The sequence below is a fragment of the Perognathus longimembris genome, chromosome 1, assembly GCF_023159225.1.
Source record: "Perognathus longimembris pacificus isolate PPM17 chromosome 1, ASM2315922v1, whole genome shotgun sequence".
Classification (NCBI taxonomy): domain Eukaryota; kingdom Metazoa; phylum Chordata; class Mammalia; order Rodentia; family Heteromyidae; genus Perognathus; species Perognathus longimembris.
The window spans coordinates 13,747,961-13,892,139 of NC_063161.1; the positions used below are offsets into that span (position 1 = coordinate 13,747,961).

At 38.9% G+C, this 144,179-nt stretch overlaps 1 protein-coding gene and 1 pseudogene across 1 annotated transcript; one reads left to right on the forward strand and one right to left on the reverse strand.

Moving 5' to 3' along the window:
- The first annotated feature begins 756 nt into the window (after positions 1 to 756).
- On the forward strand, positions 757 to 102,479 carry C1H12orf42 (chromosome 1 C12orf42 homolog). The gene is made up of 5 exons (XM_048357056.1): positions 757 to 904; positions 37,158 to 37,226; positions 59,134 to 59,245; positions 99,371 to 99,715; positions 101,740 to 102,479. The coding sequence occupies exons 1-5, from the start codon at positions 899 to 901 to the stop codon at positions 102,216 to 102,218; spliced, it is 1,011 nt and encodes a 336-aa protein (XP_048213013.1). The 5' UTR covers positions 757 to 898; the 3' UTR covers positions 102,219 to 102,479.
- Positions 102,480 to 135,184: 32,705 nt separating this feature from the next.
- Positions 135,185 to 135,343, reverse strand: LOC125341900 (annotated as a pseudogene).
- Positions 135,344 to 144,179: the final 8,836 nt, after the last annotated feature.

Here is a 144,179-nt window from a genome sequence, read left to right on the forward strand (position 1 = left end):
ATAGGTTTAACTTAACTTACCTAAAACGATATAGGAAATTAAATTGAATTTTTATGTCTTAGAAATAATTATGGGGCACAAACCTTTGATCCTGTGGTTGAGGCAGGGCCATGAGGCTAACATAAGCTACACAGTACAACCCCGTTTTAAACAAAAAACGAAAAATAAACCAAAGAAACAAAAAATAACAAAACAAGTAAACAACTGCCCCTCACAATGAAACCTAACTGGGTATAGTGACTCTGGTTTATAATCCTACCTATCTGGGAATGAGGGAGATAGAAGGATTGTGGCTCAAAGCTAGCCTGGGCAACGAGTTAGTAAAGACCTTTTTTTTTTTGAAGAACAAGCTTGGAGTGGTGGCTCATATCTATCAGCCTTCTTTGTCAGAAATCTAGGTAGGATTCCATTTTTTATTTTTTGATGCTGGCTAGGGGAAAGAGTATAAAATTTTACCTTGGAAATAACTAAAAGCCAAAAGGGTGGAGGCCCTCCATAGGAGGCCCTAAGTTCAAACCCCCAGTACTTCACAAAAAGGAAGCAAGCAAAACAATGTTCAGTTTTGATGCAAAAATAAAAGAAAGAAAGCCAACTAACCAACAACCAAACAAACAAAACCCAGTTGTGCCTAGGATTACATTTTATAGTAGTAAAAATAAACTTTGTGTGGAAAAATGTTATTGAAAAGTCCCTGGAAGGAGATACTATGTTCATGGATAGGAAGATTCCATATCTTTAAGATGTCAGTCTCCCTATCATTACGTAATTGTAAACTGGTTCTTTGTCTATCGTTTATAGAGAACTAAACTACACATGGATGTCTAAGGGGACATACTATAGGGCAGTGGGAGAAGAAGCAATGTGCTGACTAAAACAAATCAGACTCTTCGCAAGCAGGATGGAGGTAGTGTATGCGAGATTCTTCATCTCCTTCCCTTATTTAGGTCAGTGGGTTGGTTCCATTTCAGCCACTACATTTTGATTCTTTCTTTTTCTTTGAGCTTGGGACCTGAGTGCTGTCCCTTAGTTGTTTTTGCTTAAGGATGGTGCTCTACCACTTGTGCCCTGGCTTCATTTCTGGTTTGGGGTGGTTAGTGGGAGTCTTTCCTGACCAGGCTGGCTTTGAACCCCAATCCTTGGATTTCAATCTCCTGAGTAGCTAGGGTTATAGGCATGAGACACTGATGCCTGGATCTAATTCCAATTCTTGGTTGTCTGTGATTGGTCTTATAGTTTGCTATTAACTTTCATCTCTATCCACATCATTGCAAATGGTAGTCTAATTTTCCTATGCCTTCATGATATACATAAAGGGGGAAATTTACGTATCTAGGAGAAGTTTACATTTCTGGTAGGAAAACCTGGAAGACACCCAAACCAGTTCCTTTGCCATTTTTTGCTTTTGTGTTATTACCAAGAAATCCCCCACACCACCATTTGTATGGCCTTTGGCTTACTGGAAAGCCATTGGCAGGGTTCCTGAGAAGTGTGCAAGTCCAGGTTTTCAACAGAAAGCCAGAGACATTTCTGATTGATATGTCAAGAAAGTAAGAATGCGCTAGTAATGTCAGAAACCATACTGCATTGTTTTCTAGGTGCTGTTGTAACAAATTACCACAAAATTGATGCTTAAAATGACCCTGATGTATTTTACAGTTCTGTAGTTCAGAAATCTAATATGGGCCTCTTGGGCTACAATTGGGGGTGGAGTGGGAGAAGGTGTCATCAGTATTGTGTTCCTTTATGAAGACTTTTGGGGACATTCTGTTTCTTTCCTTTTTTAGCTTCCAGAATTCCTTGGGTCCTGTTGCATCTCCTCCGCCATGCCCCTCACCCAGCCAGTAACAGTAGCCCAATACTTTCTTACTTTTCATCACTCAGCTTCTTTTGCCGCCCTTTTCAACATTTAGGGATCATCTATGATAATTTCTTCACCTCAGACTCTTTCACTCAATCCTATTTGGGGAGTTCCTTTCACCAGGAAGGCAGCATCTTGGTTCTAACATCACTTCCTGTCTGTCCTGCTCCTTGAGCTCTGGCCACATTGCACATTAAAGACTCAGTGTTGACTTACTCTTGCCTTGATGTGGTATGCTATCTCCTAAGCACTCTCTTACTTAACTTGATTCATAACTCTACTCAGAGAGCCTGCCATGAGCCTTTCCTCTAGAATCATCTTAGGCTTCCTGTCTCCTCTCATGACTTGTCTATCCTACAGCATGTCTCATTCCTCTTTGGCTTTCCTCCCTGAACACATGGGTCATTTGCTCTCCTGGGTCACCCTGAGCCTTGCCTGGGGTCCAACACAAGTTAAGTCAATGCAGGAGTGAATCAGTTTCTGAATTTTGTCTCTTAAATATGACATTTTCTTCAGTAAGCTGGACCACTGTGAAATAGCTACAATCTGAATTATAAATTGAATTCTTATTGAAGTCTGAAAGGCCTGGCCATTGTGCTTAGTTATCTCATGAATAGTGCTATTTGATTATGTTGTCTAAGTAGCCAGCTTTAATCTGACATCACTCAGTGGTTAACCTTGGGGGGAATACTAAATATCCTTCTGCGACTTATTCTCTATGATGGCTTGTATTTTCTGAGAGTAGAGATTGATAATAATTACACAGATAATTATTATCATCTTTGATACCATTTTATGGGTCAGGTGCTATGTTATTTAAAAATATTATTTAATCTCACTCCATGCAGTTGTGGAATACACATGTATATTTTTGTCTAGTTGAGAAAGGCATTCCTTACCCCCCACCCCATACTTGTTTTAGGAACCCAGGCATTTTTGCTATAAGGATGAACATGTGGCCTAGTCAGGACTGATTCATTAGAGTTCTTGTAGTGGGACTCTAGTGGTTGACACACGATCCAAATGAAGCTTGTCAAGAGTTTTTCCTCTCACGTCTTAGACTCCGGCTGGGAAGAGAGCTCTCTTTTTACCTCTTGAGTCAAAACTTGCAAGGATAGGAATCCAGGGCTGCCTAGGGTCTGTGGGGAAGGAACCAGGAAGAGAAAATGAAGCCAGGACAGAATTACAAGTCCTGATTTAAAATAGTATGCAGCCTTATTTTCTTGCCTTATTGGTAAATAAAGCAGTTAAATACTTGTTACTGGTAAAAGAGCTAACACAAAGCTTTGGGAGAATTTGGCACTACCTGAAGCCAGCCTGACTCTACTACCCACATTCTTTCCCCTTTGGTGTACTATGTCCTGACACCTCAGGTTCATTAGTAGCCATATCTACTTACTCTTCCCAGTCAGAGTACTGGTGACTTGAACTCACGGCTTTGTATTTTTTCTTGTATTTTTCACTCAAAGCTGGCACTTTCCCATTTGAGCCACACCTCCACTTCCAGGTTTTTTGCTGGCTAACTGGAGATAAGAATCTCACAGATTTTCCTGACCAGCCTGGCTTAGAACCTTCATCCTTAAGTCTCAGCCTCCTGAGTAGCTAGGATAACAGGTGTGCACCAACAGCACCGGGCTCACAGTGATTTTTTTGATACAAGCAGGGAGATATGCTCCGTATTTTTAGCAGGTCTGTCTTAGGTAGTTATGGATCATCTTCTCAGCTTCTATTCTAATGAATTTTTTTTCCTCTTGAGCCTGCAGGGCTAGAATGATAGGATCTAGCTTTTGTGTTTAATTCTAGCAGAGATGGAAGTAGCTGCTTGGAGCTTTGTGTTGAGGAGGATTCTGAAGCTTTGTTTGGACTAGCAGAGAAGAAGGGAAGTAGAGTGACCAAATGATTTATTAAATTGTTTATTAATTTATCGATCAACTGAATGATTTCAAAAGAATCAAGGCCAATTGTTTGTATTAGTGCATTTGGATTGCATTTTGGAACAACAGAGTTAACACAGGTTTTTTTTTTTTTGCATTCAGAAAGTGTTGAACCAAGGATTCTAAGCTGGTTTTCTGTTCAAAGAGCAGTTCAGTTATTAGCTAGGGACTTACCTGTGTTCACTAGCAAATGCTTTGGCTCTACCAAGATCCCAATTTATCTCACAACTATAGGAAGAGACCCATGGCCTGCATTTAGAGTCTGGCACTGAATGTCATTTATGAGAACCACCCTCTTCTGGGAAGGAGAATGCTAAATTATAGCTACCCTGAAGAATATTGTCCTGCACTGGTATTGTTGAATGTTTTCCAACAACCAGATTGGGCCTCACCGTTTGTTGATTGGAAGTTCCATTTCTTCATCTTTGGCCCAAGTTACTTAGCAATGACCAATCCAACTATGCAGCCACCATATTGTTTTGCATGTTTGACTAGAACATTGACAGATTAATAGGAAGAGTAAATAGCAACAACGGCAGGGGCCCACTGTGGGGCAGCAGGATTGACTACACTGGACCTTGTTGTGTTTGCTTAGAGGAAGCCGCAGCAAAAGCCTGCTGGGAGGAGGTGATACGGGTCAGGCGCATTTGTTTCTTCTCACTAAAGAAAACAATTGTCTTCTCAATGGAAGATGGCTTTTTCTCAATCTATATGGTTCCAGTGACGAGGAAGCATTTGCTATTCCAGGATTCTCTCTCTCTCCCTCTCTCCTTCTCTCTCTGTCTCTCTCTGTCTCTCTCTCTGTCTCTCTCTCTGTCTCTCTGTCTCTCATACACACACACACACACACACACACACACACACACACACACAGATCACAGCAATGTTCAAATGTACTATGTCCACTAGAGAATCCTCTGACTCAGATGACTTCACCAGGAGAGTAATCTAACTTGGAGAAACAACTTGAAGGTCTCTAAGCTCTAAAGGTTTTCACTGCTAACATTTAACATTTCAAATGTTATAAAGTTTCAAAATGAGTTAGCCACCTTTCCTTCCCCTATTTCACAAAGAGCAGAATCCATTCATCAACATTTAGAGTTGTTACTTTGTAAGCTCTCGCTTGGATAAGAATCTAGTTTGATCCAAAAAGTTCCCTGCGCTGATATGAATGAAATATATTAATGAAGCAGAAAATTCTACTGTAGGCAAAAGTTGATCCATGAAACAGTGGTAGCTTCAATGTTTTCCAACATACTTTGGGCACAGGTAATTTTACATTCCAAAGTTATCATAGTCCTTTATAATATTGTTTTCTTCTAGTAATAATCTCCAAAGTGTTCTACACTGATTTTTGTATTAATCATATTTGATTTCTTTGTCTTGGTCTCACTATGCCTGTGGTGTGTGTGTGTGTGTGTGTGTGTGTGTGTGTGTGAATAAGTGTATACATTTTTTTCTTTTTCTTGAGCTGGTGGGAAGGAGGGGGAGACAAGATGGCCTATAATGTTTTTCTTTTAGTGGTTTTGGAACAGATGCTGTTTTCTAGCATTTTTGCTACCTTCCTTTTGTTTTTCTCTCTTCTCTACCATTACGCTTTCTTTTATCTTAATTTCACCATCCACTTAGAGCTCAGCTTAAGGAAAGGCATGTGTTATTTGTAGTAGTACGACTCTGAGGATACTTCCTATCTTTAGGGAGTGAACAGTCTTGAGTTGAGTCATGGAGAAAGACAGTTATCCAAAGAATTACAATATGCCCAGTACCATAGTGGAATGAACTACTGAGGTAGCAACTCACATCTTTCAAGATATTGAAAGATGCATACATTTCTGGTTTTCTGCTTCATTACTGGCTCAATGTAATCTCACTTGACAGGCATGAAACAAAGAACAATGATCTAGCAGATGCTTATTATAGAACTATAAGAAAGTTCATATTGTAGAGAAGAAGTATACATTCAAGGGGAGAGTTGGAACTTTTCAAGAGAAATTCTCACAACCCAGATTCTGGATAGTGTCTTAAGGGAAAACTACTGGAGAGGAGATTACTCATGATTTACCGTGGGGAATTCCAGGAGTGGCTCAGGATTCACCTGGAATAGGATTTACTTCCTTTTTCATATCATCATGGTAGCCCAGGCAAGTTTTCAAGGCTAATGATGTGGAAACACCATTATGAAGAGGCAGAGGAGAGTTAGCAGTCCTGTCCATCAGCCGTGTTGATCCCAGCTGGGTTAGGGCATTGTCACCGTTTACATAGTCTCGTGGTGTTCTGTTGGAATATAGCTCTGTACTTGCCTCACCTTTAGTTGCTATGCAATTTGCCTCTGCTTTTATTTTAAGCTTATCTAATCCACTTCAGTACCAGTCATTGATTTTTGAAAAAAATCCATCATCAAAGCATTATGACTATGAGGTCAAGATTTTTCTGAATATGGATCTTCACTGCTGTGTTATTTCTAGTCACCTAATAACAGAAACCATTTGCATTTCCCAACAATCAAAACATGTATCTAACTTACAGCACACACAGGCAAAGAAAAAAATCAGACTTTCTAACAAGATATTCATACACTATAAATTTGCATGAAGTAATTAAGTGTAAAGAGAAAAAGCTGTCAGGAACTGAATTAAGACCTTTATACAGAATTATGAGATTATATTTTGTCTCCTTTGGGGCTTTCCCACAACTCAATGATGAATGTGAGTTATCTTTACAATCAGAGAAGAAGGTGAATGAAATGCATTGAAACAGTCATTCACACCTAATTTCTTTTCTGGTTGGGTCTAACAGCATTAACACCATGGCATCTGTCCTGCGTCCCTCTACCAAACTTCCTTCTCCTTTTACCTTTAGTTGTGATGCTGAGAACTGGCATGGAGGTCATGGGAGAAAGATGGAGCTGAGAAAGTGAAAGTCAGCCAGGAATTCTAGCCAGATCTTTGGGTGGCTACTGAGAGCTGGGAATCCCCAGACAGCTCCAGGCCTGTATGTAGCCTCCCAGTCAAAGACTTCAACTCTGTAAGGCCATTCAGTGGATTTTGTTGCAGCAACGCTATCATTACCAGCACAAATGTCTCTCAAAGGCTCACTTCACTGGGGGTTTTGTCTCAACTCACACAATTCACCTGTTAGTTTTACAAAAAGAGGATAAATGAAATTTTTAGACAAGTGAACTTTGGATAAAATCCTATGACTTCTTGTTTTGTAATTCTATGGTTTATACATAACTTCTGTCAAAGGCTATCTCTTTTGGCTATGTGTGTGCCCTTGAAATGAGAGAGAATTGCAAAGTTTCTACTTTTTAACACTCCTCAATAGTGGAGGTGATTTCCTCTTAGTGAAGAAGTGCACATAAAAAACATGGTGAATTCTACCTCTGAAATTCATACAAAATATATATTTATAGAAATGAAAACCAGGAAATAGAAACAAGATTTTTTCTTTTTGGCTGTTTTTGTTTTCTTTTCTTCTTGTTCTGTTTGTTTATATGTCTTTGGGAGTGTAAGGGAAGGCACAGAAATGGAGGGATAAAGGATGAGCAAATGCAGCAGTGGTATTCACTAAACACTATGTTGAAGAGGAACTATACAACTTGTAGGTGGAGATGGGAGGGAAAAACTGGGAGAAGGCAAGTGGAGGGGTGACAGTGTCCAAAAGAAATGTAACTGTAACCCCTCTGTATATAACAATAACAAATTTTTAAAAACCCTCTGGTTCAGAGATAAAGCCCATGTTTTGATCTTAGCACTTGGGAGGCTGAGCCAGGAGGATCTTGAGTTTGAGGTCAGATTGGGCTACATGGCAAGACCCTGTTTCAAGCCCCCCCCAACCACCCCAAGGAAAAACAAAAGAAAATCAGATCCAGGAAGCAATTGCAGTTTCACCTTGTAAGTACTTGCATCTTGAAGTATACTCATTCCTCTGTAGAATAAAATTACAAACCATCCTATGAGTAGAATTATCATCCGCATTGTGTTGATAAGTCCCTGGGCAATACCTTTCTTTGAAACCTAGTGAGTCCTAAGAAACTGGGTATAAGTTCAGGGGCTGGGAGTATGGCCTAGTGGCAAGAGTGCTTGCCTCAAAACTGGGTATAAGTTCAGATTGAGATCCCAAATGACAGCTTCATTAATGAAGAGGAAAACTATATACATTGACTTTTCTTGAAATGCTTTGACTATTACATCAAATTACAATTTAAAAGCAGGCTCAATAAATCAGGAGTGTAGTAGTTAGTAATTAAAAAACAGTATTAAATATAAATATTTAAGAGTAAATTTGAATGATGGGCTTGATTTTTTTTATGCAATCACATTTGTTAATAAGGTATTTTTAGAGGTACATCATATTAAACTTTACATATTTTGAAATTCATTCTTTTTTTTTTGTTGTTGTTGGTTGGTCCTGGGGCTTGAACTCTGAGCTTGGGCACTGTCCCTGAGCTCTTTAGTGCAAGGCTAGTGCTTTACCACTTGAGCCACAGCTCCACCTCCCATATTTTGAATTTCTTAATTAAATTTTCCATTAATAAAGATTATATTATTTTTGAAAGGCATAGTACCTGGTTGGGTCAGCTGAGCCCCAGGTAGAAATAAACATCTGGCTTTCCTGAAATCTTTTCTAATCTCCACATGGATAGAATATCCAAATTAAAGGCTAAATATGCAGAGAAAAAAAACACCCCAAAATCATTACTCCAAATGATAGCAAGCAGATAGATAGAGTGTGAACACTGGGAGCAAGAGGTATATCGAGGTCATCTTAGAGGTTAAGTTCCATAAGAAGGCAGGAATGTTCAGGGAAGAGTTTGAGAATATAGACCATTTTGCTTACCATTGACTATGGATTCCAGGGGCTACAATGAGAATGGCTGGGGTTGTGGATTTGAAATATTTGATTGTATTATAAAACATTTTTTGTTGTTGTTCTAGTCTGAGGCTTAAATTCAGAGCTTGGGGCACTAATCTCTGAGCTTTTTCTCTCAAGGCTGGCACTCTACTACTTGAGCCACAGCCCTACTTCTGGTGTTTTGGTGGTTAATTGGAAATAAGAGACTCATGGCCTTTCCTGCTCGGGCTTACTTTGATGCATGATCCTCACATCTCAGCCTCTTGAATAGCTAAGATTACAGATGTGAGCCATTGGCTCCTGGCTTGGGAAATTCATTTTTTTAATTGCAATTCATGAATTGCAACTCACCCCAAATGAGCATAACACCATTAATTTCATTAGAAGTGATATGGTTGGATAGTACATGTCCTATTCTATTCTACTCTACGATATCACTTTCTATTCTTCTCATTCTTTCAGCAAATTAGTAGTGCATCCTACCCAATTGCTCTCATGGTAAGTCACATGTCACACGTATCAGTTATAAAAATCCTTATGTGGGAGAGTTAAGAATGGAAGAAGATGGAATTCAGAAGAGGAGATAGAAAACCCTGTCTTGGTAATTTTGAGACTTGTGAAGCCTGGTCAACATTACAATCTAAAAGGTACTTGTTTTGAAGCACTTGCCTTGTTTGAAGCATTGGACTAAATTTTATGCATGGGTCTTGTTTCCTGTATGATTTTTTTTTTTTTTACAAAAACTCCATTGCACATCCTTTCCCTCTTATAGTTGGAAATAAAAGAATGGTTACTTGAATGTAGGAGAAATGAAGGTTCAAAGACTTAAGTACTTTGCCTGGTTTTACCCTGTTTTTGGCTATTATACCACACTCTTCCTTAGCCCAGGTTTTAGGGCTGTCTCCACAAATGGGCTTTCAAGAATATATGGAACAATGGTTCTAGGATTTCTTCTCTTCTCTTTGGTCATCACATAAACCCTGTGTGCAAACACGAGCAGCTTTTCTGTTCTGTTCCTGTTCTTGTTCCTTGAGGTTAATAGGTCTGGCTGTCTTCTAGGAAATGATACATTTCCTAATGCCAGGTGTACTCACTTTTTCTATCCAAAGTAGTTGCTTTCTAGTAAAATTATTCTTTGAGTTGTATGTCGTCTTTTAGAGGATATTATGATTTGGGTTGGTAAAAGAAAAAGGCAGGCTATAGCAACAAACTGTTTTGTGAAATTATGAGATGCTTCATTTCTTGATAGTAAACAAAACAATGCTTCTTAGTTTGGATTTAGGCTATCTTCTTCTTCTTGTCAAAAGTGGAAATAAGTCAAGCACAAGTGGCTCATGCCTGAATCCTAGCTATTCAGGAGGCTGAGATCTGAGGATCATGGTTCAAAGCCAGCCTGGGCCAAAAAGTGACTGTGAGACTTATCTCAAAAACCACTCAAAAACCGTAAGTAGCACTGTGGCTCAAAGTGGTAGAGTGCTAGCCTTGAGCACAAAGAGGCTCAGGGACAGCTCCCAGGCCCTGAGTTCAAGCCCCACAACTGACCAAAAAAAAAAAAAAGAAGTGGAAACAACTCTAGATTTCTAACTAGAGGGTAAGTATACTAGAATCTTAAATTCTATTGTGTCTACCCTTGTCTAGATTTAGTAGACATGAGAGAGAGTCCAATATTAGAAGTGTGATTATCTTTTCACCAGTGCATAACCTTACTTGCATGCCATTTTGCAATTTACACACACATCACACACACACACACACACACACTTTAGTAGTATTAAGGAGCAAACTCAGGGTTTTGCTGCATGCTATACAAGTGCTCTACCATTGAGCACTAAAAATTTTAATTCTGAAGACAACTCTTGGATGAGAAATGAGTAGATCGTTTTATAAACAGTTTTTTAGTTATGGAAATGAAGCTTCAAAAAGTTAGAAATATTTTATAGAGTCCTGGATGTGGGATGGGTTGGTTAGTTCAAATTGCACTTTTAAAAATGAGGAAACAAAAGCTCAGAGAATTTAGGTATGTTAGCTATTTACCTAAGGTCACATATTAAGTGCAGAGCTAAATCAGGTGATGTAAGTCTCTAGACACCTAAAACTCTAACACACTCTGGTGCTTCTGATCCAAATAAATGCAAAAATTACAAACATAATATCATCTATATCCCCATGGATGTTAAGTGTCATGGAAATATTTTGCAATGCAAAGCATGTCTGGAAGACAGTCTATGCGTATTTCCTTAATCAGGAATGTATTGTTCAACTTCTCAGTAGCTCCAAAATTTCCTGGCTCTTAATTTTCTACATCCATGATATCTCATATCCTTTCGAAGGGACAACACAGGGTAGGATTCTGCTGCCAGGGCATTATGAAGAGCATTTGTCATAAAGAGTAAGAGGAAAGCTGTGATACAGCTTAAGAAGAAAAGATTCTATTCTCTATTATCTGAGCCAAATGGTCAGGTTGCAAACATTCCCCCCCACCCCATTCTCTTTAACCATAAGCTTAAGATGGTAGCATTACATAGATACAATAATATGATAAGATCCTGTTTCAGTATAATTCAATCAGCAAGGTCCCAAATTTTATTCTCATGAAAGGTCATATTGCTTTATTGGAAGTTAATAGAAGGCATTAGTTTTGGCCAGTTTGTGTTGTCACAAAACCCACAGAAGAAGTAACTTAAAGGCATAAAGATGACCTGCATCAAATCTTCAAGTGATGATACAGAAGAAAATCCCAAATGATCAAGGGGAGTCACTTCCTCCCAGGTTTGCCCCTAGTCTTGATGTCAATATCCTGCAATCTAGTTAAGGGGTGGAAGCCAATTGCCAATTACCCACATTCAGCTGCACACTAGCTCTGGGCTTTGCAAAAGATAACATATGCAATTTATGCTCACGCACATATATTTAGCTCCTAATGTACAGATGGGTTTTCTTACTAAAGTCTGTTTATAAATAGGTTGTTTATGACTCCAAACACATTTTCTCATCCAAACTTTCCACCTGAAAACATTTACCAAATGCCCACAGCTGAGCTCACAGCTTTCCGTTATAAAGCCAACTCCAGAAACCTTTTAAAGTAAAATTGCAGCTCGCCTTGCTCAGAGAGAGAGGATATACAGTTAGTTCAAGACCCTGAGCGTCAGTCCTCAGCTGTAGACCTCTGTCAACAGAGAGGGTGAAGTGCTAAGTCTATTTATACTTCATCTGGGGCTGTAGTTCCCAGCCGCTCTAGTGGTTTGTTATGACCTTGTAAACTGTCCTTGTCAACAAATACAGGTGTGGAAGTATTGGACGTTGTGTCCAGCTCTGGTCCATAAAAGCTAACTTCCCCCCGAATCATTATTATTTTATTTTTTTGTCCGCTTGCTGGAAGGGTTAGGTCCTTAAGTCTTTAGGGGATGACCCAATGTAGATTTCTAATTCATTATGTCAACAGTTGCCTGCTGTCTGTCCACCTGGCTTGGTAGATCACAATGTTACCTCATCCTTTGTTTCTCACTATCTTTCCCAATCCCACTCATACCCTCAAGTTGGATGGTTTCAGTTTTGCTCATGTCCACCGAATAGAAAGGCTATGTGTGCCACCCATCCTCTCTTCATTTGACTGCTATGAGCCCTGCATCCTTGAGACCAAGGCACTTCAGACTGAACTTTAGAGGATGACCTTGGAAGTAAGGGGAGGCGTTTGTGAGGAAACTGAGGAATAGGGAAGCCATGAGGAGGCTTCTTGCAGTACAGGGACAGGGGCAGAAGTGAGAAGGCCCTTGGGAATAGGTGGATAATGCTCAGCCATGAGGGTTCTCTGTGGGTAGGGCAAAGACTCCAGGAAAAGTAAATGTCACTAGAAGCTGTCTATACTGAGATTGTGTTATATAAATACCTCATTAGTTTCCAGATTGCACTTTTATATTTAAGTGCACTTTTTTTTTTTGAAATATCTAAGTTTCAATGGAAGGTTGTGTTTATGAGTGGAGAAAGCGTGAAACCTAGTTAGGAAGGTGTGGCAGGCAGAAGAATTCATCCCTTAGTTGCTTTTGGTTAGTGTCCAGGGTGGCAGGTCTGTGGACATGACCCCTTCTTAAGAATTGATTTTGGCTTCAGGACTGCTCTAAGTTTTCTGCAAGGCAATCTGGGAAGCTTGCACCAAACTTTCTTTCATTCCTCTTCCTGTCTTTCTCACCAGGCTAGGTTTATCTTTTCCTCAGTTTCTCCCACATTTACCTCCTGATAAATTTCTTGCGTATTTAAATTGGATCAGAGGATGTGGACTAACCCAGATATTATTCCGTGTCACTTGAAATCCTTCAGTTTGTAAATACAAACAGGGATTCATTTTCTCAAAGTAGAAAGGATTCAGTGGTCATTTGGTCTAGCTTCCTGAAGAGAGAAGAATCTGTGATAGACATTGAATATTTGCCTAGGAATGATTTATACCATCTTAAGTCCTGTGCAGGACCCAAGAAACTTGGAAGGACAAGTTTCAAGAACCACCAGAACAGAGGATTTTTGCTTTAAAACCCGATGACTCTGGATGACACTGGGAGAATGAGAAAGAATGAATGTACAACCTTGCTGGACTGGATGTTTCCCATATATGATCCAATGAGATGATTATATGACAAGTCACTTCATGTAGAAATTTTTATCCCAGAGGGGAGGGACGAGACTTAGAGAGAGTAAGTAACAGTCATGTGTTCAACATCGAACATTGGTTAGGAGTCACAGCAGGTATTTGAATTGGTCTTAAGTATTCTGTATTGATTCTGCCCCATCCCCAACTCCCTCCTCCCAAAGTAACTTTGCAGTGAACTCTTGAATAGAATTCTAATTTTTTTCTCCTAACAAAAGAAAGATTGAGCCAGGCACTGGTGGGTGGCACATGCCTGTAATCCTAGTCACTCAGGAGGCTGAGATCTGTGAGTCAGGGTTCAAAGCCAGAGTGGGCAGAAAAGTCCATGAGACTCCAATTAATGAGAGAAAAATAGGAAGTAGAGGTGTGGCTAAGTGATAGAGTGTCAGCCTTGAGGAAAATAAGCTAATCAAGAGTGTGAGGCCCCGAGTTCAAGCTTTAGTTCTGATGCATGTGTACACACTCATTGAGAGAAAAGTGATATCCAACCAGTTTTGGAGTTTATGGGGGGGGGTCCTCCTTATGAAGGGTTCTTTGGATTCCCCCCCCCCCCAATTGACCCCGACATCATCTTCATGTTCAATGTTTCATAATTAAAAAAGCACAGGCTCTGTATAGACACTGAGTCTTTTCAGTATAGATTACATTTCCAAAAGTAGTTATTATGTATGGATGTACTTGGAGAATTAGATTTCTGTGGTCTTGACTTTAATTGCCCTGTCTAGATATGTGATTAAGCTTTTGTTCTTTGTCTCAAGATGGCCAGTCAATGGAGTTGTGTGCTTTCAATTTCATCTGAAGTACAGTTGGAGAACAGACAACAGAGATTGATATTTTTATTCCATATTTTGTTTGGTTACTATGATCATTATCTTAAATAGTATAATATTAAGGCCAAATTTTTGAGTGCAATGTGAATGTTTTAGACAAAAGGGTACACAGATGTTAGTTTTTACTTGTGCCTTTACTACCAGCCCAGAAGACAGAGCATCTAAATACAAAGCTTGTAGGAAGTGGAGGAAAATATAATATAATATCTAATTGTAGATTCCTGTGGTTGTGCATCTGTTACTATGGCAACTGACTCACATGCTGGAAGGACCACTTTATTTAGGCCACATAATGTTCTTGACTGTGTAAGAACAAAATAGATGTAGTTTTTTTTTTTTTTTTGTAGTTTTAAAACAGATACGTGTGGATCTTTAGTCAGCTGATCTGGCTAACACATTGAGGCATTACTGTGACCACTAGGGGAATTGCATTAAAATGATCTAGAAATTCAATTTTACCTTCATGTTAGGTTGGAATTGTCAATGCCTAGAATTTTCCTCTTCTCTTGTGCTTTAGGTAGAAAACAGAAAATGAGCCACTCAAGGGAAGTTTGCCTATTTTAAAGCAACAAGGTCTAAATTTTGTGGGCACAGTCGTTTCATTGCATATTTTGTGAATGCGTTATCTGAAGGAAGTTCTCAAAAGGATTCTGACATCAGAATCGGGCATTTCTGCCCTCTGTTGTATGTGGAGTACACAGACAGGCTTCCTGGAAATGTCATTTGCAGAACAGTGGTCAGTCCAAATAAGTCTTTCATCATCCACATGATTCAGTTTTCAAAGTGGATTAAGTTACTTGATACCTTTTTTCTTCTGATGGGTGCTAGTGGCATACAAGTATAATCCTAGCTATTTAGGAGGCTAAGATCTGAGGATGACGGTTCAAAGCCAGCTTGGGCAGGAAAATCCAGGAGACTCTTAACTCCAATTAATCACCATAAAGTTGGAAATGGAGCTATGACTCATGTGGTAGAGCACTGCTAGCCTTAAATGAAAAAGCTAAGGAACAACAGCCAGCCCTTGAGTTCAAGGCCCATTACTGGAATACAAAAGCAGCAATAACATCCTCTGCTAAGGTGTTTGAACAATGAAGCTTGCTCATGATGTTTGATATTATGCCAGTATGCAGAAGTGTTTGGTTATGCACTATCTCATTAACCTGTGTACTCAGGACTTTTCTCCTTCCCTTCATCTTTGTCTTAGGGCATAGCATCTAATAAGCATTAATAAGTACTTGCTAAATTTATGATTACCAGATAAATAGATACAGTCTATACATAATTTCCAAAGCAATCTCCCCCTAAAATAATTTGAAAAATAGTTTCTTTGCTCTTTTATTCTTGGCCAGTCGTGGAGCTTGAACTCTGAGCCTGGGTGATATCCCTAAGCTCTTCAGCTCTACCACTTGAGCTACAGCATCACTTTCAGTTTTCTGGTGGTTAATTGGAGTTCCAAGTCTCATGGACCTTCCTGCCTGGGCTGGCTTTGAACTGTGATCCTCAGATCTCAGCCTCCTGAGTAGCTAGGATTACAGGTGTGAGTTACTGGTGCCCTGCAAGTTTCTTTGCTCTTTAAAACCTCCATTATGCTTTTTTTTTCTTTGTGCTAATACTGGGGCTTGAACCCAGAGCATAGGCATGACCCAGTGCTCTACCACTTGAGCCACAGCTCTACTTCCGGGTTTTTGGTGGTTAATTGGAGATAAGAGTGTCATGGACTTTTCTGTCCTATTGGCTTTAAATTGTGATCCTCTGACAATCAAAAGCAGATATTAGATTAGCAATCACATGCCTTGTCACTGTTGGAAAGAAGTGGCCATGCTGAATGTGTACATTGTATGGTCAGCAGGTGTCTTGATTTTATCATAATGATATAGAGAAATGTATGGACAACAGATTTCATCTTGTAGAATTTTACAATAAAAGTGATGATACAAAAATATCAATGTTGAGAGAGATTGGAGAACATATTTTAAGAGCAAAAACATGAGCATGTTGGGAAAATGTTAGTGGAAGTTTGAAAGCTTGTAACAAAGCTTTTGATTTTTTAGAAAATTTGTCATAATGCTTGAACTTCATTTAAACTGGAATCAAGTTTTTCCCCTTTCTCAAGAGAAGTTTTTTTTTACAATCTTTTTTTTGTAATTTATTTATTAATTAAAGAAAAGTTTTTTTTGACAAGTTGTTGTGCAAAAAGGGTACAGTTACATAGTAGGGAAGTGTATATATTACTTGTGATATCTTACATCCTGTTTTTCTTTCCCTTCTCTAGGTCGGTAGACATATATACAATATACAATGTACCAAGAACATATACAATAGCCTCAAGAGAAGTTTTTGTCATTGGAGAACACATTTCTTGACTACATAGTTGCCCATCTGAAAATGGTACCCAGCAAGAGAGAGAGACACAGGGAGAGAAGAGAGAAGAGAGAGACAGAGGGAGAAACAGACAGAAAGAGAAAGAGAGGATAGTGTTTGCACATCTGGAGATGGGCATTATTTCACATGGTCCCTAGGCCTCAGTAGACCATTGCTTTTGAGGACTCTTCTGTGATGAGTTTCAACTATTATGATCTGATCAACTTCCATTTGTTGCTAGTACCAAATTAGGAGCCCAAATTTGGAAGGACACAACACCAGCCTCGAGTGAAAAAGCTAAGCAAGAATATAAGTCCCTGAGTTCAAACCCCAGTACTAGCATACACACAAAAATAATTTCTCATATTTTTAATGAATGTCTATTAGAGCTGCCAAGAATTGCACTAGTTGTTGGAAATACACAACAAATGTATACACACATTGCTTTTGACAACCTTGGATCATATAGCTCAGCCAGTGAACAATTAACAAATAATGAGTGATATATGTTTAGGATTCTATCTTCATACATTTGGGGCTGAAATTATTTTCTGTATGATTTATTGTTTTAATTTGGTCTGTATAGAGTATTGGTTTGGCAGTGCTACTCAAAAGAAAACATCATGGATTAGTTAGTTTAATAACAGAAAGGGATTTTCTCATAGATGTGGAGACTAGAAATCCCAAACCAAGGTGTCAGCAGGGTTGGATTGATTTCTCTCGAGACTTTTCCTCTGTTTACCTAGTACTGCTTGCTTCCTGTGTCCTCACAAGGCCATCCCTCAGAAGTAGTGCTGGTGGTGGTGGTGGTGGTGGTGGTGGTGTGTGTGTGTGTGTGTGTGTGTGTGTGTGTGTGTGTGATATTCTAATCTCTTTTTTTGTCTATGAGAATTTTAGTTAGTTGGGATTAAATCAACATGACCTCATTTAACCTTAATTAATTCTTCAGAGTCTTCTATTTCCAAATTGTTTTAATCTAAAATACTAGAGCATAGGCTTTCAAGACATTTAGTTCTTGCAATTAGCCCATAGTATATTATGAAGCTGAGAATTTATGTATGATCTCTCTCCTTAGAGCGAGAGAATCATCTATTACACCTCACAAATTCATCAGCATACCTGACAGTTCTGTTAAGTTCAAAGGAAGAAGAGTATTGTTTTGTTTTTCCTGAAAGTAAAATAGTAATAGAAGATAACCATTAAAAGTTTGTGGAAATAAGAGAATAGTAATACAGCTACTATTTCTTTAATATTTATAACGGACCTTGCTATATAGTGTGGTATCTGTATATTTAAGAGGATATATTTTATTTCATCTTCAGAATGACTCCTGGTGTCTGCCATTGTTATGACTATCATTACTGTGCTGTATTTGAGAGGTAGGAGAGATTGTTGTCTGGATTATTATACAAGTGCAATCTTCAGGATTGGAATCCAGAGCTCATGGATTTAACATAGTATCTTACTACCCATGATAGATAAGGGAGTGCTTTATAAATGGTAGATCTCTCCAGGGGATTTGCTTATTAATTCAGCTTGATGGAAATAACATGGACTGTACACTGATATCATTTTTAACCCAGTCAATCCAAATTGTGTGGTTTTGGTCTCCTAATTCCTCTGAGCTACAGTTGCCCAAAGTAGAAAAGGGAAATAAATTTCCTGTGATAGCCTGCTGTGATCCCTTGGGCAATAGGTGGACACCTGGTGCAATGAGAGATTAGACTCTTGATAAAATGAATGAGTACTAGGATTCCTGTCTTTTCCCAGTTCTGGGAGAGGTTTTCACTGCAAGTGAGAAGTAACCACAAAGGAATGAAGACAAAGAAAGGGATAGATGTTGCAAGTTCCTGATGCAGTGTATAGCTTTATGTACAAGCTCACCTGTGCAAGCATTGATTGGATGCCCTGAGTGAGGGAGGACAGGAAGAGGCGGTGCCTGCAGGGCAGGAACTTGTGCTATTGGATCCTTGCCCTTCAAGAGCTCCCCTGCTGCTTGGCAATGCTATGGATGAGTTTCTATTCCGTGAAAGCACAGTGCTACGTCATCCATTTGTCGGAGCAGACCCATCCAGCACAGAAAACATAGACAAGACACACAGAAAGTTATGTCACACACTTGATTTCAAACCCATCTGCAGCTGATGGGCGTTGCAATGATTTTTTCACACTAAGCAGTATACAAATTTGGTGGTGGGTCATTTACACATTTCAGCGGAACTTTCCAGGAATAGACTTCTCGATCTGTTGTCATTGAAGGGGTTTGCTGAGAACTTAACTTCAGTTGGAAATCTGAAATTACCTCAATGAAAAACTTTTGTGGGGGTGGGGGTGGGGAGGGAACTCATTAAGTTTTAACCAGATGCATGTTCAGCTCAACTTGAGGGGGGGGGGCAAACCATAATTTAAATATCTGTAAAGTCTGTTGTGTTACTCCTAGAAATGTATCTCATTTTAAACCCCTAAATGTTTATCTGCTTGGAGGAATGTTATACAAATATCACCTACTGATCATGGTCAAAACAATGGCGCATAGACTCTTCTCAGAAGTTTCCTGGTACATTAATACTGGAAGGCTTGATTTGAAAATTTCCCATTCAACTCTACTGAAGAGTACGGGGTGGGGGCGTGGAATGGGGGGAAGAGAAAACCCACTTATCTTAAAGATTCATGATTCAAGCGCCTGATAGGATCTGCAGTTTCCATAGTGCTGGGCCCTAGATTTCCCTTTAATGTAATTAAGCCTCAAGATTTATGAATACAACAGGCCAGAACTTGATCCGTGTTCATTTTCAATTACTGCAGTGAAAGGGCCCTATCCAGATGTCTCTATTTACAGCATTCAGGCCGGCCGGGCCAGGGGCCGAGGGGGGGAGGGCCCACAAATTGTCACACTTGTTAATTCTTCACAGACCATACTCAGCTGAGGTCCTGGCTTTGACCCTGTGACAAAAGACTGGAGGCCCCCGGGGCAAGGGCATTAATGCTTCTAGGGACAACACGGTGACCCACAGGGGTCACTCCCTCTGCTTTGTAGGTATTTGTGTAATAATGGGGTCCATTCCTTATTTTTATTTCTGTTACAGTTCTGGGGGCATCCAACGAAAGAAAAAAAAAAAAAGAAACAACAAAACCTGGCCCCAATGTAGACGTGAAAAGCAAACATATATAATGAGAGCATCAAGTGTCCCTGGCAACACTAACCATGATCAAATGCTACAGGAGAAAGACACAGTATGCAGTGACCCACATCATCAGGCCTATTTTGGGAGCATTGTTTTATTTTTCTTTTGAAGGGTGTTGCGCCTTTCTTTTCTTTTTCTTCTTTCTTTCTTCTTCTTCTTCTTTTTTTAAATGTTCTCAGGTCTGTAATTTAGTGGTTGGGATGATTGGAACACAAGTGTCTTTTCTCTTGTTACAGTTACAGTCTCACTTGCTTGTTTCCAAGCTGGTTTTTCAACTACCCAGATACCCACCTGCCAGGACGGCCTAAAATATTCCACTTGATTCTCTTTATTATTTTTTTCCCTTTAAAACATTTCCATGCTTTCCATGGCTATTCTACAGGTTCCTTAGACGTGTGCTAAGTGTTTTCTTCTATGAATGTGGACATTTGCATTGAGGTATCATTTTAAAAGGAAAATCCTACACAAAAGATTTAGAAATAAGAGCTCAGCAGGAGACGTAGGACCCACTAATGAAATGTATGGCATCCAGCAAATAGCCCCAAATCCTACCCACACTTTTCCCCAGCGGCGTGTGTCTAGCCCATCATTTTATTTTCTCAACTCACAGCCTAGAGTCGTTACCTTGTGAAAAAGAATGAATTGGGATATTGCTTTTGTTGAGCAATAATTGGCTGTTATATTAATGTGTAGCTCAGTGAAATGGAATTGTTGGCCAATTCTCTTCTATTTTAGAAGGTTGTTTCTTAAAAGTACTGCAAATCTCCTCTTTGATTAGTCCCTGTAAATCAATTTTGGGGTTTTTCTTTCTTTCTTTCTTTTTATTTTTATTTTTGAGTCATGACCTTTACAGGACTCAAATTCATGTCAGTGCATTTAAGGAGATTTTGTAGAGCACAAGAGCTTGTTCAAAATACAGCTTTCACCCACATTTATCCCATTGCTGCCCTCCAGAGGACCACTTCTTTTTCCTTTATTTAAGAAATGATTTAATAATTCAATGCCAACATTAATAAAGTTCAATACTTCTTTATACATAAACGAATATATTATAGATACAAACAACATGATTTCCAACTGTCCCCTTTTTTTGGAAGATAGATATACCAAGAGTATAGGACAGGAGAATAGGATTTAAGTATTTTGCTTTTGGCTATTCCTTCCAGAAAGCTGTTGACAGTTTCAGCAATTGCCTGGTCTATTTTTTTTCAGAAATGTGTGTGTAGACTACAAATGTTTATGTTTTGCTCTAGTTATTAACCAACAAGTATGCTTTTGAATAGTATGGAACAATGCTATTGCATTTTAAAAAGAGGTTTTCACATTTCATTTAGGCTTTGGTTTCTTTCAGTGGGGTATATCATGTTGTTGGTATTGTATGTTTTATCTTCTAAAGTATTCTTAAGATTATATTTACTTATTGTATTTTCTTTTTTTCCTCTCAGCTTCTTTTTTATGTTCTCTTCCTTCCTTCCCTCCTTCCCTTCCTTCCTTCCTTCCTTCCTTCGTTCCTTCGTTCCTTCGTTCCTTCCTTCCTTCCTTCCTTTTTTCCTTTCTTCTCTCTCTCTCTCTCATTTTCATTTCCCATCAACTGAGGATTTCCTGAGTCTCTGTGACTGGACAGAAGGCTAAAAACTATGTGGTAGAAGGTAGGAAGATGAGTAAAATAGGCTTCCAGATCTCCAAGACATCATTTCCCCCTGAACAAACTTTTTTTTTTTTTTTTGCCAGTCCTGGGCCTTGGACTCAGGGCCTGAGCACTGTCCCTGGCTTGTTTTTTGCTCAAGGCTAGCACTCTGCCACTTGAGCCACAGTGCTACTTCTGGCCATTTTCTGTATATGTGGTGCTGGGGAATCGAACCCAGGTTTTCATGTATACGAGGCAAGCGCTCTTGCCACTAGGCTATATCCCCAGCCCCCTGAACAATCTTCTTATGCTAGTACACTGCAATTATTTAAGAGTATTTTTGTAAGTAACTTGCATCATTTAGTACAAGATTTGGCAAATATTTTTAAATGTACAACAATAGATTCAAAGTCTTCCCAGTGTGACCTTTATTAGGATATGATTTCTGGAATGAGAGAAGCATGAAATTAAAGGTTCTTTGCTAGGAATGATTCAGAAATTACTATGAATGGAAGACCCATGGGTTGTGTCCATCCACGGTGTGCATTGTCTAGGAGAAACAAGCAAAGGAAAATCTTAGGATATGTATTGTACCTGAAGATTCTGGAATGGAGGGTTCTGAGGTAAGCAGTGGTTGGTGAGAAATAAAGAGATGCCATGAGTACAAGGAGGTGAAATTGGGGGCTCATTGTTAGGTCCTAGGAGGTAGAGTCATTACAACTTGGGACAGGGACTGAGTTCTGTGCTCTGAAGTGGCAGTTCACAAGTTCTTCAAATCTTGGGAGGAATGAGGCCCACAGTGTCTCTGCTGTTTTGTCTGCGCAAAGAATTCATTTAAGGGGCCAGAGCAAGTCTAACTAGGAAGGCAGCACCAGACTGCTTAAAATACTGGTTATAAGGATGTAAAAAATAAACTCATAGGGGAGGGAAGGGCAATAGGGAGGGCAGGCAGGGGGGAAAATGAGGGAGGAGGTAACAAGCTGGATAAGAAATGTATGTACGTACTGCCTTACATCTGAAACTGTAACCCCTCTGTACATCACTTTGACAATAAAGAAATTAAAAAATTAGAATAGGTCTGCAATATAATGTTGCATGGGAAAAATACATGTCTGTGGTGAGACTATATCATTGTATGCATATAAAAGATAGCACAAGGGGCTGGGGATTTAGCTCAGTGGAAGAGCGCCTGCCTGGCGAGTGCAGGGCCCTGAGTTCGGTCCTCAGCTCTGAAAAAACAAACAAACAAAAAACTATAAAAAAGATGGCACACCTTTTTCTTTTCTAAAATTTCTTCTGGTTCCAAAAATGTGACTTTATGTGAAATATGTATTGATAAATACTACTACTATGTAATGTTAAATAACTCCATAATTGTGGACATTTTGACAGCAATTCCCGGAAACACTGGAGGAATTAATATTAGAATTAGGTCCCAGGACTTCAATGTATATCCTACAAAATTAAGGGTGAAGGAAGGTTAGGAGGAATGAGTAGGGAGAAGATTGAAAGGGGTGACACTGATTAAGATGCATTGTATTCATAAAGTGCTTTGTTGAATGGCAACTCCTCTGTACAACTACTTAAAGATTAAAAAAAAAATTAGGTCCTAGGAGGTAGAGTTATTACAAGCTGTCCTTTAGAGGGGAATAGGAGTGGAGATGAGCAGAGGATGATTTTGAGCTAATTTTCTTTGAAAAGACCAGTTTAGGTTCCAGGTTCCAACGAATGGCACGTATGCGGAGCGGATTGGAGAATTTGAAAGTACAGCATGAAGGATTCTGGGAAAAGGACATTTGAAATATATATTTCAAATATTATATATTGTGATTTATAATATATAAGATATATACATACATAACATATTTGACATATCATATGTTACATATTTTATTATATATTAGGATGTGATTATATATAATATAGAACATAAAAATATATAACATATAATAGCTATATTAATGATATGTATTATACAGTATATTATATTACACATAATATATAAGATAATATAAAACATGTATGATATTATATATTGTTGATTTGTTACATATAATATATGTATGTAAATAAAAATATATGTAACAAAACAACACAAGAACAACAAATAGCCAAAGCAAAACAGGAATGTGAATTGTGGGAAGGACAAAACCAGAAGGTGGCACTTTTTTTTGTGCCAGTCTTGGGGCTTGAACTCAGGACCTGGACACTGTCCCTGAGCTACTTTTGCTGAAGGCTACCACTCTACCACTTGAGCCACAGTGCCACTTCTGGTATTTTTTGTTTATGTGGTACTGAGGAATTGAACCCAGGGCTTCATGCATGGTAGGCAAGCACTCTACTACTTAGCCACATTCCCAGCCAGGTGGCACTTTTTAAAGGAATTTTTTTCCTCAAGTTGTTCCAGAACTGGGTTAAGGTACTATTGTTTGGGATTCATCTGTTTAATTCAGTTTTTCTGATAGATTCAGACTACCAGAATTTCAAATTCTTTTCAGTCACAGAAGCACAAAAAATATTGCCTCAATATTGTATACAGAGAACAATTCAATCAGAGATGCGATTTAGTGTTTGCATTGTGTTTGGTAAGTGTTAGGTATGTGTCCCTATCTAAGAAGAATGCATGCCTACTGCGGTATGGCTTTTCTCTCCTTGCTTTGGGCATTAAGGGACCTATGATTAGGAATTGATAGCTCCAAAAACCTGGATCTTTTTCAGATATGAATTACTATATTGAAAAGAAAATGTATTTCTAGTCAGTGAAAGGTAGATTTGGCTAGGTAGTACTTAAAAAGTAGATCTGGGTTCACATTAACTACCATTTCTATGTGAGCTATAGAAATAAACAACTTAGTCATAAGGCAAAGGAGTGAGGTTATTGTTTAAAAATTTCTTCATGAGTAAAATTAGTTAGGCCAAAAGTACTGCTAATGGATCGTCTTGTTCTGATTTTTTTTCAGTGTCAATAGACTTTATATAAAGTGTGTCTTCTGTCACTTGAAAGTCACACAACGCCATTCATTCATTCATTCATCCAACTATTGAATTATCCACACCTCCATCCATTTACTCATTCATCATCCATCCAGTCACCCATCCGTCCATTCAGGTTGTTTTCTTTTATTCATTCCCTTTCCATTTACTTATACAGCAAACCTGTGTTAGCGTCTACCCAGTGTAAGACATTCTAGTCACTGAGAAGATTCAAAACGAAATGAGATAGCCTTCTCAGTTTGCATGAGTGTTTCTAACAGTTTCTTGGACCATTTGTATTTTGAGGTGGATGTAGACAATGAGAGAAGAGAGATGGAGTCAGAAGTCTGAGTCTAGATGAGCCATGGGACTGGGGAAGAGGGTAGGGACAGAGGCATGTGTGACCTGATGTGCACAGGTGAGGAAGATGGACAGGGCCATGGAGGTGTGGTTTGGGTAAAGGAGCAGCAGCCCTTCAATGCCAATAACAAGCAGAGTGTGGAGAGCCTTTGCAATTTCTGATCAGGAACATGGCAGGGAGATCAAGACCTCTGCAGGACATGGATGGAGGAGAGCCATGAAAGAGCAGAGACAGTTGCTACCTGGCAACAACTAGGTTTCCTCAGGTGAGGATCACTTGCCGTGCACACACTGTGCCACAGGGAAGAGAGGGACTTGCCTGTTAAAACTACTCATGCTGAAGGAATGAAAAGAGGAAGTATGTCTGCCTTACCTAACATCTTGGTTGAAGTTCAATGGTTGATTTTCCTCTCTACACGGAGGAGACTCATTTATAGATTCAAACTCTCCTGACCTGGTGCCTCTAATCTGCCTTTGCTGTACTGATATGAGAAGATTTGGGATTGAGGTTGGGGCCGGGGAGCCGGGAGAGGACACAGTTCTTAAAAGTCCAAGTTGGAAAGTGGGGGAAGATAAATCTTTTCTCTTAGTAAAATAACTCTGCCCCACCCCCTCCCCTTTCCTTATATATAGTAGTTTGAATATCTTTGATGAAAACTACTGCAAGAACAAATATTTAACACAGTGAGGTAGCATGCTTTGAAGCACAATGCTTGGGGTATAAAGGACTGAAATAGAGGTGAGGAATTCTAAGGCAATTCTCAAGGTCACCAATTTGAAAGAAAAAGAAATAAAAATCATGCAAAGTATGGAACAAAAGCTTCTTTTCACAGAGTGGAGAGGGTAGAAGATTGTTCAGTCAGGGCAAACATACCTATCTTTTTATTACCCAAAGCAAACTATTCAGCTGCTGCTTCTGGTAGGAAACCCAGCATGTGTGTGAATAAAGTGACTGGCTTGGGGAGTTGCGTGAAGGGCAGTGCTTTAAAACTTTTCTCACCTTCCAGTGTCTCTTATTCTCATGGATTCACCATTCCTATGTAGCCTGGTTGAAAAGAACCAGGCTGAACCTCTCTAGAGATGTTATCTGGATATCACCAGATCTTCAACCTTCTAAGGCAACTGTGATTTTTTTAGTAATTTGTTAATTTATACCCCATGCTTTATGCCAACATTCCTCATGAATACACAAAACCTTTTGGTTTATAGAAAGTTCTCTTAGATTCTCAGAATATCTGCTTTGCAGATCAGCTGAAAACTGGAAATCATATATCTTTTTTATTTTTTTTTCAGTCATGGGGCTTGAACTCAGGGCCTGGACACTGTCCCTAAACTTTTCCTCAAGGCTACTGTTCTACCCCTCTGAGCCACAACTCTATTTCCAGTTTTCTGGAGATAAGAGTCACATAGACTTTCTTGCTGGGGTTGGCTTTGAACTGCAACCCTCAGATCTCAGCCCCCTGAATAGCTAGGGTTTTTAGGCATGAGCCACCAGCACCCAATTGCAAAACCTTTTTTGTTAAAAAGACATCTATCATTAAATTCTGTACTACTTCTTAGAAATGAACATACTCTACTGAGTAATCACAGTAAAAATAGACAACCGGAATGGCATCCCCCCACACCAAAGTACACTGAAATCACATGTTTAGTTGCACAAAGGCCAATAAAGAACATTGGAGGGGGGGGAAGACAATCTTTCCTTAGTAATCACCTGTTAAATAATGTGAAATCTGAGAAGAATGAAGGAACCTGAACAAGGTAGAGGAGATTTTTTCTTCTTAGAAACCAGGGGGAGGGGAGATTGAAATTTGGCAAACTCTCAGCCTGGCAGCTGTGCCTGTCTCTACAAGAAAACACCATCCAGCAATTCATGAATCCTTGTGAATCACTCTCCATGTAAGGTGACTGTTGTGTTCTGTCTGTCATTATGAATACCTTGTCTTCTGATTTTTTTTTTTTTTTGGCACACTTACTCCTGTTCAACTAAATTGAAGTCTGAAAACATATGCTACAGGAAAGCTCATGTCACAGACTGTCCTGATATTTTTGCAGAAGATTCTCCAGCAGCTGTGTTAAAAATAAAATGCACAGAGCTACATCTATTGCATGCATATGCTGTGTCAGGGCCTCTATCAATGGATTCATGGGTGAGTGGTGGGCAAGTGCAGTATTTGAGCAATGAGCTTTACATTCAAGAGTTGGGGACTATTCCCTAGAGTTTCTGGTCAGATGCAGGACTTCTTGCTTGCCTAGAGGATTTAGACAATCACTTGTTTTATCTGATCTTCCTCAAGGCAGGCTCTGCACTCCTGGGTAGGGTTAGAAGTCATAGTCATCAAGGAATAAGCTGCCTAGTGTCTCTTGTTTCTTAGTCCAAGACTTTCTTCCAGTAGCAGTGTTATAAGCCAACTCAGTTCGCAACACATCCGGGTATGAGGGACGGGTGTTATTTTTCATTTGGATTCTGAACCGTTAAGGCTTTAATTGTGCATATTCAAAGGTTAACTTTTGGGTTTGGTGAAAAGGTTAGTTGCAGAACATGAGACCTGCTGCCTTGGTCACGAGGCTCCTACATGGGGGCACACAACATGTGTGTGGTCTACTTAGTGATGATTCACAGGCAGCAGTGAGTTACAAGGGCTTGTTGGGTTGGCTACTTGGTCTGTTACTAGTGCTAACAGTATTGGGTTCTGTTACAGTGCATATTGAGTGTGGATATAGGGTGTGGATTTATCTGCTTTTAAGTTCTTCTCCTTTCTGTCTGGCTGAGTGTGCCTATGTGAATGTGAATGTGTGTATTCATGTTGTGAATATGTATGTTCAGGCTGCTATAACGAAATAAACCTTAGTCAGGGGAGTATATATACAATAGAAATGTATCACTCACAGTCCTGGAGGCTGGGAGGTCAAAGGTCAAGGGGATGGATGACTATTGAGAGCTTAACTTTTTCTTCAAAGATGGTCCCTTTTACTGTGTCCCTTCTTGTGTGTGCTCCTTCCTCTGCCCCCTCCACCTCCCTGGGCTTTTCAAAAAGTCCCTATTCTCAATTCATGAAGGTGTTCTTTTCTTGGGCCACTCACCTTCCGTAGGCCTTACCTCTTGATACCAAAGCGAGGACAGTAGATTTCAAGGAATGATGTTTTGTGGGTACAGAACCATTCAGACCCTAGCAATAACTGCCCATGCCAAATTTACTTTCTATGGTTTTACTTGTGGATAATAATTTCACATTTTTCTAGTATCTAGTAATGATACCATAGTATATGCAACAAGAGCAGAGAACTGTTTGGAAGAACTTCTTGCTAGTTTTTATAACAGATTTTTACAGTAAGTCCTCTTTTGAGCTTATTTCTTTTAAAGCTGTCAAGTATTAAGAAACTGTAATAAGAATAAAATATAGACCTGTTAGAATAATAGCACTAATCAGAGAGATTGATGGTTTTTAGACACATAGTGGATGAACCTAGTACATGTTCATGTTAGCTGTAGTGGATAAACCAGGTGTATGAGTCTACAACTGCACCATGGACGAGACACACGAGGAAGAGAACCGTAGCATGACCTTTTAAAGTATTCTTTGTATTAAAAGGAATTAAGTAATATAGTTACTTAACTAAATAACTATTAAATTATTTCATGATTTTTATTTTTATTTTTTGTGCTAGTTCTGGAGCTTGAAAACTCATTTTGTACTCAAGGTTGGCAAACTTGAGCCGCAGCTCTACTTCTGCTTTTTGATGGTTAATCGGAGAGAAGAGTCTCATAGACTTTCCTGCTTGGGCTGACTTTGATCCATGATTCTCAGGTCTCAGCCTCCTAAATAGCTAGGATTACAGGAGCAAGCCACTGGTGTCTGGCACCACTAAAGGAGTTTATATCACTAAATAGCATTTAATTATTTCATTGGCTTGTACTTGGAGGCACTCTAGCTACAGATCTTGGTCCAAATCCTTGTTTAGTAACGGGGTCTTTGGGTTTGTCATCTAGTCTTCCATCAGGTTTCTTGTTTGACTAGAGGCCATAGTTCCTATTATATGATATAATAGGGTGGTGAAGATGTGCTTGGTAACTGTTGACCTTTCCTGCTTCTTCCTTACATTGGTTTTTAAGAGAGAGATGGGTCATAAATGTACAGACTCTTGTACTTTTCACTCCATTTCCTGATCTAACAGAACAGGAGTCAGCAGCTTTTCTCCCCAGGCTGGAACCACTCTGGAAGTTACTTCTTACTGTTCTCTCCTGCTCTGTACTCTACATTTCTCTGGCTAGACAAAGGGGCAGTCTTAAATGTGCTTCTTGAAGCATTTTTTTTTTCAAGCAAGGACAGTAGGTATGGTATATGTTCTCCATCTACTCTGGGACTTGCTTGGTTAGGTCAGGACAGTCATGCCTGACACTCATGGTGCTCTTTCCTCTGAAACTTGGAAGGGCTCCTAGCAGGCACCACATAGTTGTTGTGAGTTGGTATTCAATGGAAGGTGGCTCACCCTTCTGACCTAATGGCCTTATAGGAAAAAACCATCCTCACAGAAACATGTCTTCATTCAGAAATGATCAAACAAATATTTTACCTTAAAAAATATGGACAGAGTGGTGAAATGAGTTACTTGAGTTCTTGATTGTAAAACTAGAATTACAGATTGGAGTTACTTTTAGTTTAGGTTTTAAATTTTTTGCTTATGACAAGATGGTTTTCCTGGAAATGGTGGCCATAGGAAACAGTAACTTTAAAGTCCTAGGATTTCTAATGGTAGACTAGATGACATGATCTGAGGATTCCAGTATCAGCTGGGATAGGGGACCAAATGACTTTAATGTATTTTCCAGATCCCAGAGTTGAAGATTCTTTTTACATTGCATTAAGAATATAGTTTACCAAACATGAAGTATCTCAGGAAGTAAATTCCATGTCTGGGATTTACTGATAATTAGACATTCAAGACTTGAAATGACACCGAACTTAACCGACTTTGGGCTGGGTTCCCTCGAAACATGTTTAGAACTTCTTGTCATAGGAGTGTATGCTCTCGCTGAGGTGATTGGCAGACTTGGGAACATTCTGAAATGTGAAATCTCTTCAATATTTTAAAGCCAAGGAGCTGCTAAATGCCCAACCAATTCTTGTGCTTCCTTTTCTTGAAGGGAAAATAATTGTATTCATTTTATCCTCTTAAAAAGGATCGATAGGAGGTTGACACTTTAAGATAATTCTACAATATGAGATTTCAGAAGTACACATCTGCCCAGTTTTGACCACAATGAATGTTAAACAGATTTTCAGGATTTTTTTTTTTAGTGGGTATCAAAGTGATGTTCTTATTGAACTTAAAAGCCATAGTGAGCCTCTCTTGTCTTCTTCTTCCCCCTTGCAGCGCTGTAAATCTAACTTCTGCCTGCCTTTTGTTCAGATAAAAAACAGCCATATTGTGCTGATTGCTATTAAATTAAAGCAGAAAGGGAGAGACACAAATGTGGAAGCCCGTCTTACCAGCAGGGATACCGCCATCTTTTATTTTGTATTTTGGGAGGGTCAGAAAGTCATGACAGGCATCTGACCCCTGATAACCTCTTTAAGACTTCTGTGTGCAGTTTTAGGGGGGAAGAACTTAATTAAATACAATTGAATTTCCCTGCTAACATTGCCAATGAAAGGACTCCTTTTACATGGCTGGATGTTTGCTGGTGAGGAACAAACAAAGATGCTTCTTTTGTTCTGCAAAGAAAAGTTAGCATATGTTAGTTAAGGATTTGTGATTTCTTTTGATTGGACTGGTGGGTTTCTAAAAATGAGTCTTCTGAAAGTAGTAACTGTGTTAGAAAATGAAATATGTGATTGCCTACAACACTAACTCCCCATATTCATGGTAATTATTTTTAAGGTTTGGCTTTCTATCTGCAGTTAAAAATTATGGTCATTTTCTTTTTATAATGAACTTTCTGCTCTTTGGCCAAACATGATAGAACTCATTCACTTCCTGGGCTTTCTAGCAATGATGGAAGAGCTGCTATCAAGAGTATTTTAGTGATTTTTTCCCCCTAGACAACTGTTTAAATCAGAGTTGACCAAGAAGACACAGGTTTTGGTTCTTTAGAATTTGCTAGGCACATCCACAGTTGAATAAGAAACTTATCTACCAGTTAGGATTTAGTTAAAAAAAGTTATATAAAGTTCTTTAAACATCCATTGCTATTCTTAGGCTTCTGAAATGGGTGGATGAAAAATCAGCCACTGAGAAATTAATTTATAACCATGTCCCAAAGACTACATTATTTTCTTGAACTATGAGTCTGTATATTTATTTTGAGGGAAAGGAGCTTTACATCTTACATTCAAAGAAGTGTCTCATCCTAGATGATTTTTGTTTTCCTTGAAGAGAGGATTAGAATTAGAAACTGATGCTTTTGAATTTAAAGTTGACTATTGTGTGTGTGAAGCCCACTTCCTCACCTCCACAATCCCCTTTTTCTGTTTCTAAGCTTGTCCAGATCTCTCTAATTATATAGGGGAAGCAGAAGTCCACACTTGACCCCACTGCCCTGTCTGGCTTCTGTCCTCTCTCTGGCTCTCCTTTCACCAGCAAACTCCTAAAAGTGGTGCATGCTTCACCCACAGCCTGTGCTTCTGCTTGGCTGCCAGCCTGGAATGGAGTTTTCATGTCACCCTTGGGCTGCAAGCTGTGCGGGGCAGGTAGAATCGGGGACGACGAGGGCCACCCTGTGAGCTTGGAAGGTTTTGCCCTACTGAAAGGCCAAACCAAGTCCTGTCATGAGGCAGTTTCGGGCCAAGAGAAGGCACTTAAAACAAACCAACTGTTTTAGGAGGCCATAGAGGTAGTTTTGGCATTGTCAAATAAATGTTTGTATATGTATATATATATATATATAATGTATATGTAATATATAAATTCTAAGCATATTATAAATATGAAACAATATGCACATGATACATTTTATATATAAGTGTGAGTTTATATTTTATATGGTATATATTGTATAGATATATTAAAATCTAGACCTTTTAAAAGATAATAAGTAAGCATGTGATCCAGAGTAAAATCTTAGTTATCTAGAGGATCCATAATTCTTTGAAGAAGTTTGCTCAAGGCTGTTAAAATCTTAAATCACAACAGGATTGGGATGAACTGCTTATCTGTGTACTTAAACACAATACTAGCTAAGAAAAGGAAAGATTGAGGCTAGGAGCTTTGTATAGAAATACAAGGACCATCTCTTAGTAGCATCTGCCTTCAAGATTAACAAATCCCCTGAATTTCCTAGTATAGAAATATATTTTCTTATGAGGATGGAGGCAAAGGTATTGAGACTGTTTTAAAAGAAACTGACACAAGGGTGCATCGATGAGAAAAGTTGGGTCAGAATCAGGCAGGAAGTAATTTTTTTCTTTCTATGTCGTGTGTGTGTGTGTGTGTGTGTGTGTGTGTGTGTGTGTGTGTACCTGCAAGCATGTGTGCATGGCATGCATACAAGTCCTTGGGCTTGTACTCAGGGCCTGGGCACTATCCTTAAGCTTTTGTGCTCAAGGCTCGTCTGGGCTGGCTTTGAACTGAGGTTCTCAGGTAGCAGACAGGATTATAGACATGAACCACTGGTTCCCAGGAGGAAATAATTTTCTTACCAAGAAAACGAAAAAGGAAATACTCCCTACTCAGTTATAACTAACTAAACTATCTAAGTATTTTAAAAAGGTTCAAAGAAGTGATAAATGAGTGTTTGACCTTATTATCTTGGTCCTCTGCTTAGAATTAAATGATCTATCTTTTTAAGGAGAAACTACATCTTTCGAAAGAAATGTACAGCAAACACAGTTTTTAAAGTCTGGTAGCAGTTCAGTGACCTAAGTGAGGATTTCAAAAGCTATCTCCTGGTTTCTGTTTTCCATTCCAATCCAGGGGTAGAGCAAGTATTTGCTTTTAGCATCGTTGACACCCAAGCACTTAGCAAATGTTTCCACAAAGCCAGCTGCCCTTTATAGATCCCCCTGGGAACTTTTCTTTTGGTTACTAACCCTCAAGCACAGACAACCCCTTATTTGTGTAGGTATTTGTCTGATAGGATGGGGCTCATGAATCTTCAGATCTTTATAAGAGGGGGGTGATCAAGATTGATCCCAGTTTGGAAAACGTCCTTGAGGCTCGTCTGAAGATTTTTCTCCAGCTAGCTTAATCATCATTTTTCATCAGTAGAGTGAAACTATCCACCCCCCACCCCAAACCAAAAACCAAAACCACAACAACACATATACTTATACAGCACCCCTATGGCATTTCTTGCTAGGTCTGAAAATTCTAAAGATACTAATTCCTCCTCTGAAAGCGTCATTAGATTTTCTTTTCTTCCCTTCTACTCTCCCTCCCTCCTTCTCTCCTTGCTTCCTTACATCCTTCTGCTTTCTTCCTTCCCCCTTTTCTGTTTATTTAAAAAATTTAATTATTATTATTTGCAGTAGTAGGGTTTGAACTCAGGGCCTTGTGCTTGCTTGCTAGGCAAATACTCTGCCTTTTGAATCGTGCCCCCCAAGTCAGATTGTGTAGTTTTGGGAGTAACATTTCTGTTGTGTTTACTTTCTTTGCTTTCTCGAAGTCCAGTCAAGATTTCTCTTTGAGTTCTTGCCTTAATTTCTTCTCCTTTAAAAAGAAAAAAACAAAGCACAACAAAACAGAGGTCCTGAATGTGTTTCATGATTGGATTGACCTTTTAGCCATGTGCTTAACCCAATAAATGATTGTGATCAGATGCCCATAGGGAGATAGGATTTTTAGCAGCAAAAGCCAGATAGGAGATAGGGTAGGCATCTTGAGTCCCTGACAGCAGATTCAGTTTTCAGTCTTCCTGCAACTGGTGGGTGTCTCAGTAAGTAAGACTTGTGCATGTGTGCATGGGCCTGCAGACCGTTTACCACCTGTTTACACATTATTGTGTTACAAAACTTTTAATTGGCGGAGCTGTCCTGATTTTTGGTAGCTTGCTTTTTCTCTAACATATGGGCTGTAACCATATTTCTTTGTATCAGACCTGAGCTTTGCTTGTCATTATGTCATACTTGTGCCTTTTTCTTTCGTTTACTAAGAGATGGTTTTCTATTAATATTATTATTATTATTATTATCATTATTATTTTAGAGCACAATACCTATGGTGTATGTGGCAACTCTTGTGGCTTTCTAAATGCACTTGATTTAGCTTTCAATGTGTAATTACTGCTAAACAAGTTAATTGCTTTATAAGTGTCCAAAATTCCCTGGTTTAATTTTGCTTTCATTTACCAACCTTCATTACACATCTACTGCTCAACATAAACACAAATGATTCTTAATGAATGCCTAATGCCATATTCATTAGAAAATCAGGTTAATGACTGACAATGAATATTCCAGCTAGTTTATTTTTTTCAAGCTTTTTTTGGGGGAGTGGGGTTGGGTGGAGTTTGTTGATCACAATTGCTTTTCTGTTTAAAAGAGAAATTCTACCTGTATTTAAAAGTTCAGGATGAAACTTTCTTAAGAAATCAGATAACTCTATAATATTTCAAAATGGCTCAAATTGTGTACACCCAGCACAAGCAATTATTTCCAAAGAAGTATATCAGTTATGCCTCAATAAAGCTGTATATACATAAAAAATGAAACAATGTACATGGCTTCTTTTTTCCAGGGGGGGGTTGGATAATTGAGAATGATGTAGTTTTTATAGTTTTGTTTTTTAAAATTATTTTTACAGTTTCATATGTTAGACCATGGGTACATTTCTTGTACTATTTGTTACCTCCTCCCTCATTCCCCCCTCCTCCTTGGCCTCTCCCCCCATGAGTTGTTCAGTTGTTTTACACCAAATGGTTTTGCAAGTATTGCTTTTGGAGTCATTTGTCTTTTTATCCTTTGTTTCTCGATTTTGATATTCCCTTTCACTTCCCTAGTTCTAATACCAGTATATACAGTATCAAGGGTACTCAGATGAGATACAGTGATAGTGCTGGGACAACCACAGAAAGGGGATACAAGAGGATCATCAACAAACGAAGCTACTGTTTCACATGGCATGTTGAACGTAATTACAACAGTGATATAACACTCGTTTCCATAACATGGAGTTCATTTTACTTAGCATCATCTTACATGTTCATAAGGGCATAGCTATTGGGCTCTTGTGATCCTCTGCTGTGACTAGCCTAAACCTGTGCTAATTATTCCCTATGAGGGAGACCATAGTATCCATGTTTCTTTGGGTCTGGCTCACTTCACTTAGTATAATTTTTTCTAAGTTCTTCCATTTCCTTACGAGTGGGGCAATATCATTCTTTCTGATAGAGGCATAAAATTCCATTGTGTATATGTACCACATTTTCCTGATCCATTCGTCTACTGAGGGGCATCTGAGTTGGTTCCATATTTTAGCTATGACAAGTTTGCACATGGTTTAGGTGAGTAGCTACTGTGAAGCTTTCTTGCTTGGATAGTGGAAATCTCAGACTGCTTCATACAGATTTTCAGCTAGTGCAGTGAAAAGTATCATGAAGCGTTGTTCTTCCATTGTGGTCTTGTTGTATCTCCCATGCCTGCATAGCTCCGAGCAGTGGCACTGAGAAATCTGCACTGAAATAAATGTTAATGCAGTGAGTTTGAGACAAGATCAGGTACATGGTGCTGACCACGTCAGGCCGAGGTTGTCAAATGAGATGATAGCAGGTGTGTGGTAGTTCACAGCTGGAGTGAGGGCAAGCGTCCCACTAGGAGGTGAATGGAGCTACCTCCTGACTGTCCATGTGGTGGTGCATCTTTAGAGATGAGGTTCCTCCTTCTGTACATGACACATTGCTTTCCCAGCTAAATCAGACAATTGGATTTCAATGGCTGCTGGCGGAATTAAGAAGACTCTGAACCATAGGGTGATAAAAATCAAGCATAGGTTTGCTGCTCATGGTTGCATGATCCGGAGCAGCCTCTCCACCTGCCATATGCAAATGTTGGTGAGTAAGGATTTCTTTCGGCATTACACCATGCAATTTCTTTTGGGCCGAGAAGAGTTCACCTGTATTCTTTAAGCTATTGATTGGATGCCCACCACGTGCCTTATGCAGAGTTCATATAGGGATTCCATGTAAAAGAGACATGGGTTGGATTTCCCAGGAGGACACTTCAGTGTAGTCCCACGCCTTACCTCAGTTCTGGTCTGGAGTCTACCTTCCCCATTATTTACTGAAGATTCCAGTAATTTTATTCTTGTCTGCTTCCTGAACATCTTCCAGTTGTTTATCATCCTTCAGTATTAGTCTCAGATCTCAGAGAAGCCCAATTTTTTGGCAGTGGTGGCTACTGCTGCTGCTGTTCCTCCTTTTCCTTCGCCTCCTCCCCTCCTTCTCTTCCTCCTTTTCTGTTCTTCTCTTTCTTCTCCTCTTCTTCCTTCTCCCCTCCTCATCTCCCTTCTTCATCATCTTCCTTCTTTTTCTTTTTGAGATAGGACTTTACTTTGAAATCATGATCCTCTCATCTGGCCTCATCAATACGAGGACTGGAGACTCCTCCATTGGGAAATCTCCTAAATCAGCTAAATCTATGTCATCTACACCCCTGGCTTCATCTTCACAGGTGTTTCTCCTTCCTAACACTTAGCATTGTGGAAATCTTGCCTCTGCCTATGTGATGTGTTGTGACCATCTGACTTCAGCTCCTGATCCTCTTGAGGATGCATGGAAAGGCCACTGTTGTTCTGCTGCATGCTTGTGTCCTGGCTAGAAGTCTGATGAAGCATTACTTTTTGTGGCACTGATCTCAGGCTCATCAAAGGCTGAGGCATGATTTCAGGAAGTGGTAGGCATTCCAAAATCAAGGACCTGCTGATGGTCACAAAATAAAAAGCATCAAGTTGGAAACAAGAAGTCTGAACACAAATCCTGTGAATATCTTACTAAGGTTTGACATTTGAAGCAAAATGGCAAGGTTCTGTCTGTGGTGAGACCCTCAGGGGGAGCCCTTTTCCTTCCCCCACTCTCTGAGCATCCTGTGTTATATGTGTGCATTTTTGTTTCAATCAAACTTTTGTCATGATAATTCTGCATTACCCAGAGTTCCAAACCAGTGACTTTCAACAAGCCCAAATCATTTCTCAAAGGACTCAGAGTTCTTTGGGCTGTGGTTGGCTTTGTCTGTATGGGGCTCTGCTCAGGTTTGGCTAGAGGCTATAGGAGGTACATCAAAATTATATGGCAAAGGAGAAAGTATGTTTAATACTATTTCATCCTGCTCCATCAAAACATCCTTAAAAGAATTTGTCTTTCTTGTTCATAACAGCATGTTAGTATTGAGGTTTTACATTGGTGTATAGGAGTCTTAGTCCTTCCTTATGGATTCTTTCCTCTGGATTCTTTCAAGTAATGACTGTGTTTAGGGCTCATGGAGGACAGTGCTTTGGACCCTGCCAGTTGCTCAGTGAATGAGAAGCCAAGAACTCCTATCAGGAATAGACATCTATCTTTGCAAGATCCCCTGAAATAATATGAAAATGCCTTGTTTTTCTTTTAGAAACCCCTCTGCTATGTTCCTATTGTGAGCAGTGCGACCCTGTGGGAGAGAAATATACCTCATACAACTGTGAGTAAACTCAGCAGACTCATCCTGCATCACCAAGTCCATACAGTTATTGTGTGGGATTCAGTTGCTTGATACAGAAGCTTCTTCCTATTTTTTGGAAGGGCCTTATTATAACTGGTAAAAGCTTTACTCTTGAAACTCTAAAATAAGGTGGATGTTAAAAGCCATTTCACAGAAGGACTTTGAATTCCCATTTGCGAAACACATTACTTCATTATTATTATTAACTCTGTCACTTTAGTTATATCTGTAGCTCTGTTATTTTGGAGATGAAGTCTTGTGGCCCTAATTAACTAGGAGGACAGGTATAAGCTACTGTGGTGCTGGGCTCCTTTATTCTTTACACATAGAGATATATACTGAGGAAAAGCTGTAACTCTTATCTGATGAGTAAGAAGAGAAACAACAGAGCTCTGGGTACCTTTGTAGTGTCTGTATTTGATGCAACACACAGAGACAATAACCACAAATAACTGCTTCTTCAAGAAAAAGGCTGGCCAGTTGGGCTTGTTCTTCCCTGTGGTACCTTCTATTCCTTGGTTGCTAATGATCTTTTCTTGGTGAGAGCCAGAGTTACTGTTTGTCCCCTTCGATGGGCATTCTCAGCTCTATAAATGACTGTGAGGTGCACATGGAGATGGTCGCCATGGCTGGCGGGCTGGTCCAGTTGTCATGGAGCTGGGGTGGCCCCTGAGATTGTGTCCCACCCGACGTTTGTTTACAGAAGCAGGATTGGGGAAAAAAGAAGCTTTCAGCCAACTCTGAAATTTACATCCTAAGGAGTCTAATTGCCTTCATTTCCTACCCCTTTACCATGAAGAGCATTCCAATGTTTTCCAAGGAGGAGTGCCATGCCCAGAGCTATCAATGAAATCATAAGGTGGGAGTGAATCCAAGGTAGTTCTAGAAGCTTCCTTTCCCAGGGAGCTACCCCCAAGTTACAACTTGATGAATGGCAGCATATAGTGACAGAAAATAGAATTCCAATAGAAATGGAAAGATGTGGAAACTCATATTTTTTAAATTTTTATTTATTTTTATTTTTAAATTAAATTTTATTGACAAGGTGTTGTGTAAAGGGGGTACAGTTACATAATAAGGCAGTGAATACATTTCTTGTGATATCTTACACCCTCATTTTTCTTTCCCTTCCCTAGATCAGGTAGGCATATATACAATATCCAATGTACCCAAATCATATACAGTAACCATGTAGGGTACGCCACAGGAAATTCACCTAGAACTTTAAAGATAACATCAACAGTAGAATCCTCCTGTGTCCTCCTCTTGGAGTTGAAACTCATATTTTAATATTAAACAAAAAATCCAAGTATAGGGAAGTTGAGATGTATAGTCTAGCTAAAGGAAATGAAAAGTCATGATATGGTTTGCGTGTGTTTGTGTGTGTGTGTGTGTGTGTGTGTATGTGTGTGTGAGAGAGAGAGAGAGAAAGAGAGAGAGAGGAAGAGAGAGAGATTGGGAGAGTATACTGGGGCGTGAACTCAGACCCTTGTATTCTCACTTGTCTTTTGTGCTCAAGACTGATGTTCAACCACTTGAGCCATGCCTCTATGTCTGGCTTTTTGGTGGTTAGCTGGAGATGAGTCTCACAGACTTTCCTGCCTGGCTGGTATCTAACCAGAATCCTCAGACACTGACCTTTGTACAATGACTTAAAATAATACAAAATTAAAAAAAAAATAAAAATTCCACAAAGAAAGCTCATTTTATATCCACTGGATGAAATGAATGAAAAAGCCTTGATATCAAATGTGGAGAAAGGTGTAGAGAAATAGGAAATGCACACATGTAACCTGCTGGTAGGGTCATTCTGAAGAGCATTTTCATGATCTAACTAACACATGACTCAGTCATTTGCACCAAGGTCTGAAAGTTAGCAGTTTTAAAGACTTTAAGAAGACACATAGAAGACTGTTTTCTGGGGGCTGGGGATATGGCCTAGTGGCAAGAGTGCTTGCCTCGTATACATGAGGCCCTAGGTTCGATTCCCCAGTACCACATATACAGAAAATGGCCGGAAGGGGCGCTGTGGCTCAAGTGGCAGAGTGCTAGCCTTGAGCAAGAAGAAGCCAGGGACAGTGCTCAGGCCCTGAGTCCAAGCCCCAGGACTGGCCAAAAAAAAATGAAGACTGTTTTCTGATGCCCCGATTTTGTAATGGGAAATCAAAAAGACATACATGTCCATCAACCAGAAAATAGCAAAATACACTGGAGCATATTTACCTAATGGACTGTTGTAACTAGTTTAAAGGGGTGAAGTTTGAAGCTCCATATTCTCTATGAAAGATAAATCTCAGTAACTTAATGTAGAATGAAAGCAATCATGTTATTGTAACATGTTTATTTTGATAGATGTTATCATTTAGGGGCTAAGTTTATATACCTTTGCTTCTTCCTTCTAGTTTGAAGTCATCTGAGACCTAGACACACCAGACAGACAGATGGTGGTAAAAATATATTCCAGGTCAAAGCTGGATTGAAGGGCTTAGTAATGTTTCCAAAAATATAAACAGATCCTATCATACTTTTGCTCACAAACCTTCAACAGGCTTCTGATTCACTCACAAGTTCAAAGTCTTCATTATGCCCCTGTGAGCTCATACAATCTGGGTCTGGCCACCTCCTTTCTATCCTTTCCCTTCTATCCCATCTTCTGCCCTCCAAGCATCCTTTCTACCTGGGTCCTTTGCACTTCCTGTTCCGTTTACCTGTAGCATAACTACCTAGAACATTTGCTGGGTATTTTGCTCAGGTCTCAGCCCTACTTGCATCAGAACTTGATATCTGGTGGGATATTCAGGGATGGGGCTCTAAACAACTTATCTACTAGTCTGTGTCTGAACAATGGTGTCCAACTTTTCGTTGTAAACTCCTAGCATTGAGAAAAAAATGAATGGCTGTTGATGAAAGGGGTGACATGGATCAAGATGCATTGTACTTATAAACTGACTTGCTGAATAGCAACTCCTTTGTACAACTGCTTAAAGATGATAAAATATAATTTTTAAAATATGTTCAATCTGCTTATGTTTTATTTGTATATACACACAGGCACACAACTCTACTCGTTAGAATATTACAAGCTACACTATAATTTATTTATAAGTGGTGATTATGTCACAAAGTGCACAGCCCACTGAATTAAAAAAATAAAGGAAAGTAGAAGTAGACATACTCCTTCATTTCTCATCATGATAGTTTCATACTTATGTGATTGTGGTGCTGGGGATCAAACCCATGCTCTTACACATGCTAGACATGCTTGCTCTACTACTGGTTCTATACTTTTTTAAGCAACATGTCAAGAAATATTATACCATGGGTCGTTGATATTGATAGCGATTACAAACTCATATTTCCACTAATCTTTTTACTAAATTTCAAATCTTTGTGGTCAACCTCTTGACCTGTTATTACATATCATTATTCTTTTCCCTTGTATTATAGCAAATGCAGATAGAATATTTGATAAAAAGGAGAAGTGCTGGCTTATTCATTTTCTTCAATAATTTTTCTTCATCAAATACTTATTTGGAGTCCTAAAGGCCAGAACATGAGCTCTATGAAGGCAGGGACTAGGGTGCCTTCCTTTTGACTATATCAGCTTCAGCAGAATGCTGTTTGCTTGGTACTAATTGAATAAATGAGCGGATGAGTGAAGCATCTCGCAGGCTCCAGAGATGCTCTGATGAGCCTCTGCTCTTGTTATTCTATTGCTGTGTAGCTACTGTTCCTAACGTGGATTTGCTTTGCTCTGAATTTTTTTTTTAGCAGATGTAACTTCCCCAGGTTATTATTTTTTCCCCAGAATGTGGTCTCACACTGGATGAGATTTATTTGGCTTCACTCTGGGATCAGCCTCAGTTGTTGGGCCCCTCCTTGGGCATGGCAGTGAAGAGGGGACTCCCTTTGTGTTTCCCAGCTAGGTATCTACTGGTGTTTTCCTTTTGTTCTGATGGAGTATTTCCCAAGGATATTGTTGGGAGAGCACTGATAGTATTCATGGAAAAAGTTCTTTCTAGAAAGTATTCTCTCAACTGATTCTGCACTTCAAATATATATCCAAACCAGTGATCCGTGTCAAGCGTGGAGTTTGAAATGTGTGCTTGTATACAACCTGTGCTGGCATGTCGAGGGCACAGGGGAGTTGGTGATAAATAGTTTAATGATGTTGGAGTCTATCATTTCCATAGCAGGTGTTAAAATGAACATTTAAGAGAGTGAACCACGGGCTGGGGATATGGCCTAGTGGCAAGAGTGTTTGCCTCGTATACATGAAGCCCTGGGTTCAATTCCCCAGCACCACATATACAGAAAATGGCCAGAAGTGGTGCTGTGGCTCAAGTGGCAGAGTGCTAGCCTTGAGTGAAAAAGAAGCCAGGGACAGTGCTCAGGCCCTGAGTTCAAGCCCCAGGACTGGCAAAAAAACAAAACAAGCAACAAGAGAGTGAACCAGAAGATGGTGGCCATGCCACAGGTGTTTTGAGGAATGTAAGGGGTTAGGTAAGTGTCAAGCAAGTCAGGCAACTTGTGTTCCAGAAAGGAACATTTTTCTATTGGCAAATATGAGCCAGATGGCATCTTTTGTAGGAGTAATCTGACAAGCGGAGGGTCTTTGTGTCTGTGTGATGTGGTGTGGGGCTCATCCTTAGTCTCCTCTGGTTTCAGCTGGGGATTAATTCCTACGGTGGCCAAGGTGATGTGGTGGTCTAAGGACGCCTCTTCTATTGGGATATTAAAGAATGATCTCTAACAAATTTTGGAAAGGCTGAGATTTTTTCTAGTAGCCAATATGGATCTTTCAAAGAAAAAGGGAGAGGGCTGGGGATATGGCCTAGTGGCAAGAGTGCTTGCCTCGTATACATGAGGCCCTGGGTTCAATTCCCCAGCACCACATATACAGAAAATGGCCAGAGGTGGCGCTGTGGCTCAAGTGGCAGAGTGCTAGCCTTGAGCAAAAAGAAGCCAGGGACAGTGCTCAGGCCCTGAGTCCAAGCCCCAGGACTGGCCAAAAAAAATAAAAAAATAAAAAAAAAAGGGAGAAATTTTCATTTGCGATGACAAAACTACTAATAGCTGGTAGGTTAGCATCTTACAGAAATAGTGCAAGGGATGTATCTGCAATGCCAGTAGGTCTGCTAGGAACTCCTGGGAACACTGCATAGAGCACAGAGCTAGAAGGGCTGTTTGTGAGAGGTGAAATCATATGCATGGAGTTCTGGAGAGAACAGCCTAGGGTTTGGGTTTTTTGTTTTTTTTTTGGCCAGTCCTGGGCCTTGGACTCAGGGCCTGAGCACTGTCCCTGGCTTCTTCCCGCTCAAGGCTAGCACTCTGCCACTTGAGCCACAGCACCGCTTCTGGCCGTTTTCTGTATATGTGGTGCTGGGGAATCGAACCTAGGGCCTCGTGTATCCGAGGCAGGCACTCTTGCCACTAGGCTATATCCCCAGCCCCTAGGGTTTGGGTTTTAACAGACTTTTCAGAGTTGAAGAGATAAGTATTAGCTGTGTATAACATATATCAGACATTTTGTAGAGAGTGGTGTTATGGCTCAAGTGGTAGAGTGCTAGCCTTGAGCTGAATAGTCCAGGGGAAGTGCCCAGGCCTAGGGTTCAAGCCCCATGACCGACAAAAAAATAAAATACTTCAGAGAGCTGAACAACTGCCCAAGTTGCCTAGGGTGGAGGTGTGACCCTTAGCAGTGAATAAATAAAAAAACTCGGGCCTCATGGAGCTTTCATTCCAGTGTGGAATGATAACCAGGGAAGTCAAATCACAATAAGTGCAAATGGTGATAAGGAGGGTAAGATAATAAGGGCACCGGGCATTGTTGGTAGCATATTCAATAGAATTCTTATTTACAAGTGACAGAAGCTTGTTGATTGATTAAAAAAAAAAGACAGAGTAAAATATAATGAGGTAGTTCATAGTCTCACCAGGAGAGCCAGAGAACCAGAGCTAAAGGTGGGATTCTCGCAATAGAAATCTAAATAATATAGATCACAGGCTTTTTTCTCTACCACCAAGAATGGGATGCCATTGTTTGCACTGCTGTTCCCTTAAAGGATATAGACATGCAACTCTGTTACCACACTGCTGGCAATGTGGTAGCCATTTGATATTTGATCTCTTTGATCTCTGCCACCAGCCACTTGATCTTTGATCCCTTTGATCTCTGCCACCAGCCTTCATCTCTACAACCAAGAATAGGATGCCACGGTTTATATTGCTGTCCGCCCTGCCACAAGGATACAGATATGCAACTCTGCTACTGCATAGCTGGCAGAAAACAAAATCGGTGAACTTGCAAGATACGCTTGTGTGTCCATAAACTAGCAATGAACATTCTAAAATGGAAATGAAGAGAACAATTTCATCTGAGTCCTATTCTAAGTAGCACAAAAATGATAAGATGTTAAGGAATAAATTTAACCAAGGGAAGAAAAAATTTCATACATTAAAAATGTATAACAATACTGAAATAAGATCTAAATAAATGGATTAGAAGACCCAATGTTGTTAATACGATATTATAACAGGGGATGAAGAGTCTCTTTTTTTGCCAAGGGCCATTTGGATATTTATAACATCACTGTAGGCCATGCAAAATTATTAATTCAGGCAGGTAGAACTGAGGGGAGCCCATGAGAACCATTTCATATCTATTCTGGCCTGTGCCAAATGATTTTGTGGATGCAATATGGTCCACAGGCAGAAAATCTCACATCTGATTCACTGCAGTCTCTATTAAAGTCTCAACAGTCTTTTCCACAGAATATTAAAATTCATATGGAATTACAAGGGATCTATCTCTAGAAGTCAAAACAACCTTGAAAAAGGACAACAAATATGGAGAGCTCAAATGATTTTGTGGAACTTTTACTGATTTAAAATTTTAGTACAAAGCTACAATAATCAAAAGAGTGTGGCACTGTTGTACAAATAGTCATGTAGATCTATGTAACAACATACGGCCTAGAAACAAACTCTCACACATGGTCAACTTGGCTCCAGAAACAGTGTCAAGTTCATTCAATGGAGGAAAAGTCTGTCTTTTCAACAAGGTGATGTGGAAAACTTAGATCCTTACCATGTATCATATACAAAAATTAGCTCAAACTTGATAGAAAACTTACGTATAAGATCCTAAACTATAAAACTTTTAAAATGAAACAGGGAAAAACCTCCATATTATATTTGTCAATAGTGTTTTAAATTTTACATCAAAACACAAGCAACAAAACAAGAAAAAAGAAAAATTGGACTTCATTAACGTTAAAACATTCTGTGGAAATATTGTGATCATGAAAACGTAGCTCACAGAGGGAGAAAGTATTTACAATTATTTATATAAAGAGTTAGTATGAAAAATATAAAAGAGCTACAACTTTGTAGCTCATTAATTACCAAAAACAACCTAATGAAAAAAACCAAACAAAGGACTGGACCAGGCATTTGTTCAGAGAAGACATACAAATATAAATCAAAACCCAAAAGAGACACCATTTTACCCAAAAAGCTGAGATCTGTGGATCACAGTTCAAAGCCATCCTGAGCAGGAAAACCCATGAGACTCTTATCTCCAAAAATCTGAAAGTGAGTCGGTGGTTCAAGTGGCAGATTGCCATTCTTAAGCAGAAAAATTAAAGAACAATTCCCAGGCCCCAAGTGCAAGTCCTAATACAGACAGACAGACAGACAGACAGACACACACACACATGTTCGCATGCACACCCCTGTATGTACGTATTGGCAGGAATTTGCAGCAAGTGGAAGTCGCATGCATCCAGCTTTGTGTTTCTCCCAAAAGTGGAACAGAGAATTATCTGGGGACTTGATTTTTAGAGGGGAAAGATCCATGTCCTCTCTCAGAAGGTGGAGTCTGAAAAGAGTCATCCCAGGATGGAGAAGGAAACCTAACTGGTAGTTTGCATGTAGCCAAATCTCCTCCTCTTCCAGCAAACAGAACAGAAACAGACCTGCAGCATTCTCCCTAGCCTTGTTTCTCTACCTTTCCCATCTGCAATGCCAACCTGCTACTTGTCCGCACAGCTGGAGATGGGAGCAAATGCTCAGTCCTCTCTGGACTCAGTTCCCTTCTCCACGAGTCCCCCTCAGGAGCCCCCTTATCCTGCTTTAGCAAGAGGGGTGTAGGGCAAATGAGATAATCCCACTGGCACCAGTCAAATGTGCAGACTGAGCTATTAAGCAAACTATCACCCATGTCCCCCTGATCAGGGGTTCCTTTCACCCTTAGAAGTTGAAGCAGCCAGGGTTGGCAAACCAACCCCTACCTGAGCCTGTGCAGGGCCTACCCCCTTCCCATTTCTTTCCAGAATCCTCTTGGCACCTAGCCAAGACCACCCACCAGCGGCTTCCTTGATTCTGTCCCATGGTGGCTAAGAGAAGGAGGTGGAGGAAGTAGAGGGTGGGAGCTGGTTGCTGCAGGCTTTGACCAAGGCCAGAAAATCACAAGTAGGTTTTAAATAATCTCTGACAGTCCTATGTACCATAGATAATATAGTAACAATCATCTCAAATCCTGTGTGGGAGACACTTTTCTATATGAAGCAAGAACAATAGAGTCAAAAGGACTCCATTTGACATGACCTTTTGTTCAGAAATATTGTAAAAAACAACAACACTCCAGGCACCTCAAATTGAGAGAAAATGAAAACAAATATTTGTGTATCCATCATTCTCTGTAAGGTGACTGTGTTACAAATGAGAATGTGGAAACCTTGCAGGTTTAAGGGTGGGTGAGGGACAGGAGAAAGAGAGAGAGGGGGTGAGGAGAGAGGAAGAAGAGAGAGAGAGAGAGAAAGGAAGGAGGGAGGGAGGAGTGGGAGAAAGGAGAGAGGGAGACAGAGAGGTGGCTTTTCTACTATTGAGTTGAAACTGAATCTCTTGGCTGAGATTTTGTGGGTAGCCTGAGACCAAAAGCCTGCGTTTGAGTCCTGATTGGGCCGCTGTCTCCCCCTCTGTGACTGTAGAGGATTACTATTTTCATTTTGCAGCTTTCTCATCAGTAAAATGGGTCATCATAGCATCCAATTCAGAAGGTGGCTGTGGTCCCCAAGTGAGCGCCATGTAAAACTCCCAGCACTCCGTGCCTGCCAGTATTGCTGGCATTGTACATCTTTCAGCCAATAGGCTTCTTTGTGTCGGGGAACTGATCTTTTTTATTTTTGTTTTGTTTTTTATTTTTACTATAGTGATAGTCAGGCCTTGTTTTCTCTTTGTTTGGGAAGAAAGTGAGCTATTTCTTCTGAATTGTTTCTCTCTAAATCCATCAGCAGCTGTTGGTGGGCCTTACATAAGATGTGTGAGTAGCTTCCTAGGCAAGTTGATCATAAGTTTTCATTTTTTAAAGATTTCAAACATGAAAATAGAAACAAGTAAGCTCCACACAGTCAAATTTCAAAGCAGCATTTTAAAAAAGATCTGAATCTGATTAGGCAAGTGAAATTCGGAACTGTGATCAACAAAGACGGCTTATTCTCGTAAAAGGCAGGTAAGAATTCTCGGATGAAGGGATGACATCATGGTAATTTATTATAATCATTCATACACTTTACTGAGTACTATGTGGATGTGTGTATAAATCATGTTTTACCTGAGTAGCTTTTATATGCTAGTAATGGGTTACTTATAACACAAGAATGAGTATATGAGAAGCAAGAATCTATTTGGGTTCATTACTCATCCAAAGTATAATTATTGTTTAACAATATTATGAAGGGTTGGTGATGAGATGCAGGTGTTTAAACATGCAGTGCCAATAGATTTGACACGGTATTCAGTCCCAGGCATATACATTTTTAAAGGCTCTATTCAGCAGGGGGGACAATGAAGCCCCACACAATGGTAAGCATGTTTGCTAAAAACATGAAGTGACTGGTTAATTTTTAGGGCTCAGATTTTCAAATGGGCTCTTTTCCTCCAGCACTGTTTCTTCACTTACCAGACTATACATGATATATTTTAGAAGGAAAAGAAAAACAGATATATCCATAACATCTTACCTATGCAGGGGGTTTCAAACCATCCCTGAGCTTTTGCAGAAGCAATATGCAATTCCATGTCAAACATAAGCAGATCAGATATACAGTGGAGGCCTGGGGCTTTGAGAGGTATGTATTTTTTTCCATCTGGAATGATCAGTACTTAGGAAAGTTGTAACTCTCTGTCTCCAGGTTTTCAGATGAGAAAACAGAGGCTACAGAAGTGCAGAGAGAAGAGAAGAAAAAGAAGAGAAGGAAAGGAAGAGAGAAAAACAGGGAGAAGTAGGGAGGAGAGGGGTGGAGGGGGCAGGGGAGAGGAGAAAGAGGGAAGGGGAGGGGAAGCAAGAGGAGAAGAGGAAAGAGAAGCAGGAGACTTTCAGGAGAAAGGTGCAAAGGGGAGGGCATATCTTGAAGCCATGCCGTGTGGCATGGGAGGCAATAACAGTCTTTTATTTTTGGATGACTTTGGTAAAGACTTCAATTACTGTCTGACTTTTTTGGGGTGGGGAGAGGAGGGAAATAAGGCTTAATTCCTTTTGCACATCCACAACGATGCAGACCATGCAGAAACAGCTTCAAGGGGCTACACTGCCATCTCATTGTGTAAGCGAGTGCCTTACAGCGGCACATACACTGCAACCTTCTGCAGAGCACTCGAGGTGCTGTTCATCTTTAGCTCTTGAGAGCAGAGACAACTGCATACTCCTCTATACTATTTTAAGATTTTTTTTTTGCAGGGTGAGCATGATTACTTTTAAATGACGAAATAAAAGCATTTTAGTGATATAATTTGTATTGTCTTGTAAGTAGGATGGCGATATTTCTCTTAAATAGAAGAGCTATGCCCAAGGGCTGTGGGGGTAGGGGGGCATACAAACAAATATAAAACACACTCTTTTTGGAGTGATCCACTTCCAGTATTCAACTGAAGTTGAAATGATAGCGCCGGGTGTCTTGGAAGTGAAACAGACCAAAGGGAAGGTCTAGCGCACAATCTCCCAATAGCTCTAAGAACCTCCTGATTTTCCCATTGCAGGGGAGATCAGATCCAAATGCATCTGCAGGTCTGCAGGCCTAGTTTGAGAGCAGCCTCCCTGGCAGTGCCATAGGTGAGAAGGCTGACAGTTGCCTAATGCCCAGGGCTGGGGAGACAATGGAGAGTCTGCTTTTTATTTGGCCAGTCCTGGGGCTTGGACTCAGGGCCTGAGCATTGTCCCTGGCTTCTTTTTGCTCAAGGCTAGCACTCTGCCACTTGAGCCACAGCGCCACCTCTGGCCATTTTCTGTATATATGGTGCTGGGGAATCGAACCCAGGGCCTCATGTATATGAGGCAGGCACTCTTGCCACTAGGCCATATCCCCAGCCCGAGGGTCTGCTTTTTTGCTTTCCCTGGATGCTGCCTCTAATGGGGAATTTCCTCCCCATAGGCAAGGAATTGGTTACATACCAGATAGAACAAGCAATAATAATAATAAGAGTAATAGCAATATACCCAACCAAACAGCCAAGTCGAACCAAAAAACACTGGAAAATGTTCCTATTTGCACCTAAGCTGTCCAAGTGTGACAATTTTTTTTCTTTGCTAAATTTCAAATGAGAGGAAGAAAGAGAGAGAGAGAGCACGCTGGCTGTTAGAGATGGAAGTATCAAGTAGGCTGTATCAAGTAGGAAATATCAAGATAGGCTTTCTATCCTGACCTCCAGAATGGAAGACTTCCGTGGAGAACCAGAGCAATAATTGGAAGTCTTGGAGCTCCTTGGAGACAGTGATGGAGGGCAGGCTCTTTTCCTGGTAAATTTACCTTGGGATTAAAGGCAAATGAGGTGGTTTGTCTGTTGTTTCTGAAGACAAAGGAGGAGAGAGTTCTGAAGGAGAACTACTTTCTTCTTCCTCTCAAACATCTCAGTCAGGCCAGTCACTGTACCTTGTATGTTTGATGAGAAGGCAGGGGTAACTTGTAGGCAGAATTGTGGTCCAGGATAAAAGTGGAGAGTATTTTTCTTTTTTACCAAATAAACTGAGTGAGCTTTCAGGAGCTAACCTAGGCTTCTTGACATGGAAATTGGTGCTTTAGAATGAAAATCTGTGATTTCAGACCCATGAAATGATCATTTCAGAATCCTGACCAGTCTCTACACCCAGCCCTGACTCTTCGCTCAAGCTCACTGGCATTGGGAGACACACTGAAGTCTACAACAAGGGAATCATATCTATGGAAAGAGAGAACAAACTCATCAACATAGCTTTTGTTCAAAATATCCAAGACTTCCAGAATTTAAGACAAACCAATTACATAAAAAGAGAAGGATCGAGAAGAACCAAGAGAAAAAATAGCAGTCAGAGAACACTGACATCATTCAGAAACCAGAAGAAAATTTCCACTCTAAAAACGTACTTAATTAGTATCCTGGAAAGGGGTGAATTCTGAGAAAAATCCAAAATCTAAGAACAGCTGTGTCCTTTAAAAAGAAAGCAATCAGCAAACAGAAAAGAGAATCAAAAATATATGATTGTTGAAAGTAAAAACTTTAGTAGACAAATGTTAAGAAAATGTTGCAGAAAATCCCTGCAATTGTAAAAGCAGAAAGGTAAAACTATGAGAAATGCAAGAGAAATGTTAAGTCATGGGGAATCGATCAGAGAGTAAACAAAGGAGAGAAAGTAAGTTTGGTGTGAAGGTGGCTAGAAGGACTAAGGCTTCCTTTTGGGAATATCTGGAGCCTTCCAGGACCAAACATTGGTCCTGGTATTCTGTTTCTCCCATCATCCGAGTTCTGTACCAGTCCCTCATCTACTTTTCTGTCCTACCCAAAGCCACACCATTCATTTTGGATAGCTCACATTACTGTTAGTATTAACTGTACTTTAAAATTTTTCATTGTGCTAAAAGACACACAATATAAGATTTATCATCTTAACCATGTTAACATATATAATTCAATAGTATTATTTTCCTCTTATTTTTACTTTTTCCTCTCTCTGTCTCTTTCTTCCTCCCTCCCTCTTTCTTTTCTTCATTTCTTCCTTTCCTTGGTGTTTGAACTCAGAGCTTTGCAATTACTAGGCAGGTACTCTTACTACCTGAACCACAACCCTAGTCCTGTTTGCTTTATTTTATTTTTTCAGCTAGGGTCTATGTTTACTTCCTGGGGCCAGCCTCAGATCACATGGCCTCCCATGTAGCTGGAATCACAGGATGCCTTTTCTTTTTTCCCTTTACCTAATTACCTTTGGGCCTCCAATATTATGTTGAATAGATATGGCGAGAGTGGGTATCCTTGCCTTGTTGATTTTGGAAGGAAAGATTTCAGTCTTTCATCATTGAGTACAAGGTTAGCTGTGGGACTTTGATATATTGCCCTCTTTATTCATAGATTGTTTTGTCATGAAAGTTCATTGAATGTTGTTCCATGAACAAAATTGAAATCATGTAGATTATGGTCTTCAGTCTGTTAATGTGGTATAGTAGTAACTGATTTTCATAGGCTGAATCATCTTTTCATTCTAGGAAGGTATACCATTTGGTCACAGTATATTATTCTCTTAATGTGCTATTGAGTTTGGTTTGCTAATATATTGTTAAGGACTTTTATATCAGATTCTTTAGGGATATTGGGTTGTCTGGCTTTGGTATCATGGTAATGCTCACTTTATTTTAATCAGAAAAATCTTAGTTTGGATCTATACTCACTAAATGTCCAGTTTTAAAAACAGAGAGTAAGCTTTACAGAAAGTGTGAAAAAAGTCTCAACCTGCTGGCTACTGAATGATTCTGTGCAATATCGAACCATGAGCAAAGTGGAACTCCAGCTCCCCCTTCAAAAATTCAGGTAGTTTCTCCCTGTGGCTCTCTCTCATGTTTAATGGTTGTCAGTTTAGTTGAGTGCTGTTAGCCATAACTTCTGTACCAGTTCCAATCTCACATAATTATAGTGAACTTAAAATCAAGCTGTGGCCGGGCACTGGTGGCTTACATCTGTAATCCTAGTAATCGTGAAGGCTGAGATCTAAGGATTGGAGTTCAAAGCCAACCCCAAGCAGGAAAGGCTGTGAGATGCTCATCTCCAATAAACTACTCAGAAAAAGCCAGAAGTGGTGCTTTGGCTCACATGGTAGAACACTAGACTTGAGCAAGAGAAGCTCAGGCACAAAAACCAAAACAAAACAAAGACCAGCTCTAATTATGAGGAATAAAGTAAAATATCCTCTAAAAATTGAGGTGGTGGGAAGCTATTTATCTTCTCTGTGTCTTAGTCTCCTCATCTACAGTGAGTACACAATACAAATGTTGCACAATGTTTGGGAGAAGGATGTTCATTACTAAAGAAGTGAAACTTCACTGTTAAGGACAGTTGTATTATTCTTCTTTTCCAAATGTAGTTGCTTAAAGATAGAAGCAATACTTCCTTTATGATTTGTACAATGCCAGCATATTTACCTTGAAACTTTCACAACTTGATTTTATTTATCCAGGTGAATAGGCCTGTTTTCTCATATTAGACTTCTAGTTCCATGATCAAGTAAATTTTCAATTTTGGGTCTCCAGCATTTATTCTTTGTGAGACTCATTTACACACCTTGTATCCAGCAATATTCACTGCCTGACATTCTGCTTTTTGCCAAGAGGGGCTTTTTTAAAATTGTCATTTGGTAGGAAGTGTTAAATTTGTAAGACTGAGAAATGACAGTATATGAAAGAACCACAGCTCACCGCAGAAGCTGTATATCTACTAATAACCTTGTTGGGTAGCTCCAAGCCCCCTTCTGGTAAATTTCCTATTGAAATTCTGGCTCATCAACTTCATATTTATTAGAAATAAGTTTTGGCAGGGAACATTGGACAGAAAACCTTCCCAGCACATTTAACATCTTGTCCTTAAATAAGAAATTGTACTTTTTTTTTTTTTAGAGGCTTGACTTTGCTAGATAATAAAATTATCATGGTGGAACAAGCCATAGAAATAATAAATACAGTAATTCTTCTTCTCTATTGTGTGGTTTTGCTATTCATAAATTTTAGGGCCTTAGATATTAGATACACTTACGTAAGACCTCACGAACGGTAATTATCTTTTGGCTAAAGAAAAAGCCCAAACGAATGCTAAGCTGCATTATCGCTTGGCTTCTGACATGAGCTGATAATCAGATTTTCTTGCTTAAATCCATGGTGCTTGAACAATGCTACCCACTGTCTGTGCTTCCCGATATTACCCTTAATTAGAAAGAACAGAAACACAAATCTGAATTATTTCAAAATCTGGTTTCCATGGTCAGTGGTTTGAAGGGCTTAACTTTATTATAAATAAACCTGGTTTTATTGGCTAATGAAATCTGAAATCTGAAGCTTAGGATGGGAGAGAGTGCTATGCTCTGACGTTTACACATCCAAATAGCCAACCTGAGCAAAGTGTTTTGTAAGAAATGATTTGATAATTTAATTATGACCCTTTTTGTCCCAGTCTGGATCCAACCCCCATTACAAAGGAGAACCTGGAGGGAACTTGAACTTATACTTTTTGGAGGAACAACATCTTCAGGTTTAGTAATATCCTTTTTTAATAGCTGCCAAGAAGATGATGCACTATTTTATATATTCTTCCAATTATTGTCATTTTTCTCCCCTCTGGACACGTTGGGGTACATAGCTATGTCTGGGAAGCTGTGACCTTTCATCAATGAACATATTCAGTGAATTATTCTCAAATATCTATAGTGGACTTTGTACAGTGTAGAAAAAGTTGTAGGCTGGTGTCTGAGCAAGGCAAATGATGACATGAGAGACCAGAGGTAGCTTTGTCATTTTCTGAGAGAGCTAACAATAGATAATGATGCCTGACCCTGTGTGAAAGCCTAATTAATAATGAAGTGGAAATTGTAACTTACAGCTAAGGCCCCTACATAGCAAGGAGACTTGCAATCCTGTATCACACAGATGGATCTCTTCTGTTTCTCTGGGGACGGTAGGGATCTAAGGGGCCCCAGTGTACCACTTGACTTAATTTATTTTCTGTTTAATGTGTTCTCTAAGATACTCTTTTGTTTTTATTTTCTATTTTCACTAATATTTTCTTCTCACCTGCTCCCTTTCTACATCTGTAAAAGGTACTTTTTGTACTTATTCCTGCTTCAACATTCACAGCAACAGGAATTACTCTTAAACCTTATATTCTAGCCAGGCATTAGTGGCTCATGTGTGAAATCCTAGCTACACAGGAGACAGAGATGCAGAGAATTGTAGTTCAAGGGAAATCTGGGCAGAAAAGGCTAGGGGGCTTCATCTCTAAAATCATCAGCTAAAAGCAGGGTTGGAGGCATGGCTCAAGTCATCTCAGCTATGGTAAGAAGTGATCGTCCAGGACAGAGATCTCCAAGTGACATCGGTGAGGAATTCAGACTTCTCAGGCTTAGGACATTTAACCTTGCCCATTTGAATGAGCAGTTAAGACTTAGCTGTTGAAAGCTGTTGAATAGTAGCAGAGAGAGGTCTGGGGAAAGGAGCAAAATGCAAGTCTGTCTCTCACTGTCTGTCTCTATGAGGGGTGTCCATATGATTCAGTTACACCGTATACATGTGTGGAACTCTATGACAAACCACCTTTGAACAACTAACATACTCTAACAAAAATGAATGCTAGAGAAAGGGGAGGGAAATGCATCATAAAATTCAATGCATACTCTACAAAATTAAGAAAATTGAGGGAAGGTGGGAGGGATAAGGAAGAATGATTAAGGGATGATATTGGTCAAGATGCATTGTATTCATAAACTGCTTTGTTGAATGGCAGCTCCTTTGCACAACTACTTAAAGGTCATAAATGAAAGAGATAATTCATGTAAAATTTTTAAAAAGGCTTGCACTGGGCAGTTGGGGCAAAGATGATTTTGGTGAATCGTTCTTCAGTACAACAACTGGAAATTAACAAAAATGTAGTGAGGTGATATATGTCAGGGAATACTAGTGGGATCAGGGAGAGAAATCAGAGATAATGAAGGAGATGGAACGCAGTCAAAACACTTTATGTACATAAAATGGAAGCATGAAGCTTCGTGAGATTAGTTTGAGAAGCAGGAAGGGAGGATGAGGGCGAGTGATAGAGGAGGTTGGTCTGATTCATGTTCACGCTCTACATATAAACAGGAAAAAATTGAACCCCCTTATGCAACTAACTGATTGTAAAAAATAAACAACAAAAGTTCATCTTATGATAAAAAAGACAGTCTGAAAAATTATACAGATATTATCAGGGCTGGGTCACAATTAATGGAACCTCAGGTAAAATGAAAATGTGAGCATTTAATGGTAATGAAATGTAAAGTTGTTTGCTTTAAAAATAGCTTAAAATTTAAAATGTGATAGGGGCAATAGCAGCATAAAGGTATCAATATGAACTGACAACTTGAAATAATATTTTGGTGTCATAATTCTATATACTTCAATAAATAATACTGTACTTTAATAATGTGATATCTTGATGATAAGGTGTTTCTCTAGTTGTTTTTTGCATTTTTTTCATTTTATAATTTGTCATAAATGTTTTTAGAAATACAACTTTAGCATGTATATTTTATAATATTTTTAAGACTGTAAACAGTTTTTAAAAGTTTTAACTTCTGGGAAAAATTATTTCTGTTGATTATTACTAAAAGTGATGAGTATTTTATAGGCTCTTAAGACAGGTTTGTGATGAATTATTTTGGAAGATAAATTTTAGTACATTTAGAGCTTTTTTTTTTCTGATAGTACTGAGTTTTGAACTTAGGGCCTCACCCTTGCTCTTCTGGCTTAACTGACTCTCTACCACTTGAACCACACCTCCAGCTTGACTTTTTGCTATTTATTTTGGAAATGGAATCTCTTGAACTTTTCTCCCCCAGGCTGGCTTTGAACTGTGATCTTCCAGATCTAAGTCTCCTGAGTAGCTAGGATTATAGGCTCTAAAGCTGATTTTTATTAAATAGAAGTTTTTCTAAAGATATTTAACCCTTCATACAAGTCAGTTTTGTGTGAATCAGAATTCAAGTTCAAAATTATGTGATGGATTTCCATTGCATAGTACTTTGATACTTCCAGTCATTTAAAAAAATGTTACCAGATACTGAAAGCAGCTTCACAATTTATATATAATTCTGAGCATCTGTTACACAGATCTGTTGAGGAAGACCTCCATGGTATAAGCTCCCAGAGAGAGAGAGAGAGAGAGAGAGAGAGAGAGAGAGAGAGAGAGAGAGAGAGAGAGAGAGAGAGAGAGAGAGAGAGAGAGAGATTGAGATTTATGTTCCTTACTCTAGTGGCAAGACAGAACATTTCTTTCAGATGTAATGTAGAAACTTTCATTAATTTCATACTGGGGAGAAACAGACCCCCTTATATTTCTTGTTCTAGCCCAGATAGCTGACTAAGGCAAAGTGGGAAAGTGGGGGCCATCTTCACCTGGAGTGAAATCAGCTTCCACGAACACAGCCTTCATTTTGAGCCCTCAGAAATACAGATGTCTAGACTGAGCAACAATAGCATGAGAACTCAGTTCAAGCTGTCTTATCAGAAAAGAAATTCAAAGCCAGGAGACAGATGCCTCATGGTGGTAAGGTAGCTGCAGTAGCCCTAACCTCTGCAATGTCTTAGAACTGCCATTCTGGAGATCTCAACAAAATCCTGTGATGCTCCACTAGTTCACAACTGCAATGCTTAGACTCAGTAGGATCTCATGTACTGATGGGATCAGAGAGGAGCCCATCACGTATGAGATATCTTTGTTTCACCTCAGTCCTATGAATCAAGAATTGAAGGAATATGGAGAGGCAAATGCTCCTGAAAGTAGAATTAAAAATGAAAAGTGACAGCGCTTCTTTCTAGTGGGGGTAGTAATAGGAGCTGTGGCATCCTTGGAAGTAGAATCAAACTTAGGGCAGGGGAAAGAACCAAAGCTTTACACAGAGAACATGTATCTCTGAACTACATTTGAATTTTCATAGATCAGATCACAATAAGCTTGGCAGTTTATTTTACTATAAATCTGTATTGAATATGGCTCAGTGGGAAAAAATTAAGAGCAGCCATCATGATGTTTGCATTAACTGAAATAGACAAAGCTGGCTGTAGAAGAAATGATAAATTTGCTCAACCTGTACATTTGGATCCTTGGGTTAAATGTATAGTACATGGCCATTCTCAATCACAATTTGATTGTCTGCTTGCAAATAATGGTGTTCCCAAAACAAATAAAACAAAACAAAATGAAGCCTTTCTGCTGTTGGTGAAACCCATCCTTCTGCTTATGGGCTGTGAGGGAGGTACAGTTCCATTCTCATGGGGATGAGGGTAGGTTTAGGAGCTCCCATTTCGTATCCTGTCCTTCCGTGTCCTCTAATTACAGTTGCTATGAGTGTCTCAAAGCCGTTTTCCCCTGCCCCTCCTTCCATAATGCCAAGAGAAAGAAAATACAATTTCATTGGTTACTGTACTTAGAATGGTTTCTAGGACCAAGCAAGAAAACCACAATGAGCTTGGCAAACAAACAATTGAAAAGTACAGGTGCTGGGAGTATGCAGAGCCCCAGAATCAACATGACTTGGAAGGAGAAGGGAGTTGGATAACAAAGAAAGGTGCTTTTCATTCAGAGAAATTTATTTCTTTCAAATATTTGAGATCTGCGGCCGATAGCACGTGAGGCCACTTGGCATTATTCCCCAACAAAGGAGAGTGCTGGGGGTAATGAGCAGATGCTGGAGCGGCTTGTGGCGTGAGGTGCGCCATTTGTCAAGATCAATATTTACCATTCTCGTATCTTTGTGGTCAACATTTGCTCTTCTTAAAAAAAAAAAAAAGAAAAGGAAAAGAAAAGGTGGGGGTTATGTTTTAAAATATCAAGCATAGGGTGGACTTCAGGCAGTGAATCAACCAAAAGCAACAAGAGAGGAGTCAAGAGCCCCTAATGATGAAATGCATACATATTTCAGGCCCATAACTTAGGCAATCCCTTCCCTATTTCTCATCGTTTCTGTTAAATCCTACCTCGATCACGGGCACAACTTGGATGTAACACTGCATCGATGGATGTAACACTGCATTTCTAAATAAATTTTAAAACATCAGTCAATTCTATGTAGTGCAACTCAATATAGAGCAATATCTTCATGTCTCATCTTTGAAAAATGGCGTTGGGACTAGGGTGACCAAGAGTAGAACATAGTGCTAACTACTTTATTTATTTGTTTAGTTTTGTGTAAATAGACTGGCTTTGCTACTTTCCTTCTCCTTATGCCTCTGCCTCCTGAATACCATGTCTGACTTGCCTTAGCTTTTTTTTTTTTTTGGCCAGTCCTGGGCCTTGGACTCAGGGCCTGAGCACTGTCCCTGGCTTCTTCCTGCTCAAGGCTAGCACTCTGCCACTTGAGCCACAGCGCCGCTTCTGGCCGTTTTCTGTATATGTGGTGCTGGGGAATCGAACCTAGGGCCTCGTGTATCCGAGGCAGGCACTCTTGCCACTAGGCTATATCCCCAGCCCATTGCCTTAGCTTTTGATACCTCAATTTCCCTTGTTTGTCATACTTCTAAGAGAGAAAGTCCTATAACATGACGGAGGGTGGGGATATACAGATGGTGGGTCATGACCAGCCATTTATTCTATAGAAGAATTTTGCACCTGATCTTAGATGAAAGTGTGCTCTGTATATTTAACGTGCATGGACAATCAGCTGGAAATCTAGGTGGAGACAACGAATCTCCACATCTACCAACTTCCAGGTGATCCTAATGACAGAGAGACATATATTGGGAAACAAGGAGTTACTCACAGCAGGTATTGATCACCTGGGTTGATTACTAACAGTGTACATATATGAGATACAATGGAAGATTTTCACTTTCATTTTAACATGCTCTCTAGATGATATTTATTTAGTTAGTTTTTCATTTATTTTTATTGTTATTATAAAGGTAATGTTCATTGCAACATTATTGACCATCGTGTAGATGTGGAACCAGCTCAGATAACCCTTAATAGATGAATGGATCAAGAAAATGTGGTATATATACACAATGGAATCCTATGCGCCTATCAGAAAGAATGACATTGTCCCATTCTTGAGGAAATGGAAAGACTTGGAAAAAATCATATTAAGTGAAGTGAGCCAGGCCCAAAGAAAGATAGGCTATATGTTTTCTCTCATTGGTAATAATTAGTATATGTCTAGGATAGGCCTGGCAGAAGACCATAATGGCTCAACAACTATGTACATATGAACACATAAGATGATGCTAAGTGAAATGAACTCCATGTTTTGAAAATAAGTGGTTTATCTTTGTTGTTGATATTTTCAACATACCATGTGAAATTCTGCCTTTTTCTTTTGTTTTTATTCCCCATGGTTCTACCCCTGATGTCACTGTAACTGATTCTGGTACTTTATTTTTTTATGTATATTTATTTTTATTTTATGTATATTTTATTGGAACTAGGGAAGGAAAGGGGAACATCAAAATGGAGAGATATAGGGTAAGAGGCGAACCAATGAAACAGCAATACTTACAAGATAATAATATATTGTAAGCCAACTGTACAACTTGTGGTGGGGAGAATTGGGGATGGAGGAATATAAGAGAAAAACAAGGGAGAAGGTTACCAGCTTAATAAGAAATGTACTCACTGCCTTACATATGAAACTCTAACCCCTCTGTACATTATTTTGACAATAAATAAATAAATTTAAAAAGTCATCTCTTGTTGATCTATTGTATTTCTAAAGTGCTTTGTTCAATGGCAACTCAAAACTATTTATGTATATCACTTGTTTCTGGAAGTAAGTGTTGAAGGTGACATGGATTACTTTTTTGCATAACAGATCAAATTTCATTTTGATATTTTTTTGTCTACTTTACAGCCCAGCCCTCATCATGGAAGAACACCTTTGCCCTGCACCAGATTTATTACTCACATGAAGAATTTTTCTGACTCTTATAAATTTAGTAACCTACGTTTTCTACAATTCCCAGGTAAAAAGAAACAACCTTAAAAAAATTGTTTCCCAGAGAAAGTGTGCTAACAATCATAAAGGCTCTATTGAAGAATACCCAAGTTATGCTCCAAAATGGCAATGAAAAATAAAATATAATGACTTTGGTTGTTGAGGCTGGCAAACCCAAAGGGTTTGTGTGATTGGAACCAGGGCTCTTACTATTATCATGACTTTATTTATTTTTCTTTCTTTTTTTTTGCCAGTCCTGGGCCTTGGACTCAGGGCCTGAGCACTGTCCCTGGCTTCTTTTTGTTCAAGGCTAGCACTCTGCCACTTGAGTCACAGCGCCACTTCTGGCCATTTTCTATATATGTGGTGCTGGGGAATTGAACCTAGGGCCTCATGTATACGGGGCAAGCACTCTTGCCACTAGGCCATATCCCCAGCCCCTATTTCATTTTTAATGTTGGCTTTATTCTGTGTTGGTTTAATTTTTAGGAAGGATGCAGTTATAGACATATAGGATTCTGAAAGCTTGGAATCTCAAAAGTAAAGATACTCTTCTCTTCCCTGCATTTGTAACAGTCTTCATCTCTTATCCAAGGGCTTTGATTGGCTAAGCACTATTAAGCTACTATATTTGTGAAAATTGAAGTACACCAGGCAGCCTGTTTTTGTAAGTGGTACTTACATTATACAATGAATGTGTGTGTGTGTGTGTGTGTGTGTGTGTGTGTGTGTGTATGTGGGAGAGGCAGACAGACACATAGACTGAGGTAGAGAAAGAGTGAAACAGGCAACAAAAGACAGTTATGGAGGGATGGTTTTCCAAAAAATAAATTGATACAGAGCAAGTGAAAGAGTGTCATTTTTGTATCAGGCTAAAGTGTGGTGTGGTTGTATAATCTTTTACACAATACTGGCATTATAGATTATTACAAATATCCTGGAATCATGCATAAACTCTATATGGAGGACTTGCCTTGACCTGAAAGGATGAATGAGTACACGAATCCAACTTATTCCCTGAGAGAAAGTGGAAATGTTAAAACAGTTCACAAAGCTGACAACTGCTATGCTTTTATTTTTTAGAAGGTTTTTTTTATTACTTAGTTCCTTATATTAATATGCTTGGATGTCAGGACTATTGATAGTTTTTGCTGATTTCATGACAGCTTCAATGTCCTGGGGTTAGATAATTTTAATGGAATCTCTCTGGAAACATGTTGGAATATACATTCAAACCTGTCTTTATTAAATAAATATAATATGCTTGAGAGTGGAATAAATTCACCTGGCTCCAAACATGAAAATAAAAATATGTACAGTGGACAGTTTTGACATCCCGTCTTCCCACTCCAATCTGCTTCATTTTTAATATTTTCTTAAGACTCTTTCAACACTTTCTCTGGGCAAATTTCTCTGAGAGTATGTGAGCAACTATATGTGTTCAGGTGAGCAGCAACCATCTGCACCTGGATGTGTCATCGAGCTCTTCCCACATTGGTGTGCCGAGAGCTTCCTTGTGATGTTTTTGCACAGCCCCAGAGAAATATATTTTACTAACTTATTTATCCAGATTCCTCAGATGGGCTCTCGTGCTCACCCCTCCTCCCATTTCCCAAGAACCAACACTTCTTTATCTTTATATCCATGGGTTCTATGTCCATATACAGACAGAATATACGGATCTTTATAACTTATCTATTATTGCCTAAAGAGCAAAACATGTATTTACATTGCACTTGCATTATATTAGGCATTGTTTTAAGTAATCTTGAGATTATTTAAAACATATGGGAGAGGCTGGGGATATGGCCTAGTGGCAAGAGTGCTTGCCTCTTATACATTGAAGCCCTTGGTTCGATTCCCCAGCACCACATATACAGAAAATGGCCAGAAGTGGCGCTGTAGCTCAAGTGGCAGAGTGCTAGCCTTGAGCAACAAGAAGCCAGGGACAGTGCTCAGGCCCTGAGTCCAAGGCCCAGGACTGGCAAAAAAAAAAAAAAACAAAAACAAAAAAAAACAAAAAAAAACCAAACCAAACAAACATATGGGAGGATGTGGGTAGAGTATATGCAAATAGTATGCATTTTCCATAATAAGGGACTTAGGCATCCTCAGATTTTGATGTCATAGGCAGAGTCTTAGAATAAGTCCCTGGTATATAAAAATGTATGGATTTTGTATTTTAGGGTCCTACTGGTATATATTAAAATGGATTTAGATCAATCCCATCTTGTTAGTGTTATAAATGGTCCAGCTAAGTCAGAACTATAGTTCTGACTATACATCCAGAGAATTGATGTTATTCAGTGAAAGAAAGTACCAACTTCTCTATTCTTTTCAAAATACAATGGAGGAATGGAGAAAACAATGATTATTATCACTATCCAGAAACATAGGAATTCAATGTTTAGTAAACCAGAATGTTTAAAGTTGAGATGATAGCTATAACTTAGACAAACATCATAGTTTAAGATTATATAATTTTCTCTGATAGATCTAAAGTCCTTGACTTTTGTCTGAAATTTGGAGACATGAAGTCTTCAGACATCCTGGGATTGAAGGAGCATTGGTGGATGGGAAAAGAAAGCAGGATCTCTTCAGAGATGAGAGACCATCTTGGTTGTAGGTAGCTCTCACCTTAGGACAAATGAGCAGCATTTTAGTTCTGGTAGCCACACTGGATAGAAACAGAGTCCTATAAGGAACACAAGGGATGGTGATTAGAATTCATGTGGAAGGAGAGAAGAGTCACAAGCAGGCTAGTTGCTAGGCAGTTGGAAACCATCACCATTTTATTTTCAGAAGAAAAACGATGAAATTTGTATGTACCAATGATTGAAGACAGTATTTAGGGGTCAAGATTGCAGGCAGGAAAAATCTTTTTGAGGCTCTTACAATCATCTGATTAAAAAAAAACAAGGACATGAAAATGTCAGTGAGGTTACAGGAAAAGGAATGGCTAAGGAGAGATATTTAGTGATGTTCACAGACATGATCATGAATGAAGATGAGAACTGAGAGAGAAGGCAAATTTGGGGGAGTGATTATGCATCCATGAAACCTCATTCAACAAAGGATTATTAAGCACCTACAGAATGCTTGGTACCGTGCAAAGTTTTAGAGATACAGAAGTAAGAAAGATAGGGTACATGCTGCCTTGAACTGTCTTTTGAGGAAGGCAGCAATTAATAAGCAAATAAAGAAATCACTAAGATTATCACAGACTATAATAAAAACTAGAACCTCTCTGTACATCACTTTGACAATAAATAAGAAAAAAAATTAAAAAATAAATAAAATTTAAAAAAGAAACAGAAGGTATGACTACAAATACAAAATTAGATGCCAAAGTGAATGTTTGTTCTGAATATTTAATCTCTATAAATGATAAACTTTAAAAAGCTGAAAAAAAAAACTAGAGAAACAGTAGAGTTTTCTCATGCCCCTTTATAATCACCTCTTTCTGAACTCCAGCCTTGATGATTTGCAAACTGTTTAATGCCATTCTAGTTTTGCAGGTTACAGAATGTAATAACAATGGACTCATATGATACGAAGTTTCCCAAACCGAGCTTCGTTCAGTTAGCAAAATGCACTTGAAACCTATCATGTAGAGTAATATGCATTGCATGGATTTAGCACTGTTTGTGTAGTTATCAGACGAAGAACATGAAGGGTTGTTTCAGTGTTTGGAAAGCTTTGTTGGAGCCTTTATTGCGGTGATCACAGTGTTGTATAATTTTCATTGTGACAAGGGCTACAAGTCTGCGTGTTTGATGAAACTCCTAGTTAAACACTAAAAAGTAAATTGTATGGTGTAAAGTTTACTTCAACAAATCTGATATTGGAGTATATCATGTATGGGAATTTAAAAGGTAATATGATAGATTAATGGAAGTAAGGAATAGAAGAGAGGTGGAGCTTGCATTATTTTCTGAGTTGGGGAATTACTTGGTGAAGACCATCAATTTTAGAGAAAGAAACAGAGTAGACTAAGACTGTTCATTGATTCAGTCACAAAGTCTAGATTCCTTTCTTGAGCAGGCTAGGTCTTCTGATCTTATCCTGAAAATGATTCCTTCTAGGTGCTGTCTCTTGACTCCTGATTTCTTAAATAACTACAGTGGTATATCCTTGAAATCTCTCCAGTTTCTTGCTCTCAGGAAGAAACAAAATGTTGTCATATTGTAAAAAATAACCATAAAATTGTTTCTTGGATGTTTGTTCCTTAAAATGTGTTTCCCCTCTTACTCAGTCTTGATTTAGCCCATGGGAGATGGCTTATTGCTGCCTGTACTGAGTCTACAGGTAATTTGAATCATCTGACTTTTTTTTTTTAAATAACAGAATAAATATACTACCTAGCCATACTGGCCAATGAAAAGGGTTACTATGGATCCTCAGGAGAGACTTTTGTTGGAGTTTCTGGAGTTGTTGGAGTTTTTTATCCTATCCTCAGTGGATTGTCACCTCTCATTTTTCTTTCCTGGATTTTATCATGAGGTTCAATGCAAGGACCAGTATAATAGTCGAAGTAGTTTTCAGAAGCCCTGTCTAGCCCACAGTTTTACCTGTACACTCCACGTCTCCTGTAACATTCTGGACTCTGCAGCAGAAAGCCACCACTCTACATTTACTTAAATTACAAGTAGGAAATTTCATATTTTTGCTAAGAATAAAGTAAACCTAAATGGCATCAGCGATAGAGAAAATGGAGGAGTACAAAGCTAAGCCTGGTTTTTCATTCGTTGAGCAGATAGCAAAGGTGATCATTGTGTCTAATAGCTCCGCACAGACACGCTCAACTAGGCAAATTTCAAGAATTCTTATTTGTTTGTGACCTAGAATGATGGTCTGAACTGAAGAAAAAACATCATGGAGTCTTAAGGAAGTGATAAGGAATTGTTGGAAGTGGAAAAAGACCACCAGGAGAAGGGAGAGACTGAAACTCAGTAAGATGAAAAAGCTTAACGTTTGGTCTCAGAGCACTGAAGTACAAAGAGGTTGTGTAACTTTCTCAAGGTGTAACACAACTAGTTGGTGGTTAACTTGGGGATTTCAGACTTAAAAGTTGAACTCCAGGCTGGTCACTTGTCACCTCCTAGCTTGTTAGCATCTGGCCTTGCCCTTCCTTTCCAAGGCAGAGTGAAACTCAGCTCACACACAGTTCTCTAGAAAATAGTCACGAAGGTTAGAAAGCCCCATGTTCTATAGATCCCTGAGATTTTCCTGGAGAAGCCTCCTTTTGCTCTTTCCTGGTGGAATAAAAAAAAAAAAGATGAAGTGGTTTCCAACTGTCTTCATTTGTTCAGATACCATCATGGCAGTCTTCGGACTTGCATTATAACTGACTGGAGGCCAGTGAAGGCTGTGTTTTGCCGGGAAGCCCTTGTACTGTGTCTTGTTCTCTCTGTGGCTTATAGGAAAGCTCCCATTCTGCTCCCAGAAAGAGTGCTGAGAGCAGTCGTTCACATCTTCTTTACCCCGTGAAGCAGGGAGGGCCGGTCCCCACTGGTGTCCCATTCTTACCACATGCTTGCAAAGAACTTGGAGAGGGATTTGCCTTTCACTTTTCATGGGTTGACAGAAATCTGCATCGAAAGGAGAGAACAGTTTCCAGTGGTTCGTTGGGCTTTTGGGGAGGAAATGATGCAAATACAAACCCAGGGTTTAGTTCTTGGGAAATCTTAGGAAGTGTCTCCCAAAAGGGGAGGGGAGAAGGACATTTGTCAAAGTGCCTATGTTGCCAGTCCTCATATGAATGCTCTCTCTCTCCTTTGTTCCTGCAAGACTCTGAAGAATAAAACTCAAGCACAAAAGCAAAAGAGGCTCTGGCAAGTGAATTCAACAGTGTTTTTCTAATCCATGTGGCTCAAAACCACTAGTTTGGGGTCTCTAAAAAGTCTTCCTTAGCATGCTGGACTAATCACATGGATTAATAACACATAGTGGCTCTCCCTGCCTGGTACCTCCTAGCCTTTGTGCTTTCCCCCTCCCCTTCTTCTTCTTCCTCTTTTTTTTTTTTTTTTTAATTTCTATGAAATGTTGTGGGAACAAGAAAAGTGGCATTTTCTGAATAACATGGCAGTTAGTCTATTGGCCTACCCCTTTGCAAGGTAGGCTCCCTGAATTTCTGTTTGCAAAATGCTTGTCTAGTTACCTAGTTGGTAACTTCTATAACATTTGGGGGAACATTCAGGGTATCTTTTGGGGCTTGTACGTTGTCTCATTTGCTCTGAGTAAAAAGTAGCCAGTTACAGTTCTTTGCCTGCAAATGGGGCAAAGGCTAAATGAAAGGCATCTGTCATAGTGAAGGCTAGTGCATAATGGCCTTGACTAGCTGGATGTGTGTCTCAGCTCTATTTAGTGTATGCCACTTTCATCAAACCATAATTCTCTGTGTTTTTTTGGATAAGAGCAGTTGATCTATGTCTAATTAAACAATAATAACTAACCTTCATTGAACTTGACTGTGTGCCAGCCATTGCTTTAATCTTTGCAGAAATCCCCTATGACTGTCATCTTATTTTCTCTATTTTCCAACAAGATAACCGGAATGAGAGATATTCAGTATCTGATGATGTCATATGCTACCATTAAGTGGTCAAATTGAGATAATTTGGTTTTCTCCAAGGACAGTGACTTTGACCATTGCTTTCATTCCTCCTTTCCTAAAGTCTGATTGTCTTAATGGTGCCTTCAGACAACATATACATGCTTCTAGTCTGTGTTTAATTATTTTCTAATGCATTGTACACTTTTTTAATTTAAATTTTATCATAAAGGTGATGTTATTGTGTACTCTTTAAAGAGATAATGTAATATGGCAGATAATTTTCTATTCCAGCCAGGAGTTGGTGCTATCCATGAGTTGGGAAACTCTTACTTTAAACTTCCTAGGGAAAAATAGCAGAGAAAGAAATAAATAGAGAATAAAAAACTAGCTAGAAACAGAAGAGAAAGAGCCCAGTCTTGAAATATACCAAGATATACAGAAACTTGCTTGTTTTACTACCATGATGATAAAGTAAGCTCTTTTTGCTTGCCTAGATTGGATGGTAAGTAAAGGTGGCCACAGGCATAACTCTTGTGGGAGGAGAGAGTAGGAAGGGAGAATACACACCTTTTCCTGCCTCCATCCCTATGATCACCTCTTAGTGACCCATTATCTAGGCCCACAGGGAAAGATTTCAGGTAGATACCAGCGAGAGAGAGAGAGAGAGAGAGAGAGAGAGAGAGAGAGAGAGAGTGAGAGAGAGAGAGAGAGAGAGAGAGAGAGAGAGAGAGAGAGAGATATTGTGGGAGGGGCATAAGAATGGAGAATAATCAGCAACTATACAGATATACAATTATTGGCTCTGTAGTCAAGAGGACTGTTTACCCTCTTAATTAGCTGCATAAATTTGGGCAAACTAAATTCTTTGGGCTAAAATTTACTGCTCTGTTAATTAAAGGCACAGAGACTGGTGCCCATAGCTCATGCATATAATCCTAGCTACTCAGGAGGCTGAGATTGAAGGATTGTGGTTCAAAGTCAGCTTTGGCTGGAAAGTCCTTGAGATTCTTATCTTAACCAGAAGTGGTGTTATGGCTCCAAGTGATAGAACACTAATCTTGAGCACAAAAGCTCAGGGACAGTGCCCAGGCCCTTAGTTCAAGCCCCATGAACAAACAAACAAACAAACAAATAAAATTAAAGGCACAGAACTAGACAATCTCTACTATCTTTCAACTCTATGCCCTGTTCTACTTAAAGATTCTGTATCAATGCTCTGACACGTGCCATATGAATTCCCATTATTCTAGGACCTTGAACTTTAGATACTCTCAAATTCTTTGGAATATTCTATTACAAGCTCTTACATAATCAATCCTTCATTTCCTTTGTAGAACATTGACACCCACAGTACCTTAGGGTAAGCTATACTTTAGCTGACTTTGCCATTTCCTATATGTTTGCCAAGAATTGCTTGTCTACTTCTTAACCTTTTCATGCCAGTTGTGTTTGCTATGGTCACATAGCAATGAAATATTTTATGAATGTAAAAACATAATTGTTTGAAAACTGAATTCGTTACTTCAGAAATATCTTCTGAGGTTTAAATTTATTAAATTCAAGATATCTGTAGGAATTTGGAAATAAATTACTAATGCAAGAAAGGAAAGTCAAACTCTATCATCAGATACATGCTCCAAAAAAAAGGCCTTCGTGCTATAACAAAGTTTGGTAGGAAAGACATACACATGTTTTAATTAAAATGCTGAAAAGTATATTTGTAAGTACTTTGAATTTTTTGCTCAATTTATTCTTTTTTCATTAAATGACCATTTATTGGCCATAATCAAATTGCATAGGATGGTTTATATTATTCTTGAGCTTTAGCAAGCTTTTCTTTTTCTACTCAGAAGCATGGGAAAGTTTGGGACAGCATGGTACCTTAAACCTAGAACTTTCTCTTTGATCCTAGTGAATTGTATCTCAAGAGTGTGAATCTAATCTATCTTACTCAAGAATTACAGGATAGCCTTGAATTACTCATTGCTGAACAAGATCTACAAAATGGAATCATACTTGCTCTTGAGTATCACTAGGGTAGTGAAGTTATGCAGCTTTCTCTGTAAACACACTTTTAAACATAAACTTTTTTTTTGGAAAAATAATCCTTAACTATTCTTGATCTGGTAGGAAAAAAGAGCTCCTTTCCTTGGCACTTGGGCTTAGAGAGATATCAGACAATAGACTTTAGCATGCCTTTTGTCACTTCAGGTATTGAATATACTCTTAATACCTTCCAAAATGTGGGTAGATCATAGAACTCACAAGACCTGTTTCTGTACACTGCTATGTAAAGCAGTTTTGCAGTGTATTAGAAGGGGCAAGGAATGGAGGCTGGAAGGATGGGCTGTGCCTAAGATCAAGATGTGTTGCACTCATGAACTGACATGTGGAATTGAAACCCCTTTGTACAACTATTTAAATAAAGGTAGTAAAAAAAAATCCTGTTTTTTTTAAAAAAACAAAAACAAAGAAAGAGGAAAGGACGGTGGCTAAATTCAGGATGTAGTTATTTATACTGTTGTAAAATTTATGATTTTCTGAGAAATTCCATGAGAAAAATTAGGTTGGGGCTGATCACCCAAGCTAAATTTAGGGGACAATACACATAAACATTTGGGGGAATTTACACAATTAATTTTGGTAACAGGCCGGTGGGTCCAACTGAATTGAAGAATATAGTGGTGGATGGGCATGTTTTTGCAACTTAATTCCTCTGTAATTTGCTGTCTTAGGGCAAATTGAATTCATCTGTTCTTGTAACACTTCAGAGATTAAGATAGTGAGAAAAAATTAAGTATGAAACATTTTCAAGCTATTACATTAAATTGACATAATCTCTTATTTACCATTGACAAGTGAAGTGATTTGCTTGGCAGAAACACACTGCAACAAGGCTGCATTAGAAAAATTCAAGTGATATTTCAATGTTTACCATCACCCATATGCTCCTAGATGATGCTTTTCAAGGAGGAATTAACTTATTATTCCATGTGGTTTTAACAGCAGAATATGGATAGTAGACTATTTAGCTAATGTACATGTTAGAGAATTGTCCACATAAAAGTAGTGCTATAAGCTACAGGGGGTGATCTGCAATTTCTTTCTAATATTAAATAGGTTCAATGAAAACAATAGTAATGGCAGGTAATAGCTATTGAACATTAAATGGTGCCATTAACTCTGCTTGGTTCTTTGCAAGTGTAATCTCATTTAATCAACATGTAATAGTCTACTAGTTAACTCATCTAAAAGTTAACATTTCAGTCTCTGAGTTTAACCCCAGAACCACCATGTCGGTTTTATTTTCATGCATGGCAGTACTTGCCCATTTTGAGATCACTGACAGGTTTGTCTTTCTTCTAATGGAAGCTCTACTTTTTCTTTCACTAAGATATTGGGGAATAATAGCAGTGTTGTTACTTTAGTTGCTACCTTAAAGTTTTCTAAGATATTCTTCATCTACATTGCTATGACTTGAAAATATATGGAAAAATATCTCTCTGTAAAAAAGGAATTTGTGGGTTGGGATAGGTGGAGGAGGAATGTTGGAAGGCGTGACATTGATCAAGCTACATAATAGTCATACATTGACATGTTGAATTGAAACCTCTTTGTATTACTACTACTATTTAAAAGCAATTGAAAAAGTAAAACCTTTAATGAATTATGCTTACTCTCAATGCTACATAACTTCTCAGTCTTTGTTTATTGAATTTAGAATTTGAACATTTTCAGGTAAAGTTTTAAAGAAGCACATTTACTTAGTATATTTTATGACCCATTGGTATGTTTTAAGAAAATATTGTTCTATTATCTTCCTAAATGAATGAAAACTGAATGAAGAGTAAAATTGGTTGGTTTGTGGATGGTTGTTCTTTGTCTTTGGCATTTAAAATTTGATAAAAGGAAGTATTGTACCAACGTCAGGATCTTATACTTGGTTCTGTTTGAGCCTTTTTGGTTTAGCTTTTTTTAAATTTAATTTTATTGACAAGATGATGTGCAGAGGGATAAGTTATATACATAAGGCAGTGAGTACATTTCTTGTCAAACTTGTTACCTCCTCCCTCACTTTTTTCCTACTTGCCCTCTCTCTAGTTCCCTTCTCTCCTTCCTGCCCCTACAAAGTTGTATAGTTAATTTCCAACATATTGTCTTGTGAGTATCCCTTTTTTTTAAGGTAGGGTCTTACACTTTTTGTGCAGGCAGGCTCTGGGTAGTGAGCCTGTACCTATGCCTCCTATAAATCTTGTCTGACTTATTTGTTGAGATGGGATCTTTTACTTAGGCTGGTCCTGAACTGCCATCTTTCTGACTTCACCTCCTGAGTAGCTGAGATTATAGGAGTACATCACCACACCTAACATTTCTATTCTTTTTTTTCATGTTAGGTGTGCAGAGTTGTTCTTCCTGAGAGGAAAACAAATGAAAACAAAAAACTTTCTAGCATAAGCTATTATGTGAATCTTTTAAGTTAATTTTACTTAAAAACACAGTGAGCTGTCAGAATTGGAATTATTAGGATAAAAAAAATCTCTATTTTTTTTTTTTTGACAGTCCTGGGCCTTGAGCTCAGGGCCTGAGCACTGTCCCTGGCTTCTTTTTGTTCAAGGCTAGCACTCTGCCACTTGAGCCACAGCGCCACTTCTGGCTATTTTCTATATATGTGGTGCTGGGGAATCGAACCTAGGGCTTCATGTATATGAGGCAAGCACTCTTGCCACTAGGCCATGTTCCCAGCCCTCTATTGTTTTTCTTAAATTATATATTTGCATATTGCTTAGAGTTATGTTTATCTGGGAACTCCTAAATTTCCTAGGCTAAATTTCTGCTTATTTTCCTTCTCCCTCCATATTTATGATTAATTTTCTCATGGGTTTCAATTTTCAGTTCTTTTTTACTGCACTTCTTAAATTTGTTCTTCAGAATTTTGACAGAGACAACTAACAGAAGCTACTGTGTCTCAGTGCAGGAACGCTGCTCTTGTCTCTCTCACATTAGCAAGATGGTCTCACATTCCAGAACATTCTTCCTGGGGGCCACCTTCAGTGTCAGTCTTCTCAGAAGCCTTTTCTTTGTTCTTCCTCTACCTTCTATCATCTGTGGTCCTCACATATGATAAAGGGGTATTGCAACTCCTAACTACTACTAGTACAAGGCTTTTCATTGGCAGCTCTCATCGACTCGTAACAAGACTTCTTCACCAATCACAACATGAGTACTGAGTTTTAGTGTCAATGGGAATTTTTCTCCTGAGCTGAGAATAGAGCTCATTCCCCAAGGCATGGACACATGGACAAAGCATGGCTTCTATTTGCAGATGACATGGCTTCTCTTGCAGCACCAGTGTCTAATGCATTCATCTTCCTGTTGATTTAATTATTCTGTTATGCTTGTTTTCCATGTACCCATCCATTTTACCGATTGGACATTTAATTTCCTCACAATTGTTGCTTATCTTACCTTGGTCTGTTTGTCGCTGCTTACTGCCTTGGTTGTTCATTTTATTTATTTTTTGCCAGTCCTGGGCCTTGGACTCAGGGCCTGAGCTTTCTGCTCAAGGCTAGCCCTGCCACTTGAGCCACAGCACCACTTCTGGCCATTTTTCTATCTATGTGGTGCTGAGGAATTGAACATAGGGCTTCATGTATACGAGGCAAGCACTCTTGCCACTAGACCACATTCCCAGCCCCTGTTCATTTTATTTTAAATCATCTCAGGACTTTTCCCTTTCATCTGATCCTGTTCAATAAAACTGCACTGTGGAGAAAGAATGTATTTTTTGAGGGGTAGTACTGTTTGAACTCAGGGTTTTGTGATAGGTAGGTGCTTAGGCCAAGCATGGATTTTTAGAAGATCTAGTCTGAAACTTGTCTTCACTTATCTATAATTTTGAACCAGTGTTTTCTTCAGCCTACAGTTTTTTTTTGGCCAGTCCTGGGCCTTGGACTCCGGGCCTGAGCACTGTCCCTGGCTTCTTCCCGCTCAAGGCTAGCACTCGGCCACTTGAGCCACAGTGCCGCTTCTGGCCGTTTTCTGTATATGTGGTGCTGGGGAATCGAACCTAGGGCCTCGTGTATCCGAGGCAGGCACTCTTGCCACTAGGCTATATCCCCAGCCCCAGCCTACAGTTTTGACAAGATATCTAATAGAATCTATCAGACCATTGGCTGTAAGAGTCTAATTACAGAAATGCTATTTGCTGAGAGATTCTGTCTGGAATGACCAAACCATTGGAAGCATGTTCTGTGCAAGAATGCCTCCTGGAGTCACACTAGAGATTCCAGAGAAAAGAAAACTCTTGTGTGGACATACTACAATTAAATCTCCTCAAATTACAAATACGTACTAGTTAAAAGCTCTTGCAAGCTGGGAGCTGACTGTAATTCTTGCTACACAGGAGACTGAAATTTGAGGATTGCAGTTCAAAGCCAACTAGGGCCAGAAAGGCCATGGAACTCTTATCTCCAGTTAACCAACAGAATACCAGAAGTGGAGCTGTGGCTCCAAGTGGTAGAGTGCTAGTCTTGAGCAAAAGAGCTTAGGGATGTTGCACAGGTCCTAAGTTCAAGCCCCAGGACTGATGTACACCCACAGAATTTTGCTAACCCACTTTATTTCAACACGGCACACACATGATTTGGAAAAAAAAAAGTGCTCTGTTACACAGCTTGATCTAGCCTAGTTGCAATGCCTGCATATATCAAAGCACCATGTGGTGTGCCATAACTATGTGCAATTATAAATGGTCAATTTATATATAGTTAAGTGCTAGTGTTATTGCCTTTACTCAGTCATACAACACAAGTAGGTGATGCACTAAATTACTATAGGTTAATTTTTGTAATCATAGCCAGAGTGTTGTTTGTTTAAAAATTTATCTTTGACAATTCCAGTTTAATATTTAATATCCATAATTAAGGAAAGCCATCACAGTCAAAATGGTGGGGGATCATTATCTTCTTCTTCAGTAATGAAAAAGTGTATGTGTGTGTGTGTGTGTGTGTGTGTGTGTGTGTGCACGCGCATGCGCATTATCTTGTACTTAACATGAAAGGATTCAAGTTAGTATAGCATGCTGCCATTGTTTGGAAAGTATGCCCAAAAGAGCAAGAAGTTCTCAGATCCTCAACCTGATAACACTTATTGTTGTATGAATTTGGCTAGTCTCTCCTTATGTGCATAGTTAGAATTATACAGTTGCAACCCTTGAGTAAGTACAATTTTGTATTTTGCTTTAATTTACCATTAACACCATCTTTCTGTATTGCTCTACAGTTCAGCTCAATAAGAGTTTTTATATCTTCTTCCCTTTTATTTTTTTTGGATAGCCTAGGCTGGCTTCAAATTCACTATTTATTCCAATTTGGCCTTGAACTCACAACCCATTTGTCTCGGCCTCCTGAGTGCTTGGATTATAGTTATGTGCCACCAATGCCTGGCTTATGCATATTCTTTTAATAACTCAATAATATTGACTTATTATGATTGAATTAAGCATTTCTCCCATGTGGGGCATTGGGCTGGCTTTACTTATTTGTTTTCCTTTCATGAATAACCATAATCTTTTCTGCACAGACATCAAGAACCACATCAAAATTGTCAATTGCTCTTGCTGCATATTTAATAGGAGTATCAGCAAAAATATCCCTAATGGAGTATCCAAGATCTTACACAGTTATGCACAGAGGCAAACATAATTTCATAATTTTATGATTAACTGGTCTAATCTGTGAATGTGGTGAAATTGAAAGTGCTGCCAAGTCCTGGATGGAATTGGGATAATGATGATAAGGATGATGATAACAATAATGATAACAGAATCAGCAACAGCAATAATGGTGATAAAATATTTATTGAGCCAGTCACTCCTCTACATGTTTTATATATGCTAACTCATTTGACCTTCACAGCAACCTTGTGGACAAAATACCATATTCATCCCCATTTTATACAAGGGAAACCTTAAGTAGAGAGGTTAGTAATGGCTAATTATTATAGAGCTAATATGTCCTAGATGCTTTACATTGATAATTATACTGATTGAGTATCTTTGTGTGTGTGTGTGTGCGCGTGTGCATGTGTGTGCGTGTGTGTGCTTGCATGCAGATGCCCCTTCTGGGGCTTGAACTCAAGGTCTGTCCCTGAGTTTTTGTGTTCCAGGTTAGCAAACTACTAAGCCACAGGTCCACTTCCCATTGGAGATAAAAATCTCACAGACTTGCCTGCTTGGAACCACAGTTCTTTGATCTCAGCCTCCTGAGTAGCTAGGAATACAGGCATGAGCCATTAGTGCCTGGCATAAGTATCTTTCATTTAGTTTTCCCCTAAATCCTTAGGAGGGGGTAGAATTAACATTCCAATTGTACGTGTAAAGTATTTGAAACCAAGGAGAATAAGTCCAAATGGAAGCCATAGTTCTTGGAAAGGATCAAGAGTCAGACTCAGCCTGATTTCAAAGTAAGTACACACTTAACTATACTGCCCTTCTGAAAACTCAGTCAAGTAAGGTTAAATGATTCACCCAGAGTGACTTCACAAGCAGTAGCCTAGGAGCCTGGAACCTATCTTCCTCCTATCAGATAAATTGAATGTCATTTCTGATACAATGCTGTGAATTATATTATTTTTTGTCTCCTCTCTTTTCAATGCCTCTCTCTTTCCTCCACACCTTTCTTACACTTCTCTTTCTATAGAACTTCTCTATTGTACACAGATTCATATGGACAGCCTCAATTAGACAACTTTTAGGCTTATCAGACTTTCTAGTTGATTTAGCCTCCAAAAGGAAGTTTGATGGAACCCCCGAGGTCCAGAGTTTATTTAATTATCTGTGGTGGTGGGAGGAAGGGGTGTGGGATTTACATGCTATAAGACTGTGAGTGAATTACTTCATTATGAATTGGGGATATGGGCAGCAAAATGGAGATAGGCGTATCATTCCTAGTTGGAATCAGACAAACACACCACAGCTTTCTAAGTGAGACATGTGTTAGATAATGGTGTGTGTGTTGGTCAGTCCATGCAGAGTTTTTATGCCTATTTTGCATGGATAGTTTCAATGTCCAGTAGCTACCCATCCTTAATCATGGCCATCCCAGCTCCTGGCCTCTGCAACAAAACACAGGTCCAGGAAATTTGAATTGAAGCAATTTCTGATTTCTATCTCTATGGTTGAGGTCAGAAGGATTTCTGTATCTTCATCTAAGATTTAGATGCCCTCTCTCTCTCTTTCTTTTTTTTTTCTCTCTCTCATATAACAAAGAAAGAAACAACTGAGAATTCATTAATTTTACACACTTTTTTTTTTTGGCCAGTCCTAGGCCTTGGACTCAGGGCCTGAGCACCTTCCCTGGCTTCTTCCCCATCAAGGCTAGCACTCTGCCACCTGAGCCACAGCGCCCCTTCTGGCCGTTTTCCATATATGTGGTGCTGGGGAATCGAACCGAGAGCTTCATGTGTAGGAGGCAAGCACTCTTGCCACTAGGCCATATTCCCAGCCCTTTACACACATTTTTTAAGGTCTTCAACTTTCCAAGTTTGGTCATAGCAGATGACATTTTGTACCCAGTCTGAGATGAATGACTGATTCTAAGCTGAATTTGATGATTAAAAAATATAAAAAAAAATCTTCCTGAATACTGACATTCAGGGCACAAGGATGTACTCATGGTAATGTTTACTATGGTACCAGTTCAATGAATTTGTACCATTAGAGCTAGGAAACCTGGAGAGAAACACTTTTTCCTCATGTTGCACTTGGGGCATTAAAATAACCTCTGGCTTCTGAAAAGACATTAAATTTAAGTCAGAAAGCATTCTTCCTGACTATGCTGCTCCTTTTTTTAAGATGAGTCAATTACATAATGACTTCTTATAAATATTATTTCTGAAGTGGAAAACTTGATATGCAGTCTAATTTTTAAAACAAATCTTTTTTTTAGTATGTTTTTACTTTTAAAGCAATGTTTTAATTTTGCTGCATTAAGTTATTGTTTTTAATTGGAGTAAAAGGTTGTTAAAATTGATTCTGAGATTTAAATGCCTCTGTAAAAGTTAAAAGATTTAAAATTTTTTATGGGAAAATATTTGGGAGAATCATTTGTGGGTTTTGGGACACTGAAAAGATTTGTTTTCCTTTGTGAAGACCAGATTCTCTGATTTGGTAAAATTGCATTATCAGGAGATGTTTATATTTTCAAGATGGATTATTCAGTTTTGAATTTGAACTAAAATTCCAATGCATTTATGTATTTCTCATTTTCGGGACATCTTGGACTGGCCTTCAGGATTCTGCAGAGATGCAGAGTGTAAGATGTGAGCAGGGTAAGGATGCAAAGACCACTCAGACACAACCCTCAAATCTGCTCAGCACTTATCTGGTCATTTTCTCCCTGACATCTGAAAGGAGGACTGAGACCATAGCAACAGCACAATGAGGTTTTCCTATCCATGTTGACTTTCAGAGCTGATGTCATCTTTCTAATATGATGGTCCAGTTGTTTGTGCATCTCCTAGCTTCCATTATGGAGTCTGCTTTAAGAGTGGCTTTGTTTCTTCAGAAAGACATGGGAAGTGCATGTGTAACCTCACAATCTGGGTTTTTGTTAAAGATGCAACCTAAAATGAGTGACTTAGTTTCTAATTTATAAACTTTCTTATAAACTTTGCTTAAGGTTCTTTTTTAGCATGTGTCTTGGGGTTACTAATACTTTGCAAGAGCAGATTTGAAGATTAGAGGAAATTTGCATATAGTACAGAGCCTGGCATAGAGCCTGCACATTTATTTTCTCTATCCCCCTCTTTGAATGTATTCTTAATGGTTATCAGAGTATAGAACATATCCCACGCTGAACATGGGAGATGAAGTCAATCAAATCCATCAATCACTTGATATGTTTACAGCCCTTTAGATGTTAGAAAATTGGGTTATTTTGTCAAAAGTTTAGCAGTGTATTAAGATCTTTTTCAGTATCTGTTGAGTACTTGGGTTTTGTCACATGCCAGTGGTATTCAACTCCCAAACCCCTCCACTTAGAAGATCTGTAGATGGAAAGGTGTGCCTACAAATTGATCAGCTGAGATTTATCCAGTTTCTTGCTTACATCAGTAATTTGCTCCTCTGTTTTGCTGAGTCATATTTTATGTCAATTTGCTATTCACACATTCACATTTGAAGTGTTAGATACCCTCAATCAAGGACACTTGAATTATTACCTCTTTTGTGTCTTCGTTTTCTTTTTCTTGACTAAATTAGCTGGAATCATTTTATTGTTGCATACTTCATTGATTGATGCTTGCATGTGCGTGTGTGTGCGTGTGCGTGTGCGTGCGTGCGTGTGTGTGTGTGTGTGTGTGTGTGTGTGTGTGCCAGGCAGTCCTGGAGCTTGAACTCGGTCTGAGAGCTGTCCCTGACTGTTGTTAGCTGTTGTTAGGTAGCAATCTACCGCTTGAGCCACACCTCCACATCTGGCTTTTTGCTGGTTAATTGGAGATAAAAACTCTCATCGTGGGCTGGGAATATGGCCTACTGGTAAAGTTCTCGCTTCGTATACATGAAGGCCTGGGTTCGATTCCTCAGCACCACATATATAGAAAAAGCTGGAAATGGCACTGTGGCTCAAGTGGCAGAGTGCTAGCCTTGAGCAAAAAGAAGCCAGGGACAGTGCTCAGGCCCTTAGTTCAAGCCCCAGGACTGGCAAAAAAAAAAACAAAAACAAAAAAAAAACAGAACAAAAACTGCTCAGGCTGTCTTTGAACTACAATCCTTAGATCTCAGCCTCCTGGGTAGCTAGAATTACATGTATGGGCCACAGACAGGCACCTGGCCTCATTGGATTTTTGACTCTGATCTTAGCATTTCTTTTCTTCTACTTAAGTCTTAGTTTTCTTTTATTATTGACTTTAGGATTTCTCTTCAGCTTTCTCCTCTTTCTAGTATCTTTACTGAGCATACTACCTATATTTTTTCTCAGGTATTCATTTGTTCTTCTCAACTCAAGGATTCTAGGAAATTCTTCTAGGGTTCTCCCGCCTTATACCACAGGGGAGCAGATTAAGGTGGAGCTAAATAGTCATCAGGATCACCATATTTTTTTTTCTTGTCTTTCTGGGTTCATTATCTTTTTTGATTGACATGCTGCATATTTTCTAACATCTTTTAAGAAGTTTTTTTTCTGTATTTTAAGAGACACATAGGCAGTCTCCTACTATGGAAGTTTCTTTTGTTTAAATTATAAATGACTTATTGAGTTCAGATGATCTGAATTTCCCCAGGAGTTCTAAAACATCATGACCTTCTTAGAGTATCTGTGGCACATAGTTGAAATTTGAATTAACCTCACAATGTATGTATGATAGTATTGCATTTTTAAGGTCCTGCCTTCAGCTTTAAAATGCTAATATTTATGACTTGAATTATACATTTCTGTGAAGCTTTTAAAGAAAGTCTTTTAAATCTATTCGATTTGTAGTTTACAAAATGAGCAAGATAAGGCACAGACAAGTGATTATACTGATATGAATGGATATTCCAGGTTGATTTGTAGGCAAATGTGTTTGGCCATGTATCTTTATAAAAAGAGAGATGTTCATGCCTTGAGGCTGGAATAGCAGTGAGGATTCAGTTCATGATGTGATAAAGTGCTGACATCTGTCAGAATGCCTCTTCCCTTCTTTCTTCTACTCCCACTCCTGCAGAACTGCTTCCCACATCCCCTGGCTGAAAGAATGCACAGGACAGGTCCTCGTGAACCAGAAAAGCCGAATCATATATCTTATGTGATAGAAATCAGGGATACAGGAACTGACGGCAAGTAGATGAGTCTGTGATCTGAAAATGTAAAGAAATGAAGATGTAGGAACAATGAAGAGTTTAGGAGCTGGGCACTGGTGGCTCATGCCTGTAATCCTAGCTATTCAGGAGGCTTGAGGTCTGAGGATCATGGTTTGAAGCCAGCCTGGTAAGGAAAGTCCTTGAGACTCTTATCTCCAATTAACCACCAAAAAGCTGGAAGTGGTGCTGTTGCTCAAGTGGTAGAGTGCTAGCCTGGAGCAAAAAAGCTCAGAGACAGCACCCAGGCTCTGAATCCAAGCCCCAGGAATGGCACACATACAAAAAGCTTAGGAGGCTCTTACTTTTAGGGGAATTTTATAAAAAAAAAAATGTAGTCTGAAAGGAGAGGAGAGTATTGCAAAAATGAAACACAATAGAGGTGTTTCCTTTTTAAGCAGAGTGTGGTATCTAGAAACCAGCAGCTGATTTGAGCTTTGCCAGGATAAGCTTAGTGTCAGGTGCACAGACATAGCAGGAAAAGTCACAATCTGAAGCATGGAAGCATGGGTTGTTTCTTAGTTCTATTAGAGAGAGAGGATATGAGATAAGTCTTTGGGAGAGAGGATGCACTAAGGAAGAGATTGAACTTCACACATCTTCTGTTGTCTTCTGTTCAATATGGTAGCTGCTAGCCAGCAGCACAATTGAGATGTGAATTAATTAAGATCAAGTAAATTTAATGTTAGATTCTTCAGTCCTACTAGGTATGTTTCAAGTGTTTATTAACCATCATGGTTAATAGATTTGCTTCTCTTCTTTCTACAAGTTTTGTCAAAAAAGAGGATAGTCATATTAGAGCTAAAAGAAGATTTTATTTATAGGCATAAAAGAAAAGATTGACATTTGGAATAGAAACATGCGTGATTGCATGCTGTGGTCTTAAAACAAGTTGTCCAAGGATGAAATGAAGAGACCGGGTAAGGTTGCCTGAGTCTTAGCAAGTAAAAGGGGACAGAACAAGAGTGAACAAGTGAGGCAGAGGCATTTGGGGTGTGTGAAGGAGTTCACACAAGAAGGCTGTCTTTTCAGCAGTGGGAGGGTCTGGCTAGGAGTGAAAGTTTCTGGTGATTTCCAGTCAAAAGAGGTTGAAGTATGAGGGCTGAGGAGTCAGTGTGACATCCCATCCTCGATTCAAGCTATTTTAAATAGAGACTTTCTGGAGACAGCATTTTAACACCAGATTCTATGTAAGGATAAGAATCTCAGGGTCACCCAGGAATCCCAAGTGAAGACACAATTTGAAAGAGGAAGGGAAATTGCATTACCTACTCCAGCTTGCCTCTCGTAGCTACGAGGAGGTGTGCTACTTTCCGCTCACCTTCATTGTTGCCTCCCCTTCACCCAAGCAGCTCACCTGAAGCAGAACAGAGTTTTCCACAGTGATACAGTTTACCACTTAACAGTCACAATGTTTTTTAGTTGATGTGTAGGGGAAACAAGAAGAGCTTTTCTCAAAATAGGAAGGTAGATAGATTCATATCCAACTTCCCTAATATATAAGTTGGGGTTTATTCATTGCTCTGTAACATCTAAAGCTCTTCTGTTTCTTAGAACTAGGTAGATTTCATGCTTGGAAAATTTATACACTGATCACAACTCCATGGAAACTAGTTACTGATGGTGACACTAGATTAAAAAGTTTTCCTAATTTCGTTTGTAACCAATCCAATGTTTCCAAGGAAGGAGTTTTTATCTCCCCTCTCTAACCCTTTGTAAGTAGATGAGGAAACTGAGAGAAGCAGAGGGAGCCAGTCAATGGTAAAACTTGGAGATAAGCCAGATTATATGATTTCCAATTATATTTTTCCCTCTAGTTATCTGGCTGCAAATGTGTGGTAATCACCAAGTGATTTCTTTTGACCACAGATGGAGCATGCCTTTTCCTTTGGAATAGAGATACATATTGATTCTAAATATAGGTTAATGATAGTCAGAGAAAGACCAACAATTAGATGAAATAGAAGATATTGCCAAGTGCTATGTTCAATATCACCTTGCCCGCTTGCCAAGGTTCTCAAAGCTGATTTCGAAAAAGACTTTCCATTCTTAGAGTGGTTTCTTAAAATACTCCAGATGATTTAAGGTATTTAGGCAACGAAAGCTTGTCGAAAGTTTACAGATTGCATTCCTAACACCCAGCTGGGTACTGAGGCCTAGGTTCTGAGAATAGTGTTGACTGTAATAGAGGCCATTGGCTCCTCTGTGAATTTACAGCTGAGAGGGTGATGCTATTGTTCTGATTGATTACCAATATAAAAAGAAAATAGCAGTCATCATTGTGTCTGGCCCTACCCTGATTCATATGTGCCTTGAGAAAGTCCTTTGGGCTGTCTCATTAAGTCAGGGCCCCTTCACTGATTTATTCTGGCAAAGCATTTCTTTCTCAGACACACATGAGTGTGTATGTGTGTGGGTCTTCTGCTATGGTACGATAGTCTGCAAACGGAAGGTATTTGAGAACCACTGACCTATGGCAAGATCCTTTGAGAATTGCATTAGAGAACATTTCAATTTCCCATCTTTTTTGTTTCCTCAGGGTTCACTCATCTACATTCAGGGGATACGAAAGTCAAGGTCAGATATACTAATGTACTGAAGGCAATGTGGGACAACTCACTATTGCTTCATTCCGTAAGATGAAAAAGAATGAAAGCGTAGGCAGTCTTATTTGTTTATCCATTTGTTTGCTGACTGCACAAAGATCTTGTCCTCTTAGGGAAAACGGTCTACCTTTTAGGACTTTTATGCTTGGGAGAGTAAATTTGAAATTTTCTTTAGGTTTCTCAATCTGCCTGTGTATTTTTAGGTAGAATGAGAAGGCAAAGTTTATTTAGTTGCTAAAGAGTTGTATTCTTCTTGAGCTACAGGCACCGAGGGCACACGCTATAAAATGGTAGCCACCTCCATATGTCAAGCAGCAGGTAGCGTGCTCTTTCTGAACTCTGATGGCCTTATCTTTCCATGGACTGAACTTAGTATTTTGAGAAAAGAAAGTTTAAAGTCAGTTGATCAAATTAAAGACATTTAGCTGTAAACACTGCCTTTCACTGGGTTGCAGATTTTTTTTTTAAAAAAAATGCAATTTGCTTCTAGATGCTGTGGACTCCAATCTGTCACCCACTCATAAAGCGTCAGAACTTAAAGCTGGAAAAGAGGGGGGGGGGAACTTTGCAATTTTTGTTAATGTATAGGCACTCACCTCCCTCTGTTCATTAACACACATATTGCTAATGCTTGGCAATGAAGCGGACATTTTTCTTGAGTGGGGTCGAAAAACTAATTATTCACCATATGGTGGTTGGCTCAGCAACAATTGTTGAAGCTGTGGAAGCCAAGGGAAGTTGGCCGAGTGATTTCTTTGGGTAGTTTGCACAGCTCTGACTCTCTTGACATATGCCATTCATGTGGGCCTCTGGAGAGCAGATGGGCCAGGCTGGGAACGTGGGGGAAATCGTGGCTGGGATGTGGTGGCAGCCCCTGTCTCTTTATCTTTCAGAATAACTTGGAGTCACATGGCATGCGAAAATAACAAGTAGGGGATTGTACTGGGAGGATTTCCCTGCCTTCTTTTCTAAAGCCACAGCGTAATTTTGACTGCCTTTTCGTATTTTGTTTATTAAAGGGATCAGGGGTTTAGTTGAAAGAGATCCCTTGGTTGTGGGTAGGGCCTGGCCTAGGCTAGTGACACTTGTTCATTGTCAACAGGCAAAATGCTGACAGTTTGATAAGGGATAAGAAAATAGAGCAGGATTTTTAAATTAAAATTTAAATTACTCTTTATTTGTTCTCTTCCTGTTTGTAAGACTCACACAGGCAAGTTCAGATAAGAACTTATTTTTGATTCAGGATGCTTAAACCTCCTGAACAGAATTTATGGGAATTATTGTCTTCTTTTCCAGAGAGCCTGAAGCACGAAAGCTGTTATATAGGCACATCTTGGGTGCTTGGGGAATTTTACACTGTCCAAGAGGAATATAATGGAAGGAGGAGGCAAGTTGCCAGTTAGACATGAAATGGGCATTTTTATAAGCTGAAAAATACAATTAACCCACTTAAAAGTTTAAGAAGCAGTCCTGGTGCTGGTGGCTCACCCCTGTAATCCTAGCCACTTGGGAGTCTGCAATCCAGAGGACTGACGTTCAAGACCAGTCTCAGCTAAAAAAGTTCACTGTGAAAATAACTAGCAAAATACAGGGCTGGCGATGTGACTTCTGTGAAGAGAACCACCCTAGTAGCACAATGCTGAGTTAAAACCATAGTAGATGGCAAACAATAAAAAAGTAGCCACCCCAGGAAAATACTAATGCTGCTGGTGTATAGCTAGCACTTGTAGTTAATATGAGGCATTGTTATGGTCTTCAGACTGGAAATTAAGCCCTCAAAGCTGACTCCCTATGCCTAGAGAGAACATCTTGGAGACCAGCCATGGTGGCTCACATTTTGTGCGCTTTTAAAAGCCAAAAGGCTTAGTGATCTGAAGTGGAAGAAATGTAGATGCCTTTTTTCCATTTTGTTTTCAGCCTCTTAAAATTCCCTATCACTACTACAAGGTGAGAAGGCAAGAGGACTCTGCATTTTGTTCAACTCAGATGGCGAAGATCTCAGTGTTCCCAGCCCAAGCACTGTTTGCTGCTATGAAAGAAAATGCCTTTTTGACCTTTGGGAAGCCTGCTCTTTTATAGTGTTTTGAAAATGAAGCTGTGTTTTCTAAAGACAGTATTATAGCTCCTTCTTCTATGAACTAAAGACAGATAAAAGTTTATGATAATGACTGGCATTTATTGAGAAGTTTAGATACATGGAAATGCAGTTGATAAGGAAGACATAGGTAATCCTAGCTTTCCAGGGAGTCACGTAAGGAGAGATAGATGGGCTGGGTGCTTGGTGGCTCATGCCTGTAATCCTAGCTACTCAAGAGACTGAGATCTGAGGGTTGTGGTTCAAAGCCAGCCTGGGCAGGAACATCCATGAGACTTTTGTCTCCAGTTAACCAAGAAAAAGCTAGAAGTAGAGCTGTGACTCAAGTGATAGTGTAATACCCTTGAGCAAAAAAGCTAAGAGGGGCGGGCTGGGGATATAGCCTAGTGGCAAGAGTGCCTGCCTCGGATACACGAGGCCCTAGGTTCGATTCCCCAGCACCACATATACAGAAAACGGCCAGAAGCGGCGCTGTGGCTCAAGTGGCAGAGTGCTAGCCTTGAGCGGGAAGAAGCCAGGGACAGTGCTCAGGCCCTGAGTCCAAGGCCCAGGACTGGCCAAAAAAAAAAAAAAAAAAAAAAAAAAAAGCTAAGGGACAGTACCCAGGCCCGGCTCTGAGTCCAAGCCCTAGGACCGGAACAATAATGACAACAACAACAACAAAAACAACAACAACAACAACAACAACAACAACAACAACATAAGAATTGGTGAAGAATAGAGATAAATGAGGACTAAGAACACAGAGAGGGAAACCAAAAACTAATACTGTTGGCAAGCAAGAAATGAACATGTAGGGGATAGTAAGGATAAAGGACAAATGGCCTTCATCCTTCCTTGGCAAGCTGTTCTCATCATGGCCAGTGTTTTAGAGCTTCTATGCTCTGGGACTGGGCAGCCAACCTCTTCAGTTGAAAGGTAATGGTTGCACATTATCCACCATTGCACAGCAAGGGATTCAGGCCAATGCTGTTAGAAGTTCCCAGGTACTTCTGGAAGTACTTTCTTATTACTGTGTCCTCTAATGACTGCAACCTATGATCTTAGTTCTGTCCTCTAGAGTAGCAGAGACAAGAGGGCCTTAGATCTGTCCTCTAGAGTAGCAGAGACAAGAGGGCCTTTTTTATTGGCTATTTGAATATTGTTATACATCATATCCTCAATGAAATATACTTTCTGCAGTCTGACAGGTGCCTTTTTCTGTCTTTAATACAGTTAATCTCCACATGTGGCCTATAGATAATGTTTTTCTCAAACAGTATTTTTGGCATAAATGTCTTCTTAGTAATATATGTATTGTTTAATCTGAAATTCACATTTAAGTTGGGGTCTTATAATTTTGTTGGCTTTCAATATGCCACACTGCTCTAGGCAGTGAACAGGAATACTGAAGGCCGTTTCTCATGGAGTGCACACCCTAGTGGGACAGCCAGACAGACAGTCAATAGTAACCAATCCTAGATAGCATAATTTCAATAGTAAGCCCGATGAAGAAAGTGAAGGTAAAAACACAGCAATGTGATTGGAAGTCATCATTTTAAATAAATAAGCCCATCAAAGGAAATCTCTTTGGGGAGTTAAAATACATGCAGAGCTTGAGGGAGCCAAGAGGCTAACCTGCTGACAAGGTCTGGAGAAATGGCATCCTAAACAGAGGTACAGCAAAGTTGTGGGACCTTAGTGGGACCAACTGAGAATCTTGGAGTAACCAAGAGGTGAAAAGGTATCACTGGAGGGGAGTGTAAAGGTGGTACAGGGGAAGTAGTCAAGTAGAGATGTTGGGAGGAGCTAAAACAGGTAAGACTTTGTGAACATAATGAGACATTTTTTAGTTGTAACAGGAATCTAGTGGAAGGTTGGAAAGAGAAAGTAACAAGATCTGATTATACTTTAAAAATGAGCCTTTTGGTAGCTTTGGTGTGGTCTTATTTGTGGTCCTTTGGGTAAATGCCTGGGAGTAGGATTGCTGGGTCATAGGGGAGCTCGGTGTTTTTTTGAGGAACCTCCATAATGCTTTCCAGTATGGTTGAATAAGTTTATATTCCCACCAACTGTGTAGTAGTGTTCCCTTTTGGACATTCTATTGATTGATAGTAGCTATTGATAATGGCCATTCTAACTGGGGTGAGGTGTGATCTCAATCAGTGTTGTTTTGATTTGCATTTCTTTTATGGCCAGATGTTCATGAGTCCATTGGCCATTTATATTTCTTCTTTGGAGAAGTCTCTCTTTAAGTCTTTGGCCCACTTATTAATTAGATTGTTGTTTCTTTGGGGACTTATTTTTGGGAGGCTTAATTTTTTGAGCTCTAAGAATATATTAAATACAAAGCTCTTTGTCTGATGTATAGCTAGTAATGATCTCCCACTCTGTGGGCTTTCTAGTTATCCTGATAGCTATGTCCTTTGCTGTGCAAAAACTCTTTGGTTTAGTGCAATCCTATTTATCCAGCCTTTCTTTGATTTGTTGTGTTTTTGGATGTTTACTTAGGAAGTTCTGACCTGTGACAAGAAGCCCTAATGTTTCTCCTATCCCTTCCTGTAGTATTTTCAGGGTACAGCCATGTTCATTGCAACATTATTGACCTCAGCGTAGATGTGGAACCAACTCAGATAACCCTCAGTCGAGGAATGGATCAAGAAAATGTGGTACATATACACAATAGAATTCTATGCTCCCATCAGAAAGAATGGCATTGCCCCATTCATAAGGAAATGGAAAGACTTGGAAAAACTATATTAAGCAAAGTAAGACAGACCCAAAGAGACATAGGCTGCATAGTTTCACTCATTTGTACTAACTAGAATATGTCTAGGATACTCTTAGCAAAGGATCACAATGGCTCAATTGCAAAGTGAATATGACCATATAAAATGATGCTTATCAAAATGAACTCCAAAAGTTTTTTTTTAACAATACTCTTTGCAGTTCTTTCATTTTCCTTTGGTTTATATCCTGTTGGTCACTGTTTTTTGATTTCTCTACCTTTTGTCTTGTATATAAGTGTATCTGATTTGGGGAAGGGAAGGGGAATCACAGAAATGGTGGGACAAAGGGTGATACTCACTAGACACTATATTGGAAATAAACCTTATAACTTAGGGACAGGGGGAAGTGGGAGAAAATAAGGGAGGGGGTAATACTGTTCAAAAAGAAATGTACTCATTATCTTATGTAACTGTAACCCCTCTGTACATCACCTCTACAATAAAAATTTAAAAAATAAGAAAAAAATGAGCCTTTTGCTTCATGGAAAATAGATCGAGGAATGGAAGAGTGGACACCTGGCCCTCATGTTTAGGTAGCCACAGAAGTCCTGATCCCCTCTTTTGCAACCTGCTCCTGTCCTGCTGAACTACTCATTGTCCTTCCAGGTGCCCCATAGACCAATGGGTTAGGAATATGTGCTCTGAAGCTCAGTGGTCTTGGGTTTGAGTCAGGACTCTGCCAAAGGGTATGTATGGGGCCTTGGCCAAGACTCCTGACCACCGTGGGCCTTTTATTTCTTGATTAATAGTAGTAATAATAATGATAATAATAATACTGATCATAAGAAGAGCAATAATTACCTCATCAGATTGTAGTGGAGATTTAGAGTAGTTAACACAGGAAAATGATTTGAAAGGTTCTGAATACATGAAAGTGGTCAGTAAGGTTAGATACCATTACCATTCAGCATAACATGCATGCCTTTTCACTTTAGGATATAATTGTCTGTTATTCCTCTGTTTATCGGGCTAGATTTTGCTTATCCTTTGTGCTTTATATTACTACAGAACATACTCCCTATCATTGTTACCACATTCAGTGGGACAAAAGTCATTAAGTCCAGTTGAGGGATTAAGTCGGGTGGAGAGCAGATTTTTGTCTTAAGACAGGGCAGTGTTATTTCTTAAGACAGGGCAGTGTTATTTTGCAAAGGGAGGGTGAAGAATTGAGCCCATGTTTTCCACTTACACCACAAGCTCAGAACACTGTTGCTGCCAGATGCCTTTAAGAGCATGCGCTTTCAATTGTGAAAATGCACAAAGACTTGGTTTCAAGATGATTTGGATATCTATCAAATCATGGCCTTCAACCTTGTTTCTGCAAGATTCTGCTTCCTTCTTGGCTGTTTCCTTGGCTGAATTTGTTACCTTCGCAATGGGAAAATTGCTAAATGTTATCCGGGTGGATAAACCTGGGAGGAAGGTGAGAAAGGGAACTTGGGTTTGAGCAGGCGCACATGCGCTCTGAACCACAAGGAATCCTCAGTGCAGGAAACTCTAGTTGGATCCCAGAGAACAGCACAGGGACCACAAGGCTTGAGGTCTGGAAGCATCAGATGCTTTTCATGCTAGCTATTATCCTGCTTGGCCACAAGAGTGTCGCTCAGAAAGGGAGTCCCTCCCTCTGCCCATGAATAAGGCCTGCCTGCCAACACCAGTTCCAGCTGTGAACATGTAATCAGCTCTTCTATGGCCCCCAAAGGGTAGTCCCACGGGCCTAAATTTAATTTTCATGCATATTTGTCTCCTCCTTCCACTTTATGCAAGAACTACTTTGTCGCCAATACAGGCGCCAACTATTTTGTTTGGATAATTGCCCCAAGTCAACCCCAAACTACAGGGAGCACTCTTTCTCAGAGAACACATTTTGGTTAATTTTTGGTTAACAAGATTATGTTTTTCTTCAAGGTTTTACTGATGATGTCTGTAAACATTTGCTTTATTTTTAAACAGTTCAGCACCAGTGTCAGGTTCATTACTGTCCCCACTGGGTTGGTTAGAATCAACAAATAAATCAGGAGTTGGAAAGCCTGTGGATCATCATGTGAACATGGCTGTTTTCTTTCTATGTATTTCTCTACTCTTTCTGTCACAATCTTCTGGTCTTAAGAATGGCTATAATAACCCAAGTAGCAGTTTGTAGTCACAGGGGCAGGGAGAATAAAACGAACTCTTGTAAAACAAAGCTCTTATTATTTTTCTTAAATGGAAATGAATAGAAATCCTGAAGAAAGGATAAGACATATGGAAAAGCATAAAATATGAACAGAACATTTTAAAATAGAAAGCCCTCAGAATGGCTCCATATGGCCCAACTGTATTTAAGGTAACAGAAAACAGTAGCAGCTGCAAATGTTGATTCCTGGGGTTTGGGATTCAGTTCACAAAACAGTATTTTCCAGTTCATCTTAAAGAATGCTTCCTTTGTCTACCCCCTAAGTCTAATTCTTTTAGCATTAGAGGGGAAATTAAATTAATAAGGTATTAATTAAGGAACATAATTTTCATTGATTGTATCTCATTCTTAGCAGAGTAGTAATGTCTCCTGAGTTATCATCTTTTCTCCTAGCCTATCTAGGCAATAGACACTACTTAGAGTCTATGGGTACTCAATAGTACAGACTAACAATACTGTAAGTGTTCATTATTGAGACCCAAATAAAAAAATGCTATAGGATGTTAAAACCACATTCCCTGAAGGCAGAGTTCATAGACACACACCTTGAAACATGCTAATGAACAATCATCTATGAAGAATCAACTAGAAAATTACGCAGATAGTTTTCTGATTTTCTTTTGCTATAATATTAGAAAGAATTTTGGGGAAAATCAGTATGAACATGAAATGAGTTTTGTTACTTAGAGTTCTTTATAGATAAAAATGCATCCCAGTATACTTTGTACCTTGTAGAAAATGAAGTCACGAGGAGTGGCTGTATCATAATCAATAATATGAAAAACCTATCAAAAAGACAGTGTTTCTTTTTAATGCCCTGGGTTGGGCTATAACATAATATCTTTGGATACTGGCTTTGGTTTACCTTGATTCTATCTTAAATTTGAATGTTGAAAATGAAATAAAAATATCAGAGGGAAAGGAAGAGAATATGTTCCCATGTAAATTTAATGAATCTATTTTCACATGTAAGATCTTAATAGCAAGCACCAAAAATCTTGCTCTTTTTACTCTCTCCTTTAAGTATTCAAACTCTGTGAGCACTATAATCTAGCTATTGTATGGACATCTACATTTTTTCTTCCTTTTATTTTGTCTGACACCCCTGATCAACTAACTTCATTTATTTTCTCTGTTGCTAAATTGCACACGTATTTTGGGGGGCTGAATCTGCTGATTCTAGGCTTTGTGTAGACATAACTGCACTGTAAGTTGGCCCCCTAATTCAATAATTCACCATGAAGACTGGGTTTTATCCTTCTTGTTTTGAACAGACATGTAATCAACCATTAATTTCCTTTTTGTTGGATGAACATAATAACTATTTCTGTCTTCCTTTCTGATGAGAAACAGAGGCAGCGGAGAAGTGGCTGCCTTAAGTCAGAAAAGGAGATTGTAAGACTCAGTTACCAAAGTTCCTAAAGGTATTCTGAAATGATATGGTTAGAAAAAGGTCAAAATATTTTTTGGTAGGGTGAGGGAGATGAATAGTGGATGAATAGGTGCATCTATACGGTGTGAGACATTATTTTGATTACTTTAATCCAAGCATAGAAGATTGTTTCTATCAATGGAGAGTTGGGTAGCCTTGAACAAGTAACTTAATTTCTCTAAACGGAATTCTCCCCATCAAACAAATAAAGTGGAACTGAGTAATTGCTACAAATAAGTAGCAAATATAATTATGTATTACTGTAACCTAGGACCTTGCCATGAACCTTCTTGGTTTTTTCCCCCACAAAAGTTGGTGATACATTTTATTGTAGCTGAGAATGGAAAGACTTTACAGCTTCTAAGTATCATTTTTTATAATTACCCTATTTGCCTCAAGAGAAATGTAGTCATTTGAGGTGGAAAGACTGAATTTGTAAAGCTTAGTAGTCTCAGTAGATGAAAAGAATAAGGTCTAGTTGCCAGCTAATGTAAGCTGGAAGCATAGCTCATATAGTGGAGTGCTTGACTAGCAAGCACAGTCCTGAGTATAACCCCTACTACCGACTTCCAATAAAGTTATTTTGAATAAATGCCACAAAGATAATGTAAACTATACTAGTAAAGGGGAGGAGTCAGTGATATATGCAAAGTACATGAAATTTGGATCATGTAGACCTCAGGGGAGATCTGAGCCTTGGAGCTCCTAGGGTCCTCCATGCTTAAAGCATTTCATCCCTTTCATTCTGAATGCATTTCTCTTTTCCTCATTGTGGTCTCTTCAGCAAGGACTGAAAGTATGTTGTCCTCTACCTCTGAACTCATACTTCAGATTCAAACCTTGAGATGTGGCCTCTGAGGTTCAGAAAATAAAAATTGATTGAAGAGAGTCTGGTAGTCCAAGCTTGGGCTGATTGCACAAACTTGGATTAATCAACAATGAGCAAGAAGTAGGGCGCCATCTTGGATAATATGCTAAGTGAAATGAACTCCATATTATGGAAACGATTGTTATATCACAGTTGTAACTACTTTCAACATGCCATATGTAACTGTAGCCTCTATTATTGATGATCTTCCTGTATCACCTTCCTGTGGTTGTACCTACACTATCTCTGTATCTTATCTGAGTATATTGGAAACCGGGTATACTGGTATTAGAACTAGGAAATTGGAAAGGAATACCAAAATCGAGAGACATAGGGTAAGAAAAGACAAACAACTACAAAAGCAATACTTGCAAAACTGGTGTAAATGAACTGAACAACTGAACAACTCATGGGGGAGGGGAAAGGGAAAGGAGGAGGGAGGAGGGGAGAATGAGGGACGATGTAACAAACAGTACAAGAAATGTATCCAATGCCTAATGTATGAAACTGTAACCTCTCTGCAATTCAGTTTGATTATAAAATATGTATATAAATATTTCCTATTGTAGCTAGAGAATAGAAGAATCCAAGAAGAAGGAAATTTTCCTTTAAGCCACTTAGAACCACAGGATTTTTGGTCTGGAGAAACTCTGTGTGTGTGTGTGTGTGTGTGTGTGTGTGTGTGTGTGTGTGTGTGTGTGCATGTGTGTGTGTGTAGACAGAATGAAAAGTTTTTCAGCAAGAGATTTAAAAATAATAATTGAACTCTTTGAATCATTATTTCTTATGCTAAACACATTTATTTAGCAACTATTTATTGAATATTACAAGTATTATGTGGTAGACACTAGGCTGGTTCAGAAAAGAATAATCTTTCCTTAATATCTCACAAGATATAAGTTACTTATATAGTTACTTAACTAAGTTTCTTGTATATAGTTACTTAACTAAGACATTCTGTTTTGATCGGTCCAGAGAGGTGATACTGCTGGGAGCATGAGCAGCAGACAGGACCTCAAAAAAGATGTGGCATTTACCTGGCCTTGAACAACAATAGGGTGTGCGCAGATTGAGAATCTTTGGGTTAAAGGACACAGTGTGGAGTAAATACAGAAGCAGAAAGGAAGCCTTGGTATCAACACAAGTGGTTGGATTTGGAAGCAACCTTATTTTTAATGACATGGTGTCTCACTTATTATTTACATAGATAACTTGCTTAGAAAATGGTCTTTCAAAGATAGTTCGGAAATTACCTTCTTCTTGACCCTTATCAAACAAAAATCTGTATTTTTATATATCTTATATATATTTGTATTTATAAAACTAATTAATTTTGTAAAATTGTTGTTTGTATTGTAAATCAAGTTGGGTAAGATGGTCCATGTCTATAATACCAGCCATTTAGTAGGCTATGGCAACAGGATTGTGAGTTTGATGGTAGCCTGGGCTATGTAGTAAGACTTTCTCTCTCCTAAGCAAAAGAAAAATAAAAACATAGCGAAAGAATAACCAACTTATTGTATATCAAGAAGTGACAAGCTTAGATGTGGATTTTATTTTACTTTTGAAAGTTGGACATTTATATCCAAATGTCTACAGAGCAACCACAATAAATAAATTGTATTTTACTTCTTCTCTCATGCAATTTGTAGTAATTTTAAAGACAAGATAATTCAATGAACCATTTCAAATGTTGAATGTTGAGATAAAGCAAGTATGAGGAATCATGAGAACATACAAAAAAAGGACCACAAAAAATAAAACCCAGAAAAATAAGAAGCACTAGAAATTAATTAAAGGAAGAAGGAGTGGGAAATATCCCACAAGAGAAGAAAATGTCTACAGGTCAGAAGAGAATATAAATTGTCCACAAAACTCAAAGAAACACTCTTTCTCTTATCCCCTTTTCTCCTTCTCTCCACACCCAGTAGCAAAGCTGGAGTGATCACACTGTGGTACATATGTACTCATCTTTCTCTTGCTTATGTATTTTTAAGATATCTTAAATGGGAAAACATTCCAACTTTTAAATAGATAATAACATTCAGTTACCAGAATCATATACCTCTACTACTGAATATAAAACTGTCTCTAATCAAGATGGCCATGTAACCTGTGACCTCCTTTTGGGTTTAGTATTAAATACATGTAATACCATTTTGTTCCTTCAACTCTGCCATTATGCTTCACTTTGGATAGTCTATCATAAAAGCATGAGTATTTTCAATAAGAACTGGCCTTTGAGTTCTTATCTACCAACTGTTTTAATAATCTAAATCTTACTGATAGAATTTCCGTAGACTTATCGGTTTTTACCATAAACAAGACCACTCAAGACTCCGAGATATTCAAATATGTGATTTCTGTTTTCAGTGGGGGGAGTTCAGCCTGTTAGAAGGAGATGCCATTTGGTGCTGTGATTTCCTTATTTAGTTAATTTGTTCATTGGGTTGCCTGGTTATTTTAACCTTCCCCTGTGCCCTCGAGGTATATTCTTGAAACGCCATCTCTCATCAGAATGGTTGCTGGCCCCTTCAAAGAATTGCAAAGATGTTTGTCTAAAGAGGAGATGATCACTCAAGATCATTTGCCTCGTTGCTGTCAGCTGTCAGCTTAATACATTTATTTGGACAACAGTAGGTTCTGACAGAACTTATAAAGTTCTCTTTCTTGGTTGTGAAAGATGATGGATGTGCCATACTGGTGACCTTTACACAAGGCCACATGTTAATATTCAGGACCCCCCTTTTGTTGGCCTTGAACAATGGCTGTCATTAAGAAAGCTTGGTTTGTCCAATATGCCCTCTGTTAGGATGCAGGACCACTCCTGATTGGTCACCAGGAAGTATCATGTGCCTTTGATAGAAATGACATGGAAGATGTATGGTCAAAGTGCTGCGCTCAGCACCACTGCTGTGCAGGGGAGAAAACGACTATGACCCAAATAGCCCTGCCCTCAAACAATGTCTCACCAACCGGAGACAACATATTGGGAAGAAAAATGCTTGTAAACTGCATGTGTTAGAAGATGTATTGGCCAGACGGCCATAGGGCAATCTTTGAACTATTGAAATCTTTAGAAATATTGTTTGGTTCTGAAACAATACTTACAAACCTAATTAATCAAGCATAGATGGTTTATTTTCAGGCTTTCCACAGTATGTTGCTTTCATCTAAGAATAGGGTCTGTTGGGTTCTTTTGGGCTATTTCACAGAGGCATGCAAAAACTCAGCATGGGGATTCGTGTTCATACAAGTTGAAGCTCTAAATTTCAAAATAATATCTACATAGATCTCTGGCAAACCCTTCAACAAAGGCCAAGGCTGGAGGTAGCCTGGAATTCTTTTTCAATTATTTCTGGTTCTATGCTTGACTTCCTCCACCATCCTTCTCTTCAGTTTTATTCATTAGAATCACTTCTGTATGGCACTATTAAAAAAAAAAAAGCAAATTAGTCTTGTTGAATTCTCTGGCTTGAGAAGAAAACACTTTAGCTCCTATAAAATACATGCAATGAAGGTTTGGTTTCTTGACTCTGTGCCATTGGATAATGTGGTTTTACACATTCACATGTACATTCCTGTTTTCATATTTTAGTATTATCATTGAAAAAGGATCCTTGGCTGATTGCCAGTGGCTCATGCCTATAATGCTAGTGATTCAGGAGGCTGAGATTTGAGGATTGCTGTTTGAAGCCAGCCTGAGCAAGAAACTCTGTCAGACTCTTAGCTCCAAGAAACACCACAAAAGCTACATAGCGCATTTGCTTTGACTGTCTTTCTTCAGAGAAAGTGGTCGTATTTTAGGGCATGTGTGCTTGTGCCTGGCAGGGCCAGCAGCATTCTTTTTGCCACCTAACTGTTCTCTCTCTCTCTCTCTCTCTCTCTCTCTCTCTCTCTCTCTCTCTCTCTCTCTCTCTCTCGTCAAAATGATGTACAGGGGGTCACAGTTTCATAGTAAGGCAGCAAGTACATTTCTTAGCAAACTTGTTACCACCTCCCTCATTTTTCTCCCACCTTCCCTTCTCCTGAATTCCCCCCTCCAAGTTGTACAGTTGATTTACAGCCTATTGTCTTGTAAGTATCGCTGTTGCATTGGTTCACCTTTACCCTATCTCTCTCCATTTTGATGTTCCCCTTCCCTTACCTGGTTCTGATAAACATACATACAATACCCAGGGTACCAAAATCAGTTACAATGACATCAGGGGGTAAAACCATAGGGAAGAACAATAAAAGAAAAAGGCATAATTTTACATAGTATGTTGAAAATAAAAACAACAATGATAAACCACTTATTTCCATAACTCGAAGTTTATTTCTCTTAACATCATCTTATATCATCATATGCACATAGGTGTTGAACTATAGTGATCATCTGCTAGGACTATCCTAGACATACACTAATTATTAACTGTGCTTTGAACTCAGGGACTGAGTCATTTACAAGTTGGTACACTCCAGAACTCATAACACCCATCTCTTCCTGCTTTCATCCATACAACCTTGCATTGTCTTCCTTTTTTCCCCCTTTCTTTTCTATCCCCCAAATCTGAATTGCTTAACTGGTTTGGCTCTACTTCGGGGTTCTGATTAAGACTCTATCCAATGCCTTTTTCTTAGCATCATTTCTTAGCTAACTGACCTTGGTACCTCCTGGATTGCAGATGTTTCCCTTCCTTAACCCATGATATCCTTTTTTGGTTTTGTCAATCATGGGGCTTGAACTCAAGGTCTAGGTGTTTCCCTGGGCTCTTTTGCTCAAGGCTAATGCCCTACCACTTTGAGCCACTAGTGCTACTTCTGGTTTTCTGGTGGTAAATTGAAAGTAAGAGTCTCACGGGGACTTTTCAGCCTGGGCTGGCTTTAAACTGCGATCTTCAGATCTCAGCCTCCTGAGTAGCTAGGATTACAGGTGGGAGCCACTGGTGTCTGGCCATACTATCCTTGTATCTGTCTGTGTCTTTGCTATCTCCAAGCATACTGGATTAGTATTACCACAGTGATCTCATCTTGAAAACATCTGCAAAGACCTTATTCCTAAATAAGGTCACATTCACAAGTACTAAGATTTAGGATTTCCATGTATCTTTTAGGAGATAAAATTTAATCCATAAAAGTTCTAGGTTATTTGGTCACTACTATGGCACCAGTGACTTCTGGCAAACTGGTCTTCATTTGTCCATACTACTGGGCTCAATACCCTACCTGCCAGAGACCTATGCTTTGCAAATTGCTACATTCTTGTCCTGTTTACCTGCTGGATAATCTCATTCTATGTCACTGTTAGGTGAAAAACAATCTCATAAATAAATGCACAATAGGAATGCTAACCTGTTTTTTTAGCCAAAATTTATCTTTATTGTTTAATTAAAGATGCTTTTTGGATTATAAGAATAATGCATATCCAGTGCATAAAGTTTGAGCATTCTATAATAGATTAAGGTTTGAACTATATACTAAGTAGCAACTTAATTTGCTTCATTTTCTCCAAGGTTTTTTAATTTTCATTAAAAAATGAATTGTATAATAAATATATATATATATATATATATATATATATAGAGAGAGAGAGAGAGAGAGAGAGAGAGAGAGAGAGAGAGAGAGAGAGAGAGAGAGAGAGCCAGTTCTGGGCCTTGGACTCAGGGCCTGAGCACTGTCCCTGGCTTCTTTTTGCTCAAGGCTAGCACTCTGCCACTTGAGCCACAGTGCCACTTTTGTCCATTTTCTATATATGTGGTGCTGAGGAATCGAACCCAGGGTTTCATGTATACAAGGCAAGCACTCTTGCCACTAGGCCATATTCCCAGCCCCTGTATAATCTTTTATCTTTATATTTAGGAAATATTCTTCCACATGAACTCTAGTACATGATATTTACAGTCAGTGTTGATTGTTCTTTATAGACCAACTGTACTGTAAACACATTACACATGTTACCTGTTTCTTTTAATATTCCTAGTAGGGAGGTATGATTATTTCTGTTTTATAAACATACAACTGAAGTAAGGCAAAATTACGGAAAAATTTTCAAGGTTACACAGTGGTGAATTGTAAAAGTCAGGATCACAAGCTATAGAGCTTGCATGTATATTTGTCTATTATTAAAATAATATCCTGTCTTTGAAATTAGACAAAATTCACTTTTGTATTTATACAGAAAAGAGTTTCAAAAATAGTTGAATTTGATAATAAGATAAAGACAAATGAATCTTGTTTCATATCTTTCTCAATACTCCTCTTACACTAAGAGACCTCAATAACTAAAATCCTAAGTTTCACATACATGTGTGTACACATGCTCACAAACACCTCTATATTTTCCATCCATTTGTACACTCCACACATGCTACTCTGTCCTTTCTGCCTGGCTCCTTCCTCTGTCACTACCATTTGCTCTGAGGCTAGCATTTCGTCTCAGCTTTTTCCTTAAGTTATCCTCCCCCTGTCTCTTCCACACTGTGGTCATCTGGGACAGGGAAACCCACTATTGAATCATCTGTACTCTTTGCTGTGTTTTGATTGTTGGAAACTCTTTCCCATGTTCACTTTGTACTAAGGAATGTGAAAATATAGGCACAAAACAGTTTCTCAGTAGAGGTGAATTGGGTAAAGGAACTCAGCTCAGGTGCTGGAAAAGAATTAAAGTGGGACTCACTAGACTTGATGTTTAAAAGGAACTATACAACTTGTGGATGGGATGGGAGAGAAAAACTGTGTGTGTGAGAGAGAGGGAAGGGGTGACACTGTCCAAAAAGAAATGTACTCCATTACCTAACTTATGTAACCCCTCTGTGTATCACCTTCATAATAACAATTATTTTGGAGAAAAATTTTCATTTCTTTATTGTTAAAGGGATGTACAGAGGGGTTACAGTTTCATACATAGGCAGTGAGTACATTTCTTAAATAACTAATTTTTAAAAAAGAAAGTGGGAGGCTCTGCCTTTCACTAGACTTGTTACATCATGTAATATTTTTATCTAATGTTCTAGAGCAGTTTTATGTAACAGAGATTGTTTTTACTTCCCAAAAGTGGGTCTGAGAGTATCTTGAGCAGTAGGTTTGTGTTGTGCAGCTGAAAGATCCAGATTCAAGTTCCAACTCTGCTCTAAGTCTCTTTTGGCCTTGAAGGGTTCTATCACCAATTGTGTGACTTAAAAACAATAGCAATTTATGAGGGACAAGGTAACAAACAGTACAAGAAATGTATACAATGCCTAACGTATGAAACTGTAACCTCTCTGTACATCAGTTTTATAATAAAAACTTAAAAAAAATAGCAATTTATTCTTTCAGTTCTGGACACCAGAAGTCCAAAATCAGGGTGTTAGCATGGCTACACTTCCTCTGAAACTGCTAGAGGTGGCTCCTTCCTTCTTCCTTCTTCCTGGTATCTCCGAATGTTCCTTGACTGGAGTGCCAACTCCAGTTGGCTTCTTTCCTCTATGTTCTATGTGTGTCAGATTGCTAATAAGACTAGACCAGTAAGTCCTAACCCAGTCTGACTTTATTTTACCCTGGTTCCATTAAAAGACCTTATTTCTAAATAAGATCATGTGCACCAGTACTGGGGGTTCAGACTTCAGTGTCTTTCATTTTAGAGAGTTAGGGTATACTTAATTGAAGCCTCTAACTATGTTCCTGGCTTTTACACTATAACTGATCATCGTTCTTGCTAGCTGTGGATCTTGTGAGGATGAAAGATGAGTCTATGCAGAGTTTCACATAATGGCAGCAACATAGCTTGTACTCAGTAAAAACATTCTCATACCTTGGCTTTCTCCACACTTCTTCCTCCTCTTCTTACCACACAGGCACTTCATTCCTTTGGCTTTGTCATTTCTATTGGCCCAGTGTATAAACACACAAAAAAAGGACATTGACATAGTATCTGTTTTCATTCTTTTTAAAAAAGTTATTAGTTCAGGAAAATGTGATACATATACACAATGGAATTTTATGCCTCTATCAGAAAGAATGACATTGCCCCATTTGTAAGGAAATGGAAGGACTTGGAAAAAATTATACTAAGTGAAGTGAGCCAGACCCAAAGAAACATGGACTCTATCATCTCTCTTATTGGGAATAATTAGCACAGGTTTAGGCAAGTCACAGCAGAGGATCACAAGAGCCCAATAGCTCTACCCTTATGATGACATAAGATGATGCTAAGTGAAATGAACTCCATGTTATGGAAATGATTGTTATATCACAGTTGTAACTACTTTCAACATCCCATGTGTATCTAGTTTCTACTATTGATGATGTTCTTGTATCACCTTCCTGTGATTGTATCTACACTATCTCTGTAATCTTAGCTGAGTATATTGGAAACCGTGTATACTGGTATTAGAACTAGGAAATTGAAAGGGAATACCAAAATTGAGAGACACAAGGTAAAAAAAGAGAAACAACTACAAAAGCAATACTTGCAAAACTGTTTGGTGTAAGTGACCTGAACACCTCAGGGGGGTAAGGGGGAGGGGGGAGGGGCGTATGAGGGACAAGGTAACAAACAGTACAAGAAATGTATCCAATGCCTAACGTATGAAACTGTAACCTCTCTGTACATCAGTTTTATAATAAAAACTTTAAAAAGTTATTAGTAAGTTGTTGTAAAAGAAATATTATTGTGAAGTAGTTGTAAGTTACAATTCCATAAATCAGATTGAGTACAATGCACTCATCAGTGTCACCCTTTCCAACCTTCTCTCCCATTTCCCACCTCCTTGTCCTTTTGCCCACTAATTTACTAGGTAATGTAGAAATGAATTCTTTCTAAACTAATGTATTTACATTTTATGGTATTTCCAGAAAGGACTCGAGGTCCAATTGCATGTAAACGACTAATTACTGCTAGCCAATACATAATGCCCGGGCTTACTGAGAACATAGATTGTTTGGATGAAGAAATCTATGGACGAGCCTGTCCCTCTCCTACACCATCCAATGAGATGGATGAGACTCCATCCAGTGCTGGGAAAAATAAGAAGCAAACCAAAGAAAACCCCAAGAAGGCCTGGAGCAGTCCATATTTGGAAAGCCAAATGGCAAATAAGCATGTTCGACCACTCTCAACAAAACCTATTCACCTAGAGGCTTCAGGTAGACATCTGAGTCTTCATAAGCAGCCCCTAAGCAATTCCAAGGGAGATACTGGTAGGTCAAATTGTGGTTCCTAACTTTTCTAGTCTTGTATCACTTTTTATGTTTAGCTTCCATACAAACAGAATTGATGACTGAGCCAGGGGTATGCCATGTTCTAGAAGGTGTTAAAGGAATAGGGTCCATTGATTTTTAATGAGAGCCAACAACAAGCATGGCCAAGCATTGCATTGAAAGAGAGAGAGAGAGAGAGAGAGAGAGAGAGAGCAGGTATAAATAACTTGATGATTCAAGTATCGCACCAAGTAGTTGTAGGGACAGTTGTTATCATTCTTTCAGTCCCCATTTCTTAAGCTGCCCTCATGTGCTTAGGTCAGTGTGATCATTTTACATGATTTTACAAAATCTCCACCTGATGCTTAAACAAATATTAGTATTTCCATCTCACAGATAAGGAAGCCACAAATTCATAGCATAGGATAAGGTGTATGATCACTGTCTCCAAATCATAAATTCTTTTAGAAGAAATAATTAAAAGTAAAGAAATGAACCAAAGCAATGGGCTTTGGAGCAACAAATGACATGAATCAAGTCAGAACTACCTCCCACATCAGTTCTACAGTTGTAATAAACTCACATAAATGTTCACTGAACTCCATCGAATTCTGTAAATGAAGGATTATGACTACTTTGAAGAGCTGTTGTAAGCTAGAGGATTTGCTTTCAATAAAGTTCCCTGGGTATAATAGAGATTATATGATACCTGACAAGAGAAAAATGGAAGGAAATTACACACATGTCTCAAAAATTCTAGAGACTGTCACAGAGAAGAAAAACTGGTGGTGTTAGCTAACTTTTGTAAAAAGGAATTTTAGACTAGAGATTATACCCCAACTGTTTGCATAGTTGTTTGTAATTGAGAGATGAAAGAGAGAGAGAGCGAGAGAGAGAGACAGACAGGCAAACAGAGAAAGAGACAGAGAGGGAAATAAAGAGAGAGAGAGAGACAGACAGACAGACAAACAGAGAAAGAGACAGAGAGGGAAATAGAGAGAGAGAGAGAGACAGACAGACAGACAGATTTGACACAAAGAAGAACTTTCTTTGAAGTATGGGATGTTCCATTTTAGCAAGAATGCTAAGGACAAGGGTGGACAGCCTTCTGCCAGAAACACTTGAGTCCTGAGTGGAGCTGTGGCTCAAGTGGCAGGGTGTCAGTCTTGAGCAAAAGAGCTAAGCAAGAGCAGGAGACACTGAGTTCAAGTCCCAGTGCCAACACACACACACACACACACACACACACACACACACACGTTACCATATCTTTTACATGAAAAAAAATGACGGGGCAAAAGAAAAAAAATGAAACCTGTTATTAGCGTTAATGGGTATTTGTGTGTTAGGTTAATCCATTGCTTTTACTTTCAGCTGGTTTACAATTTCCAATAAAATCTATGAAGTAAGTGGATTTTTTTCAAGCCATGCATTGCTCAACTGAACAGATTCTTTCATTCACACACAGTGTAGAAAACCACAAAAGAAAATTTCCATTCACAACCGCTCCAGATTTTGAAGTTGATGTGCTCTACTTTGAATGGTTATCTTTCCAGTGAAAAGTCTGTAAAAATTATTTGGACATGAGGAAGATACTTAAAAAAAATGCTGGTACTAGGACTTGAACTCAGGGTCTAGGAACTGTCCCTTCGTTTTTGCTCTCAGAGATGGTGCTATATGACTTGAGCCACAGCTCCATTTTCAGTTCTTTGGTGGTTAATTGGAAACAAGCATCTCATGGACTTTCTTAAAGCCCAGGCTGGCTTCAACTGTACTACCCACGTCTCAGCTTCCTGAGTAGCTGGGATTACAGCCCCAGCACCTGGCTTCCCATTTTTATTTTATTTTAGAAAAATATGGCAATGCACGTGAGGGAACAATCGGGAGCTTTTCATTTCTCGCCCTGTACCATCAGTGTTGGTTTCTTGAGCAACGAGACCGATTTTTGTTCCACCTCCCCGTTGATGCGTGGTCTTCCCGCCTCACACCCAGGGCCTTTCACTCCTCCCTTCTTTGCCTTCCAGCTCTCCAGCAGAGGCCTTTCACTGCCATTGGCCTGTGTGGCAAGAAACAGGCCCATGGCATCCAGGAGGCCAGCAGGCGGAGCGTGTCAGAACCCAAGCTGGAAGAGAGTACAGCAGCCACAGACGATGATGCAGACGCCTACTGGGATCTCCAAAGCAGAAACCTCCTGGTCGCCACAGGACACGCACTGGGGAAAGTCAAGGTTGCCACGGCACCAGAGAAGCTAGCCAAACACACTCAGCATCATTATCTCCCAGAGGAAGGGAGGCCCAAGGCAGATGGCCCCCTCCCAAGCAATCTGGCAATAGCACCCCTTCCTGTGCTCCAGGGTGGTGCTTGTACCCATTTTCCCTCCAAGAGGTTAATAAAGGTTTGCTCCTCGGCACCGCCTCGCACACCCCGGGGTTTCCATAAGGCTTGTTCACAGGCTCTGCGGAGGCCGGTGGTGAATGCGGTGATGAATGCTCACTTGCATTGACTGCGGAGGGAATTGTTCCACGGAGCCCTGCCCATCCGTCCGGTCAATGCCTGGGCCGAACAACAGAAAGGGCCTCAGATGTACTGGTTTCCACAGCACTATTGTTGGGCTTTTGTAAAGCATTTTTGAACCTAATAAATAATGTCAAAAGTCTCTGTCCCAGCCCAAAATGTTCCTTTTGGAAGCATCACTAATCGTACTTTTTTTGTTGTTGTTGTTGTTTGTTGTACAATGTCGCAAAGAATGCGCGCCCCACAATGGGGATGGGGCGCACCGCATGCCACCTCGCCACCGCCCTGTGCCTCGGGCCGCGGGGGGGGGGGGGGGGCGGCGGGGATCGAGAGTCTTCATCTCGGGTTCCCCTCTCCAGGTAAACCTGTTCACTGCGCCAGGTTCACCTTCGGCTGGGGTTGAAGGTTGTTTGCTGGGGACCTTCCGAATTTCTAAACAGAGTTGTTTTTTTTTTTAAATTCTTAAGTAATCGAATGCCTGTAATTTAATAGTTCACGTGAAATTTGATTACTCCCGATGTGCTTAGGGAAATTCTTCAAGCTAGATTAAGGTTTCTATGTCAGAAATCTGAAGCCAGATTTCTAGTTCCAGGCATTGTAACCCTTGGAAGGAAGTTTAAAAAGACAACCCCAAGTTTCTGATTTTGGAGGAGAGAGAATAGTGGAACGGTTACTGCAGTACATGATCAAACCCTAGGCATTTTTAAATGTTTTTTTTTTAATTTTTAAAAATTCGTCATCCTCATAGCTTCATTGAGCAGATTTTCACTGTGATGTAATGCTGAGATGGCTTTTTATTGGATTTTTTTCCCTTTTATGGGATTATGTAGATTTTTTTTTAAATTTAAATATTCAGAAACAGGAGTCAGTGTGGTCAGTATATCTATCTTCAGCAGTTTGCCTCAGTTCCTTGTAATTTCTTCACTGCCCTGGATATACAGACCTTGTAATAGCTTTCTGCACTAATATTTTTACTTTGGTTCAAATTAATGTACGTGCATTGAATATATATATCCTACATTTTCCATATATTCTACAGAGAATATATAATCGACATAAGGGAGAATTCAGGTTATTTATTATCTATATTCTCTGTAGACAAAGAATGCAGAATATTGATTTTCATATACTTCAGGCCTGTCGTATATCAAGCCCAAATTTAAGTGTCAGAGTTTCAATAAGGCTAGCATATAGTAAGCCAGCTGACTTACATTTAGGAAGTCTGTTTAGCCTGTTGAAGACTGTTCAGTTTCTTTAGTCATATTCTCTAGGTTTTCAGATTAATATGATCAGTGTGGTTTTTATAATATAATGCTTTAATTGCATTATTTATTGGTATGGTTTTATTGTAAGAAAATGCATGGGTTATCAATGGTAATTGCGATTGTTCCTTGAATACATGATGATATTCTCATCAGAGTTCACATGATTGCTGTTAAGTTCAACCTTATGTTATTTAGTTGGGAAGAAGTATGTTGACAAATTGAAGGGCTGCAGATAGAATTTTGAAGTTTTCAATTTAATTATTTCACAATGGTGCTTTTTCAGGCCCAGAAATCATTGCCATGGTAGTGTGCTTGCTTAGCAAGCATAAAGCCTTGGGTTGGATTCCCAGTATTGCAAGCCATTTCCCTAGGTAATTCTAAGACATCTTAAAGTTAATAATGGTGTATTTCAAGAACAGGAAAAGTAGTTGGGACAGTAGAATGATTCCTAACTGTAGAGATACAAATCGGTGAATTCACTAAAATAGCAATGCAGAAGGACCAATTCTGTTAAGAATTTTAAAAAGGGAAGACCAAAGGCATGATTAATTTGTTTCAGGCTATGAAATATACCTACAGATCTATAACATTTTTATTAACATTTAAAAATCCAGTTATAGTATTATGGCCTCTGGAAAATAATCCATATATATATATATATACATATATATTTGCTTAAATTTCTTTTTTTTTTTTTTTTTTTTTTTTGCCAGTCCTGGGGCTTGGACTCAGGGTCTGAGCACTGTCCCTGGCTTCTTTTTGCTCAAGGCTAGCACTCTGCCACTTGAGCCACAGCTCCACTTCTGGCCATTTTCTGTATATGTGGTGCTGGGGAATTGAACCCAGGGCCTCATGTATAGGAGGCAAGCACTCTTGCCACTAGGCCATATCCCCAGCCCTTAAATTTCTTTTATTTAAACATTTTTTTTTACCAGCACATATTGGTTAGATGGGGATTTCATTGTGACATTCTCATATTTGCTTACAATATGTCCTGATTATTTCTTTCATTGTCTCCCTGATTCCCTCTCTCCTTCTTAAAGCAATTTCAACAGGTTTCATTGTTCTATTTTCACACAGGAATGTGAAATACCCCAATTATATTCACCCTCTTCATTTGGTACCCACCCCTGGACAGGATCTATTTCATGTTCCTGTCATTCTTGTTTTAAGTGTAGATTAATTGGTGGTTTCACGGTAGTATATCACACATGCATATACTGCAGTTTAATCAGACTGATTATTACTCTCTCTATTCCCTTACCACTTTCAGTGAGGTTCATTGTACCATTTAACTACACAGATGTGATGTATTTCAATATTACCCACCCTCCAAATAGTGTTTTTGAAGAATGATTTGAGTCATGAGTGTATTTTTATTAAATCATTTTCAGTATTTGAGAAACTGCTAAAGTTTAAAGACTTGACAGATAAATACTTTAAATGGAAAACTTCACAGAAGAGAGAACAGTACACTTGACTTTGAACTGTACCTTCTTAATAAACTAAAGACTTCATGGAATAAACTTGTATTTTAAAGTGTGTGTGTGTTTTGTGTGTGTGCGTGCGTGTGTGTGTGCATTTGCTAGATAGGTGCATTAATATCTAAGCCACACAGCAGTTGTGTTTGCTTTAGTTGTTCTTTTATACACATGGAATGGGATATATTCCCGAGGATCTCAGTCTGAGATTATCCTACCTATGCCTCCTGTGTAGCTAGGATTGCAGATGTGCTTCAGTGAAGCCTGAGTTAGTTTTGAAATAGGGTCTCACTTTTTGCCAGGGCTGGCCTTCAACTGAAAGCTACCAATCTCTCCCTCTCAAGTAGCTAGATAATAGGCATATGCCACAAGAAAATATAAGAAAGAATTAAAGAGGAATATTTTAAGATTTAAATAGAAATACCAGTATCACTATTAGAATATGTAGTCATATTTCTTTCAAAAGTTTTTCTGAAGCTATACATAGTGATATATGTTCACTCACAAAAACAGTACTGATAGTCAATATTAACACATACTTAAGATGCATCGAGAATATTCTGATTTTATTATTGCATTCTTTTCCCATTATCCTATATTTCTTTTTTCTGCCATGAAGGTTTTTCTATGCATCTTACTTTTATTTATTTAACTGCTTTGTTATCTTCACAGTATTATATCCATAGATCATGCAAACTGCATTTTCATCTGCTCAAATGGAAATCTTGAGCCTTTTAGTTGTCATGCTTCTTCCCATTTTGTTCCTAAGCAACTACAAATTTATTTTCTGCCTCTGTCAATATGCCAAGTCTGGAAATTCAATATGAGTGAAATCATAATATGTAGTGTTTTGTAACTGGATTCTTTCATTTAACACAAGTTCTAAGATTCATCCATGTTCCTTTATGTAATGAAATAACTAATATTGTACTGTGTAGATTTAGCACATTCATCTGTCAGTAGAAGATAGGGTTAGTCTTATTGCCCTTTGGAGTATTAGGGACAATTCTGCTATTTTCTCTCTCTCTCTCTCTCTCTCTCTCTCTCTCTCTCTCTCTCTCTCTCTCTCTCTCTGTTTCATTTTCTGTTGGGTGTGTTTTCATTAGTCCCACCAGTACATGAGTGGCCTGTTACTGTTATTCTGCTTGCCCAGGAAAATCCTGAAAACAGAGAGGTTAATGTTGTTTCTCTGGAGTCACATGGCCAATATAAGGCAGAGCGGATCCATAAACCTGAGGCTGACATGCTTGCATGCTACTTCTCCCTGTGTGAGCTTCCCTCCAATAAGATCTCTAAGAAATTGCACAAAAGTAGCTAGCAGCCAGTGGCTCCTGTACTTATAGTTATTCAGGAGGCTGAGATCTAAGGATCACGGTTCAAAGCTAACCCCACACAGACAAATCTGTGAAATTCTTATATCCAATTAAACAGCAGGAAAAAAAAATCCAGAAGTGGATCTGTGGCTCAAGTGGTAAAGTGCCAGCCTTGAGAAAAAACAAAAATGAGCAAACAAACAAGGGAGAGATTGAGGCCCTGAGTTCAAGCCCTTGTACCGGCACACAGATAGACATGCAAAACATGAAATGACACAAAAATAACACCAACTATTGGAATATGCTCATCCTCCCAGCCATTTATCAAATACTTGATGAAATGCCACATCTATTCCCGAAAGTTCATCCAGAAAACACAGTTCCTAAAAGTGCAATAGCCTATATGAAGTTAGCACCACTGGCCTATTTCTGTGCCATTTCCCTAAAATCTCACTTGCTCTCTTCCCTCTAATGCATAGTGTGGCTGGATGTCTGTGAGGACAATATCACACCCTTAAATCATCTATCAGTTAATCCTCTTGGAGCTGTTCTCTTCTCCCCTCACTCCTCTTTTGGATGAAATCAGAAATCAGGATGGCATGTTAGTTCCTTCCTTCCCACATCTCCTTTGAGTTAAAGTTGAATTCTTTGAGTTTGAGACTCTGTGACTCTGTGTGTGTGTGTGTGTGTGTGTGTGTGTGTGTGTGTGTGTGACTTTAACAATGTTCTCTTCACATGTCCGTGCATAGGCCCAACAATTGCTTGTTGACCCATTTTAACCTCTTTTGAGCGTCATCTTCAAAGTGTAACTGTCCTTGACAATGAAAGAGACCTTCCTATTGTCTGGTGCTTCCAGGCAATCTTCAGCTCAATGGCTTTCAGATGGAGGAGTTGGCCAGAGGAAGGAGACAAAGTGAGCTGTTGTTCCTGAGTGACTTTTCTAAAGTTTCCCCTTTTCTCGCTTAGAATGGTGCATTTCTATAGAAGATGACAGACGTTTTTTGACAGGTGCAATATGCTTTGAACTGTTGTGTCAGATAATTCTTTTGTCTTGGCTTTTCTCAGAAGAGTGGTACATCTTAGGAAACTGATATGCATATTGTTTGCTTTTCATTTAGTGTGGAAAGCTTTCCTCCTCCCTTTTTCTCCACCTCTCTGTTTAGGCCCTTTGCATGCATGTTACTATCCCAGATGGAAAGTCAGGCACTGGGGCAAGAGTTTCTCATTTTCCCCCTCCCACTTCTCCCTTAAAATAGAAATTACTTCTTGCATAGTTATCTCTTTGTTATTTTTTAAAGGAAGAAAAAAAATCCTCTTGAGTGGCATAAATAAAATGCATCAAATATATATATATGTATATACAGAGACATAGGTAGATAAATAATATATTATCTATATATAATATATCCACCCAATGATGATAAATATTTGCCTTTTGAAGCATACTCTTTCATGTATTTTTCTTAACATATCCACATATGAAACTCTTTGTAAAAAATAACTCATACATACCCCTCTATAAGCTGATATTTCTCCCATCTCAACGAACTATGAACATCTTTGTAATCTTAGTACACAGAGGTCTTTGTTAGCATTTTAAGTACTTATAGAGAATTTCATTGTACTACTGGATCATAATAATTTAACAATTTTCCTTGTTTTGGAACATTTTAGTTATTTGTAAATTTCATTAAGTATTTTATGAACTGCTGGCTTCCAAGTATATAACAGGATAGTGCTAGTTGTTCCATAACTAATATGTTATGGAAATAGAGCTTTAACACTGTCCAGTCTGTTTTTCTGGTTGGTCTTTTGTCTTTTTCTGTGAAATGTGATTGTTGCCTGGTATCTTGTTCCAAGTATAACTAACAAGACTTAACCAAGATAGGAGGTAAGTGGACTTTGGTTTCCTCTCTCTCTTTCTCTTTCCCATTTTTTCTCCTCCTCCTCCTCCTCCTCCTCCTGCTTCTCTTCCTCCTCCTCCTTCTCCTTCTCCTCATGTATCCCAGATGGTCTTCTGCCTCCATCTTCTGAGAACTGGGATCACAGGCATGTATAAACACACCTGGATTTGAAAATATTAATAAATAAAATAAAGCTGTTCTATTCCTTACAATAAATGATTTCCTTTTTGTATTTGTTTTCTTTAAAAAATATTGTTAAGTAGTTATACAAAGAAGTTTCAATGTACTGTATCAATTTATCAGTTTTATGATCACCTCTTTCATCATTCTCCTCCATCATTGACTTTCTATGGTTTATTTTCTAAGGAAAGAAAAATTCTAGAATCTAAAGAATTGGGATTTGTGGTTTGGGCTGCTAAAAAAAGATAAAGGAGACTTGAGACACTATCTACTATCTAATGCTACTCTGGTTTTCAAATTGATAGAGAAGGGAAGTCAAGATCTTTTACAAGCACGACAAACTGGGATCCAGATAATTCAGGATCTGAAAAGACAATATTGTGCTCTGCTTGAAAAACAATGAAAAATCCATGACTTAAATTGAAGAAAAACAAGGTGAAATGTGAATGTTTACTGAAAGTGAGAAGCAAAAGTATTTGTGATTTTCAAATGAGAACACACATTACGCTAGATAGGAAGATACACTTAAGTGTTGTTTTCCAGTTTAGATCCTTTGTGAGCTCTGTGATTAACATATCCTCTTTTCTTAATGGCAATCTCTCCCTGCAATATGCCCAACATTACGATTTTGTTTCACTCAGAGGAACTCCAACTCCATAATCTGAAATGAATGCTTGTTATGAAAGATCAGCATTAAGTAATAGATTCTGCTAAACTTCAAAGTCACATATAACTGAGCAGCAGAACACAGGGCCAGGAGTCCTGCAGGTCATGTGATCCATTGAGCTCTACCTGGGTTCAGTGATTCTGTCTGGTAAGGCTTGATGAATGGGGGTGGTAACTTAGAGCATGCATGTTCTCAGCTCCCCTGAGTTTGAAGACTTATTTATTGTCTTAGGCCTTTTGCTGCTACCTGTAGGAAATTTTACTCATAAGTTAGGTTGACAAAAGTCTTCTCAAAGAAAATTATTTTCAGTGTTTGGTCATCAAAGAGCAGAAGGCTTGCTAATGGTTTACTGCACTGAGAAAGGCCAGGGAGCCATGTGGTGATGGAGAAGCTGCAGGCTTTCTTTTGCCTTCTTCCAGTGCTATATGTAGAAGAAGTAATGGGCTCACACCTGTAATCCTAGCTACTCAGGAGGCTGAGATCTGAAGATTGTAGGAAGAAGCTAACCAGGGCAGGAAAGTCTATGAGACCCTTTATCTCCAATTAACCAGCCAAAAGCCAGGAGTAGAGCTGTGGCTCAAGTAGTAGAGCACCAGCATTGAATGAAAGAGCTAAGGGCACACACACACACACACACACACACACACACACACACACATCCTTTGAATGCCAAGTTACCCTCTACTGTCTTTAGTTGTTGTTTATTTACTGGTTTATTTTGTTTCAAAGGTGGAGTGAGAAGGCTTAGAATTTCTAACTTTTGTACTGGGGTAGAGGTAATTCACACATTTAGTTAGTGAGCTTTAACATCCAGTGGCCATCTGTTTTGTGACAATGATAATTGTGTATTGAATATTTCTCCTCTCCTTATTTTATTTAGGGCATCAATGTGGTAGGCTTCAAAAACAGAGAGATATAAAAAGAAGTTTATTGATTTCTGTGTAGGTGGTAAGTGCCAGTCTCTTACCCTTATACCTATAAGATGGTCTTCATGAAGACAGTATTGTGATTGTTGAATGGTCATTCTGTGCTTCCTTTCAGTTGATTCCTCTCCCCCGCCCCCACCAGTTTGGCTCAATATAAGGACTATCATCAGGGATGATGCTTGCTAGCAAAATATTCTGTTTTTTTTTTCAAAAGGAAAGATAATTCAAGGGAGATTTATAGCTTTTATCACAAATTCTTTAAAGGATTCTGCTACCATGAAGTTCTTTCTAAGCCTGGAATTGGCACAGAGCTTTTTTTTTTTTTTTTTGCCATTTCTTGTTAGCAATCATTTGGTCTTTTCGTAGAACATATATTGAGTTTGCTCTTGATGTTGTTTCAAATTACTTCTCTCCCACCCTCAGTTTTGGACATGTGAAAGAAGACAAATTACTCACTAGCTCAACCATTCATTTACTCTCTACCAAAACATTTTTTTCTAGCAAAACATTTATGGGGCAGCTACTCTATGCCTAAAAAGGGATCAGGCACCAGGAAGAGATGAATACATTTATCTCTTAAGTAGTTTGTGCCAATGGTGAAGGGAGTACATGATGCTTTTGGAGAGCAGAAGATGAAAACTAGACTTATCCAGAGGGTGTAAGGGTGAAGCAAGGCATGAAGAAGAGCATAGATTGGCCCAAGACTTCAGAGAGGGAACAAGTTGCATGCTGTCTGCAGTGTGTAAGGATTGCATCAGGGGTTGGAAAACCTAGCAGAGGCCAAACCACAAAGGCTATGAGACCAAATATGAATTTGATTTCCTGTCATGATGGTGCAATTCCACTGAGGATTTTAACTAGTGGATTGTACCTTGATAGGGTTGGGGTAGAGGCCAAGCCCCTGAGGCCCAGACCATAGAAGCCATGCACCTGAAGATCAGGGAACAAGGAGTCAGACAGCACCTGTGGAAATGGGCAAGTGATAGGCTCTGCTGTTACCAGCTGCTGCTCCCCCCTCCCTGTTCTCTGTCAGTACTTCAGAGCCCAGCCCACATGACCCGCAAGTGATTCACCAATCTCCTCTGACTCCTGACACCCTGTGTGCTCCTTGATCAGAGCTGTCTCCATGAACTGTGAGTGGAAGGGGAAGGCATCAGGCATTTTTGAAATTTCAAAATTTCTGGAAAATCTGTTTGTTTTTTAAAAAAATTACTTTGTTTCTATTTGGAAACAAACAAGAGATTGTGTTAATGGCTATCATCTGTTGATGATATTCTTCGTCTTGAGATAAGCTGGTAGGAAAGAAGAGTTACTGGAGAGGAAATGGAGCATTCATTTCACAATCACACCACCACCTGCTGCTGAGAAGTGGGAAGATGAGACTTGTCAACACAGTCTCTTCGAACACTGCTTCCTAGACCTTCTACACAAGCAGACAGGCCTCAGGAATTATCAAATATATAATGTTTAGTCCGCATTGTTATGTTCTTAGTCTCTACCCTCTTTCTTTGTGTGAGTGGAAAAGGAGATGAGTTCTTAAAGTGAATTTTTATCTCCTGGAGCAAAAACATGATTTCTAAAAGCAGGATACATGAAGAACTCAAAAATTAAGCAAAAGGGAGCAAGCAATCCAATTAATACATGGGGTAGCAAGCTGCACAGACGTTTCTCATAAGAAGTATAAATGGCTGAAAGATGTATGAAGAAATGTTCACCATCCTTAACGAGGCAAGCACTTTACCACTAGGCCATATTCCCAGCCCTCATCATCCTTAACTATGTGAAGGAAACAGAAATCAAAACCACATTAAGATTCCATCTTACCCCCCCACTCAGAATATCAGCTATCAAAAGAACAAATAACAGATGCTGGTGGTGGTACAGGAAAAAGGCATTCCTCATACACTTTGGTAGAAAGGTAAACAGTGTAACTGCTATAGAAGTCACTATGGAGCTTCCTCAAGAAACTAAAATCATAACTTCCCTATGACCTTACCATACCACTCTTGGGCATATTTCCAAATGGGAGTAAATCAGTACACCTAAAAGGCACATACACAGCTCTGTTTATTTTAGCACTGTTCACAATAGCCAAATGATGGGATCAGCCCAGGTGTGTAACAATAGATAAACTAATAAGCCAGATGTGGGATATATATATATATATATATATGTATATGTACACATAAAGACAATGGAATACAGTCCTAAAGAGAAATGTCATTTGCAGGAAAGTAGACACAATAGGAGAACAACATATTGAAGGAGAAAAGCCAAGCTCAAAAAGCAAGCTGTCAAGCCAGGCACCCATGGCTCATGGCTGTAGTCTTAGCTACTCAGGAGGCTGAGATTGGAGGATCTTGGTTCAAAGCTAGCCTGGGCAGGAAGGTCTATGAGACTCTTATCTCCAAATAACTATCAGAAAACCCAAAGTGGTGCTGTAGCTCAAGTGGCAGAGTGTTAGCCTGGAGCTAAAGAGCTCAAAGACAGTGCCCAGGCCCAGAGTTCAAGCCCCACAACAGACCAAAAAATAAAAATAAAAAAGCAAGAGATCAGGTTTTTGCACATGTGTGGAAACTACATCTAAAAGACATATATATATATTCATGGACATGTATATAAACACATATATACACAGAACATGAGTCTAGCTGAGAGACTACTTAGGAAAAGCAAGGGAAAGGGAGAGGAAAAAAGACAGTGATTTGGAGAAAACTGCAACTACATCTGAAAACAGCATAAGGAACCTCAATGAAAGCTGTTATCAATGGGAGGCTGTGAAGAAGGGAAAGAGAAATTGTGTAATCAAACATTTTTTTCATATACTCATGGATCATTTTATTTCCTTTGCAGACTTCTCATTTAAGTTGGGATTTTCACCTTTGTTTAAAGTTGTGAAGTTTGGGGCTGGGAATATGGCCTAGTGGTAGAGTGCTTGCCTCGCATACATAAAGCCCTGGGTTCGATTCCCAAGCACCACATATATAGAAAAGGCCAGAAGTGGCGCTGTGGCTCAAGTGGCAGAGTGCTAGCCGTGAGCAAAAAGAAGCTAGGGACAGTGCTCAGGCCCTGAGTCCAAGGCCCAAGACTGGCAAAAAAAAAAAAAAAAAAGTGAAGTTTGTTATCTTTTGATTTATGAAGTTCTCACTGCACAAAACTAAAACTATATGTATAAATATATATACATATATTTAAATACCAACAAAGAAAGCCTGTATATAATTTCATCTATAGCTTTTGATTTTTTAATAGTGATCACTTTTCTCATGTGATTAAAAATCCTAATGAGGGGCTGGGGATATAGCCTAGTGGCAAGAGTGCCTGCCTCGGATACACAAGGCCCTAGGTTCAATTCCCCAGCACCACATATACAGAAAACGGCCAGAAGCGGCGCTGTGGCTCAAGTGGCAGAGTGCTAGCCTTGAGCGGGAAGAAGCCAGGGACAGTGCTCAGGCCCTGAGTCCAAGGCCCAGGACTGGCCAAAAAAAAAAAAAAAAGAAAAAAAAATCCTAATGAGATATCTTGATAGGAATATATAATCCATTTTAGGAACATTAAAAACGTATCCACAGTTAACTATCTCATCTTGGAAGGACAAGGGAACATCAGACTTGAGTGGCAAGTACATGTTTAAGAGTGCAGACTGCAGATAGAATGAGTTGGAATTCTGCCAGTTGACTGCTGTGTGTCTTTGGTCTTGTTACTTAGCTTCTCTCAGCCTCAAACTCTGTATCTGTAATATAGAACTACTATATGTTGTTGTGAGGATGAAGTGAGTAAATATATAGACTTTGGGCAGGTTTGTGGTGAAGAAGCCCATAATGGCACCATCCTGTGGCTCTGGAAAGAGATGGAAGGTGGGGAAGAGGGGAGGGTAGAAGACTACTCACTGAAGGATGTCCCTTGACCCTGAGCTGAGCATAGAGAACATAGTGGGGATGTGGAACCTATTGTTCCTTCCACTTTTCCTTTCTGACCTTGATTTTTAGGTAAAACATCATCGGGGGACTGTGGGTATCAGTCTGAGATGGCAGCTAAGTTCCTGCTAGCTTAGACCATGGTCCAAGCAACTAAAAGATAAATCATTCTTTCTCCTCCTCCTCTTCCTACTAATTCCCATTTTTCCTCTTCTCTTTCATTCCTGGTTGCTTCAAAGGATATATACCGTGTCCTCATTCTCATTTCCTGGGCCTTTGGACAAAACATCCTGAAGATGAGTAAACTTGACAGGTTTTAAGTCATGGAATTAGGAATTCATAGGTAAGGAAATAGACCAGGGGATTAAATGATGCTACAATATGACAGCATTAAATTTTGTAGTCAGGACGTATCTTTTAACACGTAGAAGAGTGATATACTTTCTATTTTAGTAGAATATAGCCAGTATTCAACAATGCATTCTGCTTATTAACTACTACAATGATGCTGTATTTCCAGTTATCAAAAACAATCATGATGTTTATTAAAATGTTATTTATCATGTTAGTTAGCTATATCATATGTGACCTGGAGTTGCATTAGGGAACTCAAGTGGAAAGAGCTCCCCCTCCTACCCGGACATAGTGAATTTGGGCAAAGGCCCCCTCAGTGGGGTCACCCTGGGTCACTGGAGGATCTTGGTTGGAAATGTCAATTTAGCTCCCAGATGGTCCTACACTGAATCACTCCAGCCTAAAAAGAATGACTAATATCCTAACAGGTACCTATCATCAGGTGTTGAAAAAGTGGGAGGAAAACAACCTGTGTTAAAATGTTCTCCTTCCTAGCATTTAAGGACTACACGCAGGTAGACCCAAAATAAACCTGGAACAAATGAGCAAGATCGACTTAGTGTGTGAATAGGGTGCATTTGCGATTTACTGGAAACAGAGCCTGGCAAAATACTGAGAAGAACGCATGCTGGGGTGACAGGAAGTGAGAGAGGGCAGATCACACACTAGCCAGCAGGTCTTGCATCTCAAGGACTCTGATTAGGTACATGTCATATGCGCCTGAGAACTTACCCTCCCTACTCCCTAGCTTTCTCCTATGTGGAAAGAAGTATTTGGATTCATTACTCCCCAAGTTTTCTTTAAAGAAAGACCTAGGGATTCAAAGGCTGATATTCTACCTAGCGTTGATGTTTTACTGCTATAAGCTCATTTCTTCTTTTGAAGGGTCACACTCTATGACTTAGGCTGGCCTTGAACTCACTGACTATCCCAGGGTAGTCTCAAACTTGCAATTCTCCTGTTTCCCAATGGTTGGGATTTCAGCATGCTTCACCGTATTTGGCTACAAGCTCATTTTCTGTAGGAAAGAGGGACCTATGCAATCTCTGTATTAGAGGCAGAACATTAGAAAATCAGGGTCCTGTTTCCTGGAAATGTATTAAAATTTCAAGATAGTTCCATGGAAACAGATGCCTAGATCATCTGTGATAAACCAAATGGCACATACGAGGGTATGAAATCACTTGGCAGGCTCAATTCATTCAGTTTAAGATGATATGAGAGACGAAAGGTTTATCAGAGTCCCTGACAAAAAAAGTAAGGAATTCAGAGGTATAGTTGGGATCTGGTCCATGTGTTCAATCTTTGGTCCTCAGCCTCTCTGCTCCTGTGTGGAGTTAACTGGTAGGTCATAGAACCACTTAAGGTTGGTGAGAGGTCTTTAAATCACTGGGGCTTTGCCCTCAAAGGGTACCATGTGACTCTTCTCCTTTCTCACTTATTTCCACTTCCTTGTAGGGAAGTGGTGAACCAGTTTGTTGCACCATGTACTTTACCCACCATGACAAACTACCTCACCACAGGCAACAGGGCCTTACTTCTGGCTTTTGGCTGGTTGATTGGAGATAAGAGTCTAGGGGTGGGAGGGCTTGTGAACTTTACAGGGATATAAATCCCTGTGAATTGTGATTCTCAGATCTCTGCCTCCTGAGTGACTAGGATTACAGGTGTGAGCCACCATACCCAGCAAAAAATTCTGTTTTGATGAGGTGAGAACTGATCACAATTTTTTCCCTTCAGTTTTGAAGACTTCAATATAAGAAATGCACTCACTACCTTACATATGTAACTGTAACCCCTCTGTACATCACTTTGACAACAAAATTAAATTAAAAATAGAAAACCAATACCAAATGGAATCAAAGTTTTCAGCTCCTATCAACCTCTCTGTTGAAAGTAATTTGTCTCTCCCTTGTTATGTTTCCTTTTCTCTTTGTCTTTCTCTCTCTTTTTCTGACTCTTACTACTCTCCTTCTTTTCCTATATCATTCCATCTAGTGGGAATGATCTATATTCCTTTTTATGACTGGTGAACTTGTATAGATCCTCTAAAACCCCCTTTCAACATGACCTCCTCTGGAAAGCGTAGGCTTCTTTTGCTGTGTTCACATAGTACTTAGGTCATGTTTCTATTACTGTGCCTACAAAAAGTATATTATGTATTATGGGACACAAATTGATCACATACCTCCCCTGCTCAAAATTCTTAGAGAATTCCCAGTAACATACGAGTACATTCCAAACTCTCTAGTCTGCAGCTCAGTTGCCTCTGTAGGGGAAACCCTGAGAGCACCTTCTACCTTCCCATCTTACCATCCACAGGCCATCCTGAGCTCCAGGACACAGCTGGGGTGTTGAAAAGCCTGTCACTGGTGCTTGCCTCTCTAGCTCACTTTTGTAATGCCTGGAATACCGACCCTCCAGGATCACTTTCTTGAGTTGGTACTTCTTAGGTGCACCTTACATGCATTCCCCAACATGGGCACAATCATCTCACAGCATTCAGTCTAGAGTCATCTCTCCTTCATGAGACCACAAGCTTGAGGAGAGGAGATCTCGATCTCCTGTCTTCATAGCCACCACCCCTCCCAGCATCCAAATGAGTATGTGGTACATAGCAGATGCTCAGCAAATTTTCAAATGAATTCAGAGCAGGTGTTTTTAATGGGAATCCCAACCGCACCTTTGCATGAACATAAGAGGCTGATTTATAAACTTGTAACAAATAGATAACCTTGTCATCCAAAGATTTCCTGCCCATAGGAGCTATTACAAAACAGGCTGATCCCCAAACCCTTTTGTGACAACTGTTAAGATGAATCTTCTTTGGAGTTTTAGTGTGGGGGACACAACGTGTGCGAGTCTGCCTCTGTTCAGCACAGTGGATTTGGGCAAGATGTGTCCTCTGAGTGAGGTCCAGGTGCTTCATCTCAAACAGAGCTGCAACCACACTTCACCCTCCCTGACGTCATTTGTCTGCTAAGATCATTTGTTTGCCTCCACCGACCAGCTCCCTCTCAACCCTGAGTTTTTATTTGACCTCAGCAGGTGTAATACAATATCTGAGGGTAGTGCATGCTTGTTTTAAATAGCCCTTCATTTTTCAGGTTACAAAACGAACACGGACCCTTAAAACACCACAAAGATAATGAAGACAAAAAGTAAACACCTCTAAAGCTGTAGTCCAAAGTTCCTGTTCCTTTCCTCCTCATTTCTGCGCGCTCTCTCCCTCCTTAATTCCAGGCAGCCCTGTTTTTGTAGAGCTCTGGTCACCAGCACCAAATGGTAATTTATCATCTTTCTTGGCAGGCTTCCTACTTCATCCTGCACCTGCCTTCTTGAAAGAAAACAAGACATCAGATACTTATTCAAATAATGGAGTAGTTGATCAACTGCGTCTCTGCACAATAGAGAGTTAGCCATGATAAAAGAACAACTTTTTCATGCATTATATGTGACATATGCATCCTTTCTCTGAAGATTTATGAACCTCTGACTATTGGTATTGTTCATCTAATCAAACCTTTACAGCCTCACTCTGAAGCTTAAACTTATTATCAATTGGCTGCTGGAGAGGAGACAATCAATTTTATAAATGCTTTAACACCTGCACTCTCTCTGAATCTGGGGTGGGGGGAGGATCAATACTAGTTCTCATTTTTTTTTCTCTCTCAAAGTATAGGGCAATCAAACCTTGCTTATGAGTTCAGGAAGATTTGTAAATTCAGGAAGACACACTTGAAGACATTGATTGTGAGCTTGATCTTGAGTGGTGGTGGTTTTTGAAAAAACAAAAGAAATGATTTATTCCTTTCTATCTCTCAACTCTAAGTGAAAGAGTAAGTCACTCAGGAAAAAAAAAGGAGAAGAAAAAAATCTCTGATGACACTGTTTAGGATTCAGTCTCTTCTTTGTGGTAGGAGACAGTGAAGAACGAATGGGTAATGAATGGATGACATGTGTGGAGTTTACCCCCAATTGATTATTTACCTATGACCCAGGCATGGTGCCAACCCAGAAATATACAAAGGTGACTGAGCCAGGATCCCTGTCTTCAAGATGCAAAATCTATTAGTAGAAGACACATAGACAACTTGCTTTAATTGTTATATAAAAGAGGATAATTTAGCAACCGAGTAGAACAACATGGAAAAGAGTAAAGCAAGGAAAGGAAAAGAAGAGGGAAAGAGATGACAGTTGATGAGATGCTTGCAATTAATAGTCCAGGATCTTTAGGTCTAAGATCACATTGGATATTTGGAAGATATTGTGAGAACAGAGGAGTGTGAATGCATCTAGATTAATTTCTTTGTTCAATGGTGTTGCTTTTCTCTGTTATTTTGAAAAGGTTGTTTAAAATATGGAGAAAAAACAACAGTCTAGTAGATGAAGAACTGGTTCCTTATGTAAAGAATTAACTGAGGGGCTGGGGATATAGCCTAGTGGCAAGAGTGCCTGCCTCGGATACACGAGGCCCTAGGTTCGATTCCCCAGCACCACATATACAGAAAACGGCCAGAAGCGGCGCTGTGGCTCAAGTGGCAGAGTGCTAGCCTTGAGCGGGAAGAAGCCAGGGACAGTGCTCAGGCCCTGAGTCCAAGGCCCAGGACTGGCCAAAAAAAAAAAAAAAAAAGAATTAACTGAAAAGCCAGATGTCAGTGGCTCACATCTGTAATCCTTGCTACTCAGGAGGCTGAGATCTGAAGGATTGTCGTTCAAAGCCAGCCTGGGCAGAAAATCTATGAGACTCTTAACTCCAATAAACTACTCTGAAAAAAAATTGGAAGTAGAGCTGTGGCTCAAGTGGTAGAGTGCTAGCCTGGAGCAAAAAGACGCTCAGGGTCAGTGTCTAGGCCTGAGTTCAAGCCTCAGGACCAGGAAAAAGAAAGACAGTAAGAAAAATCTACCATTCATTCCTTCTGTTTAGGATTGATTCATTACTTAAAACAAAGAAAAGGAACACTGCAGATCATCCTGAAGTCACCTTTGTCCCTCCTTGCCACACAGCTTGTTTTCTTCCTCTTCAGAGATAGTCCCTTCCAGAGCTAAGTGTTTGCCTCTAAGTCATGTGTCCATCAGCTTGTACCACTGACTTAATCATTGTTTTATCATCTGAAAATGAGATCATTAAGACTAGCTATTCTCTTAGCTGGGAATATGGCCTAGTGGCAAGAGTGCTTGTCTTGTATACAGGAAGCCCTGGGTTCCATTCCTCAGCACCACATATATAGAAAATGGCCAGTAGTGGCGCTGTGGCTCAAGTGGCAGAGTGCTAGCTTTGAGCAAAAGGAAGCCAGGGACAGTGCTCAGGCCCTGAGTTCAAGGCCCAGGACTGGCAAAAAAAAAAGAAAAGGACTAGCTATTCTCCTCATCCCTGGGGTTTCATTTAGGGAGCATCAAATAAATAGCCATGAGAATGCTTTCTAAGTCAGAAACTCTTGTGGAAATGTGATTTACACCTATATAACTCTAATTGTATTGGTAAACAATTGTGGTACTTCTTGCATGCTTATAATAATGGACTCATATGCATAATAATTTCCATAATTTTCATTTATACATAATAGATGTGTGGATGTATGTACCAAGCTATACACTCAGCTTTCTGTCTGTGAGTTGTATATCTGTGGATTTAACCAATTAAAGTTTGAAAATGTTTGGAAAAAACTTGAAATTACACTGTTTTCTAAGCAACACAAATATTACAATCATTTCCATGGCATTTGCCATATATTAGGTATTATAAATAATGGAGAGTTGCTATAAAGTATTAAGGAGGATCTGTACAGGTGACATGTAAACATGACACCATTTTGTTTGAGGGACTTGGGAATTGGTAGGTCTTAGTATCCCGTGGGAATCTGGAAACAAACTGCATATATGTATATGAATACATGCATATGTAAATACACATATCTATGCATACGTATAAACACATAAATGTCTTTGCATTGAGGTATGACATCCATCCATAATGCTGTGTCTTACTAGGAAAGTATCTGGCCCACATGGAGTACTTCATCAGTATTTGCTGATGGAATCTCTCTCTTTTCATATGACCCTTAGCCACTTACGGCCACTACCTGTTTGTACTTCTATATGTCCCTCAGAAATATTTGTTGAACTGGTCAAGTGAGAGAAAGCTTATCTTACGCTCCTTCCACAGGGGGCACAGGCTGGGCAAAAGCGGCTAACCCTGAAAGCTTGGTCCCACTCTGCTTGGTGGATGCTTCTAGGCTGGGGGTGGGGGGGGGGAGGCGGGGAGAGTGGTGCTCCTAATTAACAATTACCTCTCTACCAGTTATGTTTTCTTTGTTGTTAAGTTATGGTAAAAAAATGGTTGCTAGGGTTTAGGACAATGGCTGTCCAACCTTCCTTGGAATTTTCCCCAGATCTCCTTCAAGGTTATTTTTTCTACTTTATACACCTGGTGTGTTGCTTGAGAGTGTGACATCTGGTGACTGGAATTTTCTACCTCTCCACCTGCTCTCCAAATATGTTATTTCTTTAATCTAAAAATATTCTACCTTTTTTTGTAAATGTGTAGAGAAGAAAAGAATCAAATTAAAAAGTTTAAATAGTCAAATTAAGCAAGAAACATTCAAGGTTAGCTTGGTTTCCATCTGCTGAAAGTTTTATGCACCCTTAGTTTCTAGGAAGGAAATGGCAGGTAGGATATCTACTTTTTCACGGGAGCAAATAGGCTTTGCTTTTTGCTATTTCTCTTGATTGCTGCAGAATTTGAAAATCAAAAGGGATACAAATATAGCTACCTTAGCCATAAAGTTTAAAAAAGAACCTTGCACAAACAACTGATCAGATCAGATAATCTCATGGAAATTCTATAGTCAAGATGTCCCATGTAATGTGCATCCTCATAATAATGATCATCAACTAGACAGGACTCAGAAAGATACAGATGTATGTATGCCCAGTCCTGTATATTTTGTCTTTATGTGGCTCTCTTCTACATTTCATAGGTAGTTTTCAAAACGTTGGTATCATTCCCAAACAAAAATGTGTCTTGTTGTCTGTTTAGCATCATGATTTGATCTTAACAAATCATTTCAAAAACTTACTTGTTTAATGCTTTTAGAAGCATTTATAAAAGTTACTAAAAAATAACACATAATGCCGATTCTCAAAGCCATTATAAACTGTATATTAGATTCCTTTGATCATCTCGGCAAAGATCATGTTCCTTGCTTTTGAAGGCTGTCCAATCCCTCTGAAATATTAAACTGCGAAGATTCCCCCTACCAAATGCCAGTGAGAAGGTATTGGTTGAGGAAGAACATCAAAGGTAGTCTTGATCAATAAGCCTGCAAGGTGAGACAGTTAGACCAATATTGTTGTAGCTGTATGTGTTCTACAAAAGCCAATAGATAGACCAATACTCAGAAATTTATGGCATTTCCAAAACAATGATGGGCATTGGGTAGGAACTGAATTTTCTCTACCAGATGCTTGTTCCTGGCTTCTTTCTTGACATTTCTCAGGTCCCCTACTTCGAGTGAGTCTCAGTTTCTTCATGCCCTTGGGATGGACTCTGCTAATGTTGTTATGGTTGGCATCTTGGCTTTGTCATCTGTAAAATGACATCATTAGAATTGGCCCCTTTTCTTATCCCATGTGGATTTTTTGATCATCTTATAAGATACTGGATGTGAAACTGATTTATTAATTTCAAATTGTGATCAAATTTTTGTTATTTTATTATGCAATTCTAATACTATTAGAATGGAATGGTATAGGATAGGGCAAAATAAAATGACAGAGAACTAATGCATATAAGGCTTTATACGCCATCTCAGTGGAAGGTAAGCATGTCAGAAATATGGCCAATGCGAGTCACTGTGGCACTATTACTAAGCAGGATGCCTAAGCCCAGAAAAAGCACTTGGTACATACTTGCTGAAACAAAGTGTTGCAAAGAATGTGCTTGGGATCAATGTTTGTAGATGTCTAATAAAATCCCAAATGTTGATATCATAGACCTCAGTGTGATGGCATTCAGAATGGGGACTTTGGGCAGTAATTAGATCCCAAATGCTCCTTTGTCTTCTTTCTGCTGTGTGAGAACACAACGAGGAGAAGACAGATGTCTGCAAACCGGACAACACATAATTGAAAGAAATTTCAGTTATTCACATAACTCAAAGAAATTTCTGTTGTTTATAAGCCCAACAATCTATAATACTTTACTATAGTAATCTGAATTAAGATAGAATAAGTGATAATTATGTTTACAACCATTGTTCTCAACAAGGAAGAAGAGAAAGAACTGGATGGATGGAAATGATTGTCCAAATAAAAATGCCATGTAAGGGAAGGATACTTCAGGTTTAGACTTTAATGCTGGAGTAATAACCACAGCTAAGTTTTAGTTCTTTTCTTTTTTTTTTTTTTTTTTGGCCAGTCCTGGGCCTTGGACTCAGGGCCTGAGCACTGTCCCTGGCTTCTTCCCGCTCAAGGCTAGCACTCTGCCACCTGAGCCACAGCGCCCCTTCTGGCCGTTTTCCATATATGTGGTGCTGGGGAATCGAACCGAAAGCTTCATGTGTAAGAGCACTCTTGCCACTAGGCCATATTCCCAGCCCCTAAGTTTTAGTTCTTACTTCCATCTTTTTCTAGTTTTCTGTCGAACTGCATTAGATTTTCTCTTTCTAGCTCTCTGTCTCTGTTCATGAACCTCTCTCCGTGTGTGTGTGTGTGTATGTGTGTGTGTGTGTGTTTGGGGGGGAGGAAGTGTATGTGTACAGACAGATAGATGGGCTCATAAAATTATCTATGAAGCCTAAAAGAAGTCCCACTATAAACTTTTGCAACCTGGTGGTAAACCAGGAACATGGTAATTAGCATGTTGGTTGAAGCCCAAAGGCCTCTGGACCAGGGAAGCAAACTCTCAGACCAAGGCCAAAAGAATCCTGGGAGAGGGAAAAGGTTGGTGCAAGTTGTAGAGTCCAAAGACCATGGAACCAGAAGTTCCTCTGTGTGAGGGCAGGAGATGACATGTATTCTAGCTCCAGGGAAAGGGTGGCTTTGCCTTTCTTTGTCCTTTTTTTTTTCTTTCTCTCTGAGGCCTCTGTCCATTGGCTGGTGCCTATCTGCATTAATAACTGACTTCCAACCAATCCATACTTGATGTCATCAAGAAATAATGCTAGAGCTGCTAGTTACCTTTACCTTGATCCAGACAAATTGATGCCTGAAATTAAGCATCCCTGAAAATCCTTGTCTTTCACTTTACCATTTGAACCAAAAGATAAAATCACATGCTGAGTTGCCAGTTGTTGAGTGTGGCAGGAATTTACAGGCTGAACTTGTTTGGAATGCCAATTAGGTAATAAATATTTACAGAGAGCCTATGGGCCTAACTGTGCTAGGAATTGCTGATCCCAACCAAAGCCCACAGGGCTCTTTCTTTGAGTCATCAAAAGTTGTTGTGCTTGAAGGGTGATTGATTCCAGTCTTTCCATTTGGGACACAGCAGTCAACTGGGCAGTCCGATCTGAATGAGACTGATTTCTCTTCTGCCAATGTTGGTCATGTTTATGGAAAACATTGACTTCACTCTTTGGATACATTTTAGAAGCTTCATGATGGCCTCAGGTTTGATGCCTACAACACAGGACATTGAATACATAAAGTTCCAAGACTGGATAGGTCATTCTGATAGCATGAAATTTCTATAATTATTTTTAGGAAGGACAAGGTGTTACATGTCAGACCCAGGCTCAAGGAGGGGAGAGAAGATTCACTTTGTATTAAGCAATGGCCCTAGATCTCAGCTTTCTGTTGAAATCAAGAAAAGCGATGGGAGCCAAGCACTGGTGGCTCACACCTGTAATCCTAGCTACTCATTTAACATTGATAGTAGTCAGGCTCTTTATGTGTGTGTGTGAGAGAGAGAGAGAAAGAGTGAGAGAGAGAGAGAGAGAGAGAGAGAGAGAGAGAGAGAGAGAGAGAGAGAGGTAAGTGACATAGAAAGAAACAATGTCTTACAAAGAATGCCTTTTGCCCGGCTCATGCCTATAAGCCTACCTACTCAGGAGGCTGAGATCTGAGGATCCTAGTTTCAAGCCATCCCTGGCAGCAAAGTCCGTGAAACTCTTTATTTACAATAAACTTCTTAAAAAATAACTAGAAGTGGAACTGTGGCTCAAGCAGAAGAAGCTCAGGGCAGCATTTAGCCTCTGAGTTCAAGTCTCAGGACTGGCATAAAAGATAAAAGTGATAGAAATTGTCAATGAGAAGTAGATGAGGCAGGATGTGTTGCTAACTAGAGAGCCTTCCCTAGGTTGCACTAGAGGGGTTAGGTTCATGGAGAAGTGTGAAACATTGGGTCAATTACTTGCGAATACATATATTAATCAGATATGGGAGCCTAGGGACACATATAGGAATGAACGACTCTATCTGTTACACGTGTGCTTAACATAGAAATGAAGCATTGGATCAGTTACATGTGCATTTGTCTAGGCATGAGGGTGTGGATTATATGGGATGACCTAGTATCATAAATGGGGCATGCTGAGTTTAGCTTTATGTTCTCAAATGCAGCTAGCAAAACCAGTTGAGCACGTTTCAATGGGGGTAGCTCCTCTCCAGGGATATTGTCCCATCAGTGTTGGGGCTGCTAGAGGCACTTAGGTCTCTTGTGAGTGTGGTCTCACTGGGTAGTGCAGACAGGGGAGCAAATATGAGGTAAGCTAGTAGTGAGATAGTCATTGGAAAGCTTAAAATAAGACAATTTTATAGCTTCATGTAAATAATTTTTTTTCCCCAGTGAGTGACTATTTGACTTGGCCACTTGCTAAATGTACTTTGAATGAAAGGCCTTATGTTTTGTTGTTTGTGTTGGTTGTGGGCCTTGAACTTGGGTCCCGGGCACTATCCCTGAGTTCTTTTGCTCAAGGCTAGCATTCTACCACTTTGAGCTACAGCATTACTTCTAGTTGCTGGTGGTTAATTGAAGATAAGTCTCACTGGCTTTCCTGCCTGGGCTGGCTTTGAACCTTGATCCTCAGATCTCAGCCTCCTGAGTAGCTAGGATTGTAGGCATGAGCCTGGCAAAAGGCATTCTTTGAAAGACATTGTTTCTTTCTATGGCCCTTACTCTCTCTCTCTCTCTCTCTCTCTCTCTCTCTCTCTCTCTCTCTCTCTCTCTCATAAAGAGCCTGATTACTGTCACTGTTAAATGCATTATTCAAAAATAAGCAGTTACGATTTTAGTTTATTTTCCTTAGATTAGATGGCACTAGTGCCCACATTCAATTCCATTGTACAGAACAGAGTGTATGAAACCTATTTTTATTTATTTTTAGAATTTAATATTTACTACACATCTTTTTGTGTGCTTAGTATATCCTACCATCTAAGTGTGTCATACTCTGTGAATGGACATTTTGGAATAAAGCTGAAAATAAATAGTCCTGTTTGCTAATCTTTTTCTTTTAAGCAACTCTCATTATTTATCTTGGAAAAATCCTCAAAGTAGACTTACTAACCCAAAGCATAGAAAAATAAGCATTTTTATGTGTGTGTGTGTACCAGTACTATGGGGTTGCACTCAGGGCATGGGTGTTATCCCTTAGCTTGTTGGCGCAAATCTGGTGCCTTACCACTTGAGTCACAGCTCTACTTTTGGCTTTTTGCAGATTATGAGTCTCATGAAGTTTCTTGTCCTGCAGTCCTTAAAGCACAGCCTCCTAAGTAGCTAGGATTACAGGTGTGAGCCACAGGAACCCAGACATAAACTTTTTTTTTTTTTTTTTTTTTTTTTGCCAGTCCTGGGCCTTGGACTCAGGGCCTGAGCACTGTCCCTGGCTTCTTTTTGCTCAAGGCTAGCACTCTGCCACTTGAGCCACAGCGCCACTTCTGGCCGTTTTCTGTATATGTGGTGCTGGGGAATCAAACCCAGGGCCTCATGTATAGGAGGCAAGCTCTCTTGCCACTAGGCCATATCCCCAGCCCCAACATTTTTGATACAGATCTTTCTCTGTTTCTCTGTCTTTGTCTTTGTTTCTCTCTCTCTCTCTTTCTCCGTGTGTGTGTGCACGCGCATGCGCGCCTGCGCTTGCACCTCATCCTCTCTCTCTCCTTCCCACCCTCTCTCTCTCCTTCCCACCTCTCTCTCTCCTTCCCACCTCTCTCTCTCCTTCCCACCCTCCCTCCCTGGTCCTGGAGCTTGAACTTGGGCTCAGGACCTGAGCACTGTCCCTGAGCTTTTTTTTCCCTCAAGGCTAGTATTCTACCACTTGAACCACAGCTCTACTTCTGGTATTTTGGGCAGTTAATTGGATATAAGGGTCTCATGGGTTACCCTATTCTTGCTGGCTTTGAACTGTGATTCTCAAGTCTCAGATTCCTGAGTAGTTAGAATTACAGGCATGAGCCAATGCACCCAGTTACTTTTCTCTTTTATTAAAGCTGTACCCAGTAGCAATTTCAAAGTAGAATAAATGGCATGCTCTTATGAATTTTTTTTTTTTTTTTTTTTTTTTTTGGCCAGTCCTGGGCCTTGGACTCAGGGCCTGAGCACTGTCCCTGGCTTCTTCCCGCTCAAGGCTAGCACTCTGCCACTTGAGCCACAGCGCCGCTTCTGGCCGTTTTCTGTATATGTGGTGCTGGGGAATCGAACCTAGGGCCTCGTGTATCCGAGGCAGGCACTCTTGCCACTAGGCTATATCCCCAGCCCCTATGAATTTTTAATCTATAAACATATGTGAAAAATTAAGGCAGTTTATACATAACTGTGGAAGTCCTTGTAGTTAAGTCATTAGATCTAGGTGCCTCATCTCCTTTTATCACCAGCCAGTGATTTTCCCTGCAGCCTGCCAGTTATTCTTGCAAACTCATGTTTTCATACTGTTACACATTTTTTCATCTCTGAAATAAATAGGTAAGACATAGTAGCCTCTACATTTCCTTCCAGTTAACTTCTGTGATTGTTTTCTTTAGAATGTGAAAAAAATCCAGAGAAAATACAATGTATTTCCCCCAATAATTTAAGTTCAAAAAATATTTCTTAAATTGGGGGAAATAAAACTTGGTACACAAAGTAGAGCTAAATCTTCAGAAAAGTTAATTAAACAAATCTCATTCCACTCAAAGAATAATTTTCTCAGTGTCTCCTCTGGGTAATAACCTATGTTACATTTTATGGAAAAGAGAAATTTCAACAGGGAACACTTGCTGCTCTGTAGAAATGTTGTATAAAGAGCCAGAGATGAATTTTGATAGGGGAAGATGGGGTCTAGAAACAAATGGGAATAATAACAACTGCCCGCAAGTTGTTCATAATCTCCTAAGTGGACACTATTTTTTAGACCCAGATGAAAAATGTAAAGATGTATATATAATGCATCTAAAAATTTTTAGGCAAGTGTTATATTTGTCCCAAGTCAGAGTGAAAAATAGGATATAATACAATATTTAATAACATACAATATAATACACAATAATATGTTATTATTAGGATGAGTAACCCTCAGTTTTGTGAAGGTGATCAATCAGTGGGCTAGCAGGTGATCAACTGGGGTATCAATGAAGGCCTAGATACAATCCTATAACCAGCATTGGTCCTGAGACAGAAAACACGTCTTTACAGTGCTTTAAAGTCGCAAAACTCATGTCTTAGATTTATTAGAAATGGTTTCTGAATTAGTGCCACAAAACAGATATGCTCTTGCGTGTTATGTCTAATTCCCAGGTTCACCATTTGACAAAGCTCTAAAAATCTCTTGTTGCATATTCAGGGAGGTCCGAGTGGCATTCAGCAAAAGTAATCTTCGGCTTGCTTTAATGAGCTCTCCTGGTTTATTCTTCTTAGTGGTAGTTTTTAATTTGCTAGGTAGCCTCGTCCTCTCCAGTGCTACTTAGGTTATCCTCATTTTCCCAAGAAATACTTGAGTACAAACTATTACTTAAGGCCTAGCCCTAATGCTCAATTTAGAAGGTTCGCTTGTAAACCAAAAGAGCAGAACTAATATAAAAAGCTTGGTGTATCTGGTTGCCTGGGCAAGACGACTTGCCTTGCATATGTGAAGATATTAAGTTCCTATCCAGTTAATTAAAAAGAGCTTCTTCATGTGTCAACAATGCAAGACCTATTCCATAAAGGGGGCATTAGGAGTTTACTCTTATTTCAGGAAACAGGATTGTCTCCAGGTTTCTCACACTTTTAAAATTGGTTTGGTTTTGAAAAGTGCCTACCTGGTCAGCTGTTCTTGTTACTAGACTAAAAACATCTGATTACAAATAAAGTCAATTTAGTTTTCTATAGATGTTTTCAGGGAAAGTAAGTGGTTGCTTTTCATTCATTTACATCATACAGTTTTTCCTTTACTCTTATTTAAATCCTGAAGCTGTACCAATTTAATGTTAGATAGACAAGTGATAATGTTTTATAGAGAGGCAGTATGGGGTAGCAACTAAGAGCCCAGGCACTGGTGCTGTTTGACAAACACAGATAAAAGTCAACTCCATTGCTTATGACTTGGTCTTGGCCTTGAGAAATCAACTTTCTGAACCTCAATGAGCTAGTCACAAAGTTGGGACAATACTTGTACATGCCTGAGTTTGATCTCTGGTTTAATTCCTATAATTCAGTGTACTGCTTAGCATAGTGTCTGGAAAAGGCTGTGATAGGCATGATTAGTATTACTATTATTATTACTATGACTACTACGACTACTTTGGGTCAGGAGGCAGAAGGATACATGAAAAAATTTGAAGTGCGTTTGTGACCATGATTGCATTTTACATATAAGTGGGGGGAGGAGGAGATCTCTTACAATGAACTACTGATAAAATAAAACCTTGAAATTGACACTTACTGCCTGCTTTCATCAAAGTTCTACCACTCTACAATAATAGATCGTTGAACAAAAGCCTGTATAAACACTGAATGCTCTAAAATTTAAAATTGTTTTATAAATAACCAGGTAACACAAACTGACTCCTGGACAACACCTGTTGTTAAAATTCAGTTCTGGTTCAGAGTCTTAGAACAGCAAAGTCTAAGCCTTGACAAAATGCAGATTTCCGGACTCCAAAATAGCATCTCTGAAGAGAATTTCAAGTTAAATCCAAGTGTTCAGGTCCATGTGTTTCTGGTTTGGATTCCTTGACCCCTTCAGTTGGTCTGTTTTCCTATTATTGTACCAAGACCACAATCTGAATTGCTAGAACTTCCTACTGAATCCTGATGTCTTGAAGACTGGACACCAGCTAGCTTTTACATTTTTCTTAGTCATTTGATCTCTAGTGAAATTTGGGTTGAAAATAGTTTGCCTGTTCTTGTATTTCCTAAATTCAGATTTCATTAACATGCAAATTTAGCTCATAGTTTATTTCTCTTATATATCTTAATGATGCTTCTCAGTTTTCTTCTGGAACATTAGGTTGTTGTTGATATGTTGATTTCTTACAAGTATAAAAATGTTATTTATGTCAACCAGCATTATAATGCTAACCAGAATGAAAACTTTAGTGAGAGCAACAGAATTGTGAATAGCAAGTTGCCCTGCTGAGTCAATGTTGATCTATCAGAACTCTTTCCTGGAAGGTTAGAATATCTAAGGGTTGATTGGTTTGCTTATTCACCCTGGCTTTTGTTTCCTAACGAATGGGTAATATTAGTTTTTCAGTATGATAACAGAAAGCAGGCTGATTTGCATTACTTGGTATTGTCAGCTTTGTGTGTTTGAGTTTGTTCTCCTATTTAATAGGAGCCTTACTGAATGAACCTGGGTACTGTTTGTTCAGTGGGCTCTTCTGAGTGCCTGCTTCTCTCCTAGATTGAACTAGGCTAGGGAAAACAGAGATCTGGGATAATGTGAGAACGGAAGTTTTTCTTTGTTATTGTGGATGTTTCTAATACTTTTCCTTGTTCCAATGACTTCTGAAAGGTTCTATGTTATCTCCAGAAATGTAGCTAATCCAAATCAAGAAAAGACATGATTTTAGTCTCTTCCACTTGTGCAAGCAGCACTAGATGGGGTTCCATACATAATACTAGCAGCATCTAAAGTGCTCAGTGCAATATAAGGTTCAAAGGTATCCAAAGTGTTAAAAGAAAGAAAAAAGAACTGACATTTTTTAAAAGTCAGGCTTCTATTAAAAATGAAAAGCATTTTCTTATATATCTACATTGATCATAATCCATTTGTAAAAAAGGAAAAATTAGGAGAAAAAGAGAATGAATGGCATATTCAAGGACCCAGAGCTAGAGGATGTCAGATCAGAGACCTATTACAAATCTATTTGGCTCCAAAGAGGCTGCCTCAAAGCAACTAAAAATTCATCTATTTTGTGACTTCCTTAATCTTTGGAATTTTCTCAGTCACTTTCCAAATCGACAATGCTTTTCTCATGAAGAGCCTTTCAGTGAATAATTCTTTAACTGGATTGTCCGAATTATGGTCTATCTCTGAAGACTGCTGGAGACAGTTTAAATCAAATTATTCTGAGTACTTTATTATTGACTTACTGTAATATCAGGTTATGATATTTGAACTGCGAGTGTTAAACATAATGACATTGCTTTTCATAGAGGTAAAAGAATACTGGTGCTGTGTGTTGGTAATAGTTTTTGTACAGTGACTATAAACATTTGATAAGAAAATTTGATTTATTATTTTAAAGAAAAAGTTGTTGTCTTTTCACAAACCCTGCCTGTACATTCTGAATTAATATTCTATAGGAATTTTAGGTCTTAAATCTAGAATAAGATCCTTCGGAAGGGAAATGCAACAGAGTAGTTAAGGAATGGGATAGTAAAAAAAAGATGTAGATTGAAGGACTCTTTCTCTCTGTGCTCATTTCTTGCTCCGTGGCTTTGGTAGGTTATTAATCATTTTGTAGTTGCTGTTTCTTCATCTGTAAGATAGAAATGATAAAATATGCCTGGCAGAATTGCTGGGAGAATGGAATGATAGTCTATACAAAAGGGTGGAGCACAGTGCCTGGCTTCCTTTGAACACTCAATATCTAATTGGCTGATGTTTCCCTTCATAACTGAGTCTTGATTGCTTTAATTATTTCCATGTTCTCATTTAAATATAAGTTTAAATTACCACTTAAATAGTTAAGGCTAGTCATCATGGTGTATGCATATATATGTACATATATACATAAATACATATAAGTATATACACATATAAACCCACACATATATCTCATATCTATGTATATACATATATCTATACACACACACACACACACACACACACACACACACACATACATACATATACACACATAGCAGTCAGGAAGACTGGTTTGTCTAGACCAATCAGGAAAGGTCTTATAGAAGTAGTTGGGTAAGGTGAATGCTGAAGGGAGGAAAACTCATAAGGAAGGAAAGGACACACTGGGGCTGGTGGAGAGCACAGTCTGGCCTACAATGCTCATAGCAATAGGAAAGTTAAAGCTCCACTTCTATTCATTTGTTTCAACCTTACAGTACATAAACATCCTACCTCAACATCGAAAGATACTTTTTGAAATTGTACCACAAATGCCAATTTTATTAAATAATATTTCACAAACATAAAATAGTATTCAACATAAACTGGGCAGAATATTCGATTTCTTTCCAATAGTTTAAATTGTTTTATGATGTCTGGGATAATGGCTTGACATTGCTCTATTTTTTTTTAAGTGGGGATGAGTCTGAGAAGCTGAAAAGCACTTTGCTGACTTAGATTGAGCTACAATATTTACATTTCTAGTACATTTTCCCAATATCATTTTGATTAAATATTAACTCAAAATATGAACATAGAAACATGATGAGACCATGGATAATTTTTTTGTTGTTTGAGAAAATGGTATTCATTACAGTGAAAAAGAGGCTTTCATCTGGCCAAAGTTAAAATTTTATGTTCTGGAAAATTCTTATCAAATATTTATTTTGTATTTGGTTCTTTCTTAAAGAACATAAACCTGTAAAACATACCTTTGTAAAGGAAAAATATTAAAAGAACCCAAACAAATCATTACAAATAGAAAATAATACTGATCCTGCTTAGTCTGTTTTTATACAATTAGCAATGTATATTGTAATTGAAGATGCTTACTGGTAAACAATATAGGCTGAGAAAATGTACGCCCAGCAGATTCTGTGTTTTCTTCTGCCCATAATCATTAGCTTGAAGGATCACAGTGAGTAGGAAATAAGGCTTTTAAAAACCGATAGTCCAAATGGTCAGTCTAAGCTCGGCATTTTTATTCTCCTCTGCTTTCTCTTTCCCAGATCCAAAGCTTCCATCTGTTGGTCACAAAAGTGGATTGTTTACTTGGACCATATGAACAGATAATCCTTTTCTCCCAGGTCTGTGTCTTTAAAACGATATTAAATCTTCGCACGGTTGAACTACTTTTATGACTTCATTTCCAATATTTGGAATGTTTAGGTTCCAAGGGTTATATCCACACGGTAGGCCAACAGTGACATCTTTTTATTTTTTTAAGTCAGTTTAATTAAGTTTGATCACATATGGTACAGAGTCATCTGGCACACGATCATTTGAATACATTGTGGTATTCTTCTAAATTCAGCTCTCCTAACAGAGTTAATTGCTAAAGAAGTATGTTAATGTATGGCAAACAAATGTTTATCTAATGAAACTTCCCTTAGGAAAAGTCACTTTGATTTGCAGATATGGTCTATTAAAAAGGAATTGGACAAAACAATAGCATTGGTATTGAGAGGATTGACATCATCTTCAACTGTGCTTCAACTGTTTTAAGAAATAATTTCTTACAATTACATGGACCATTTCCATGTTTTGGCTTCTAAAATATTAGTTTATTTTATCTCACTTTGACTGAAGTGGCAAACCAGAACCAAACAAGCATCTCTAAGATGACTCACAGTAACTGGTTGGCAATCTATTACTGCTGATCACTTTTTGTCATCAGAGACACTGTCAAATTAAGGGATCCCCTCCCTATTTCAGGAATATTATTGGCTAATTCCCATTTGTCCTATGAGGATGTTCTTCACTTACATTTTTGTCCATCTATCTCTGTCAAGGTCTAGTTTAAGGGACACCTCTTTCCTCTTATCTCAGTATTATTCTAGCTAGAAACCCCTTTAAGTACCAAGTAGCTCATCTACTATCTAATTTAATTGTTATTTGTATATTTGTCTCATGTCTCATCTAAATTATAACTACAAATTATAGGTCAATGTAATATTGTATGTATTTATTTCTTTGTATTTCTCACATTGGCTTTCCACGTTTCAAGGCTCAATCAGTATTTATGGAACAAATTACAAATTTTGGAGCCCAGTGTTTGGCTCCTATAATCATTAATCTTGGCAGCAGCTCCCAATTTTATGAGAAATAATCATCAGTGTCAATTATAAATTGCCCAGAGAGCTCCTGGCAGTTAATAGGTGGGCATTTTACTTGTTATCAGATTAATTGTTAAAAATAACTCTGCATTAGAGATTATTATCCTGAAAAATGTGATGCTCAGAAAACTTGCCTTGGCTATGATATCTCAGCTAGTATTTAACATGAGCAGAGTCATTCTAATTTCATAGCTCATGCTTCTGGAAGCAATAATGTCTCTTAAGAAAACTGAAAGTAAGAGCTTCATAGCATTGCATGGAAAAAATTCATCAATGAAGTTTGGGTTTATCTTTCTTCAGTAGGTACGATTTTCAATGCCTATTTCTAATCAATTTTTCTTATCTCAATGTAAGAGTAATTACTCTTCATACTGTTGCAATGGGAGTTCTGTAAAATGCATTCTTGTCTGTCCTCTGGGATTGAGACATTTATTGATTATATTCCACCCTGATGCTTGGTGAAGATAGGAGAAGAAAAATAGCCTCTTTCGTACTTCTACTAAACTCTTTGCAATTCAGTATGTTATTATAAAAGTTAAAATAACACATTTCAAATAATATCAAATAGAGATCTGTAGAGAGGTGAACTTGTTTTGGAATCCTTGTTGGTCAGTTGGCAGTATATTTAAAGTTGAAAGATGGTAGATATATTAGTGTTATACCAGATAGACATCTACAAGGAAAATGCCAAGAATATAAACAACAAAGAAGAGGTGGGCAGGAAGTAGGGGAAGAAGATGAAAAGTATGTTGCGCCTAAGCAAAATGTAAGTTAGATACAAGGATTTGGAATCAAAGTTATTGAGGGATATTTTACCTGTAGTTATTTGTAGTACAGCTTAATATGTATATAGCATATGCATTCTACCTTGATCAGAATTCTACCTTGACAATGATTAGAGATTTTTCACCTCTATTTTCTTTCTTTCTTTTTCCCCCCAAAGAATTCTGGGTACTTCTCAGGTGAAAAGTATTTAGAATGGACAGATAAATTTCTGAGCCGGTCTTCAGGGGCAGAGGTGAATGTGCAGAAAGTTACCTGATATGTGTGGAGTGGGAGCAGATGCATAGACATCACCACCCAGCATCATGCATCTATACATGTGCCAATAGGCAGGTGGACTGAACCGTGCAGACTCTGCTGCTGGGGTGGGATACTGGAGAAGACAACACTTACCTCAAGGGCATGTATGTGCTCTTCACTAGAGGTCCCCTAGTTAGGTTAACATCAACCCAACTCTCCAGCCTACCAGGAGTTAATGGCCTTATTGTTATGGGTTCACAACTCTCAGGTCCAAAAGATCCAGGTAGTGGCATGTTTTCTTTGTTGATAGCATTTCCTGGCAATGAGGAAAATCAAAATGATTGGAGATTAGATTTCTGTTTTTCTTTTGCCTTCCCCTCCTTACAACCCCAATTATAAACTATGGCTGTAAATTGCAATCAGTCCTGAGAGCATTAACTATGACTGGTAACCAGAGCCATACTCCAAGAGAGTCTGATTTAATAAGAAATGGTGGGAACTTCCAGGATAGAAATTTTAGAAGTTCTCAAGTAATTTATTTGTTTGTATTTTTTTAAATACCTTAAAATTATCTTTGAATAGTCCTGTAAAAGGTTTTAGTTTAACGTGTCAATATATGTCAATTCAACATATATCTTGATCAGTGTCGCTCCCTTCTAATAGACCATTACTATTGATACTACACTTGATCTTAGCCAAAAGGCCGAGAAGCAATAGATTACTATTGAGAGGTAATGTCCTGAAGCATCTCTCTTTCACATGTAACATATTTATTTTGCTTTCCTAATGACTAGTACTGCCGTTGGTAATAATCGTTTTCTAACAAAATATAACTGCCTTTACTTTGTCTTGTGAGCTGAGGAAAGGGGACACATTCTAAGCATTGGTATAAAATTAAATCTGAAGACTAAGAACAATTACAAAATTGTTAAGATTATTGCGGATATAGTTTTGTGGACAAAAAAAGCATTTTTCTACTTATGAAGTCATTTAAAGTATTACTATAATATTAATATATCTTTCAGGAAGATTTTAGAAATGTAAATGGGAGGACATTGACTAGAAGAGGGTGCTATTTTCTGAATAAATTATTTTAATGATTATATCAATATTGAGAGTATTTTTTTCAATATTGAAAGTATTTTTTGTAGAGACTGAAGTATGTGTATCTTGAGGACATTTGTTAACTACTTACCTTTTCAAATATCTTATTTTCCTATTTTTATTTATTTTAAAATACATTGTATACTATGACTTTCCATAGCCTTCAGACGCTCAATTTTTTTCCCCCATAGAAACCCAGAGAGTTTAATGATGATTTTGACAGGCAAGTAGTAGAGTAATGATCTTGATAACAAGGTTGGAGATTCCGTAATAAACAAGCACCAAAATGGCATTTGGATAGTATTTGTATTAGTAAGCTTCCTTTCAAAGTGCTGGAAAAACTTAAATATAATATTTTATTGTAAGTAATTTTGTAAAGTGGATGGTCACAAATATATTTTTGTATAACTGTGGAGTTTCATATCTTGGATTTATTTTTCTCTCTAATTAATCACTGCAGTACTATTTTATCTTTATTCAAGCAGTGTTTATTCACTTAGCTTAAGACAGTTGCCATCTATTTCTATTCCAAATGTTAGGGTGATAAAGTCCAGGGAGTACACATCTGATGCTTTTTTTTTTAGTGCAGATGGTTTAGTGGGATAGAGTGACTTCTCAGAAACTAGAATTTTAGACTTTTGTAACCTTTAAACTTTTTAAAGCAAGAAAAATAGAAATAATTTGAAAAACTATCATTTGCAGAGTATGAAGTGAGGTGACATATTAAAAATAATATTTCAAAGACTAATGAAAATCTTTGTACAAACTACCACTATATTTTAAAGGATATTGCATGGTTTTGGCAATGCATAAAGTACAAGTTTTTTTTTTATTCTGAGTTTCTGTTTTAAAAATTATGACTGAATTGAAGTTTGGAGAAATGTTTTATACCACATCTAAGAGAAAATAAATTTAGATCAAGTGCAAATGCAACCTAGAGTGTCCTTAGCCTTTCCAGTCTTAAGACAGGAGGGCCTAGGGTTGGGTTCTGGTGCTGAACTTGGAAAACTCAGGAGAAGGTTCCTTTGTTGGCTCACTGAAGTTCAGAGATTGGAAAGTTTGTGTGATTCATGGTCTCCATGAGTCAAATGAGACAAAATGAAGAAGGAAGAGAAAAAGATGTCTCTTGGCTATGGAGAAATGCTCCCCTCATATTTCATTTGTCATTGTTCTTAGAAAAGCTTTCCAAGTTACTCAGAATTCACCAAGCATTTAACTACATAAATGTATAAGCTCTAAACCTCTAGTGAACACTATTCTTTGGAAGCCTAGGCTAAATAGATAATCTTAGCAAGTGGAGAGAGCAAGGGTGGGCGAATACAGTCCTAATATTCAATGTACAGGTAAAAATGGATTCCTCAAGGGGTTGGGTGAGGGTGGGAGAGGTGGGGAAAATGATGAAAGGGCTGACATTGACCAAGATACATTATATTCATAGATATGTTAAATTAAAAATTCTTTGTAAGCTACTTAAAGGTAATTTTTAAAATTTAATATACTTTTATTGTTATAATTAAGGTGCTGTAAAGAGGGGTTTCAATTTCATAAGTAAAGTAATGAGTACATTCCTTTTGTAGATAATGTCACCCTTTCCTTTGCTTTTCCCCAGTTTTCCCTTCCTGCTCCTGCCCAGGAGTTACATAGTTCATTTCCTACACAGTGTCTACTGAATACCATGACTGCATCTGTTCACCCTTCCCCTCTTCTTTTCTGCACCCCCTAAAAATATTTTTTAGAAAAACAAAAGCAAAAAGAAACAACATTACCACCACCACCATCACCACCACCACCATCAAAACCCGTGTTTCCATTTCTTGGAATTCTTTTCAATGAATAACATTTTCAATGTTCAGAGGGTTTCTCTCCTAAGACCATCCTCCTTTAGGCTGACTGCATGAGAATGCCTAGAATCCTGTATAGCTTAACACATCCAGGTATATTTAGATCTAGCTTCCACAAATGAGAGAAAACATCACCATTTGTCTCTCTGAGCTTGGCTTACCTCACTTAATATGACTTGTTTTAAGTCTATCCATTTCCTCACGAAGGACATAATATCATTCTTTATAATGAATGAATAAAATTCCACATTAAAAATATTTTTAAAAACAAGAGTTTAACACACATGGTTTCAAGACTTCCTTTTTATCTTATGTCAGTTCTGTTCATGTTAAATTCTGGGAGAACAGAAACATATCCACATTCCCAAGTCCTAACAGTAAGACTGGCTCTTGCTCAGACTGCTCTTAAGTAGGCATTTAGTAAAATAAATGGGTATAGAATTTTAAGTTTGGCAAGGCATTTGGAGTTAATTGGATCTAACTTACTTAAAGGCCAGATAAATGGGACCCAGAAAGAAAAGTGACCAACCACTGGTTACACAGATCAAAGCTCTGGCTGTGAACCAGATTTCCTAACTCATATTCCAGTGCTCTTTCGACTCCACCTCTAGAAGGTAAATAGAGAAATTTGCCAGATATTCTTCAAATGGCCCGTGGAGAGTGGTCCGAATGGCAGGTGCAGTTGCGGGACATGGTTGCTTGGTCTGTTCTGTTGTATTTACTTTTCAATATGTTTGCTTTTTGAACAAGAGAGGCCACCTCCATTAGGTAAATGACTAATCCACTAAAATGGGACCTAAATAAATGAAGTGATATCTTAGTGCTGCAGGCTGCTGTGGGTTGGGGAAAGAGGAAGTCAGTAACAAGACAAAGATTTAGGGAGGAAACTTCAATTAAAAAATAATCAGCTATTGTTTTCATAGAAATATTATATTGTGGAAAGGCATGCATATATATGCATATATATGGTCTTCTTTATTCAAAAGCTTACTCTGTTTTATTTATAACATATGTTTTCCAAAAGTATTGGTTAATTAATGTCCTTCCCTCTCTCCCTCCCTCCCTCCCTCCCTCCCTCCCTCCCTCCCTCCCTCCCTCCCTCCCTTCCTTCCTTCCTTCCTTCCTTCCTTCCTTCCTTCCTTCCTTCCTTCCTTCTTTTCTTCCTTCTTTCCTTCCTTTCTTCTCTCCTTCCTTCCTACCTTCTTTTCCTTTTCCTTTGCTGGTACAGGATCTTGAACTCAGGGCCCTTGTTTGGGGGCTTTCAATTGGCTTTCTTGCTCATAGCTAGTACCATCTGAGCCAAGCTCCCAGTCTTGTTTTTTTCTGGTTAATTGGAGATGGAGTCTCACTGACTTTTCTGCTCAAGCTGACTTTAAACTGTTATCTTTAGATCAGCCTTTTGAGAAGCAAGGATTATAGATGTAAGCCACTAGTTCCTGGTGAGGTTGTATTTCATTTTCCTGTTAGTTTGCCTGACTGTTTTTTTTTTTTTTTACCCTCAATGAGTGAAGGATATAAGAACATTGTATTGTTTTCTATGAGCAATTTGTTATGTTAGCCATCCTTTCTTGCATCCATTCAGCAACAAGTATAGCATCTAGTATGTTTCTATTATTATATTAAGCACTCAAAATCTGGAGCCCAAAAGACTCAGTCTTTGGGAGAAAAGGTACCCGATTGGAATCCATTGTGAAGTGCTGCTGGAAGGACTGCCGATGTCACAGTCTATGTGTGGTGCAGGCTGGGGGCACTCGGGAAAGGTTGCAAAGTCGCTCGAATACTGGAGTGAATCATGGAGGAGGATTTGATTGGCATTCCTGTTAGCCTGGGGCATGGAAACAAAGGTCCTGGCAATAAATAAAGACTCCAGTGTCGATGCCAACTACTACTGTGCCTCATAGTTACACTATTCTGTCAACCCTGGTTAATGCAAGAACAAATGTGACTATTGAGAGCTGTGATGTTTGTAGATAAGAATGTGCACACTCTGTGACCAGACAACCTACCTGGAAATGTCCATCACCATGACTTTCTTTCCCTTCTGGCCTTAGTGTCTTCATTTACTTATGGTTATAAAGAAGAGACTTTTATAACTTTAAAAAGCTACATCTAGAGATGATGTTGAATTCATGTATCCCCATGTGGTTTTACAGTGTTTTCTGTTGAGATTTTGGCACACACTCTTTGAAGCAGATTGAGGATCTGCTTGACTTCATGGAGTTATTGTGCAGTCTTAGTGTCAGGTACATGGGAAGACCTTATGAATAGTGACTTTTGTAACCATAGTAATAATAATATTTGTAATTGTAAATAGTATGTTATATAGGTATTGATCCATGGTATTAGATAATTCTAAATGAAGAATCTCAACAAGGACATTTTTTTTCACATGTTAAAAATTCCATACTGGTTTGTGGGTTGAGTCTTTTGGTGTGTGAGCTGTAGTAACAGGTTATATAGTCTCCCTCTCACTTCTGATTTCAAATGATGTCCAAGCCATGTAGCTACTGTCTTGTTGGGCTTTGCTCAAACTCTAGTGTGTTATTACTTGGAGCGATCTTGTTGAGATGCATGTTCTGATACTCTCCTCCTGACAATTTGTATCTCTTACCAGCTCTCAGTTGATGTCAGAGCTATTGACCCACAGATAACATTAGAGTGAGAAAGCTCTCCATTTAGAATACTATTTCCTCTAAAATATTGGTAGTATTTTAGGCTACCAATTACCTGTTTCATCCATATTACAGTGACTCAATTGTATTGTTATGTGAATGCAGCCACAGACTATATAAACTAATGGATGTGATTGTGTTTCAATAGAATCTTATCTTTTAAAGAAAAGTAGTAGCCTACTCTATTCTACTGAGCAGATTTGGGTTTCTATAGCGAGAGCTGCAATCCATTACAGCCCTATTGCAGTATACTGATTGCATTCATGGCTCTAATAAATGACATTCCCAACATCTACATCTCTTGCCATGCATCTTTTCTTCATGCAGTAGAATAATTTTCTTTTTTTACTTGAGTTTAGGCTTTCCTTGTGAATTACTTGCGCCAATACAACATAGCTAGCAGTAGTAATCTTGTCCTAGTTATAAGCCTAGTCTTCAAGACCCCATGTCCCCATCTGCTCTCTTGAAGCTGTGCTTCCTTCAAAGGAACAAGCCTGCCCTGACCAGTGAAGGAAGAAGAAGCCCATGATGAGAGCCAACACACCCCAGCTGCTGTTGGCAGGTGCATGGAGAAAGCAGCCAGGACCAGAACTGCCAAGCTGAACCCAGTCTTCACTGCCAAATTTCAAATCCATGGATAAACTAAGTAATTTTTATTTTATTCCATAGAATATCAGCTGGTTTGTTATATAATCAAAGGGAATGGATGCACCTAATATATGATAAGCACATTCATTTCAAGAATCTTCCCAAGTGGCCAAACAATTTTATATCATATCCCTTTTATAGACAAGGAGTGAAGGCTCAGCTAAAGTTCTCCAAGAGAGCATGGTGGGTAAGTGTCAGCCAGAATTCTGACTCCAGATGCTGAACACTTGTCATTGTTCCAACATTGTCTGGAATAGTTTAGTTTGAGCTCATCTCAGTTTGGTTTGATATTTGCTCTTCATCTCTGTCCCCAGCCTACACACATACACATCTATACTTATATGTGTCCACAAATATGTACACACTATTGAAGAGTACTTGACTTTTGAAGTCCTAGCCAAACAGGAAAGCAACTAGCACTGATGCAGAGAGAATGATTTCTTCTAGGCAAAGTTGCATGTGTGATGTTCTAAAGTATACATTATTTTTAATCTCAAATATAGTCACATGTAAAAGCTGAGAAGCTACTTAAGGACTGGTGATATCAATGTACTAGCTGAGAAATTTTCAAAGCAGTATCTAATTGTATACTCTTTGTAGGGAATGGGCATTGGAATAGCACATGTTGCTATCCCTATATTCTCTCTAGGACAAGAAGCTGGATCTGCCAGATGAGTAGCCCAGTTTATAAGCATGATTATTGGTCTTACAGAAATATTGCAAGATTGACTCTCCTCCTTCATGGTGAAGATAAATCTCAGGAAATATTGACTTAATTCATAACACAAAAGCATGAAAGCCACCCTTCTTAAAATTAGAAGAAGTTTCCATCAATAGAGGAAGAGAGGGAGAGAGAGAGAGAGAGAGAATAAAAAAGAAGCAGGTTAATTTACAGTAATAGGCCACTTTGCTTTTTTAAAAAAATTATTTAAGCAATAGCACTTTGCTAATTCTCCCTAATGACAGAGGAAGCCCATTGTGGAGGAACTAATTTTACTGATTACTGAATCGTATGAAATATTCTGAGAAACAAATGAAATCTTGGTCATTTAAGACCCTCCATGTGTCTTACTGAGAAATAGACCCCCACTGTGTTAATTGAGAGAATAATCAGGTTTGCAGTTTAGTGAACTGAGATAAGCATAAATGTCATCCAACCGCACCCCCATATTTTGGCTATTATTAAAGAAAGCATTTTTTCAGGTGATAAAACTAAGCAGGTCCAATGGGACAAATCAAACTCATTGACTTCAGGGTAAGTGTATTTAGAGGTGGGCTTAATCTTTCAAGCCATTAGGAGAATAAGATTTGCAGTTGAAAGAGTTTATTCACCTGGCAAAAATATGACCCAGCGTTTTCTTCTATCAACGCACATTTAAAATCTCAGTATTCAAACACTGTTTTGACATGTGAGGTCAAAACTGGTTGTAGTCTTAGAATACATGCTGACTTTACTATCCATGCAATGGGTGACTTAAGATTAATTAAAATACTTACCAAATACACTGTTCCAAAGATAAAAATAATAAGATGCTTGTAAAACAGGCGTTCATAAAGAATATCATCAGGCTATTTCAACAGTTGTTGAAGGAGATGAATCTAGGAAGTGGTATTTGGCTAAAAATAGTGCCTTATTTCATTTTCCAGGGCCACCAGGAACATTTCTGAGCTACTTTGCCAACTTAAGGTACCATGAGAATCAAAATCTTAAGTTATTGCAGAGTTAGTGAGTGTATACATTTTAAATTCAAATTTTCCATTACTTTAATTTTAAAAAGCTTATGTATGCCCATTACACTAGTGTAAAGTGTTGTTAATGGATCTGTAAGCAGTTCTAAGTTAGCATAAGAGTAGTAATTGGATACGTAACCATGCAAAGTCATCTTTCAGATGTTTTACATTTATAACCCTTTTAATGCTTACATCGTCACTTCGGGACAAGTGCGCTTATGAAAAGTGACTAGCAGATGAGGAAATTGAAACAAGAAGAAATCACTTTTATGGAACTCTGTGAGAATACAGAAGAACAGTTATGCACATGGATCATATTATAAATCACAGAGGACATATTAATAAATACTATTAATTTACAAAAGCAGCTACACGCCCTCCTACCCTTTTTCCCTTGCTCCATCTCTTCCTGGTGCTGGCTCTTATGAAATTATCTTTTAGGAAGAGATCTTGAAAGCAGAGTCTTCTAACTGCCAAGTCTCCAGGTGGTAGCACATCTCTAGCTAGTACCATGGTTGTATTCATGCAGACCTAGCTAAGTGGTTTCCTAGTTCCTGATGCACAGGAATTGTGGGATAACAGTTGCATTGTTTTTTTGTTTTTTATTTTTAAGCCACTAGAATGTGGTGGTTTGTTGGTTCCATCACTTAGAACACGAATATAATTTTCATAAACTCAAAACTTTTTTGTTGTTGCCAGTTCTGGGGCTTGAACTCAGAGCCCGGGTGCTGTCCCCTGAGCTTTTGTGCTCAAGGCTAGTGCTGTGTCACTTAACTACAACTCTACTTCTGGCATTTGGGATGATTAGTTGGAGATGAGAGTTTCATGAACTTTCTTGCCTGACCTGGCTTCAAAATGAAGTTCTCAGATCTCAGCCTCCTGAGTAGTTAGAATTATATGCATGAGATACTGGCTCCTTGCTAGAAAAAATTTACCCACTTTTTAGACCTGCAAACGTTTGCATGAATTCTAGCAAGGTTTGTAGGTATAACTCAAACTCCTCATTTCACAGAGTCTTGGCTTGTTAATGTTTTCTGCTCCACCGACTCTTGACTTGAGTTCCTTTCAAGTATAAAGTTTTTCTTGCAACTCTAAAGTGAAGAGTCAAGAAGGAAGGCAGGTATGGAGAAATTAGGATGACAATATGGGAAGCACGAAGATGTGGTGATAAAGGGGAACGTTAGTTATTTTTGTAGATCATCTGTAGCATGCTATGTGTAGCTTAATAAATATGAATGGGTAGAACAGTTGAGAATATTTGTAGAGAGAATGGGAGAAACCAATGAAAAGGAGGAGAATGGAGGTATAGCAAAGGATATTAAAAAACGATGGAGCAAGATTCTTGAGTTACAGAGATAAGACTCCTGACGCTAAGCTATCCTTTGGTATATGTTTCAACAGGGTGAGCTCAGAGTTTTACTTGTGATTTGAGAAGGGAAAAGATCTACACAGAGATGAAGGAACTTGTCCTTATAAGCAAAACAGATTCATGCATGAGAAACATGTACATTTTCATTTGGACAGTGAATATATTAAGATTTGCCAAGGTGGCAGT

Bases quoted from the DNA above. Each gene is read 5' to 3' on its own strand.
- C1H12orf42 (XM_048357056.1), top strand. The intron at 37,227-59,133 runs GTGAGTAAACTC...TCTACTTTACAG, and splicing joins GAAATATACCTCATACAACT to CCCAGCCCTCATCATGGAAG. The intron at 59,246-99,370 runs GTAAAAAGAAAC...TGGTATTTCCAG, and splicing joins ACGTTTTCTACAATTCCCAG to AAAGGACTCGAGGTCCAATT.